The 144,179-nt window shown below is 45.0% G+C and overlaps 2 protein-coding genes across 3 annotated transcripts; both read right to left on the bottom strand.

The window, feature by feature from the left end:
* Positions 1 to 16,781: 16,781 nt before the first annotated feature.
* CUL5 (cullin 5) lies at positions 16,782 to 91,578 on the bottom strand. 2 transcript variants are annotated; one of them, XM_040340585.1, is made up of 20 exons: positions 91,475 to 91,578; positions 72,701 to 72,810; positions 69,676 to 69,775; positions 63,553 to 63,729; positions 52,691 to 52,832; positions 49,864 to 50,009; positions 49,701 to 49,781; positions 47,483 to 47,576; positions 43,722 to 43,852; positions 41,707 to 41,814; positions 39,452 to 39,516; positions 37,721 to 37,759; positions 34,217 to 34,349; positions 33,069 to 33,200; positions 31,592 to 31,715; positions 27,264 to 27,439; positions 23,081 to 23,242; positions 20,971 to 21,089; positions 20,120 to 20,243; positions 16,782 to 17,565 (listed from the first exon to the last, which is right to left on the bottom strand). In XM_040340585.1, the coding sequence occupies exons 1-20, from the start codon at positions 91,496 to 91,498 to the stop codon at positions 17,371 to 17,373; spliced, it is 2,382 nt and encodes a 793-aa protein (XP_040196519.1). In that variant the 5' UTR covers positions 91,499 to 91,578; the 3' UTR covers positions 16,782 to 17,370. The 2 variants fall into 2 exon arrangements, with proteins under 2 accessions (XP_040196519.1, XP_040196520.1); XM_040340586.1 differs by lacking the exon at positions 37,721 to 37,759.
* A 15,410-nt stretch (positions 91,579 to 106,988) lies between these two features.
* LOC120929269 (THAP domain-containing protein 2-like) lies at positions 106,989 to 115,749 on the bottom strand. Its single transcript, XM_040340587.1, has 2 exons — positions 115,538 to 115,749; positions 106,989 to 107,885 (listed from the first exon to the last, which is right to left on the bottom strand). The coding sequence occupies exon 2, from the start codon at positions 107,882 to 107,884 to the stop codon at positions 107,108 to 107,110; it is 777 nt and encodes a 258-aa protein (XP_040196521.1). The 5' UTR covers position 107,885; positions 115,538 to 115,749; the 3' UTR covers positions 106,989 to 107,107.
* Positions 115,750 to 144,179: the final 28,430 nt, after the last annotated feature.

Consider the following 144,179-nt stretch of genomic DNA (forward strand, 5'->3'; position numbering starts at 1 on the left):
CGAAAAAGCGCTCGGAGGTAGGCAAGGAGGGTCCTTGCACAGGGCGAGGTCCCTAGCCCTTCCCAGACCGTGGGAACAGCATGTGCTTACCACCCGTGGCATCCTCAATGATGCCATTCAGGGAAGTCTCAAAAGGACCGTTCACCCTTAACGGCCATCACCAAGGCCACCTTAGAGGACTAGTCCGCAGACCAGCTCTTCAGCCACACAAGGCGGCGCAGAACCACTGCATAGACATAAGCCCCGGATCGTATCCATGGCCGCCTCGCAGAGAAAATTCTAACCCTGAACCAATTGTTCAGCCAGGTCCCTAGAGGATTCGGAAGCCCCTTCTTCCAGCTCCTGCAGCAGGAGCTTTGCCCTTTTAGTCGGGGCCTGACTAGGGCCCCGGCCAGAGCCGGCCTCACCGCCGAACCCACCACCGTGAATAGGGAGCGGGCCACGGCCTCCACTCTCCTATCAGCGGGATCCTGAAATGCAGGAGCCCCTTCCACAGGCAACGTGGTGGCCCTGCGCAGTCTGGACACAGGGGGGTCCACTGGCAGAGGAGAGCCCTACTTTTTTTTTTTTTTAAAGCCCCCCTCAAGGGGGTAACGAGTTGCAAAGTTTTTTGACAAACTTTATGCGGTGCATCCCATTCCTTGTATAACATATTGACCAAATAAGGAACACAAGGAAACACTTCAGCGGTGCGTAGTAGTCTGCTGGTACTGACACAGAGGTGTCTCCGCCACATCCTCAATTTTTAGAGTCTCCGGCACCGCAGAAACAAGAGCTCCAACAAATTCTTGCCAGCAACTGACTGCAGCAGAGTCATCCTCACTATCCATAAGGGTTAAACCCGCAGCCTCTGACATAACAGAACCAGAAAAAAACAGCGATTCTGTGTCAGAGACATCCCCAGAAGCAGGCTCAAGGAGGGGGCGCTTTTTACCCCCCATCCGGGCACTAGCTGCTTCAAACCTGGCAAGAAACCCAGGACAAAAAAAAAAACCCCACTGGTCACCTCCTTGCTGCTATTGCAGAGCATGGGGGCCCCTGGTATTCACCACCCCACCCAGCTGCAGAGAGAGCTGAAAAACCTGAGGCGTGCTCTGATGTGCTGGCTGTGATGTGTCTGTCACCTCAAGGAAGATTCACAGCGTTTCACAGCACTAAAACTGTTACAGCACTAAAACTGGTACAAGATACCAGAGGCTGTGCTGTGTCTTTCACCTCATGGAAGAATCACAGCGTTACCAAGGAGATTTCCAAGATGGCCGCCGTCTGAGGTAAAATTCACCTCATAGAACACAGCAGCACCCCCCAGAGTAACAACACAGTCACCCAACAACACACGGGTACCGGTGGTAATAAAGAAAACCCAGGAGGCCCCCCTTCACAGCCACTACCCAGTCAGGGGAAGGAGGGAGAGGAAGGGGAGAGAGGAAAGCAGGGCGGACCCTCAGTCGACCTCCCCAGGGAAACATTCCAGCCAGACCACTTACCTGAGTAAGGGGCCACTACTTACCCGTCCTGCGACTACCCGGCTGGAGGTATCCCAGACAGAACCAACGTCCGTAAACGGCATGGCTGTCGGCCAGACACACTGTGACAAAGCCATAGAGACCGGTCATATGTGTGCCCTAGAACCGAAATTCCCTGGCCGCCCCTGGAGCAACGGGGTCTGTCGTGGACGTCCCAAAGCTGAGCTAAGGGCCGGCACACGCTCGATGGCTGAACATGGGGGGACTACAAGAGTCAAGACGCAGCCTGTCACCCTGTCGGCTGTTGATAGAAGAATCACAGGATTCAAAAATGCAGGAACAAAATAATAAAAGCGAGAAAAATCGCAATAAAAAAACTCCAGAGTACAGGACTCCAGAAGCACCTGACTCCTCACCTGTCGTTAGGCAGAAAAAGACTGAGGCTCCTAGAGCAGGGTGTGGGTTATGCCTGGGGGAGCCACGCCCCCTGGGAGGAGCGGCACGAAGGAAAGGTTTTAACACTTTAAGTGCTGTTAAATTCTGCCTAAACTCTCCTGGTAGGAAGAAGCATAACCCTAATGTCAATGAAGGCTGTGTCCGTCTATGAACGGAAGAGAAATTAAGTGATTTTATTTAATATGTCTCCGTTCTGTTGCTGTTATAGCCCACTATTGTAGGATACTGAAGATTCTTTCTCTAGTGAATACCTAAATTCCTCCATGCTACAGTAATTTCAGGGATGTGGCACCCCTAGAAAACAAAAGCTGTCTGGCTGACACAATTAGGATAAAAACAAGACTTGATAGAACCCATCAAGGAGTATTTGGGGTATTTATAAAATACTGAACGTCTTTTAAAATGACTTTATTGGGGGCGTGTCCTGGCTATGGAGGAGTGAGGACGCGTGTGTCTGCCGCTCCGATCCACCGCCGCACCTAACCTGAGCTACAAGGGAGGATTGCCTGCCGTCTATCCCCTGACATGTCGCAGAAGAACCGGGCACCCCCGCAGACCCCTCGGGGAGGCGGCTCGAGACAGGGACAGCTCGATTCCTTCCTCGTGGAGCCGACCAGGGGCGGCCGCGAGGCACTCAAGATGGCGCCGACCGGGAGATCGCAGAGCGCTGCCCCAGCCTCGCAGGCCCCGACGACCCGATCCCAGCTGCAACCGGGCTCCCCCGGACCTACTCCGTCGCTGGTGAGTGACACGATGGCCCCGATCTCCCCGCATTCGCCCTCCTCTCTCCTGGGCCTCTCTGATGAGCCTGACCCCCTGGAAGACGCAGACATCAGGCGCCATATTTGGGCCCTCCCCACCAAAGCGGACCTAGAGCGCTTCGCAGACCGGGTCGAGAAGGCCCTGAAAGAAGATGTGGCCCAATTAAAGGCGGACACTACCCATCTGGGCAATAGGGTAGAAGTCCTGGAGCAGAAGCTGGAAGACGTGCTCCCGGTCATATCGCAACTACAGGAGAAATGTTCGGCTCAGAGCCATCAAATTGAGGCCTTGTTGTGTCATTTAGATGACATGGAGAACCGCAGCCGAAGGGCGAATATCAGGATAAGGGGCCTCCCTGAAGCGACCGGAGCAAGGGATATAACCCCTACATTAGAAGACATATTTAAGGACATTTTAGGCCTGCCTGCAACGGCTGTGGTGGAAATTGACCGTGCACATAGAGCACTTAAACCACCGTCGCAAGACGTGAATAACCCGCGTGATATCATCTGCAAACTCCACAAATACACACTTAAGGACCGCATAATGCAGAAGATGAGAGGTAAAACCCACTACGATTTTGATGGTGCCCGTCTAACTTTTTACCAGGACATCTCAAGGCGCACCCTTATGCAGAGAAGGCTGCTGCGACCCCTTTTGGCGGCCTTACAAGATGCAGGCCTGACATACCGCTGGGGTTTCCCCTTCTATCTTCAAGCTACCAAAGACGGCAGAACTGTGACTCTCCGCACGAAAGATGATTTGCCACACTTCCTTTCATCTCTTGATCTGGACCCGGTGGACTTCCCGGACTGGCGGACGTCGTCGGAAGTCCCTAACCTCACCCTCCCGCCTTCGGGCCCCTGGCAGACGGCTAAACGCAGGAACCGCAGACGGAGACGGAGTCAACGCCTTTCCGAGTCCTCACAAGGGCCTGCTCCAGTTGGAGAATGATCCTCCTTTACTTCATCTCCGGCCGGAGATGCTTGATGACTCCTATACCGATGTGCCCACTCCTGACTGTTTGGGCTCCCTGATGCCTATACCCCTTGAGACTGCCACCTTGAACACTTAGCTCCCTTTCCTCCCATACATGCCGCTCCACGCCTGGTGCGGTGGTCGGTGGCGGATGCCCCCTCCTCTCCCTCCTGTTGTGTTAGCCACGTTCCCCCAGTAGGCTACCCTTTTTTATTTTTTGGGTACTGATCCCCTTTGGGATCTTGGACTAGGGTCCGGGCCCTCCCTCCTTTAAGGATTGGGGTCCCGGACAGGGTCCATAGTAAATTGGCTAGACCGTCTGGTCTCGGCCTTTCCCCCCCTCTCACCTAATTTTTATTTTTTCCTACATTTTTTTTTTTTACTGTTTTTTTTTGCCGTGTTTACAATGCATTTCCTGATTATTGATGCATGTTATTTTGTCTCCACTCCTCCCACTCTTTCATCTGTCCCTTCCTCCCTTTTCCCTCTCTCCCCCCCTTGCCCTTCTCCTACTCCTCTCTTTCCTAGGTGCGTCTTGCTGCTCCGCCTTCCACACCGTGCGCCCCGTATCTGTCAGCGAATCCATCCTCTCCGTACACACCTATGGCCACCCTACAGGTAAGCTCTTACAATGTTAGAGGCTTATGCTCCCCCCACAAGCGCAGCAAGCTCTGGTGGGAGTTGAAGAGGCTCAAAACGCAGGTGGTCTTCCTGCAGGAGACCCACTTCACGCCTCAGTCGCTACCCAGGCTCCCTAAACACCTCTTTAGCCAGTGGTTTATTAGTACATCCCCTACCCCTAAATCCAGGGGTACTGCAATAGCTATACACAGGTCATGCCCCTTTCAACCCACTGACACCCGAATAGACCCCCTGGGCCGCTACGTATTTCTGAAGGGCTCCCTAGCAGGACACACCTACACGTTCGCATCTATCTATGCCCCCAATGTTAATCAGCTGGGGTTCCTTGACACTATGTTGGAACGTCTAGGCGAGTTTAGAGAGGGCTCCCTGATCCTGGGGGGGGACTTCAATGTCAGCCCTGACCCCTTACTTGACACTTCTCATGCTAGACCCACACACTCCTACGCGTTCCTTAAGCACTTCCGTAAGTCCCTCCAATCCCTCCTTCTGACGGATAGCTGGCGAACATTACACCCTTCTGACCGCGACTTTAGCTACTATTCTAAGGTACATGATGTCTACACCCGCATTGACCACCTGTATGTGGACCGGAACTCCCTGGAGCTTCTGAGATCTGCCTCCATAGGACAGATTACCATTTCGGACCATGCGCCGGTGTCGGCGGTCTTTGCCTTACCCTCTGGCTCACGTCGATCCTGGACATGGCGACTGAATGACAACCTATTAGACGACGCGGGGGTGGTGGGAGAAATCGCAGACACTCTGTCCCACTATTTTACCGAGAATTCCACGGCTGACGTGAGTGAGGGCACGTTGTGGGAGGCCCATAAGGCCGTGATCAGGGGGGCATTGATTTCTCAAGGCTCCCGTCTGAAACGAGAACGCATGGCGGACTTTCACAGGGTGTACACCGCCCTCCAGAAAGCTGAACTCGACCATAAAACAACGGGCGGCCCAGAGGCACTGCGTACCCTGACGGAACTGCGGGAGTTGTTCCTGCGGCTTCTGGACAGGCAGACACACAAACGTTTCCGCCACATGTCCCATAGATTCTACGAACACGGAAACAAATGCGGTCGCATGCTAGCACGGGCGCTCCGGACACGAACGGCGCAGATGCATGTTCACAAATTAAATCCCCCCTCAGGGACAACGACGGTGCTGTCCTCTAAAATCGCAGCGGGATTCCGGGAGTACTACGCCGCTTTGTATGATTTAAACCCTGATCTCTCCTCCCCAGCACGGGCCGCGAAATGTCAGGCGATTCGTGACTACCTGGCCTCGTCGGCATTCCCCTCGCTCACGGACGAACAGTCCTCAGCTTTGGAACAACCTATCACCCTGACAGAACTCAGATCGACGATTGGGTCTCTACCCGCTGGGAAGAGCCCGGGCCCTGACGGGTTCACCAAGGCATATTTTGTGACCTTTCTCACCCACTTGGAAAACCCACTACTACGCTATTTTAATTCTATAGCGGGGGGTACGGCAATCCCGTCGGAAGCTTTACTTGCCCACATTACCGTGATCCCAAAAGAGGGTAAGGATCCCGCCGCCCCACAGAGTTACCGCCCTATCTCGCTCCTTAACTTAGATGTGAAGATCCTAGCGAAAATTTTGGCTAATAGGCTCAAACATCTGTTGCCAGGACTTGTGCACCTTGATCAGACAGGCTTCATCCCAGGCAGGGAGGAGCGGGACAACTCTATACGGGCGGTCCAGCTCATTCACTGGGCCCGCTCTTGTGCAGACCCCCAGCCCTACCTCATCCTTTCCACTGATGCCGAAAAGGCATTTGACCGGGTGGACTGGTCGTACCTGCATGAGGTACTTAAACACTTGGGCTTGGGCCCCCGTATGTTGGCGTCCATCCTGGCTCTGTACTCTGATCCATGTGCACAGGTGAAGGTGAATGGTACCCTCTCCGCTCGCTTTCCCATCAGGAACGGCACGAGGCAGGGGTGTCCACTTTCGCCCCTCCTCTTTGCTCTAGTACTGGAGCCCCTACTCCGTACAGTTCGGGCTAATGGTGATATCAGGGGCTTGCAGGTTGGGAATGCGGAACATAAACTCTCAGCTTACGCTGACGATGTTCTTTTCCATCTCGCGAACCCACTGCTCTCACTGCCGGTCCTGTTGAAGGAACTTACCCACTTTGGCACCCTATCCAATTTCAAAATAAATTTTGACAAGTCGGAGATCCTCCCCATTAACCTGACCCCAGATTTAACAAACAGACTAAAAGCTGCCTTTCCCTTCTCGTGGGCCAACACCTCCTTACGCTACCTAGGAGTACGACTCACGGATAGGTATGAAGCCTTGTACAAGACAAACTTCCCCCCTTTGTTAGCTGCGATTAAAGATGATCTCACTAAATGGACTCGCACTGCCTTCACCTGGTTTGGCCGGGTGAACGTGGTGAAGATGAATATTCTACCACGTATCCTTTTCTATTTCCAAATGCTCCCGATTAGATTGCCTAGACTGTTCTTTGATCGCCTTTCTAGCATGCTGACTGAATTTATCTGGAGCACGCGTAAGCCCCGAATAGCTCTCAAGACGTTAAAGCGCTCTAAGACAGAGGGTGGGCTGGGACTTCCTGACGTTAGACGATACTATAGGGCAGTCGCTCTCCAAAGGATACTGAACTGGCGTTTCCACTCTCAATCGAAGCTCTGGGTATCTCTAGAGAAATGCCTTGCGGGGCGGAACCTATCGTACGCACCGTGGTTACAGCGGGAACACAGAGGCCTATCAGAGACAACCTCCCCATTGACGACCCATGTGCTTACGCTCTGGGATAGATTAAACGCTTCGCTTAAATTGTCTCCCCCTGTGTCGCCGCTGGCCCCACTGGGTGGCTTCCTTTGGTTCCCTCCGGGGGAACAAATGGCCTTTTTTGGGCCATGGGTGGAGGACGGAAACGCCAGCTGCGGGAACCTCATGAAGGATGGTAAGCTCCTAGATTACGAGACCCTTCCGACGGGAAGACAGGGGCCGCGGATGAACTTCTGGCGGTACAGGCAGCTACACCACTTCTTTGAAAAACAGGGTCACAGGATAAGAGATCCCTCTTCTGTCACCCCGTTTGAGGATCTGTTCATTGCTGATGAACCTACCCCACACCTGGTGTCTGAACTCTACCGTTTGCTGGGATCTGCTGCCCCTTTGCCCGTGCCCGCCTACATACGGAAATGGGAGAGAGATTTGGATCAGGTCCTTACGGACGCACAACTGACCCATCTATATCGCCTCACTCATTCTTCCTCTGTGGACTCTAAAACACAAGAGACAAATTTTAAATTATTGTCTCGCTGGTACCGTGTACCGGCGGACTTAGCGTGTATTTACCCAACTGAGTCCGGGCTGTGTTGGCGTGGGTGCGGGCACAGGGGCACACTCATCCACATATGGTGGAACTGCCCTCTGATTGAGCCCTTCTGGGCGGACGTTAGAGACCAGATACTGACGATCACCGGGGTTGACATACCCTTCTCTCCGGTGCACTTCCTTCTCCATGTCCCAACAATCCCTCTTAGTCAATATAAGAAAAGTGTAATTCCACACTTACTCAATGCGGCCAGGAGGTTGCTTCCGGTGTATTGGAAGCAGACTAGAGTACCTGGTCGCGAGGATTGGATACGGGCGGTAAGTGACATCGGAGAGGCTGAGAGATGGGTGGCGACCTGTCGCGACCGACAGGACCGACATATGACCGTGTGGGCACCGTGGACAGACTATGTCTCGGACCCTGTTTTTGTCCCCTCTAGCCTAGACGTGGCTTTGCTGGAACTGGCGGAGCCCTCCCTTAAGACTCGCAGGCTGCAAGTTCTCGCTGGAGAGCAACTGGACCCACCAGCACTTGGTTAAGGAGATGGCCGCCCGGCACTGGTGTTGGTAGTTGGAGTGGAGCGCGCGGTGTGGAGGCGGACAGGTTTTGTTCTTACTGATAAGGTACGCACTCTTCCTTTCTCTACTCCCCCCCCCTCTTTTTCTTTTCTTTTTGTCTTTTCCCCCCCTCTCCCTCTTTCCCCCCCTCTTTTCCTCCCTATATGTCTTACCTGTACTCCTTCTCCTTCCCAGACCCTTACCTCCCCCCCACCCTCTCCCCTCCCAGAAGCCCGATCCCCCCCCCTTCTTTGTTGATGCAGTTTGTGACCAGTGATGGAATGTTATTCTTTGAGAATGTCGAATGTGGTGATGGGCTAGTTCGAGCTAATTGCTAGACCTTGGTGTGCCCCATAGCCCGCCTGGGGGCCCCTGCCGACTCCTGGCCCTGACCTGGAGCTCACTCGGGGGTGGTGGGTGGTTAGTTGAAGGTCTCAGTACCCCCCCCCCTCCGCCCCGGACGTGGGCTTCTGGTTCGGTTTTGAGCCCTACGGCTCGCCTGGGTTGGCGGGGCTCTCGCGCGGACCTCCCTCCTGGTTCATACCCGGGCTTGGGGGGTCTGACGGAGAGTTCTGTCCCTCCCCCCCCGAGATATCACACCTTAGATGCTCGTTCCCACAACATCTTTGATGGAGCCCTATGTGGCCCCCATGCTGTGGGGGGAGGTCGGGCCGGCCGCGGACGACCGTGGGGTGTTGGCTGCTGATTCGGCCCCCCCCACGACTGAGTTTGAGTTTGACACAGGTGGCCCATACCCGCTCACACAATGTGCACTGTCTGATACTTTGTTCCAATGTTTGGTGGCCCTGCGTGGTCAGATCTTTATGTAATAACAACCTGTTGGGCGTATCTGACATCTGGCTTATACGCTCTCCCCCCTCCCCCCCTTTTTGTTTCTGTTTTCCCTTTAAATTTTTCAATAAATACTGATTATACAAAATGACTTTATTATTGACTATTCCATCAGCCAAACAAGTGTTTGAACTAAAAGTATTTTCTGCCGAAGGACCCTTTCTATGCTTCTTTCTGGATAGATGCTGCAGTTTTTCATGCATGCTTCCGTTGTCCATGTCCCCAGGTTTTACCCGCATGTCCCCTATTCAGAGCCTCAGAAAGGATTTTTGTTGTCTGTTATGGGGTAAAGAAAGGCTTTCAAAGGCTACTGCACCTTGAATGGTAAAAACCTTGCACAAAGCTTAGAAGATTTAAAGCGGTTGTAAACCCTGCTTACATGTAGGTAAAATGAGCATCTCCTAATAGTGCACTGTTTAGGAGATATTCACCCTGCATGCAGCCGCTGACATCAACCGCGCATGTGCTCTGAAGGTACAGCATACTGTATCGGAGCTTCAGAGCTTCTTGCCGGAACCGAGGGCTCCCACGCGCATGCGCAGGAGTGATGTCATCATGGCTCTAGCCACTCACATCGCCGAAGCCTGCAAACCTGGCAGAAAGGCTGAACATGTCATCCCTCTCAGCAGGAAGCAAACGGTGATGTAAGGGCTTCGTTCTAAGGAAATTTATTTTTAAATAAATCTTTTTTTTCCCTCAGTGGTTTACAACCACTTTCCGCCCAGCCTATAGCAAAATTATGGTCGGGGAGTGGTTGTTATCCTGACTGGGTGTCATATGAAGTCCAGCAGGATAACTGCCGGCACACTCCCATCGGTGGTGCAGTGCATCAGTTTGACACACCGCTACACCGATGACGGAGGCTCTTTACCATGTGATCAGCCATGTCCAATCATGTGATCAGCCATGTCCACAGTGTAAACAGGAAGAGCCGTGTATCGGCTTTTCCTCATTCGCGTCTGCCAGACGCGAGTAGAGGAGAGACGATCGATGATCGGCGGCTCTCCTGACAGGGGGGTCTGCACAGATTGTTTATCAGCCCCCCCCGGTGGATGCCCACACTGGACCACCAGGGTTGCCGCCAGGACCACCAGGAATAACAGCCACACATGAATGAGCAGGTATGCCCCCCCATGGCCACCAGGGATGCCAAACAGTGCCCACACATGGTGCCAGTCAGTGCCCACTCTGAATGCCTGCTAGATGTCTCCCTGTCAGTGATGCCCATCAGTGCCCATCCGTGCCACCCATAAGTAATCAGGAGTGCAGCCTATCAGAGCTGTATACCAGTGCTACCTATCAGTGCCACCTCATTGGTGTCCATCAATGCAGCCTCAGTAGTGCCCATCGGTGAAGGAGAAAATGTACTTATTTACAACATTTTATAACAGAAACAAAGAAAAATGATTTGTTGCGCAAAAACTAAAAACCCCAGCAGTGATCAAATACCACAAAAAGAAAGCTCTATTTGTGGGAACAAAATGATAAAAAAATTGTTTGGGTACAGCGTAGCATGACTGCGCAATTGTCATTCAAAGGGGGTGTAAGTGCCTGGTATTGAAGTATAACGAAAGGCAAACTTTTTTTTTTTCAAAATGCACACGTTTTCTGAGGTTTGATTAGTTACTGATAAAATGCAAGCCTAGATCAGTGGTTCTGAACCACGAACCTTACGTTAACCAAGTGAACTGCACAGCTAGATAGGGCCTATGCCTAGGTATGAGAAAACTAGATAGGGAGGCAGTTTACCGTATATACTCGAGTATAAGCCAACCCGAATATAAGCCGAGGCACCTAATTTTACCATAAAAAACTGGGAAAACTTAATGACTCGAATATAAGCCTAGGGTGTCCGTCTACATGCCTCACTGTGTCCATGACTAGACTGACGTTTAACATGGGAGTCTATGGAAGGGGTGCCTGGATTTGAAAAGTCAATGCTCCCCAGCCGTAGGTCCCTCAGACAACAAACTTTGCACACTTGTAGAGGAGAAAGGGGGCTACATGTGTGCCAAGTTCTGGGTCCAGGAGACCTACGCCCGGATGGTACCGGGTCCCCAAAGTCAAGAGAGAAATTACAGTTTAACATGGGAGTCTATGGAAGGGGTGCCCGGCTTTGAAAAAAAAAAAAAAAAATCGGTGCTCCCTGGCCATAGGTCCCCTGGACAACAAACTTGAGGAAGAGTGGGGCCCAGAGGACCTACGGCCGGCTGGTACCGGGTCCCCAAAGTCCAGGAGATCAGGCACAAATAGGTGACTCAAGTATAAGCCAAGGGGGGCATTTTCAGCACAACTTTTTTTTATTATCTAAAGCCAGCATTTTTTTTTTTTTTTTTTTGAGCAGTAAAAAGTTAGAACCTATGTAAGGTTTTTATTGTGTTTTGTGTTTCCATGGTGACCACTGATACTGGGGCAGCAATGGAAAATCAAAAAATTTTGGAGTTGTCATCAAACCAGGAATAGAGGGGAAATCTTTCAAATGGGACACTTGTTTAGATGACAACTGTCTAAGAGAAGATTTTCTTCACTTTGGAGAGCTTTTCTTTTTTTTTCATTGCTTGTTCCATCTTTAAAACAGGTCATAGGAAATCTCCCCAATGGGACATGGCACACTATTCCAGTCCTCCATATTACATGTATACATGTGTGTATACTCCCATTAATCAAATTCACACAAAGCATATTCTTTGTCATTTAATTATAGCCTCAGTATGAGAAAAGAGGCCCGAAGGCCTCAGCAGGTAAAATGAACACGGAGAGCTTCTGAAAATGATGTTTAAAACGATATAAAAATATCAGGTGCACGTTGTTCATTTATTACATTTAGATATACATTCTAAAGATGACTGTGTTGCCCTTGTGGAACTACGATTATGTACAAACACACACGTATATACACACACATACATATGTACAATATATACAGGCACATGCATATATATACACACATATGTGTGAGTATATGTAAGATTAATACACAAAAAATATATCCAGATACATAACCATGTATCTAGATATATGTATATATACAAAAGCAGAAATATACAATATAGTCTCCTCGTGATGGCAGTTTTTGCTGTCTTTGAACATAAGAAAGTGAGAACAACCCATAAAGAGGGTATAACTCGATCCAAGTATGAATATATTCATGGTTACTCCAGTTTTACACATTTTCCTGCAGTTGATTTCCTTTACAGTCTTTCATACCCCCCTGAGAAGTAACAGGATGTGGCTCTTGACTGGCCCGACTTTAACGAGTTGTTAAATTGTAGAAATCCTCTCTAAAAAAAAATATTACCCAACTGTCAAATTTCTGTACCCATCAATGTCACTGTCCAACATCATCCCTTGGCAGGACACTCTAGAAAAAAAAACTTGTAGAAATCCAGATTATAATTCTGGATTAACTAAACTGCAGGCAAATACCAATCCAGTTATGATTTATTAAAAAAAAAAAGAAAATCAATGCATTTTTTAATACCGCTCAAACGTCAATGAACCTTATCTAGAAAAAGTGTCAGAACAGCATTGTTCCCAGCACTGCAGTTGTCGTTTTAGCGCATGGTTGAAAATGGCAACTGGGATTGAATTGGCTGCTATGGAGAAAATTACAGATCTTGTGCAGTCACTGTTTTTTTTTTAGCATAATCCAGGGGTTAAAAAAAAAATAGTTTGCTTTGTTAAATGAACACACTATTCTGATGTAGCCATAGCGGTTGAGAAAAATTTCACGCAAATAAATACCAAATAGATGTTAAAGCTGACCCCCCAAGCAGGCAGAAAGTTATACATTTATATATACATTGAAATAGATCCAGACAGCCTTGTATTTGACCTACGCTGAAGTGTCATCACACCCTCAATACAATCCCCCTCAATTCCCCAGCCTTCTGGCTACACAGAGTGAGCAGCACACTGAAGAGGTCATCACTCTGCGCCGGATTGGCTCCTTTTGCTACCTCTCCCAATAGAAATACTGCTGTACACAGGATGCTAATATCAGGACAAATTCAGGTAGTTACATTTAAAAATACTGCACATTTAAAGGTTTGTTAATGAACATGTGATTACATTCATTGTGTCTCTCAATATCTGCCTGGCGTACCCGTTTAATGAAGAGATGTTCCAGATTATTGAGAAGCACTCCATTCATTCACCTTTCCTGTTTGACCAGAAGCCTGAACTGAAAGAAATATTTAGGCTGCAATTGCTGAAATCGAATGTTAGTTGTCCGGATGTCTTTGGGTTTTAATCTTTCTGAGCCTTATGTTGCATGGAGACGTTATAAGTTACCTGATCCTAAAAAAAGGGTCAATTCACTAAAGCATAATGGATGCTGCTATATTTTACCTATTGCTTTGCTATCACAATTTAGGGCTAAGTGCCAGTCTCTTTAAACCTCAGCGATTAATTGTCCTGTTGGAGCTGCTGTAATAATACCTAAAAATCATTAATTGTGTAATCTCAGAAAACATCAAAGACTTTACAAGGGGTTAGGACTGCAGAGCAACGAGTGCTGGGAAGGCCAGAATAAGAGGGCCGGGAATGGGTTTAAAAGAGGCTGTGGTTGTTATTTTTTTAAATCACAAACATGTCTATACTTACCTGCTCTGTGCAATAGAATTGCACAGAGCTGCCAAGATCCTCCTTTTCTTGGGTTTCTTGCCAGCACACCTGGCTCCTTCTCCCTTACTGGCGCCTCTAATAGAAACCAATTTCCATGGGGGCAAACGTGCGGGCTCGCTCCCAAGCCCCGCTGCTGCATCCATTGACAAAGACAGGACTCAGCCCTGTTCCCTGATCACTGGATTTGATTGACAAGAGTGAGAGCCAATGGCTCCCGCTGCTATCGATCTGCCCCGAGAGGAGGGACAAAGTAAGAAGAAACTCTCATGCACAGCGTTGGATCGTGATGGGGTTCAAGTATAATGTCCCTTTTCAAACATGCAGGCCGTTTGTGCATTTTTCTGTTTTTCATCCATCTGTTGATGGATGAAAAACAGACATCAATGCATCTCTATGGAAAAACAGATGTAAATAGATTCTCATCCATTTACATTAACATCTGGTTTTTGGAACGGATCAAAGCCCTGTTTTTCTACCGTTAAGAAAATGGATTGGATGAAAAAGGGATGCAATTGGGTGAAAAGGGGATGTAAACAGACAAACGGTCAGTTTTTTCATGAAATAATGGCTCTGGGACTCAAGTGGTCATGGACTCTAGCTGGTGGATGTAAAAAACAAATGATTTTTTTTTATTGGAAAAAAGCATGAAAGGGGCCAGGTCTGTGACATAGAAGTTTTTATTTTTTACCTTAGGCCCCTGACCCCGATCTGTCTGTTTTTCAGGCGGACCCGATCGGACCACCAGATGTCTGCAGACATGTGTCTGCTGTCACCCAATCCCGACTCGGCCCACTAAAAACAGACATATGGGAATACGTTCGCCATCTGTTAAACGGATCGGATGGAAACAGACATGCAGTCCCTTTCCATCTCACCGCCTCATAGAGAACAGTGGGCTGTGTCCGTGTCTGCTCAACATAGTGGAGTGGAGTGGACACAGACCTGTCATCGCCTGCATAGCGGGAATCAGTGGAGGGGTCCCCTGCTGAGCAGGTGGATCCACTTGGACAGATTCTGCCCCATGTGAAAAATGGCTTAATGCATAGAATGCATTAAAGAGGTTGTACCCCCCCCCCCCCAAAGAAAAACTGTAAGACTGTTCCTTCAGAGTACATGTGCCAGTGACGTAATCTGCGGGGTATACAGTAAATATCTAGAAAAAGGGTGATAGGTTTAGGAGATATTTATAGTACCTACAGGTGAGTCTTATTATAGGCTTACCTATAGGTACAAACAAACCAGCAGAGTTTACTCCCTCTTTAAGGTTAAAAAACCTTGAGGCTTTAAAGTTTTTTTTTTACACCACAAGCACATCCTGGTCATAAATGTGATGTTTTGTAAATTGCCTATTGAGGACTGCAGAAAAAAGTAATGCTAGGTGGAAAAAAAAAAACAATACAGATTCATGAGAAAAAGCTTTTCATGGCTAAATAACTACTTTGGGAAAGTCCACACCTTTATGTATGAGTAATGAATTTTCTAAAGAGAAAAATCACCATAACACTATGCAGTTACTAGATCTCATACAGCTTAGTGAACTGAACCAATTAGGTGCCACTGTGCAGGTCTCAACCTTTTATACATTAAACCTGTCTTCCTAAACATATATATATATATATATATATATATATATATATATATATATATATATATTCTCAGTGCACTCAATACATCTTTTTTTCATATTTTGAGATGAAAAGACGATTCTAAATTTAAAGCCTGAAAAACCTCTGGCTGCTGACTAACAATAGTCAGTCAGTGACAGAGGACTGCTTAATAATCATAACTTTTTTTCAGACAAAAATGACTAGCATGGCATGTTATGTTAAGCAGCACACCAGGTTCCTTCCAATACAGACCTAATAGTGGACCTATCCTTAAACTGTCAACCCTCTGCCATACAGCAAATATATTCATTTCTGGCTCATTTATTAATATTGTTAACAGTATCCATTTAGTTCTGTTAAGCTTCTATGGGATCTTCAGGTTTCCAAAATGCCAGAGAATGTTGACAAATTTTCTTTTTGCCATAGGGGAAGTGTAGGGATAATGTAATGTTGCATTTATGTTACCATTCAACAGTTTACTATTCATACCTACAGCTCCATATGAAACAATTGAGCATTTCCAGTAGGGCACAATGGATACTTCCAAAAGCCCATAAGAACTTGAAACAAATTAAGTAATGGATACTATTTACAAAATGTATTATTTCACTGTCTTACAGAATCAAATTCATCATAAAGCCCAGGTTCACACTGGGTACGATTTGGTACGATTTGAGATGCGATTTCACATGTTAAATCGCATCTCAAATTGTCGGCAATGGCACCGTCCTAATCGGTGCTACGCCGCTGCAACGATTTCAAAAAGTATTTCCTGTACTACTTTTTGCGATTTCAGGCCGCGATTTACATTGAACCCTGCACAGATGTCTTTTAATTTGCGGCAAAATCGCATCCGCGAAATCGCGGTAAAATCGTGATTTTTACCGCGATTTTGAATTCGCAGCAGTGTGAACCTAGCCAAAAGTGATGTTACACTTTAAACTTCTATGAAATAGCAGAGGGGATAAAATACTTACCTTATTATCCATGTGATCTCTGCACAGCAGCAAGATCAGAATTCAGATTAGCAGATCTTCCCTTTCAGCAGAGATCACACCAATTGCCTAGGCATTCCAGAGAAGGTTTCTTTAGGCCCCTTTCACACTTGTGCGACTTCAAAGTTGCATGATTTTAACACAATTCGCGGAATTGGCATCAAAATCGGACCAAAGTAGTGCAGGGACTACTTTGAAGTCAGAACAACTTGAAGTCATACTAATATGAATGGTTGTCATTGGAAATTATGGGGAACGACTTGTCTTGCTACTTTGCCGTCCCAAATCGTGGGACAAGTTGTACAAGTGTGAAAGGGGCCTTAGCCAAACAATATATTTTGTGCCTCCTGCAACTGTGTGTGTATATATATATATATCTATATAACCAGAGGATATAGGGTTTAATGACAGGTCCACTTTCTAAGCAGTTGGTGTTACATGTTCCACAATATTATACTGTATGCCTACCAAGCTTTCTTACATTGATCACACATTTAAAAGCAATATATCAAAAGCATTGTTTATGGGTCAACATGTCCACAAATTAATACAAACCTCTTCAAATTATGATATGCATAAAAGATTCACAAAAGTTGTGCAGGAAGGGACGATAGCATATGTTAAATTAATGCAATACTTAAATGTGAAAGTGCGATTTCTGTGGTAGTATTTTCTTTTTGTAGTTTGATTTTCTTTTTTTTTTTTCCACTTAAAGTCGAACAGTAACAGCGATTCATCAGTGCATGAAACTGTGACAATCCCCTCCCCTGGGGCAAAAGTAGTTACTTTACCAAAAAAAGAAAAAAAAAATCTGGGATTCTCTGGTTTGGACAATTCTACTTTACAAGCTCACAAGTTCTTCCAAAACGATTTCCATTAAAACAGCATGCTGGTAAAAGCAAAGTGAACGAGATGCTGTCATGCTGGCAGAATGACATTGGCAACAGATTTCTGTCCTTTCATAGGAGAAGGCAGGCGACTGTAATATTTATGCAGTAAAACAAGTCTGGAGTGAGTTCGCTTTTACGCATAAATATTCTCGGTGACCTGTTCGGAGCGCTCGTCTTATCCGTACCGGTCAGGCAGGTCTCTAGATTATGCCATGTAGATGAAAGTGTTGATATCGGACTCATCTCTTCGGATGTACTTGTGTTCTATGAGCCATTCAATTTGTTCTTTGATCATTTTTTTCTGTGGCAAGAACATGTTTTTCAAAATTTCTACTAGTTCAGTCTGGAGCTGAGCATTTGTAATTTTCTTTCTCATCTTCATAATTTGAATAATGGCCTCCTGAAAAATCAATCAGAGGTTTCTACATAAGGAGAAGCTGATAACAGAGAACAGTGAATGCAGTTTTAGACAGTTTCCCTCATTTAAACATGAACTCCAAACAAACAGCTCAATGCACAGATCAAATACATATAAGGGAGCTGTTTTACCTGCCAAAGGATTGCATTTTGCCCATCCAGTCCTGAGATTTTTACAGCTTGCTACATTGATGGTTGTTTGCCGCCCCCCCCCTCCCCCAAAAAAAACACCAGTCGCCACTGGGTTATAGCAGGCTACCTTCAGGTGATTCAGTTAGCTGAAGGTAGCTGTAACGGACCTATGCATGCTGCCGGGACATCGATAATCTTCATGCAGGGAGGACTACAAGGAACTGCATGGCTTGTCACAATTGGATGTACCACATTGTATTCTGAGCTCAAAGGGTTAATTGGACAAGGGTTTCTTTCACTGATGAATGCTAATGTACCCTTTGCATAGCTAATGAACTCTCTTTTGTGTAGGTAACAGCCCCCTGTGAGGTGTATGCTGATGGGGATTATGTGTGAGTGATAATTGTTTTAAAGGTTAATTGAATTCTATTGTCTGATCAAGCTAAGTTTAGGAGCCAAAACGGCTAGCGACTGATTGGCTCAAGGGAATGTCATTATTTCATAGTATGTGTATTGAAGCCCCCCCTGGGTGGGGGGGGGGGGGGAGTGTCATTTGTTTCTGTACAGTTTGTAACCAGATTTAAGGAGGAAAAATGTGGCATTAAAAGTCAGTCCTGCTTGACTCTGCAAACGTAGCCCGTCTCGTTTCTTGAAAGGGCGTTCGATGGGATATACCGGCGGTACCTGCATATCGCAGCTTGCCAGGGAAAAGGACGTCTCCAACGGCTGAGACCCTCTCCCTAGCTGGGTAGCCGTTACATGGGTAGCCGTTACAGTAGCCATGGTCTATGACAATGGCCTACTGGATTGATTTTCCAGGAGGCCATTATTCATAGACCATGGCTACCTTCAGCTAACTGAATCACCTGAAGGTAGCCTGCTATAACCCAGTGGCGGCTGGTGTTTTTTTTTTTGGGAGGGGGGGGGGATGGGCGACAAACAACCATCACCACCCCTCCACCGGGTCGCCATCTGCCGGTCTGGCACTAACCCCATCTAGGTGGCAGGTAGCGGGCATCAGCTTGTGTATCCTTTCCTCCATCATGGCGGCCGTACGTCTCCGCCCAGGCGTCCGATAGGCTTGCCTGTCCTTTCAGCTAATTGGGTGACAGGTCTCAAGACCCGCTTCCTGATTGGCCGTGAGGAGGATTGGTGTTACAATAGTGAATGTTCATTCGCTATCGTAACACACCTGGATGGGCTCAGTTCGCATTCTCTGCGCCCCAAGCCCACGCTAATTTGAAGCCTATTAGAGCCTCTGGCTCGAATCACATGCTTTAAAAAAAACACCCACCCCATATTGGAATCAATGAATCCACGTCCTGACAGGGCCCGGACGCATGGATAGGGGGGGCGGCGCGTGTGCCCTTAAAGGGGTTGTAAAGGTAATTTTTTTTCCCTAAATAGCTTCCTTTACCTTATTTTGCTTTTAAATGTCCTTATTTCTTCTGAGAAATCCTCACTTCCTGTTCTTCTGTCTGTAACTACACACAGTAATGAGACACTTTCTCCCTGGTGTGGAGAAAGCCTCTTGAGGGGGAAGGGGGCGAGCAGGAGTGTCAGGACGCCCACTAACACACAGCTCCTTTCTCTATCTGCCCTTGCCTGCTCGCCCCCTCCCCCCTCAAGAGGCTTTCTCCACACCAGGGAGAAAGTGTCGCATTACTGTGTGGAGTTACAGACAGAAGAACAGGAAGTGAGGATTTCTCAGAAGAAATAAGGACATTTAAAAGCAAAATCGAAAGATGAGGTAAGTGAAGGAGGACTGCACTAAGGTAAAGGAAGCTATTTAGGGGAAAAAAATTACCTTTACAACCCCTTTAATAGAGGGGCTGCCACCGATATAACTCATGGTATATGACTACAGTCCTGTATGATTAAGATATGTTAATCAATGCTTTGAATTAAGTGCTATAAAAGATTATGAAGTGCTGTGGTTAAATGAGTTAATCTTTGGGCATAATGTAACATACAAAACTGATCATCTACAACAATACATCATTTAGACCCCTTTCACACTGAAGCGTTTTTACAGCGTTTAAAATAGCGCTAGTAAAACGCTCATAAAACACTCTCCATACATCTCAATGGACCCTTTCACTCTGAGTCCTGCAAGCAGCATCTTTGGAGCAGCTTTTGGGCGTTGAAAAAAACGCTCCAAAAACGCCCCTTTCCATTGAAATGAATTAAAAGCGCTGTAAAAACGCCTTACCCTTTCAGACTGAGGCACTGCAAAAACGCCCTAAAATGTTAGGGTCTTAGCAGTGCTTTACCAGCACATTGGTATTGCAGATGAGGCTTTGCTCAAATAGCGCTCAAATAACATTCGAAAAACGCTCGAATAGCGCTCGAAAAATGCCCCAGTGTGAAAGGGGCCTAAAAGCAGACAATGTCCTGGTACGCACCTGAGTCCTCAGTATTCGGAGTTGTACAATGCCTTCATTTTCTTCTTCCCTCATTCTCTCGGTTGTGAGTTGCAAGCGTCCAATTAAATTGATCTTTCCTCTTTTCTGAACTTTTGCATTTTTTCTTAAGGGAAGAAAGTGGAAACAATATTTGCACACGTTAGGAAGCTTGTAAAATAAAATCTCCACCCCTGGTTTCTACAGTATGATTTCTTTGTTTTATCAATTTAAAGGGAAACTGCCATGTGAATAAATATCTTTGTGAGAAGCCTTACATAAGAGATGCCATTCTACAACTGCTGGGCTGCATGCTAACATCAATGTCTTAGAACTAGCGTGACTTCATTACTCTTCCTCACATGTCACAGCACTTTGTGATTGGTCCATCACTATCAGGAGTAGAGGGAAAAATCCCCCAATGGGGACACTAGTACAGGTGACATTCGTCATAGGTAGCATCTCCCCACTGGGAAGATGTTAATTTACTTTTGTGTTGTATTCCCCTTGACAGGACGTGAGGAGAAATCTTCCCTGTGGCACAAAGTGGTCAGCATTAAAAACCTGAAACTGGTCATCACGGTTGCCATGTATGTGTGGTCCATGTGGACCGGCTTGCTGTTATAAATAATAAAAAAAAACTGAAATCTAACCCCTTCTCACAATATCAAACATTAGAAAATGTTTCTGGACTGGAGTTACACTTTAATCTCATTGTTTTGAGCCTGTTTTTGGAAATATATTCTTGTCACTTTTTATGGGGTACATCTGTGCAGATTTCCTTCATTGTGTGCCAGCACTCTTGTGTTATATACAAACCAATCAACACAAGCCAAATGTTTTATCACACTTACATCAAGCTGAACTCCTGGTTAACTGAAAACAAGGTGCCCTCTGTGAAATCTTTAGGAGAATTTACTTGTGGTTCATATGACAGAACTTGCCTCTTCAGTTTTGGGAACGCTACAAGAGACTAAATCAAGTAAAATAAATTAACATACACTCAATGAATGTTAACATATAACACAAACTGCCCATCCAGCATTGCAATAAACCAAAGCATAAAAGAATGTGCTTCACTGGTTCCTAGACAATCTGCTCATCTTTGCAGGCTCCGTGTATACCCAAAGTCAAATATAACTAGCATAAGAGATAAAGCAGATAAGAGCCCGCTACATGCAGATAAAACTCTTTTAATAATAAAATGTGAATAAATGCACTTACAAAGTAGCGACTTGATCATACCAAAGCTCAACTCCCAGATGTCAGTGTCTAAAGGACACTAAACAAAACTGCGGGTGAAAAATGTGTCTTGCATCGCAGCAACTATACATACTATACCAGACCCTATGATTAAGTGGCGTGACTAGCCACGTAACGCGTGAGGAAAGCTGTGAGCCGTCGGTGACGTCATCTCTGCTCTCGGCCGGGAGCAGAGAGGTTCATTACATCGGATATTGCAATTTGAAATGTGAGTGTTTTATTGCCTTTATTAAAAGTACTATTTTGCGATTTTACACATTGTGAGCGTTATTCCTCCTTACATGCACTTTGTGGGAGCCATTGATTCAATGAAAGAGGGATTGGAATTGTGATCATACGCTGCTGCTGTGTTTTGGAAGTGAAAGTGATCTGCAGACATATTGGGGAAGTGAAGCTGCGGCCAGTGGGAATTCATAAGGCTTAATTTAAGCCTCCTAGAGGTGAGAGGCTGGTACTACTGGTCACCTGGAGTGGAGCATGTTTTTTTGGATTTTTCTTTGAGCACTGCACTTTAAGATTTATCCTGTGGACATCAAACCACCCTCGGGCTGCATTTTGGATTGTTATTTTGCACATTAATTATTCACAATTGCATGAAGACTTTTTTCACTATATTTATTCTCAATGAGTTTGGACTTCATTTTTATTGATATATATTGGATGAAATTACCCTTTTGCACTTTATTAGCACCTATTTTTGCACTTATTAGTTGCACAGTATATATAATGTTATATTTGATGTCATCACTGTTATATTCATTGACTATTTATTTATATATATCTATTTATATAATATCAGTAAGCACATTGCACTTTATTGCTAGTCATATTTTTATGTATATATAATTTTTATTATTGGTAAGCGCCCCGACACCCCCCATTCCTCATATACATACAGAAACATTTTTCACCCCCAGTTTTGCTCAGTGTTCTTTAGAGTTTCCTCCATCATCGCACCATATCTCTCCTTTTTGCCAGCTTCTATGATGTGATAGTTTTATATCTGTACTATTATCAGACATTTAATGAGAGTTGATCTCCATGGTGATGACGGGTGAGTTTAGGTGTATTAGGATCCCATTTCAAGCCCGCCAGAAAACTGTCACTGTACTGGGCTAATCATAAGCGGCCAAGGCATTCCCCTGTCCAGCAGCTGCCCATATACACACCCATTTTTGTGGCTGCCGAACATTGAATGCTCTGGCCGTTTATGTTTGACCCAGTATAGGTAATCGTTTCCTGGTGGGATTGGATACATTTTTTTTTTTTAATGCAATCTTTATTTAAAATTTTCAAGCATTACATGAAGTAAAGTAGTAAACAATTAATCAGCATCCATAAGAAAAGATCTCATCTGTTCTGTACAAATGAAAACATCAATAGTACAAGAGCAGCAAAGATTCCCATGCCACCGACTCTCGGCTAAAGAGAGCAGACCCTGCAGACGCTGTCAGAAGTGCACCTGTGAAGCACACAACCGAGGGTAAGAAAATGGAGGAAAAAATAAGTTTGAAATCAGGATTGCTGAGTGATCGGACTAGGATTTGAAGACACCTGAACTCATCCCCACTAGTAGTATGGATTGATCAAGTTGCTTTACCTTTCATTGATTAAAGGGAGTTTTACCTGCATTAACTGATAACACTCTATTTGGCTTTATCTCATACATAAATCTCAAACATACAAAACATTTACACATACCCAAAGAGTCCTCCTTAGCTCTGCATCTGGTAATTCCGTTGCTAATTTAAGATTTTCAAAACTAATCTTCTCTTTAGGCCTCTGGTTCCAAGCAAACAAAACTGCCAGCTGAAATGTTGTCACCTCAAGGTCATACTGTCCAACTTCATTCTTAAAGGTTATCTATAAAGAGAAACAATAGCAGTTATAAGGATAAAGGGAGCCAATCATTTACGAAATACAGGAGCTGCTTTGATTGACTGCCAATTCCCAGACTTCACTGGCCATGTACTTGTCTTTAAAAGATCAGCAATGGCAGCTTACATATTTCCCATTATAAAAAATATATACTGGAATGTGGACAAAACACAAAACAAACATACATATACAGTGTCAACCCTATCTGAAGTAATTATTCTGGAAAAATGGAAACATGATACAACTGGGACCACTAGAATAGAACTGAATGTGTACAGTATGTCCCCTGAATGTCTGAGGACAGGTTCCTTTAAACAGCAGAGTTCTAGAAACAATATATACTTTTTTTCCAGTACATTTACCTGTAGATACATCTATGTTTAACCACTTAAAGCGGATGTCCGCTGAAGAAAAAAAATATTAAAAGCCAGCAGCTACAAATACTGCAGCTGCTGATTTTTAATATTAGGACACTTACCTGTCCTGGAGTCCAGCGCCGTCCGCAGCAGAGGACAAGCGATCGCTCATCAATCTGCTGCCCCCCCGCCATCCTCGGTGAGGGAACCAGGAAGTGAAGCACTCTGGCTTCACTGCCCGGAACCTACGGCGCATGTGTAATGGGGGGGGGGGGGGGGGTTGACGTCATGCCCGCAGTCTGCCCGAGACTGTGTGGCCGGAAGTGGGTGAAAATACCTGACTTTAGACAGGTATCTGCACCCCCCTCCCCCTGAAAGGTGTCAAATGTGCCACCTGAGCGGGGGGGGGGGTTCCCATCAGTGGGAGTTCCACTTTAGGGTGGAGCTCCGCTTTAAGGACCGCTCACTGTATATATACGTCAATTTTTGTTAAAGATGGATATCTCGGTAACGGCAGCAGCTGCTCAGGGGAAGAAGTCATGTGATGTGACGAATACGTGTCGGGAATAGAAGTTACAGAGCCGACACAGACCGACGGCGATGAGACGAGCTCACCGCTCGTAGGTGTTTTGCTACCCTAATAAATTTCATAAGATACTGCACCATGGGCCTTCCTCTCTTTTCTTCCATCTTGTACCCCCTGAGCACTGGCTGATACTACGGACAGGAGGTGGAAGATACAGAGAAGGTGGAAGTGAGAGTTGTTTTGTCTGTCAGTGATCCTCCAGCATACCAGTTCCGGATACGAACGCGGTGTTCGTGGAGACAGGTCCACTATCCACAGCCTCAATGTGAGTGTGTGTATATGTGATATATCATTTCCAAGGTTTCCCACAGGATTATGCTATTATCCATTTATTTTTGCTTCCATGTTTGTATGAATATTTGATGAGGAGCCCCTTTCATCTCAACCTCAATCCGTGTGACTGCACCCCTAGGGAGACATTGTTTGGTACTTTGAGCCATCCGTGCTATGGCTCTGAGATGAGCATCTAGTACCACAAGAGGTGTGCGCACCGAAGTCTGCCTACTTTCACACTGGACTGTCTTCTGGGATGTCACTATTTTAAATAGACTTTTCTCACATATTTTTGTTATACATTGTTTCTGTACACAGTTATTTTAGTTTGTGTAAGCTACTGTTTGGTTCACATCAGTGCACCTTTACTACTGTGTTTCTGGTTTATCCAGCCTGGTACATTCGTGTCACTTTATGTTCACATTATATGTTGTTTATTTACCTCTCTTTCCCTGTAATAGTCACCTAGTATTTATTTATTTATGTATTTCACTTTAGGGTTACCTACCTGTTAGGTATTGAGATCCCCCTTCTATTATTAGTTCACAGCGCTTCACCATCACTTTCCATATTTTGGGTATCATTTTACTCAGCGTAACATTATCTTTCACAATATATAAAAAAATTGGGCAAACTTTACGGTTGTCTTATTTTTTAATACAAAAAAGTGATTTTTTTCCCCAAAAAAAGTGTGCTTGTAAGACCGTTGTGCAAATACGGTGTGACAAAAAGTATTGCAATGACCGCCATTTTATTCCCTAGGGTGTTAGAAAAAAAATATATATAATGTTTGGGGGTTTTAAGTAATTTTCTAGCAAAAAAAAACGTTTTAATCTTGTTAACGCCAAATCTGAAAAACAGGCTTGGTCCTTAAAGCGGGAGTTCACCCGAAAAAAATTTTTTTAACAGTAGATTGGGCCTAATTACGGGAAGCAGAATCAAGTGTTTTGATTAAAATCAATGCAGTACTTACCTTTTTTGAGATAGGTGTTCTCCCGCCGCTTCCGGGTATGGTCTTCGGGACTGGACGTTCCTATTTGATTGACAGCCTTCCGACGGTCGCATACAGCGCGTCACGAGTTGCCAAATGTCGGTGCGGCGCTATACGGCGCCTGCGCACCGACGTTCGGCTACTTTCGGAAACTGGTGACGCGCTGTATGCGACGGTCGGAATGTTGTCAATCAAATAAGAACGCCCAGTCTCGCAACCCATACCCGGAAGCGGCGGGAGAACATCCATCTCAAAAAAGGTAAGTACAGCATTGATTTTAATCAAAACACCCGATTCTGCTTCCCGTAATTGGGCCCAATCCACTGTTAAAAATTGATTTTTTGGGTGAACCTCCACTTTAAGTGGTTAAAGAGGAAGTAAACCCCAAAAATGTTATAAAAATAAAATAAAAAACCCTGCAAAACAAAGGCATAATGAGCCATAGTAGCTCATTATGTATTACTTCCCTCAGATCGAAGCCCCCGCAGCGGTAGGTTTAGGAGATATTCAGGGTAGCTACAGTTACAGCCTTAATATAGGCTTACCTCTAGCATAAAGTCAGTTGTAAGGGTTACAACCACGTTAACTGTTTTTTTATACGACTTATAGGGGATCCTGTAAGCCATGTCATATGTATGTGAAACATTTTCAGGTATTTATTACCTCCTTAGATATCCCATTACTACACCCAACAATGTCTTCATCAACTGTTCTCTCTAGAAGGAGGCGGCTATCTTTATTTAGGCATTACCACAGGTCAGCATCTATATCATTGACTAAGATGTTGGCTCAGAGATGACACAATCATCATAACTGGGGAATTTCACGCCTGTGTTCACAGACACAGATTAGCCCACTTGCTGCAGCCTGTCGCTTTGTGACTTGCTAAGAGATTACAATGTTGCAGTGTGATCACCTGGGGAGAAAAGACTGAGGAAATGCTTCCTCCAGTCTGCTGCAGACTGATGACAGGTACATTACTTACCTGAAGCACAGGGCATGTTTTGTAATACTAAAAGGTGGAAATGAACAAAAAGGAATTAGGATGGGTTCACACTTACGCAAATTAGATGCGGGTCTCCCTGCATCCAATTTGCATGACAGGAGAGTGTGACCGGCTCTCAATGGAGCCGGTTTACATAGCTCCGGGTGGCCGTGTTCCGCATTTAAAAAAGGGTCCTGTGCGTCTTTGGTTCTGATACAGGTGCAAATTCAGGCAACAATTGGGTTGATTCGCACCTGAATCGGTGAACAGGGACACACTGGACCCCATGTTGTGAACTGTGGCCGCAGCATATGTGAACCTGGCCCGGCAGAGTGGGAAGGAGGAGGGGGGCTGAACTTCCCAATCCCTCTTGGAAGTGGGATTGGGTACCTGTCAAAAACAGGTACCCCCCAAAGGTGCCCCCAATGCGGCAGCGGAGCAGGGAGGGAGCAAACAAGGGGAACTTCTTCATTTGGTGGAGCCCCACTTTAATGAACTACCACAGTGCTCAACAGTTGCAGCTGTCGGACCTTGTAGTTTTCCCATTCACAGAACATTGTTGTTAGATGATGCGGCTAGATGGGCAGAGCCCCGCATGGCCACTTTTTTTGCATACTGTGATAGTTAGCGGGAGGAGACAAGATCTCCTGCTAGCTGTCGGTACAGGGGAGCGGGGGCCTGTGCACCTATAACATTTTACACCTGAATAACGGTCTTTATCATGAAATGTATATTGTCTCTGTGTAGAATACTTTAAACACAGCTACAAGTACTTGCAGACTCTGTCGAGCCAGTCCTAAGAAAATACTACTCACAATGCCATTAGACATTAAATGATGCCAGTGCAGTTTTCTTCCACTGTGATTCTTCTTGTAGAACTCTTCCACTTCAGGGATGAGGTCTTCCAGTTCAGTGGGGAGAGAAACAAAGACCTTTTCAGAGCTTCTTGACCATGCACCCGCATTTAAAATCTTAATGTTCACAGAATCAGCTGCCATAAGAAAACATAACAAAACAGGATTAGACCATAGAAACAAAAAAATAAAAATAAACTATGAAAAAAATCCCTCCTTCCATCAAATCATAATTGAAATACAGGATCTACCTATTCATTGTACAAGTTCATTCTCATCCTTGCTCCTCTACATGGTAAGACAGTGACTTTGAACAAGCAACACAGGTTAGGAGTTCTGTCCTGCCCATAATGGAAGCTCCAATATTTCTATCCTGACAGAATCTCAGCCTCAGCAATGTTATATATGGCAGCTTGTGGAAGCGCTGGTTTCACTAACGTCCTTTGTTCAAGGATAGGGTTTCCTGCGTTTAAAAAGCATGTCAGACACAGGTCAGCAGCTTCCTATTGACTCCGCTGGAGAAGTGTAGATGACAGTGCAGAGGCTGCGTTTGACCTGCTTTATGTTTCTTTGGATGCAGCAGGTAAAGCAATGTCAAATGCAGCCCTGTGATTTGCATTCAAATACACAGATCCGAGTAGTGCTGTGTTTAAGCAGAAAAGGCTGCGTTTGACATGAACGCCCGTTTACACAAACCCTTATAGTGACACTCAGATGGGTTGTGACCTCACACTATCCCCACTAAGAAAAACTGCACAACAGAACTAGCACCTTTATGGGAGCGGTTGCATTCTTTGCAGTTTCAGGTTAATAAATGGAAGCTCCTGAAAGGGCCTAGATCTTTCTACGAATTCTCGTATGCTGGCCAGAGTCATCCAGGGTCCACAGCAGAAAACCTCAATTCCTCACATAACATACTCATCTGCTGTTAAAGAGGTTGTAAAGGTACAATTTTTTTTTTCCTAAATAGCTTCCTTTACCTTAGTGCAGTCCTCCTTCACTTACCTCATCCTTCCATTTTGCTTCTAAATGTCCTTATTTCTTCTGAGAAATCCTCACTTCCTGTTCTTCTGTCTGTAACTCTACACAGTAATGCAAGACTTTCTCCCTGGTGTGGAGTGTCGTGCTCGCCCCCTCCCTTGGACTACAGGAGAGTCAGGACACCCACTAACACGTAGCTCCTTTGTCTGCAACGTAGAGAGCATCCTGACTCTCATGTAGTCCAAGGGAGGGGGCGAGCACGACACTCCACACCAGGGAGAAAGCCTTGCATTACTGTGTGGAGTTACAGACAGAAGAACAGGAAGTGAGGATTTCACAGAAGAAATAAGGACATTTAAAAGCAAAATCGAAAGATGAGGTAAGTGAAGGAGGACTGCACTAAGGTAAAGGAAGCTATTTAGGAAAAAAAAGTTGTACCTTTACAACCCCTTTAAACTCAATACATCACAACAGATAAACAAAATAATTGTGTTCCGCTATCAAAAAAGTGCCAATACATTAATACTACGACCCATAAGCATAAAGATATTGTCTAAAAATCTTCATGTAAAAAGTAATTTATCAAAAAGTGTCCAAAGATTGATCACTGTGCTGATTTATCTACTGTACTTGCCTGATTTGATCTGCCTTGTGTGAGTAGTATTCTTTTTTTTATTAAACTGTTAAAGGTTTTATACTACTTCGCTATGAGTTCCTAAAAAACGACGTTGCCTACACACCATCGTTTTTTCAAAATGCTCTAGCAAAGCGCGGTTACGTGCAGCACTCTTTTCCATTGAAGCTAGCTTCATAACTTGCTTCTGAGCATGCGTGGGTTTAAAAACGTTGTTTTAAACGTCGTTTTGCCGACACACTATCATTTTAATTGACACAAAAAACGACGTTTTGAAAAACGACACAAAAAATTCAAGCATGTTCGAATTTTTTTTTGTCGTTTTTCAGAAGACATAAAACAACGTTTTCCCCACACACGGTCATTTTAAATGACGTTTTTAAAAATTACGTTTTTTTAAGAGTTCTGAAGTATGCCATCCATCCATCTCAGCAGGGATCTCTCCTAAAAAGTGCAGCCAGGCCTCCATATCTGAAGTTTTACCTGTAAGCAGTTTGAGAGTTGGGTGTGCACCTCGGTGTGGAGAGGAATATGGTTACATAAGATGGGCGATATACACATTTACTTCAAGAATTTTCTTGCACTGTTCACTTTTTATTTGGACTGATTTTGCACCGTGCACTTTATTGAATTATCATCTTTGGACACTTTTTTGATGAATTGATTTTCACATGATGATTTTTATGCAATATTCCTAAGCTTATGGGTTGTAGTATTAATGTATTAGCATTTTGTTTGATAGTGCAGCACAATCATTTTATTTACTGTTTTTATTTGTATGTGGGAATTTAGTGGGTGCTGCTGTCACAAGCTTGGTCAATTGGTTTCATATGATTGCCCGTTTTTTGACACTAAGCGCAAGCAATACTTATTTTCTTATTTTTGTTATACACATCACAAAAGATGGCACAAGAATTTCAGTCCTAGTATCATAAACTTTTCAACCTATCGGAGCAAACCCTGGCATCAATAACTTATGAGCGGCCTTTTATTGACATATTTCTTGCAGCTGACCTCTGGAATTGGAGAGAACCTAGAGGCTAGGATCTCTGCGGACGAATTACATCTGGCTATTGATTAATGCCAATTTGGGTAAAGCCACGGGGGCCAAATAGCCACTCAGTACCATACTATAAAGCGTTTAAAGATCTTACCACGCCCTTTCTTCAGGCTTTCAATCCACTTAATAATGACATGAAATCCCCTTTCAAGCGCCCATCACTGTGTTTTCCAAGGATGGCAAAGATTTGACTTTGTGTGGCAGTTACAGACCGATTTGCTTTGCTCAGTGCGGACCTTTAAATTCTTCTCCAATATTCTCACCAAGAGGCTTCTTCCTCATCTTTTCCATACTGACCAAGTAGATCTTATCCCTCAATGCGAGGCATGAGATAATACTACTAGTGATTCATCTTATTCACCTGGCCAGATCGAGGTCTTCCTTATTGATGCTTCTCTCCACAGATGCTGAGAAAGCATTATGCCATGCTGACTGGCAATTCCCAAGGTCTATGCTCTCCTATATAGGTCTGGGTACCCACATGCTAGCCTGGATCTCTGCCCACTATTCCATGATTATGACTAAGGCCTTATAGGCTGAAACGCGTCAACCTTTCCTATATGCATTTGTCTACCATTGCTTGTCAATAAATACATCAATTGTTTAAGAGCAACGACCGGAGTGCGGATAATTTTTTCCTCGCTATTCCACACCACGGGCAGCAGTTCGGATTAATAAAACACGGTCTGACTTTTTTGGCCTGTCTAAGAGAGGGCCCACTATCCTTCTTAATTTTCATCCTGACTTTAGAGCCTTTGTTATGCGCCATCAGAATAAATAGGAATATTACTGGCCTTATTAGTAAATCTGGTCATCAAAGTCACCTCCCCAAACTATCTTTGGCTAGCTAAAATTAATATTAGGAATATGGAAAGCCTTTACAGAGAAACAAAGTGTAGTAATACCTGCCACCCCTTGGATGGCTTTTACGTGCTCTTCTGCATACCTGGAGCTGATACATCCTACTGACGTAGAGGTGACTTAAACTACCTGGATATTAGACCCTCGCTTGTCCTTCAGGATTGGACTGGGAAGTGTTTCTATGAGCCCATGGCAAAGTGAGCGATATCGACTTATAATAGCCTGCGTTCTCTAGTTCCTGGGGCCCCCTTTCAAGCCCCTTTCTCTCTTTCCATCCCCCAGTATTTATTTCTTGTCCCTCTATCTCTTTCTTTCTTATTCTAGTTCTATCCTAAACCTGAAATAAATATGGAAAGTAGCATCATACGAACACTGGTAACCTATGGGTGCAGGAGTTCGCTCTCTTTCTTGAGAGACATTTCCCCTACAATCTACATGTTTATTATAAGTTCTTCCTGCTACTGGTTGCTGTAGTATGTATTACTGTTACGTATACTACTTGGATAGAGCTCTCAGCTGCGCCTTAGATACTCTGCTCTATGATCAGGATTGTATGCCTTTGTCTTTCACTAAATAAAGAATGAAAAAAATAAAATAAAACAGGACTGCCATGGTTTTAAAAGGACGCTCCTAAGATACTTTTCCATAATTGGGAAAATGCAGTATAGCCCTGAGGCTCCCATAGTCCCCTATTTTTACACTACAAACACAGAACTAAAAGATTGCTATTCTTTTAATTATTTTATGTCATACCTGGAAGTGCTAATTTATTATTTTTATGCATTTCTTTGAAAGCTTGATTTAAATCTTCAGATACTTTAATGTCTTGGAACATCCGAGCCAGTTTATTTACATAGTCAGCAGGCATTCCGACTTCCTTTAAAATACAAAAAAAAAAAAAGTTGCATCAAAATGGTTCCATAAACCCTAATTAAGCATACAGTGGGGTTAACAGCTCTTTTCTATCAAGCAAATGCAAACAATTGGGGATATTATTAACAAAAAAGTTGACATTATTTATGAAACAAGTATTAATTTTCAGCAGCCAGGAAACACAAGCTTGCACTGCAGAAACAGAAAAGTCACATAAAATATAAAAAGGTTGAGCGCTGATATTTCCATTTTTGATGTGCTGGCTATATAGGGGCATATCATAGGGGAAGGGCTGTATCGAGACATTATGCTCCCGTTAGCACACATAAAAGAAGACATCTTTTATATCACATGTCTGTATCACAAGGTAGCAAGTTGTAATATTTATATTTAAGGACTACTTTTAATCTGTGCAGATTACCAAACAAGAGAAAGGTTTTACGTTTGCTTATATCTCATTAATTTCCACAGCCCCTGCCACTCTTTCCTACAGTCCTTTTACTAAATTTACGAACACATATCCAGAAGTGGTCAGAGAAGGGAAATAATATAAGATAGTTATATCACAATGGGGGTTATTTACGAAAGGCAAATCCACTTTGTACTACAAGTGCACTTGGAAGTGCAGTCGCTGTAGATCTGAGGGGAAGCTCTGAAATAAGGGGAAGCTCTGCTGATTTTATCATCCAATCATATGCAAGCTAAAATGTTGGTTTTTATTTTCCTTGCATGTCTCCCTTAGATCTACAGCGACTGCACTTCCAAGTGCACTTGTAGTGCAAAGTGAATTTGCCTTTCGTAAATAACCCCCAATGTGTAAAAGCCGAGGCTTGCAGTGGCCTACAAAGTACCATTATGGTGAATACTGCCCTGATTATCAGGTGCTTTTAGACCTACCTATCACTGAAATTAATGTAACAAACTCTCCCTGCCCTTCTACATGATGCAATGGAGGGATTATTCTCTCTGGTAAAGTATACAGAAAGCATACACTGTCTTCAAGTATTAAACATAATTAAGGTAGTGAAAGTGAAAAAAAAAAAAAAAGAGAGAGAGAGAGACACAGCAAGAAAATTAAACCTACAAAGTTAACAATTTTTACACACCTTTTAGATGGCAACTCAGGCTAAATGGTTAAATACAAAACTGAATGACATACAATATGGACTTGCATATGGCTGGTTTACAAACAAACCTGTCAAAAGTAAACTTTCACTGTGCAATATAAAAAAAGGTTTTCACAACACTGGATAAACTTACTGGCATGTTGATGGTTATTCATAAATATCTAACAGAACTTCTATAAAAACTACGACTATACAAGATAGAAACAATGTATTAAGGAGATTTTTTTTACCCTGAGCCATTCCACCATGTTTTCTTCAATTTCACTGTCTGCAGAGATGTCCAGAATCAGACGTCTGGTGAGGTGAGCTTTGTGATATCTCATGAACACGTCTTTATTCTGAACATATTTGAGCACCAGCAGCTGTGAACAACAGAAACGAATGAATTACATGACAAGAAGCCGACCTCATTTAAAAAAAAGCTGGATGATCCAATTTCTTTAAGTTGATTGTCAATCACGTTTTATTAAACACTGCTTCCAAAAGGAGGAACAATAACTGAGGACTGATTAAAAGGTGTAACAATAAAAGAAAGCAACAAACAAAAAGCTAAACAAAAAGAGCTTTTTGAAAGGGTATAAGCATCAACTGCCTAAGCTGGCCAAACACTAGAAGATTTTAGCACAAATGTTTATACAAACATTAGTGTGGTTTTCTGATTGTTCGTGAGATCAAATCACAGTTCTATTTCTACCACAGTGACAAGAAAATTAGAAGGAGCAGGATGGAAAAAGTTTCTTGAAGAAACACATTTCTAACAATGTATGTTTTTGGTCTCCCTGGGGTTTCATAGTGTGTTTGAGTTTGTTGTGAGGACACACGATAGTAAGGTTTTTTTTGAGAGCCAGGACAGATTTGTATAACCTGCAAGCTCTGTTAAAAGTGGTTGTAAAGGCACACGTTTTTTTTTTTTTTACCTTCATGCATATGCAAAAACCTTCTGTGTGCAGCAGCCCCCCTAAAACTTACCCGGGCCCCCTCTCGATCCAGCGATGTCCTTGAGAGCTTTGCCTCTCTGGGGACTTGCACTCCTGATGGGCCATTGGCTCCCGCTGCTGCCAATCACAGTCAGTGAGCCAATCAGGAGACAGAGGAGGCAGGGCGAACCGAGAATCCAAGTGTGAATGGACACACAGAGCAGCGGCTCGGGTGCCCCCATAGCACGTTGCTTGCTGTGGGGGCACCCGATAGGAGGGAGGAGCCAGGAGTGCCGGTGTGGGACCTGAGAATAGGAGGATCTGTGCTGCTCTGTGCAAAAGAGGAGGTAAGTATAACATGTTTATTATTTTAATGAAAAAATAAATAAAGCTTTACAATCACTTTTACTATGGAAGTTGTCAAAATGTTATTATATTAGTGCATAAAAATAAACACATACCACTTCCTTCAGCTTTGCTTCAATTTCTTCGGAAGTAAGCTTTTTACTGAGAGGTGTTTTTCTTAACAACATATCACAGTAATTAGCAAGTAACTCCGGGCACTTTGACTCAGGCTGTGTTTTTAATCCCACCCTAAAACAATAAATGTTCATAAAAATCAGTATCGTTCTAACTTGTAACTTACCTAAACATCACTTTAGCATGACAATGCAAATAGAGTCTGCACTATGATATCAATGTTACGTGTTTGGTGGAAAATTTGTTTGAATAATCTCCCCCGGCTTTTTATATTTTCTGGGATTCTACATCTATATAGTATGGTATTTATGTCTGTGAATCAATTATCATGATGTAAAACAAAGCATGTAGTTAAAGCTATATTCTAACCAGATTATAAAAATCACACTTGGGTGCTCTCCTTCTCATATAGTAAGGGCCCATTTACACCACTATGTTGCACTGTTGTGCAAATCATTTTAAAATGTCACCCTAACACACTGCGGGCAGTACACGGTAATGCACTATTACATCAAATGCGCTTTGCATAAAAAATGCAGCAAGTATGATTGTTGATCTATTGTGGTGTGTTCATTTAAATGGGTTTTCCTAATGCAATGTGCATTCATTGCACCCCATCAGTCACCCTGGCCTGACTGGACCCTAATGCTCCTTCAATCCTTGGGGGTAGAAAAGAGAGTCCTCAACATCCTCATGAGATCATTTTACGCATGACCAGAGCAACAACTTTGTGGGTCTGCTCATGAATACTGGAACCATGACATATTCCTAGACTAGACAAGCATTAGGTCCTTACTGTACAAGAAATGAGCACTTCAATTTTTATAAATTTTTTAGTTCAGCTTTTGAGCCAGGTCACACCATAGAAATGCAGGGCCAGATTCACAAAAGGGATACGACAGCGTATCTCCTGATACGCCGTCGTATCTCCTGATACGCCGTCGTATCCCTGTTTCTATCTATGCGACTGATTCATAGACTCAGTTACGCATAGATATCCCTAAGATCCGACAGGTGTAATAGTTTTACACTGTCGGATCTTAGGATGCAGTACTGCGGCCGCCGCTGGGGGTTGTTTGCGTCATAAACCAGCGTCGGGTATGCAAATTAGCAGTTACGGCGATCCACGAAACGTTTTCCCGTCGTTACGTCGCCGCAAGTGTTAGTTTTCCGTCGCAAAGATAGGGCACCTTTTACAAAGTGTAAACTTACTACACCATGTAAAAGTATACCCGTCTTTCCCGCGTCGCTTTTGAATTTAAAAAAAAAAAAAAAAAATCCCGGCGCAAGTCTTTTTTTCACGTCGCGATTCACAAAACGTCGGCGCGTCGTAATTTCGCGCAAAGCACGTCGGGAAATTTGCGTCGGGAGCATGCGCAGTACGTCCGGCGCGGGAGCACGCCTAATTTAAATGGTACCCGCCCCATTTGAATTGGCCCGCCTTGCGCCGGACGGATTTAGGATACACCGCCGCAAATTTCCAGGTAGGTGCTTTGTGGATCGGGCACTTAGACAGAAAATTTGCGGCGGTGTAACCTAAATCGGTTACGTTACGCTGCGCCCGGGCTATGTGAATCTGGCCCACAGTTCCTAATTATTTTCTGCATGTGCGTTTTGGTACATTATTTTTCCCCTCTTTTATTCTCCACCTTAAATATAGACATGTGTGTTTTTGACACATTTTACCACGTTCCAGTACAGTTCAGTGCAGAAAAAATGCAACACCCTCTACTCACTGGAACTGACTGCACTGGTGTGAGCTATGCCATTGAAAACCATATAACCTACTATCCAAAAAAAAAAAAAAACACACTGGACTGCACTTGGTGTGAACTGGCCCTAAAAGTAACTCAACCATCTTTGCTTATTGACCCTTACAAGGAATTTTTTCTTAACCACTTCTATACCGGGCCAATTCTGGCATTCCATTCCCACATGTAAAAATCATTATTTTTTTGCTAGAAAATGACTCAGCACCCCAAAACATTTCATATATATATTTAATATATTTTAGCAGAGACCCCAGGGAATAAAATGAAGGCTGTTGCATTTTCTTATGTCACACAATTTTTTTAAATGTATTTTTTTTATAGAGGAGGTTTAGTGCTAGAATTATTGCTCTCACTCTAATGTTCAAGGTGCTACCTCACGTGTGTTTTTTATTGTTTATTTTATTATTTCTACACTTTCCTTAAAAAATCGTTTTTTCTTTCCCTTTTATTCCTATTACAAAGAATGTAAACATCCCTTGTAATAGGAATATGGCATGACAGGTTATGGAGAGATCTGTGGTATAAACTATAAGCAGTGTGAATTTTGGCAGCAAATTTTGATTTAGTTTAAGTCTTAGGACTAAAATGGCATTTTAGTTTTCTGCAAGTGTTTTAGTTTTAGTCGTATTTTAATAGGACATTTTAGTTGACTAAATTGTACTGGAGATTTAGTAGACTAAAATGTCCTACATTTTAGTTGATTAAAATAATTTTAGTGAACTAAAACCTAATGGGTTTAGTTACATTGTAATGCACTATTTAAGCATTTCTCTACAATTTCTAAACTCCTTATATACTCCTGGAGTGAAAAAAAGGTTTAAATGTGACACAGATTTAGCCGTTCTACAAGGTCTTTAAACACTTGCCGCCCACCCACCGTCAAATGACGGCTGGGCTGTGCGGCTCTCGTTCTGGGTAAACGTCATATGATGGCCGCCCAGAACGCCCTGATTACAATTATGTGCCACCAGTGCCAGCAATCGGTACCAACCAGTGTCCACAATTGGCAGCAATCAGTGGCCATTAGTGATGCCAGTCAGTGTTGGCTATCACTGCTGCCGACCAATGCCACCCATCAATGCCAATCATTGACACCTATTGCAGCCCATCAGTGCCCATATTCATGCCTCCTCGTCAGTGCCACCCAATCAGTGCCCATATGTGCCGCCTCATTAGTGCCGATAAGTGCCACCTCGCCCTGTATTGAGGTGGTTAAGGTAAACCAAGTTTCAGTCCCATCCCATCATCTGTAAAAGCAATCAAGCGGCTAAACAGCCGATATGATCACTTTTACTTTGCAGGGAATTGCGGCTGAAAAAAAGGATATTTGAATGATGCCTGCAGCTGCAGGCATTTCAGATATCTCCACTCAAAGTCCAGGATGTTATACGTCGGCCTAGGGGCGGGAAGTGGTTATGGTCAGGTAAAATCAGAAATATTGCAAATTATTATTTTGTGACCAGCAAGTGGAGCTTTAGGTACGTTTCACATAGTTATCCTTATTTACCCCATTGATAAAAAAAAGAATGTTACACACAACATATTACAGTGACTCATCCTCCATCAGAGGGCTCATTCTGAGGTTTAAGCGACAGCCATTCTATGCCTGAAAGGAGACAAATGCCTGTAATATCATTTTAGCTGACTTATGGTGCTCAGGAAATCCTCTGTCATGTATGAAATGTTAAAACGTAAATTTTATATATACAGTACCGTGCAAATACTTTAGACGCTTGCTGTAAAGTGAGGATGCTTTAAAAAAAAAAAAAAAGGGGGAAAAAAAAAAAGAATAAAATGAATAATTTTTATTACTTAAAATCTAGGTGCATAAATTGAAAAAGAAAAAATCAAGATAATTGTAAACATATCCACCCTTTAAAACAGCCTCAATTCTTCCAGGTACACTTACACACAGCATTTTTTAGGAATTCGACAGGTAAAGTGTTAAAAAACAAAACAAATGCTAATTTAAAAGCGGAGGTCTGCCCACCGCTGCAAAAATTATAAGCCAGCAGTTACAAATACTGCAGGTGCTGACTTTTAATAATAGGACACTTACCTGTCCTGGAGTCCAGCGATGTTGGCACTGCAGCTTACATCAGATGTCGGATGCTGCCGCCGCCATGGCCTGTAAGGGAACCCGGCAGTGTAGCCTTACAGCTTCATGCAGGGAATCCTACTGCACATGCGCAAAGGTCCGCTCTTTTCTCCTACTGGCCTGGCGACAGAGGGAGCCGTGACGTCAATATCCACGGCTTTGGCTCCCGCAAGTGGGAATAAGATACCTGTCAAAGATATCCTGTCCCCCCTCCCCCCAAAAGGTGCCAATTGTGGCACCGGAGGGGAATGGGGGGGGGGGGGGGGGAACAAATGAGCAGAAGTTCCACTTTTGGGTGGAACTTCACTTTAAAGTGGATGTAAACCCACTCTCATCCTTTCTAAACTACTGCCATAGTGCTGATCTATAAGGATATAGATGTCTCCTGCATGTATCCTTACCTGTCAAACGTCTCCCCTCTGTCTGCTATAAGAACTGAAAAACTGCAGATTCTGTGGGTGGGTCTGTTGTCTGAGCTCGGTGGGTGGAGTCGTGATGTCAGTAGACTCCCCGCCCACCTCTACACTCCCCTTGTCAACTTGCATTTTGTTCTATGTATTCCTTACACTGAATTCTGCTATGATCACCAACATCGAGTCAAAATCCAGAAAAGTAACCACATGACTTCAGAAAAGGCGTGGGGGTGGGAATTAAAAAAGAATGCCCGTCTCCAGGCTAGTGCATGAGATATGTAAATAACCTGTCACTCACAGCAAGAGGGCGGAACGGATTAAGGTTTTTCTCTGTAAGTCCATTTTATTTCACTGAACAATAAAAGAGGATTGCTCTGAGCTGGATTAACTCTTTGTGGCAAGATGATAGGAAATATTTTACTCTACGTTGTGACAGCAAAAAAAAAAAATCGGGTTTACATCCACTTTAAGCTATATCAGTTGCTTCTGTCTTTTCATGTACTACCAGAAAGACTCAATGTTGAGATCCGATCTCTATGTCTGAGGCTGCTGCAGAAAGAAATTGGGACTGTTTAGACACCTCCCTAGTATTGCATGGTGGATTTGATTATTATTATTTTTTTTTCTATTTAAGTACTTTGTAGGTTGTTATATAAATTGATATATAAAAAGTACTCATTGTCTTATTTGTAAAAGCATCCTTACTTTACAGCTATTACTATACTATTTAACAGCTATAAGACAGCAGTTTAAAAACGAATGAACCTAAAAAATACATACAAAACACAAACAATAAAAAAAAATACAAAATTAAATACAACAGACTGAAATTACAGATTTATCTAAAGATTAAAGGAAAGGGTAGAGAAGGCCAACTATAAGCAAGAGAGAGCAGTACGCCTCCCCATCAACAATAAGAAAAAAGTTCTTTACCCTTTTTGCTTTAGTGGTAGTTCCAGTTTAAATATTGTTGCATCATTCACCACAGCCTTGTATGCCTAGAAGATAATAACAAAACACAATATAAATGTTTTTTTCTTTTCTAAAGGATACAAAAATCACAAATATAAAGATACAAGTTCAAAAATCACTTGGAAAAATGTTGTACATAACCAATGCAGCCTAAATATGTGGAAATATCCTTCACTAAAAGGTAATTAAGCTCATCTCTGTCATTCCCAAGATCAAATGTTGTTCTACACTGGTCTGGTTACTACGTGGCTGTCACAGCATGCTTTGTGAAATAAAAAAAGAAATCAAGAAATATTAAGTTTCTTTTTAAGCATTGTGTAGCTGTCTTAAAGTGTTACTAAACCCGCAACAGTAAAATCAGTATGTATATGCAGTAAAGCATGCTGGTTATAGTCACTGTGGAACCTAAGGGGTTAATCCTCCGCATTGTGTAAAAAGGCTGTTTGATCCTGTCTTCTCTGATCCTCTCCTACTTCCACTGTCCCCTGATAATTTCCCGATAACACAGAGTCTATGGAGTCAGGCTGAACATGTTAAGTTTGGTGTGTATTGCCAGAGGTTTTTTTTTCTCTTGGGAGGGTGCATGTGATCAGCACAGGGCCAACCAGCACTGTCAAGACAGAGGGTCAGGGGTTCTGCATCCTCATAGGATGGTCAGAAAGCTCCTCCTACAAGCTTTAACCAGTGCTTGGCTGGACACTGATAGACATCACAAGACTGCTCTAACTGCTGATGAGAAAAGATATTTAGCACTTTATATTTACTAAAATAATTGCATTTCTATGTTCTGTGTACTGGGTTTAGTAACACTTTAAGGCCATCTCACAGGGTGATTATAAACTTTGTGTTCAGGCCAAAGTTTTAGTTATGTGAGTATACTTAAAGCAGCCTTGTCATCGAGTCAAAATGGTTTAATGTAAAGTAGTGATGTGGAAATAAGAAGACAAAACCACTGAGCAGTGTAGGGGACTCGGAAAATCAATACTCTCTGAAGGGTTGTGTCATACAAGGCACCTACCTGCCTGATCGGTCACTCTTAAAAGTGAAAGATCACACAGTGCTGTGTATGTGTACAGGCAGCAACAGACAGACACATAGAGCAACAGCGCTGATTCACTGTTATGAATGGTCAGCACGGCTTATTCTTTCATAATAGTTAACGATCACTCCAGTGCTGTGCGATCCATCAGCCAGGGCTGTGCATGTATAAGAGCAGCCCTTGCTAGAGAGAGAGGGCAGGGACGCTGTGCTGGCCGTACCTTCCCACAATGAAATGCCTATAATTTAGGTTTCAAATGGGGGTAGAGCTACAGCCAGCATTAAAAGGTGTGTTTAGGGGACAAATGGGCCACCGATCAGAAGTGCTCAAGTTAAAATAAATAAATACAATTTTTGAACTTTCATGTGAGTTCTTCCTAAGGGGAAACCTTTCCAGAAAGGGATATGCAAGCTTCCATTGTTGGCCTTCTGAAGCACTGATCTAAACAAATCATGCAACCAGAGAGGTCAGAACCACTGATTAACATTATGTTCTAGGTAAGTAACGAAAAGGGTTTCAACAATCAGCCCGAGAGTAAATCAATTGACATTTTTAGAAGGTGGTCAGCAAGGGTAGCTTAACATTTCTATCAGCCTTCCAAAAATGCAATAGCACTTTGATAGCCTGCAGAATCAACTACACAACTAAATGAATGACAATGTACAGCCATGTTTTCTACTTAAAAGAGGAGCTCCAGTCTGTAATTTTTTTTTTAAGTAAGCAGCTATAAATAGTGTAGCTGCTGACTTTTAATATAAAAGGACACTCGCCTGTCCATGGATCCCACGATGTCGGCACCACAAGCCGATTCATCAATCGGCTTCAGATGCAGGCATTGTAAGTAAGGGTTTCCTATTGCGTAAGACATGCTGCACTTTCTGAATGTCCCTGCTGTCTTCTGGGACCTGTGTGTGTACCAGAAGGCAGTAGGGTGGGGATCGCCGACCTTACTCAGAAGCGGGAGCGTTACCTTGTCAAAGCCAAGTACCCACTCCCCCCAAAAAGTGCCAAACGTGGCGGTGGAGGGTGCGAACAAGTGGAGCTTCCCCTTTTGGGTGAAGCACAGCTTTAACGTAAGCTTTTTTTTCTACTTTTTGGAGTAATTTAACAATACCCTCTACAAATACATGGAGAAGAATAGATAAATGAGGTATAGCAGACTAAAATTTATGCCTACCTTGTCTCGAGCAGTAAGAAACCTTGGATCATCTTGAAAGGCTTCTTTTACTAGTTTGCTAAATCTATTAAACAATGTCAGTAATTGCTCTACATACTTCTCAGAATCCTAGCCAAAAAAAAAAGAAAAGCAGCGTTAGTCTTTATTCAGGTTATATAGCTCTATCTAACTTACAGTTTCAGAAAAATCACCAGTATATACAGAATGAGAAAAGGATGTAGCGAGATCTGCTTATTAATGATAACTAAAAGAGCACTTATTTTTCAAAGAAAACATTTTAACCGAAGCTGACATACATTTGTTCCCCAATGCTTAACCACTTCCATACAGGGCACTTACGCACCTTCCTGCCCAAGCCAATTTTCAGCTTTCAGCACTGTCGCACTTTGAATGACAATTGCGCGGCCGTGCTACACTGTACCCAAACAAAATTGACGTCCTTTTTTCCCCACAAATAGAGCTTTCTTTTGGTGGTATTTGATCACCTCTGCATTTTTTTTTTTTTTGCGCAACAACTAAAAAAAGACTGAAAATTTGGAAAAAAAATAAAGTTTTTATTTTTTTCTGTTCATTTTTTTGTAAATAAGTACGTTTTATTCTTCAATTATGGGCACTGATATGGCGGCACTGATGGGCACCGATGAGGTGGCACTGATGGGCGCCGATAAGGTAGCACCGATGAGGTGGCACTGATAGGCGGCGCTGGTATGCGGCACTGATGGGCGCTGGTATGCGGCACTGATGGGCACTCATGGGCGGCACTGAAGGGCACTCATGGGCGGCACTGAAGGGCACTCATGGGCGGCACATATGGGTGGCACTGATGGGTACTTATGGGTGGCACTGATGGGTACTTATGGGTGGCACTGATGGGCACTGTGGGGTGGCACTGATGGACACTGAGGGGTGGCACTCCATGTTGCCAATCAGTGCCCATTTGTGGGCACTGATTGGCATCTTTTCTTTCTGTTTTTTATTTTATTTATATTTTTTACAATTTTTTATTTTTTTTTGCCCTTTTTTTTTTTATTCTCTGGCGATTCGAGGGGGCGATCCGAGGGGGGGCTGCGCTCATAAACAATCAGCGCGAACCCCCCCTGTCAGGAGAGCCGCCGATCAGCTCTCCTCTACTCGCGTCTGTCAGACGCGAGTGAGGAAGAGCCATCAACGGCTCTTCCTGTTTACATCGTGATCAGCCGTCATTCGACACGGCTGATCACGTGGTAAAGTGTCTCTGTGAGAGACACTTTACCTAGATCGGTGTTGCGGGGTGTCAGACTGACACCCCGCAACAACGATCGCCGCGATGTGCGCCCCCGGGGGCGCGCAGCGGCTCAATATCCTGAGGACGTCATACGACGTCCAGTCAGGATCAGACAACCACTTTGCCGCCGTCAATCTGTCATTGGCGGGCGGCAAGTGGTTAACGATGGAGACATGGTGATGAGCATCCATATGAAAAATTAATCAGTAAAACTTTGTATTAGAGTTTGAAGAAGCAACTAAATCCCTGAATGCAATACAAATTAGACATGTTTCTTATTTTGTTCTTACCAACAATTATCTTTTTAAAATACGATAATATGATATTACTCTCATCTCTCAAATTACAGTACATGACTGCTTGTATAGCAAGATAGTAAATAAAAAGTATGAATTCATCTCCCAGAGTACACTCTTGTAAATTAGGTAACGGCGCAATACTTAAGCTGGCCATAGATTAAAAAATATGAACCCCCACAAAAATAAAAAATAAAGATTCCCGCATTCAAGGTCGATATAGAAATCCTCCCTGTTGTGCTAGTGTATTCTGACAGCAGGGACGCTCTAAAAATACACAGCTCGTGATCACACTGACACGTGATCACACTGATACAATGAACAAAAACAGTCAAAACAAGAAATAGCCAAATTTTGGTTCATGTACTGTATGGCTAGATTTATTCACACAACTCTATACAATTCAGACATGACTGGATTACATGGAACATATGATATAGGAACAGAATACTTACAGTAGTAATGGTTTCTGCAGCTGCCACCATGTCTGCTAATCCAGCACTCACAATGTGCTCCTCGAGGTCCTTTAACATTGGCTCAATTCCACTCGGAACTTTATCCATGAGAGAAAACATTAAGTGCAACTCTATAGAGAGACCAGAGAAGAGCTTTAGCCCAGATGGGATCATCCTTCCAAACACACACAAACCAATATAAAAATGTGTCCGATACAAAACAAAAACTCACAAGTGTAGATATAAACCAGGAAAAAAGAGTCCATCAGTAAAAATTGGAGTCAATGTATCAGTTATGTTGCCCAAGACCTGAATATCACAGATTTTGGCAACAAATTCACTTACCTGTGTATTTGTTTTGTGAAATGAAATCCTCAGATTTTCAGACATTTACAGTGAAGGGAAAAAGTATTTGACCCCCTGCTGATTTTTTACGTTTGCTCACTGACAAAGAAATGATCAGTCTATAATTTTAATGGTAGGTTTATTTTAACAGTAAGGGACAGAACAACAAACAAATCAAGAAAAACTAATAGTATTTTGAGGTAAGTATTTGACCCCTTTGCCAAACATGACTTGGTGGCAGAACCCTTGGCAATCACAGAGGTCAGACGTTTCTTGTAGTTGGCCACCAGGTTTGCACACAACTCAGGAGGGATTTTGTCCCACTCCTCTTTGCAGAACCTCTCCAAGTCATTAAGGTTTTGAGGCCGACCTTTGGTAACGTGAACCTTCAGCTGAGATAAGTTGACAACCTGACTAAAAAAATATTTTGAGGAAATAAACGAATAAAACCGCCACTGGAAAACTAAGTAGCCATGGACAGCTATCAAATGTGACCAGTCTTACAAAAACTAAATCCATAAACCTGTTTAATATTGATAATATGAATATTTAGCTGTATTTCATATTTGAGTTTCTATGTTGTTTGCATCCAATCTGGCAGAAATCAACTACAAGTAATAGGCATTTTTTAATAGATAAGTTGTTATGAAAACAAAATCATCAGTGCTGGTGGAAAATCTCACTGAACTGGACCAAACTGATATTTTCTTTGTTGTGTTAAAAATGTTTTCAAAGAAAATACTATTTTTAGAGCCCATTCACACTGGGGCAACTTGGGATCAGACTTGAAGTCGCCCCAAGTCGCGCTGTTGAGAAAAGCAATTGAAGTGAATGGAGCCGTCTTAATGTACACTACTGCAGTCGCTCCGACTTCAGAAAAGGTTCCTGTACTACTTCAATCCGACTTCTAGGCGACTTGTACCCATTGATTTCAATGGAAGTCGCCTCAGAAGTCGGATCACTGTCTTAACAGAAGCAACTTTACAGGAAGATAACATACATTTCTCAAACAAACCCCCCCCCCTCCCCCCCCAGAGCTGATTCTTGTTTGATTGGCCTCTGGAAAGGCTCCTGTCCTGGAAGCAACTTGAAGTTGCCTTGTAAGTTGCCCTAATGTCACGCTGTGATTCATACTCAAGTCGTGTCCAAGTTGCCTCCCAAAGTCACGCTGGAAGTCGTGTTGCCCCTGTGCGACTGGAGTCTAAGCCATTAAATCTAAAATGTAACATTTATTGTTACCTGTATGGCTTGTATATAAGAAATGCATTATTTTGTTCAAAATGCTCTGCTACTGCCATTTCTGCATTCTCAAACACCATTACTGTCCACATATGGCGCTATATATTTTGATGAATACCGTGAACAGAGCACACAAGATGGTTGGATGGGTGGTCGGTGGGCATTAGGAGACAGTGATGCATTTCGTGAAGTCAAGGACTTGCCAGGACATCCTGGCATGCAGCGTCCCCCTACTGTTGGAAACTTGCACATCTTGGGCTGTTCAGTATCCAATCATGTATGGAAAGGGTTTGTAAGGATGGTAGCACAGATTACCCAAGTAAGCCTGTTAACTTATATCCAGTATTACTGACACTGTGGGCTGTGGCAGTTTACAATCAAGGCTGAGATATATTCATCAAAGTCTGTACACAGAAATCGCACCAAAAAAGCTAAATGTGCTTATGTTTAAAACACAGCACACTGCAACTAACACTACTAAGTTGCCATGTGTTGTGGTGCACTGCAACGTATGTGCATTGGAGTGGCATTATCGATGAATCCTGTGGGGGGACATGTTTAATGTTGTTTGTCAGTAGCTGATGGCAACTCCTTGTTAGTGAGAAGGGTCTAGGGCAGCCTTTTTCAACCGGGGTGCCTTGGCAAAAAAACTAGAAATTGCCCAAAAACTGTATAGAAGCCAGCAGGTGGAGCCTGCCTATTAGTTACACAAAGCCACAGGTTTTAGTTATGCATCTTTACAGCCTTTCAGCTGCCAGTGTCCTAACAACCAATGATGTCATCGGTTAAAGCGGAGGTTCCGACAATTTTTTTTTTTTTTAAAAGCCAGCAGCTACAAATACTGCAGCTGCTGACTTTTAAAAAATGGAAACTTACCTGTCCAGCGCGCCGGCTATGTCATCAGCCGAGGACGAGCAATGGCTCGTCCCTCGGCTGCACCTGCCACCATCCTCGGTTAGGTAATCAGGAAGTGAAGCGTTGTGGCATCACTGCCCGGTTCCCTACTGTGCGAATGGCGTGCAGTCACTGGTCCCCGCTCTCTCCTGGGAACAGTGTGTTTCCCAGAAGACAGAGGGGCTATGGGTAGAGGCGTGGCTGCCGCAGTACTGTATTCCCGGAAGTGGGTGCAAATACCAGTACTGTACTGTATTCCCGGAGGGGGGTGCAGGTATCTGCACCCCCCTCCCCCCTGAAAGGTGGCAAATGTGAAACCGGGGGGGGGGGGGGGGCTGGGGTTCCAAAAAGCGGAAGCTACATTTTTGGGTGGAGCTCCACTTTAAGAAGGATGTTGGGCACCTTCCCTTCTCTTTCAGCACCAGGGTCACCTTAGCCGAGTGAGGGAGAAACTGAGGGAGAAGAGAAACATTGGAATACTAATCAGTACTAATCCTTGTACAAAGGTCTATTTGCTTTAGAAGAATAAATCACTGCTAATGTAGAATGTCCTACGCATGTGGATGTTGCTACATTATGCAAAACTATTTGTTTTGTTTTTAATGAATGAGGTGCTTCGAGACTGAGTGGAATTTTAATGGGTGCCTTGACTAAAAGGAGGTTGAGAAACACTGCTCTAAGGAACACTTCTATGACACAAGTTCATGGTTGCTGAAGAACAGAATGAAATGCCATGGTTATAAGGCTTACTGAGTCAGCCAGCTGTAAGCAGTTTTCTTCTGACATTAGCCTTACGTCCTTGTCTGGTACTGTACGATTACGATGCATTTAAAATTTCGCTTCATTTACCTGGATATAAAAGCCCAAGTACAATTTTTGAGGAAAAATTAGAAGCTGAATTAGGTTTTAAATGTGGTCTGTGTACTTCACATGCTGTCCTGACACCCTTTTACCTGGTAACCTGCCCCCTGTTGGTGGCTTATAATCTTTGCTCTTTTGCAGCTACACTGGCCAAAGAATCTTTAGCATCTGCACACAATACCTGTTTCCACCCTCTAGCTGCAACACCACTTACTTTGTCTTGAACACTGTACTGATGTAGCAGCAAGCAGGTGGAATCACAGAGTACAGAAGAGAGCAAAGGATGATCAGAGACATGGAAGGGGGAACGGTATTAGTCAACTTTTGTTTTTAGAGGCAGAGTAGCATTTTGTGGGAAAGTCAAGTTAAAAGGTGCACTTATTCTTTACATTAAGAATACAAGTTTACTGGTCAATACTTACTTTCTGTCTCATTGCGTTTGATCATTCCTTGGCACTCAGCTAAAATGGTTTCTTTGAAAGATGTCACCAGAGCATTAACGCAGCACTCCATGAGCTGTAATTTGGAGCATATGAATTAAAATAAGTATTTATAAAAGTACTTTATAAAAGTCTGTGTGAACAGGAGCACTTAAAACACTTCTAAAGCCTATTTTATACATTTTTTTGTTAGTTGTGGATATTGTAGTGGGAGGTTAGAACCCCTGTCAGGTTTATATTTCTGAAAACAAAGAAGAGAAATGGGCAGCTTGCAAAATGAAAACATACAATACTCAAAGAGACCAACAAAAAAAAATATTGCAGCGCCTCCAAATAAAGAATATTACCAGCTTAAAGCATGTGCTATAAAACACAGAATTCATGATGTGCAAAAAGCATTTGCTATATTTAAAATTGATAAAAAATAAAAATCGGTGTAAAAAAAGTCCAATATAAAAAAGTCCAAAATATGTGATGAATATCACCGCACAGAAACGGTCTTCCAAAAGCTAATGGAAATCCTCTCCACCATGCATTAGCAACAGAGTTAAAATGCACTCACCAACATTAAAGCTGCCAGAGGAAAGCTGCCACATACGTGTTTGAGTCAACAGGATCCCTCACACGTGATCAACCAGCTCCATTCTCACAATGGGGACACCCGCAGTACCGCTTCTTATCAAGAGAGTGCAGCCAGTTTCAGTGGCAGTGAGATGTCAGAGTGTAGCTCCTGCCCCAAAATGTTTCATGCAAATGCAAGTCTTTAGGGGACGCTAGTTGGGGCAGGAGCTACATGCTGACGTCTTGCTGTCACTTCCATGCTTGGAACTGGCAGCTCCCTTTTGGTGAGAAGTGGCCTGTGGGGTGTCCCCACTGTGAGAATGGAGCCGGTTGACCACATGTGAAGGATCCTGCTGACACAAACGCATATGTTGCTGCGTTCCTCTGGCAACTTTAATGTTGGTGAGTGCATGTTAGCTCTGTTCATACTTTAGACCCCTTTCACACTGGTGCCGCCCATAGTGTCAGCAGTAAAATAGTGGTAAAACACCGCTATTTTACTGTCGGATTTGCGGCGCATTTTGGCCGCTAGCTGGGTGCTTTTAACCCCCGCTAGCGGCCAAGAAATCGTTAATACCGCCCGTAATGCGCCGCTACAGCAGAACGGCAGTGGGCAGGAGCGCATTAGCAGTGGTGAGTTCACCGCTGCTAATGCGCTCCAAAGAAGCTGCTGGCAGGACTTTTTCTGATGCCCTGCCAGCGCACCGCTCCAGTGTGAAAGCCCTCGGGCTTTTACACTGGTGTGTGAGAAGCAGCTGTTTAAGGGCAAATTGCAGGCACTATTTTTAGCGTTATAGCGCCTGCAAAACGCCCTCAGTGTGAAATGGGTCTTACAGTGACCAGATTATTAGAGAAGTATAAGGGTTGTCATTGCTGATACCCTTCTAAAAATGATTGTAGTCTGGCTGTGTCCAGCATGAAGTCACAGACCAGGAAAATACATGCTGTAAATGAGTGTGAAGCATATGCTTCAGTGTAATTCTCCCTGCTTGTTTTAGTTATATTGTGTGTGTTAGAGGTAAAAAGGGTTCATGTGTTACAGGCTGATTGATATGTTAATGACCCTTCCTCAGCCAGCTCCCTATTTCAAAGAGTTAATTGACTCTCTTGTGTGTATTGTTCTAAATGTTTATTGATAAAGGAATGTGTCTGATCAGGTTAAACATAGCGGAGCCGAACCGGCTAGATACTGATTAGTTCAAAGAGATATCCTTATTTCAAAGGATCTGTATTGAAGACCCCCCACTGTGTGAGGGGGGGTGGAGATTGTCATTGAAACAGTTGTAACCACATATAAGCTCTGTGTTATACCATTAAAAGTCTGTCTTGTTCCAGCAGTAAGCTTGTCTCATGTGTGGCTTTTTGGGCGATCCCAGGAATATTCCTCCTCGTGGAATATTGGGGTGATTTTCATTATGGGAAGAAGGGAACGTTGACGGGGATATCATTGTAATACCGTCACAATGAGTATAAAAAAATTGTTAGAATTCCTCCTATCTTTATACTTGTAACAGGTCAATGGCTCAATGCAATGAAGTCCATTCAACAACGAAGGAAAGGTCACAATGAAGCTTGTGAGATTCTCTCATGACAGGTGTCATGCATTTACAAATACTAGAAATTCTTCCAGCACACTCACCGCTTGCACAGAGTTACATTCTTGCCTTGTCTCCAAGTATCGTTGGGCTCTCTTCTCTTCTTCTTTTAGTTTAGCATCTGCCTGTTCAGAGTGAAATAGCCGTTATAAAGAGATTCTCTTCTGGAGGACACACAGATGTCACACATTTCCAATATCATCTTACGTATTTCATGTAATTCTGTACACCGTTTTGTTGGAGGTAAGAAGGGGCCTGGGTTCGGTAAAACCTCTCTGTAGAATCTAAATAGGCTTTTTCAAAATTGTCCCGATAGATCTGCAGTTTGTATTCTGGATTTGAACAAAGATTAACTGAAAACCAAAACACAAGACGAAACCTTTTCAAATCAGGAAATCAGAAAACACTTCTACATAAGTAAATATGCTTTGCCTCCCAGTGCTGCCATGATCATGCATCAGACACGAGACTGAATGAGAACTTTGGCCAACCAATAATGATTACTGCCAGCATTGGGGATTTGCTCAGCTGAAAGTTGTTTATATACAGTATGCATATATATCTCAAGTTGTATATGCCCTGATGTGTGGTGTGATTCTCTCATTTTTTATTTTACATTGCATTCAGTGTTAAGGGTCCCTGTTCGCTGGGGAAGCCATCTTCGCTGGGAGGAGACAGTGATTATTGCTAGCAGCTATAACAGCAGCTTGCAATAATCTCATGTAAAATCTGGCAGGCTGGATGTACCCAAGTTGATTGATCAATCAACTTGGGTACATTCAGCCTGCCCATACATGGTTCGAATCTCGGGTGGTTCCTGCTGAACCGTCTATGGCCAGCTTTGCTGAACAAAGCGGTTCCTTGCTCCTCTGCAGTCAGCACCGAGATCCTGCTGTGTTGGCAACCCAGGGCAGTTTTGATTTTACTATCCCCAGTCATGTGACAGTGCTTGGTCCTACTGATTGTCTGCTAGGCCCAGACACTAATAGGTAGATTCACAAAGAGTTAGGCCGGCTTTCAGTAGATAAGCCGACCTAACTCAGAATCTACGCCAACTTATGCTTAAGTGTATTCTCAAACAGAGATACGCTTAAACATATATAAGATAGGACGGCTTGCGCCGTCCTATCTTAGGTTGCAATACTGAGGCTGGCCGCTAGGTGGCGCTTCCATTGCGGTCGGCGTATAATATGTAAATTAGTAGATACGCCGATTCACGAACGTACGCCCGGCCGCCGCAGTACATTTACGCAGTTTCCGTAAGACAATATCAGGCCTAAAGTTATTCCATCTTGTAGATGGAATAGTAATGTTAATGTTAAAGTATGGCCGCCGTTCCCGATTCGAAATTCGAAATGTTTACGTCGTTTGCGTAAGTCGTCCGTGAATAGGGATTTACGTTGTTTACGTCCACGTCAAAATCAATAGGCCCGTGCGGCGGACATAGCCGCAATGCATACTGGGAAATGTAGGCGCATGCGCAGTAAAAAAAAAACGTCAAAAACGTCAGGTCAAGCCCCATTAACATAAAACACGCCCCCTTAGACACATTTGAATTAGGCGCCGCTACGCCGCCGTAACTTAGCAGGCAAGTACTTTGAGAATCAAGTACTTGCCTTGCTAACTTACGGCGGCGTAGCCTAAACAGGCTAAGCTATGCCACCGCAAAGTTAAGCACATCTCTCTGAATCTACCTATAAGACCCTATTCACACCTGAACGTTTTGTAGCTTGAAGCCACAAAATGCTGGAGGGAAAAAAATCTATTATTCTCTATGGAGATGGTTCACATCTCCACTCCAAAACGCCTGAAGCCAGAAGCTCCAAAACGCCTAAAGCTCAAACAAGTTCTGGGACTTTTTTGTTAGGCAGATTTGGGCGTTTTTCTGCTTTTTACATTGGTGAACTTTTGACCTGTAACATTGTGGCAAAATCGCTGTAAAATTGCACGACTTTTTGCCTGAAAACGCTATGCTCAGGTGTGAATGGGGCCTAATAAACGGTAGCAGCTTACATGCTCCTTCATAGTTGGAAGTTCCTGGTAGTATCACTGGCTACAGAGGAGCAAAGAGCTGCAAGGAAGTGCAGGGGATGCAAGCATACCACCAGAGTAAGAGAATGTCTTATAGACCCTGTCATTTTGCCTTACTTGGGAAAGATTTACAGTGTCTTTTTAGGAATCTCAACACCTATTAGAGCCATATTAAAACAGCCTTGCTAGGACTGTAAAGAACAGTAACAGTTTTCCTAAAGAAAACGCTGATTCAGGCTACCTTTCATGTAGGTTACCCACCTCAAGGCCTAAACACCTGGTCATGTGATCTAACTAAAGGGGGTATGAGCTGACTGATCTTCCCCCTTCAGCACTGGTTATATGATGAAGATTCCAGGTATTAAAGACACATAGCAACAAAAGGAGCATGATCTCAAGGAAAGGTAATGCTGGGTAAACATAGAAAGCTTTTTTTCATTCAACCCAGCGGGCTGAACTGCAAAAAATGTACAGATCGCCGCACTAACACATGCAATGTTAGTACAGCGATCTCCCTGCTGAGCTATTGTGTTCTGACAGGGGGATTGCCCACCCATTCGGCTGCGGGTGCTGATCGGATGCTTGTTTTCCAGCATATTCGTTCCAAAAAAGCCGGTCGCGAGAACGGCTTCTGTTGAACAGGGAGCTGTACACATGGGCAGAAAGTCAAATCGACAACTGCCGAACTGACCGTTTTCGGGCCTATGTGTACCTAGCTTAGGTGTTATAGCCTTTCTTATTTTTATTTATCAACCCCAACAAAAATGTTAACAATCCTTTAACTTATCATTTGAGTTTAGTTCCCCTTTATGATGAATATACTGCTGTTATCTTACTAGTGTATAAGACACAACAATAGACAATTATATTTTTGTAGACACTGTTTTTTGGGGAGAGGGAGTAAGTGATTACCCCCCCAAAAACAAAGAAAAATAAATCTGTCTCACCCACATAAGGTTCATATACTGTAAAAAAGATTGCCAGCACATTTTGTAACACATACCATAGGATTCTCTAACACCAATAACTAGTTGGGAATCAAATGCTTCCCCTAACCGTTCCGCGTGAACCAATTTCATTGCACTATCCTGAAGACGATTCTTTATATTAGAAAATATAGATTCATTCCACGTATCCAGCATCAGCTGCAAGACAAGAAATAAAACCAAGTGAAAAAGGAAACAAGTATATCTTCTTGCACAAGAAACATTGTTTCAACCTGAATTTGGAGGTCCCTTTCACAAAAGTGGTCCAATCAGGTCCACCCGTCTGTTCTTCAGGTGGACCTGAGCGGACCCTCCATTTTCCTCTATGGGCAGTCAGATGGAAACAGACTTGTGTCCAGAAAGCAATATGTCTTTTCTTAAAGCGGTATTAAACCCAATATCAAAAATTTTACATATTGCAGCTTACCAATCATTGGATGTGGTGGCTGCATTCGTTTTCTATTGTCCGTTATTTACCCTGGTGATCCAGCCAGTAACACTTCTTGTCTTAGGGTGTCTGCATTCTGAATGAAGTAGTAAGTCAGACATCAATGGACAGCAGCATTGTTACTCTGGGGAGAGGGTAGTGTTAAAGTGGTTGTAAACCCACTCTGACATGTTTCACCTACAGGTAAGCCTAGATAAAGGCTTACCTGTAGGTGTTTGCAATATCTCCTAAACCTACACGGTTTAGGAGATATTTACCACAAAGAATGCACCGTTGTGTACGGAACATGGGCGCCATAGACAACGGCGCAGGCACACTGATAATGCCGGTTTTATCAATGGATAATGCCGGCTTTGACGGCTCCCACACGCATAGTGATGTCATCGCCGCTCTGGCCAATCAGAGCGCCAGAGCGGCGATACCCGGAAGTAACCTTCCGGAAAGATGTCTGCAACCGGAGGGGGAGACAAGGACGGCTTCGATCTAAGGTAAGTAATGCATAATGAGCTAGTATGCTAGTCATACTAGCTCATAATGGCTTTGTCTTGCAGGGTTTTTTTTTGTTTTTGTTTTTTAAATCTATTTTTGGGTTTACAACCGCTTTAAGCTGGCCATACATGGATCAAAATTCAGCTGGTTTACTAGAAGTCAGTCTACCGATCGACTTCTTTTCAACCACCATAGCTCAGCTATGAGGAAAGATTAGAGGAACTGAATTTATTCACTCTTGAGAAGAGGAGAATAAGGGGGGATATGATCAACATGTACAAATATATAAGGGGTCCGTATAGTGAACTTGGTGTTGAGTTAGTTATTCACTTTACGGTCAACACTGAGGACAAGGGGGCACTCTTTACGTCTAGAGGAAAAGAGATTTCACCTCCAAATACGGAAAGGTTTTTTCACAGTAAGAGCTGTGAAAATGTGGAACAGACTCCCTCCAGAGGTGGTTCTGGCCAGCTCAGTAGATTGCTTTAAGAAAGGCCTGGATACTTTCCTAAATGTACAGAATACAACTGAGTACTAAGATTTGTAGGTAAAGTTGATCCAGGGTAAATCCGATTGCCTCTCGGGGGATCAGGAAGGAATTTTTTCCCCTGCTGTAGCAAATTGGATCATGCTCTGCTGGGGGTTTTTGCCTTCCTCTGGATCAACTGTGAGTATGGAGTTGGGTGTATAGGATTTTACTGTGTTTTTTATTTTGTTTTTTTATTTTTTGTGGTTGAACTGGATGGACTTGTGTCTTTTTTCAACCTGACTAACTATGTAACCATGGCGGTATTTTTACACTCGATCAGCACAATAGGCAATAGACTGCAGCACTGATTTCCCCACTCTCAAAATTCAGAGAAACAGCAGGGAGGATTTCTGCATCCACATTGAGTGTGTGAAGGGGGGGGGGGGGTGGGGGGTGGTGAGCGGCGCGGTTGAGCGGTGCCGTGTCTATGGACACACAAAGCAGGGCTTGCGAGTGCGCCCACATGTGTGACCCTATAGTACACAGCTTGCACACACAGAAGAGGAAGAGTCTAGAGCATCAGCAGGGGATCCCAGAAGAGAAGGTTCAGGGCCAATGCCACTGCTGCACAGAACAGGTACGTCTACCATGGTTATTATTATTTTAGGGAAAAAAGTATGCCTTTACAACCGCTTTAACTTTCCAACAAAATGCCACAAAACAGGGCCTTCGGACTAACACCAGTATCTACATTCATGTGAAATTTTAGGCTGCTGCTCTTGGGAACCTTGGAAGATTGGAGGAGGAGACACCACAATGTTATTACAAACAGGGGTCTGATGTAAAATGATAGTCTGACCATAAGTGGATATCATGCTCACTACAAACAAGCTTTAGGGCAGTCTTCAGTATTGCTTTACACTAGGACTAGGAGAAATAAAGACATCAGGTTGTCGTTCACATCGATACATATTTAACTTGCTGAAACTATGGATCTCGGCAGCACAGATATAAAGCAAAGATAGCAAAATGTCTCACTGATCATGATTCTCATTTGGACATCTACCTGTTGTGACGCTATGCGAGGTGCGATACATGATCATAGGTACATTTCACCTCGCATACGTTCTATCATGAGAGACTGAACCGGAATCCATTCCGGGTTTTACAGCCTCTGGGCCTGGCTAGGGTTCCGGTCCGGATGTTTGGGTCCACTGGAGTCCACAATCAGCTGGACTTTAAATGTCCAGGAAGAGAGCACAACAGGGCTCTGGCTTGAAACTCAGGAAGGGACCTGAGTGAGGGGAGCGCTGAGTGCTGGACTGAAAAGGTTTGCTTTACTGCATGTTTTGTGGGTGTCAGGGACTAGCCCCACACTGTATAGAGAGGAGATCCTGTTTGTTTAGTTTAGCGCCGGACGGCAAGGATTTAATTTACTGTTTTGTTTATTTTAATCTGCAAACCGTTTATAAATAAAATCTGGCATCCGCCAGACTTAAAAGAAAGTGCCTGCTTACAGACTGTGATTTCAGAAAAGGTGATCCCCACGAGCTAATCCCTCACACGTGGTGGATTCAGCGGGCACTTTTCTGAAAATGGAAGAAATGTTAAAGGCCCTGCTACAGGCCAATGCAGCCCAGCGGGAAACCAACCGCCAAGTCGCAGAGGCCGCTGCAGCACAACGAGAGGCCGCTGCAGCACAACAGGCTGCCCAGCAGGAGATAAACCGCCAAGTCGCAGAGGCCGCTGCAGCACAACACCGCCAAGTCGCAGAGGCCGTTGCAGCACAACACCGCCAAGTCGCAGAGGCCGTTGCAGCACAACACGCTGCCCAGCAGGAGATGAACCGACAGTTCACCGAAGCTCTGGTGGAACTGAAAAAGGGGTCCGCACCTCCGGTGTTAGCGGAATCAAAGATTGTACGTGCTTCCTACCACCTGCAAAAGATGACACCGGCGGATGATGTTGAGGCGTACATGGCGACTTTCGAGAGAGTCGCTGACCGCGAAGGATGGCCAAAAGAGCAGTGGGCGGGACTATTGGCCCCATTCCTAACAGGAGAACCCCAAAAGGCCTATTTTGACCTAGAACCAGATAAGGCCCAGGACTATGAGACTCTAAAGACAGAAATACTCGCACGCTTGGGTGTCACCATGGCAGTTCGGGCCCAGCGCGTGCATCAGTGGTCCTATTCCAGCAACAAGCCACCCCGGTCACAAATGTTTGACCTGGTCCACCTCACCAGGAAGTGGTTGCAGCCAGAGACTCTGACCAGCCCTCAGATTGTGGAGCGTGTGGTAATGGACCGGTACCTGCGTGCGCTCCCTGCTACCCTGAGAAAGTGGGTCGGACAGGGGGACCCCAACACTGCAGCCCAAATGGTGGACCTAGTGGAGAGGTACAGTGCTACTGAGGACTTGATAAACCCACCTACGCCCCACTTCGGTGTGTCTCGGGGTGCAAGATCTCCCAACGGTTCGGGTAAGACTGTTCCGGGGTTCAAGAGTTTGGGGAGAGTGGATAAGACTGTTGTTACAGCAGATGAGACTGTAGGTCCTAGACCTAGAGACTGGCCAAAGAAGCCAGGAAGGTTTTTGGGACCGTTAAAAGGACTGGGGGTAGGGCAAATACGGTGTTTTCGTTGCCATGCATTAGGCCATATTGCTGCAGATTGCCCTCTAAATGATGAACCTATGCAATGTGATTATGTTGATAGGGTAAGACGCATTTCTCTGTTTGCACAGGTCGCATGTGTTGCGACAAGTCAGAGTCGCCTTGAAAAACAAATGTGCGTTATTTCAATAGATGGCAAGCCTCTTACAGCCCTGCTAGACTCTGGTAGTGTGGTGACCTTAGTCAGGAGTGCGTGTGTAGACCCCGCAAAACTACACCCCAGTTGTATTGGGGTAATATGCATCCATGGGGACACTCGGGACTACCAGACAGCGGTGGTTGAGGTTGATACCCCCTGGGGCTGTGTAACACATTCAGTGGGGGTGGTACCTTCACTGCTCCATGAAGCCTTAGTGGGGAGAGACTTTCCTCATTTTTGGAAGTTATGGGAGAGTGAAGGGAGGCCAGTAGATAGCGTTACCCCTACTGGGGAAACTCGAGAACTCTCACCAGACCCGTTTTGCCAAAGGGAAGGGCATGCTGTTGGTGGGATCGAGGAAGCCGGAGATCCTCTTCCTTTCCCTGCCATGGCTGGGGAACCGGAGGACTTAGAAGCTAGCACCCAGCTTGAGGGTAATGAACAGGAAACCTTGCCTGACCCTGACATGGAGAGTAGCCAAAATGTGGTACCCGACTTGGAGGTCAGGAGGGAGGATTTCTGTACCGAGCAGCTGCGAGAGCCCACCCTCATAAATGCCAGGGAAAATGTTAAGGTGTTGGATGGGGAACCGGTGGATCCTAATTGGGTGGTGTCCTTTCCCTACATGGCAATTAAAAACAATTTGTTATATTAATTCAGAAACACCTCCCAGACCTGATACACCCAGACCAAGTGGGCTTTGTGCCGACCAGAGAGGCCAGAGATAACACGACCAAAGTCTTAAACTTACTGCACGCCACCAACACCACGAAAACGCCTGCAGTTTTCGTAGGGACAGACGCCGAGAAGGCGTTTGACCGAGTGAACTGGCGATTTATGTTCGCGACTCTCAGGCATATAGGACTGGGACGGCAAATGATGAGCTGGATAACAGCGGCGTACACGGACCCGTCGGCCAGAGTGAGGGCGAATGGTGTGACGTCGGACCCTTTCCCGATCTCAAACGGAACCAGGCAGGGATGCCCGCTCTCGCCCTTGCCTTGACGCTTGAGCCGTTTTTGAGACGGATCAGATTGAACCCAGACATTACGGGGATAGCCATAGGGGGCCGCCAACATAAAGTATCGGCCTATGCGGACGATATGATGTTCACCCTGACAAACCCAGCGACTTCACTACCGGCCCTCATGAGAGAATTCGACACGTACGGCGAGATATCACACCTGAAAATAAACATGTCCAAGTCCGAAGCGATGGGAGTGAGGATCCCCCGGACACGACTGCAGAACCTTAAACAAAATTTCCATTTAAAATGGACGGATACGGCCCTGACATATCTCGGGACCCGTATTCCACCGAAAGTTTCGGATATATTTAAACTCAACTTCCCCCCGTTGCTTCAAACGGTTCAGAAGCAGCTAGATCAGTGGTCTGCGGGACTGCACTCGTGGTTCGGGAGATGCAGTATTCTCAAAATGACAGTGCTACCGAAATTCACATACCTACTACAGGCGCTCCCCATACGCATACCGGCGGCTTACTTTGAGAAAGTCCAATCGATGTTCGGGACATTTATGTGGGCGGGCAAACATCCTAGGCTCAGCAGATCGATACTCTACCTACCCAAAAATAACGGTGGCCTCGCGGCGCCTAGCGTGCGGATGTACTACTACGCGGCGCAGCTGAACCGACTAGTGGACTGGTGCCGACACACACAGACCAAGCTGTGGCCACATTTGGAACAGGCGCAGTGTGGCGTACTGTTAAGGTCAGCCCCTTGGTGCCAAACTATAAAATCAAGAGACGTAGACAACCACCCGTTGATTAGCAACACCGTTACGGTCTGTGCGAGACTATTTACGCGGTATCACCTAGCATCGGCTACCTCGCCCCTACGCCCGATCTTGGGTAACCCATCTTTCACGCCGGGCCTTACAGATGGCAAATTTCGCGCTCTCCGAGACTCGGGTCTTTACCAGGCCTCACACTTTAGCGACGCTGGCCGATGGAGAACGACGGCAGAACTCATGGATCCGTCGGGCCCTTACCGGCTGGATTTTCTGAGAGCGGGACAGCTGAGCCATTTTCTGCGCACGCTGGCCCCGCCCCATGGGCCTGGACGCACCCTTACGGCCTTGGAGGAGGTGTGCGGTGAATCGGAACCGCTCCCACATGCCCTGTCACTAATGCACGAAATTTTGATCACACCGCCGGCAGAACACCGGATTCCGAGCCTAGGTAAATGGGAGAGGGATCTAGACTGCCAATTTACGCCCACTCAGGTCAGTCACATACTTAGATTTACACACAAATCATCGATCTGTGCAAAGATACAGGAAACAAATTTTAAGATACTGACGAGATGGTACCGAACACCGGACCTGCTACATAGACTGTTCCCATCATTACCAGACCTCTGCTGGAGATGTCAGACAGGTGAGGGCACAATGCTCCATGTCTTCTGGTCTTGTCCACGACTGCAGACGTACTGGGGGGAAATTCGGCGGATAACGCAAATGTTTTCGGACCGTACAGTCCCAATTGACCCAGCATACTTTCTCCTCCACGTAAACGAAACTCCAACGCGAATATACAAGAAATCAGTTGTCAGGCACCTCCTAGACGCGGCAAAAGCATGTATACCGCTATGCTGGCGGTCTCCAAACCCACCGACAGTGGCCATGTGGCTGCGGAAAGTGGACGACATTAATACAATGGAGGATCTGACACTGACGAAACAAGACAGGACCGAACGATACACCCAGACGTGGAGGCTGTGGAACGCTTTTAGATACTCGGAGGAAGGACAAGCCCTTAGAGTGGAGTCTGAGCTAGTGACGGAAAGTGAACGCTGCTCACTTGACCGGGAGACTAACGGACAGGCGGAACTCCTGGATGGGACCACTGAGACCCGGTGATCCCCGGAACGGGTGAACTCCGTACTCGCGACTCTCCCCTCCCCCCTTTTTTTTTTTTTTTTTTTACCCCCCTACCCCCCCCACCCCACCCTTATCCTACTTCTCCTCTATCCCACTACCCCCCTCCCACACAACCACTCTTAATTCCTCTTTAGTCGCCAATATGGCGACACTTACTCTCTATTTAACGCTCCTTTCTCTACTGACTAACGCTTAGAAAACGGAAAAAGGGGGAACTGAGCCCACTGTTCCTTACATACGGTCGACTCCTTACCTGACTTGACCCCTTGAAAGAGGGCGAGTGAGGCACATACTCCAGAGGCCGCAGGGATGATACGGGGGTTTGGAATCTATACGGCGTGGCCTACATCTCTTTTGATACCAGATAATGCCCCCGATATACCGTCCTCCTATGTACGTATATATGTAACCCTCGTCCTTTATATTGAAGATGCAATTACTGTAATGTATGTGTTGTGGTTCATGTGGACCAGTTTCCTGCTAAGTATAAATAAAAAATTTAAAAAAAAAAAAAAACAATTTGTTATATCGAGTGATAAAACATGGAGAGGAAGAGGTAGAACAGCTACTGGTTCCCAAACCCTTTCGCAGGGTGGTGCTAGACCTGGCCCATGGTCATGTTATGGGGGGACATCTCGGGGTCGAAAAAACCAGGGAGAGAATCACCCAAAGATTCTTCTGGCCCGGTTTGCATGCAGAGGTCAAGGAGTACTGCGAATCGTGCCCCGAGTGCCAAATGTCAGCACCATCGCCCCATTTTCGCAGCCCCCTTGTTCCTCTACCAATAATTGAGGTCCCCTTTGAAAGGATTGGCATGGACCTGGTGGGGCCGGTCGTGAAATCTGCCCGGGGTCACCAGCATATTCTGGTGATCCTGGACTATGCGACTCGCTATCCTGAGGCCATACCCTTGCGTAACACCTCCGCCAAGGTTATTGCCAAGGAATTAGTCCAGGTGTTTAGTCGAGTGGGGATCCCAAAAGAGATCTTGACCGATCAAGGCACCCCTTTTATGTCAAGGTTTACCAAGGAATTGTGTAGATTGTACAAAATCTCCCATCTCCGTACTTCTGTCTACCACCCCCAGACAGATGGTCTGGTCGAAAGGTTTAATAAAACATTGAAGAGTATGTTGAAAAAGGTGGTCGACAAGGATGGGAGAGACTGGGATTTTTTGCTACCATATCTCATGTTTGCCATACGAGAGGTTCCACAGGCCTCCACAGGCTATTCCCCCTTTGAGCTTTTGTATGGTAGGCATCCCAGGGGCCTGCTAGATATTGCTAAAGAAACGTGGGAAGGAGAGGTCAGCCCATATAGGAGCATCATAGAGCATGTCTCCTTGATGCAGGACCGAATCGCAACCATTCTGCCCCTAGTACGGGAACATATGGAGCGAGCCCAGGAGGCCCAAAGGAGGGTCTATAACCGGGGTGCCAAGGTCCGTACTTTCAACCCGGGGGACAGAGTGTTGGTACTGCTTCCCACGGTAGAAAGTACGTTTTTAGCCAAGTGGCAGGGTCCCTTTGAGGTTGTCCAAAGGGTGGGGGAGGTAAACTACAAAGTCTACCAACCAGGGAAAAGGAAACCACACCAAATTTACCATGTAAATCTCTTAAAGCCCTGGAAGGACCGAGAGACTTTACTGGCCACGTCCCCGCCTCCAACAGACCGGATACCCGTGATACCTGACGTTCCCATCACAGATTCTCTGTCCGTAGCACAGCAAAGTGACGTTAGGGCATTCGTGCAGAAAAATAGAGACTTTTTCTCCCCCTTACCCGGACTGACCAACACGATCCAACATGACATAGTGACGGAACCAGGGGTTCGGGTAAATGTAAAACCATATAGAATTCCAGAGGCCCGGCGAGAGGCAGTTGCGGAAGAAATAAAAAATATGTTAGAGTTGGATGTGATCGAGGAGTCTCACAGTGAGTGGTCAAGTCCCATAGTGCTGGTCCCAAAACCTGATGGCAGTATTAAGTTTTCTAAAATCATTACAAAACCTAACAGTGTGTCCAAATTTGACGCCTACCCGATGCCCCGGGTCGACGAACTTGTGGACAGGTTGGGACAGGCTCGCTACATAACGACCCTAGACCTAACGAAAGGTTATTGGCAGATACCGCTTACTGAATCGGCCAAGGAGAAGACTGCCTTTTCCACTCCTGAGGGCTCGTTTCAGTATAAGCGGATGCCGTTTGGTCTGCACGGAGTCCCTGCATCATTCCAGCGAATGATGGACAAAATTTTGAGACCACATCGCTCGTATGCAGCGGCGTACTTGGACGATGTGGTCATCCACAGCCCAGATTGGGAATCGCACCTGCTCCGTGTACAAGCGGTCGTAGATTCCCTTAGGGAAGCACGTCTCACGGCCAATCCAAAGAAATGTGCCATAGGCCTGGAGGAGGCCAAATACCTTGGGTACGTTATTGGCCGGGGGATGGTCAAGCCGCAGACCAATAAGATTGAGGCAATTCAAAAATGGCCCCAACCAGTCAATAAAAAACAAGTGAGGGCCTTCCTGGGCATTACGGGGTATTACAGGCGTTTCATACCCAATTTTGCCACCATTGCCGCCCCCTTGACCGATCTAACGAAGGGTAAGGGGTCGGTCATGGTCAAATGGAACCCCGAAGCCGAGGGGGCATTTCAGAAGTTAAAACAGGCTCTTTGTATGGTACCCGTACTAGTAACCCCGGATTTTAGCCAGGAGTTTGTTATACAGACGGACGCCTCTGAGGTGGGACTAGGGGCCGTACTGTCACAGATCAGGGATGGTGAGGAGCACCCAGTGGTATACCTGAGCAGGAAGCTGAACAAGCACGAGAAAAATTATGCCATCGTAGAAAAGGAGTGTCTCGCCATTAAGTGGGCCTTAGACTCCCTGAGGTATTACCTACTGGGGAGGTCATTTAAGCTGGTCACAGACCATGCTCCCCTGAAGTGGATGTGTGATAACAGGGAGAAAAATGCTCGTGTGACAAGGTGGTTCCTGGCTCTACAGCCTTTTAAATTTACGGTGGAGCACAGGCCAGGGAAGCTCCAAAATAATGCAGATGCCCTCTCCCGTGTGCACTGTATGGTTGGGTCAAGTGCTCAGCCGCAGGGGCTTGAGCAGAGGGGAAGGATATGTGACGCTATGCGAGGTGCGATACATGATCATAGGTACATTTCACCTCGCATACGTTCTATCATGAGAGACTGAACCGGAATCCATTCCGGGTTTTACAGCCTCTGGGCCTGGCTAGGGTTCCGGTCCGGATGTTTGGGTCCACTGGAGTCCACAATCAGCTGGACTTTAAATGTTCAGGAAGAGTGCACAACAGGGCTCTGGCTTGAAACTCAGGAAGGGACCTGAGTGAGGGGAGCGCTGAGTGCTGGACTGAAAAGGTTTGCTTTACTGCATGTTTTGTGGGTGTCAGGGACTAGCCCCACACTGTATAGAGAGGAGATCCTGTTTGCTTAGTTTAGCGCCGGACGGCAAGGATTTAATTTACTGTTTTGTTTATTTTAATCTGCAAACCGTTTATAAATAAAATCTGGCATCCGCCAGACTTAAAAGAAAGTGCCTGCTTACAGACTGTGATTTCAGAAAAGGTGATCCCCACGAGCTAATCCCTCACACTGTCTATCATCAACATTTGAATGGAAGCCTCCATTTAAACATTGGCAAACTGATTCATGAAAAGAATGCTCTGATGCACATACAATGACAAAAAAATAGCTCAATGTTTCCACTGATCAAGGCTTACCTTTCTAACAATACTGTCTTCCACATTTGATTTCTTGTTACTTCCTTGTTTTCCCATTAATGTGATTTCTAACTGACAGAAGGGTTTGGGTAAGATGTCGCACTGTGTAAAGAACTTGCGCCATTCTACAATATACGCCTTCAGTAAAGCAGTGTCATCCTGATGACTGAGTACTCTCTAAAAAAGAAAAGAAAAGAAAAAAGATGAATATTCATCCAAACACTTAAGGGAAGTATTAAACCAGTGTCATTAGCCAGTGAGTTCTTTACATATTCCTATGCAGAATCCACTAGGGATATTCTGATGCAGCATTTTGTGCTTTGTTCCCTTTACTAGCATCTTTATAGGAATAAATGGTTAAATTGGTAACAAGCTGTAGTCACTGTTTGGCAGAGAATGTTCCACTTGGCTTCTTCAATCTTCCAAATGAAGTCTGTCAAGCCAGGTGGTGCCGAAAGGGCCACCCACGTCTCGAATTTTGCCCAGTTCATTAGAAATCATTTGAAATTCAAGGCATGTATAGCTACTATTACTCTACCCAAAAGAGATGACACTATCACCATAGTTTTCAATCATAGTGCTTACGTGGGTTTGTTATTGACCATTGTGCATTGAGTGAGACACAAACAGCTATTAACCACTTAAGCCCCGGACCATTTTGTTGCTAAATGCCCAGACCAGGTTTTGCGATTCGGCACTGCGTCGATTTAACAGACAATTGCGCGGTCGTGCGACGTGGCTCCCAAACAAAATTGGCGTCCTTTTTTCCCCACAAATAGAGCTTTTTTTTGTGGTATTTGATCAACTCTGCGGTTTTTATTTTTTGCGCTATAAACAAAAATAGAGCGACAATTTTGAAAAAAATTCAATATTTTTAACTTTTTGCTATAATAAATATCCCCCAAAAACATATATAAAAAAAAATTGTTTTCCTCAGTTTAGGCCGATACGTATTCTACTACCTATTTTTGGTAAAAAAAAAAATCGCAATAAGTGTTTATCGATTGGTTTGCGCCAAATTTATAGCATTTACAAAATAGGGGATAGTTTTTTTTTTTTTTTTACTACTATTGGCGGCGATTTTTTATGTGACTGCGACATTATGGCGGACACTTCGGACAATTTTGACACATTTTTGGGACCATTGTCATTTTCACAGCAAAAAATGCATTTAAATTGCATTGTTTATTGTGAAAATGACAGTTGCAGTTTGGGAGTTAACCACAGGGGGCGCTGTAGGAGTTAGGGTTCACCTAGTGTGTGTTTACAACTGTAGGGGGGTGTGGCTGTAGGACTGACGTCATCGATCGAATCTCCCTATAAAAGGGATGACACGATCGATGCAGCCGCCACAGTGAAGCACGGGGAAGCCGTGTTTACATACGGCTCTCCCCGTTCTTCAGCTGCTGAAATGACCGTTTACAGGGTAAGGAGACATAATAGTTAACTGATTCCTTTTAAAAACAATTAAAAATTGACAAAAATCAATCATATAATGTACCTTTAGTTTTTTAGTTTCGTTTTTGCATGTTATCCTGCCTCTGTGCTAGACAGACCAATAGAGCAGTGATGGTTTGGAAAATAAAACTAGAATCTCCCAGTACTGTGGTCATCAGGAAGTGTCCAGAACAGAGAAGAATTACAGCAACATCAGAGCAAAAACAAACAATGAGGACATGAAACCAGGACTGCAGTAAGGTAAAGGAAGCTATTTAGCTAAAAGTTTCCATTAGTAACCCTTTAAGTCAGAAATCAAAATATTAAAACAGTCATTGCTGGCTTGTTCCTAAAATAAGGGATCCAAAGTTTTAGTCCTGACCCTCACTAACCTAGAGAGCCACTGACATTGAACAAGCATGCAGAACTTCAGACATCACTGGCTGCATGTTTTTTTCCTGTCAGTGACTGGGTAGTGAAGCTGGGAACAAAGACTTTTTACTTTTAAAGTCAGCACTGGCAGCTTCCATATTTCTATCCACGCAGGTTTATTATATTATCTGAGAAGCAAGCAATATATAGCAGCATTCCTAATAGCTCCTTGCATATCGGGGAAATAGTCCTGGATTCTGTGCAGTCTAACTTCCATTGTCAAAGCTTTTTCTTATGGCACCTTCATTCCGTGGCCATTGGCCAGCTACTGATGATGTACTGTAAACTTCTGCAAAACAGCATTACATTATGGTGACATCCAGCTTTATACTCTGCCTCTTACTGATCCTAAGAGTGGTCCCAAAGTATGCCCTTCCCTGTGCTTAGGTCACAGGCAGTGTACACAAAGTCAGGAGTAAGGGAAATATGTTTTTGGACAGAGGAACTTCAAAATGCTAGAAATATTTTTTTAGTTCAACTTTAATTTAAAGGACAAGTAGAGCCAAAGCTCACTTGAATGTACTTTTCCTGTGGATCTTAAGAGTGCAGTTTGTTCTGCACTCCTGTGACCCGTTCCTGTGATGCCAAAGAGCATCCGTTCAGGTCTGCCTAAAAAACTGACAGGCGAACCTCAACGGTCTGCCCGTGTCCGTGTACAGGCTGCATTCTGCTCAGCAGGGATCGCTCCGTTGAGCCCCACTAAGCAGGCAGATGACAGGTCTGTCTCTGCACACTTTGCAGGGACCGACCTGTCAGACCGCCGCTCTCCTCTATGGCGGATTGGATGAAGACTGACCGTAGAGTCCGTTTTCATCCGATCCGCCAGACGGATGGAAAATAGGTAGGGATGCACCGAAATGGAAATTTCAGAACCGAAACGAAACCGAAATAAATAAAAAATTCAGTCCGAAACCGAAACCGAAAATGAATTTTCTTTGTTTTCCCCCTATTTCAATTTTTTGGTGGCAATCGATGTGGCAATAATAATTGATGGTTACAGTGGCTGCGTTTGATGGGCACAGTGGCGACGTGTGTTGGCAGTGGCATAGTGGCTGCGTGTGATGGCACAGTGGCTGCGTTTGATGGCACAGTGGCTGCGTTTGATGGGCACAGTGGTGACGTGTGTTGGCAGTGGCATAGTGGCTGCATGTGATGGCACAGTGGCTGCGTTTGATGGGCACAGTGGTGACGTGTGTTGGCAGTGGCATAGTGGCTGCGTGTGATGGCACAGTGGCTGCGTTTGATGGGCACAGTGGTGACGTGTGATGGCACAGTGGTGACGTGTGATGGCACAGTGAGGCTGCAATTAATGTTTTTTTTGGTAGTCAGATAAGGCAAGCATGGCTCAATAACACACAAACGTTAAACGTTTGTATGTTATTGAGCCATGCTTGCCTTATCTGACTACCAAAAAAAATATCAATTGCAGCCTCACTGTGTTACTGTGAAAAAAATGGCACCTCAGTTCCTCAGTTAGTTAACGGTTAAAGGTTTTGTGCTGCTTACTTTTAGTACACTGCTAGGTTCCTCCTAGGCATGCAGTGTGATTACAGGCTCACAGGCTCCGACACAGCTCCCTGCGCGCTCTGAGTCCTCCCTCGCCTCCGGCCGTGACGTCACGCGGCTCACGCTGCTGGACTATACCAAGAGAGTCCAAAGAGTAGGGGGGAGTCCAAAAATCAGGAAATAGGAGCTAGGAAGACTCCGGTGGAGCGCGATCGGCAGTCGGCACACAATTTGTACAGTGCCACTGCCGCTGCTCGCGCTATGTACAGGTCTGGCGGCCAGAGTGTGTGTCTGGCGGTCTGCGTGTACATAAGAACCCCCCCTCTTGTAAACGAAATGGTACAACCCAAAACTTTATTATCGGCAATTTTTACTGTGTTTCGGCAGGGACCCAAAAATGCTATTTTCGGCCGATATGTATCGGCCGCCTATAATCGGTGCATCCCTAAAAATAGGGTTTCCACCCATCATATTTTGGCGGATCGGAGCGGGTCGGATGTCAGCGGACATGTCACCGCTGACATCCGTCACTCCATAGAGGAGCACGGAGCGCCCGTTCAGGTCCGCCTAAAAAACTGATAGGCAGACCTGAACGGTCTGCACGTGTGAAAGGGGCCTTAGAGTGAGCTTCAGAGCAGGGGTAGCAGAGCAGAAAGGTGGTGACTGACAGTCACCAGCTCTCTACTCATGGAGCTCTGAGATCCAAGCGATCAGCAGTCTTAGCTCGCTCGGTTCTTTGAGCCAGGCCAATGCTGCATCCACATAGGTAAGTATGATTCTTGGAAAAAAAAAATCCAAAACTTCTCTTTTCAAGTAACAAGTGCTGATAACCTTTGGTGCCTGTAGATACCTGGGTTTGCCAGACATGACTGTATTCCCATTTTGATCCTAGACTGTAGTCATTCTCTCAATATTTACATTTTTTAAAATTTAGCACAAACCCCTCATGGAACAGAGCCCCACTCCTTGTAATTTAACAGTCAAATTCCAGATACTCAGAGGGTGGCCCAGGCTCTGACACTTTACAGCTAAAGAATGGGCTACAGACTAACTGCTAACTTGTACAGAAAAGAGTGTCTATGTACAGCCTGGGTCTAGGATTGTACTTGAAGAATTGCAATGCACCAACACATGCCTGCAGAACTTTTTTACTGAATGCCGGTCTTGGTTCAAGAGGACCTCCACTCCACAGTGTTGGATGAAAGTATCCTGACCAAACCAAAAAGTTACTCTATAGATTTGCGCCACTGAAACTCCTGCCTTTCTGGCCCATGATGCAAAGATCTTGTAGGATGTGTCTCTAAAGAAGGAGGTACCTGTAATCCTCTCTCTTTAAAAACAAAATATTTTGTTTGTTTATCCACCTGGAAACTGTGACCTTGGAGCAGTCCTTTCCTGGACCACCACCTGGACCGCTGACCCAAACAATGCTGTAGGGAGGGAATTCTCACTGTTCTGCTTGTGTTTCTTGTGGAGGGAAGAACCAATCGTCTCTCATATTGCTGTCCAGGAGAGCAGGAGGGAAAAGCGCAAACTCATCCCTTCCCTGACTTGCCGGGCTGCATGCTCAGATAAGGGTCTGTATGGATTTTGGGAGGGGACCCAACGCTGTTTTTTTTTCCTTCAAAATATTTCATTACAGGCATGTTTTATTTACATTCAGCTGTCAGCGGGGAACCTGCGATATTTACCAGCACATTTTTCATGTTGCGATAAATACTGCATAATCAATTTTTTTATGCAAATGAGTCATGTGACCAGGTTATCGCATGCAGAAAATGTTAGTGAATTGACCCCTATTGATCCTGTTTTACCATTGCCATTGAAAGTGAAGGAAAAATCGCAAATTTCACATTGTTCCCAGAACAGTAATAGAGGGGAAATCTTTCAATGGAGACACCAATTGTAGTGACCTTGGGAGCCCCTAGGTATTCCTTTAATTTGCAGGGATTTCCTCTCACTTCCTGTTTGGCTATGGGACTGGATGTGAAGGTAAATCTCTGCAATGGAACACAGATGGCAAAAACAAACCTGACACGAGTTATAACCCTCCCTTACCTCTTTACAAAATAAAAATAAAAGTGTTGTCTATAGTTCTATAGTTCTACGTTAAAGTGGATGTAAACCTGATTCATGAAACTTGACCTGGGCACATATATCTGTAGTTTACACTTATCTCTCTCCAAAGCCCTAAGTCCTGTGTCTTTATGCTGCTCTGTTCTGTTATCAGCATAACTTCTGACAAGTTCTCTGAGATGGGAGATAAAAGCAGCTGGAAATTCTTGTCAGGGTGGGTGCTATAAAAAGATTAGCAGAGAACTAGTCTATTCAGCTCTGCACATTCCTTTCTTCCTCTGCCTATGTGGAGTGGGGGTGTGTGCCTTTCCTCCAATCAGCTGTCAGACAGTGTATGCCAAGACTCCACACCCACTGGTGAAAGAGAAAGGAAAAAAAAAATCAAACAGGATGTTCACTTTCTAAACAGTATATAAAGCTGAAGACAGCAGATATACAAATAAAATAGGGAGATTTGTTTCATCTCGGTGTATCATCTGAGGCTGTACACTTCACTGGGTATAGGAAAGGGTTCACATCCACTTTAAGCGCAAGGGAATAATGGCAGACACTCAACTATATTTACATTTGTTATATGACATTTGTGCAAATGTCTCCCAGAGAAATTGAGATACACCCACTGAACAGCACAATAAAGTATTAGGCCAAGAACAGAAAAAAAACACTACTCACTGCTTGAGCTTGCTTTATAAACTCTAGAATGTCCTCTTTTAAAGCCTGGTGGATTTTTGCTGGGCCTTTGTCATCCCATAGGCAAACTGCATGCACATCCCTAAAATAAAAATAAATTAAATATTATCACCTTTTCTCCCCACAAAGTAAGGGGAGAAATATGTTAAAAGAATCCCCCACAAGAAATATACATTTCAATGTAATGCATGACAACAAAATCATAATGTCACAACCATAGTTGTTACTTATGTAATGATGGAGGGTTTAAAAGTGTATATAAACCTTGACTGAATAACATTTTACTAATGCTCATTGTTCTATAAACAATTGCTTTTTTGAAATTACATTACTTTTTTTCCTATCCTGCATCTTCTTTGCAGCCATTGTGATAAATGTAGACCATGACTGCATAAAGAGCATTGAAACAGCTACTTGTAGTTTGCAGTGGAAGCCTGTGTGACAGGGTGACAGCTCAGGAGCACTGCTGGAAGTTAGAGGACACTTTAAAGGGGTTGTAAAATCTCATGGTTTTTCATCATAATGCATTCTATGGATAGATTGATGGCTTACGCTGGATGTAGCAGCGGGACTCGGGAGCATGCTCACATGGATGCCCCCATGGAAAGCAGCTCTCCGTGGGGGCACCCGATGAAGAGGAGCGGCCAGGCATGGCAGTGGGGGACCTCAGAAGAGGGGTGCAAAACCCTTGCACAGAGCAGGCAGTATGACATGTTTGTTATTTTTATTTAAAAAAATGCAAACCTTTACAACCCCTCTAAAAGGACAAGTATAGCCAAAGCTTGTTTGGTTGTACTTCTATGGATCACAGGAGTGCAATTTGTTTTACACTCCTGTGACCTGTTTTCAGCAGAGAGCAGTCTGAAGTTCACTTTCTGCTGACGTCACAAAAGTCAGTCCAGGCACCGTGTCATTGCGACAATATAGTTGGGATCCACCAGGTGCCTGGACTGACACCCGGCTCAACCTCTCAGCGAGCCGTCGAGACTGAGTCGGCCAATCTGCCCACTCCACAGCCCAGCACTCCAGTGAGCAGAGCAGAGAGTTGTGACTGACAGTCAGCAGTTCTCTGCTTGAAGCCCTGTCAGAACCGAGTGATCGGCAGTATTAGATCGTTCGGTTCTCAGTGTAGAGGTGGCGGGGGACAGATGCAGCATCTGACCCATGCTGCATCCACCAGGTAAGTATTAATCTAAAAAAAAAGTCCAAACCCATACTTCTCTTTTAAAGACACTGTTTAGTCCTTTCAATGTTTTGCTGGATATACATTAAAGGTCAACTCCAGGCAAATGGCTAAATACACACATGAAATAGCATGCAATAATAATTTTTTGGGAGTACAGTAAAGGATCCCGGCTCATTTACAGAAAGAGTAAACTCCCTTTGTTGTTTTGTACCTACAGGTAAGCCTACACTAAGGTTTACCTGTAGTTACAATAAATATCTCCTTGATGTTCACAGTTTAGGAGATACTTACATGTGCAGCAGCCAGTGACGTCATTGGTGCATGCGCACTGCTCTCTCAATGGACGGCATGCCATCCATTGAGAGAGCTGTGTCACGGCTATGACTCCTGCGAGCAAGCCTCAAAATGACATCATCGAGGCTTGGCCATTCAAACGGGCAAAGCCCACGAACCTGGAAGAAAGACCAGGTGAAGATGGAGAAGTCTGTCATAATGTGTTGGTCTGCGATGCAGTTTTTTTTCTTTAAATGCTTAATACACTTTAAATCTTGACCATGGGTTATATGCTTTACCCCTTCAGATGAGGACACTAGCAAACAACCCATCCAAATCCTGGTATCTTCAGTTTTTAGAAAGCAGTAAGAGGAAAACACAAGGGGGGGTGTTGTCCTTTTTCCTGTACTGTGCTCCATAAAAAGGAGGAAACTAACTTGCCTGTAAATTTCACATTTTGGAGTAAAGTAGGGGACACAGACTGATAATTTATAGCCCCTGGGTTATATACTTGTACCTTCAGGTGACTAGACACTGGCAAAGCTTTTGGAGGACACTTTCTGAATGCCTCCCCTATACCCGTATCCCACTCTCAGTCCTCAGTTTTGTAACAAAAAACGCAGACTACCCAAGGAACAGAAAGGAGGATGGCCTGGGATGTCCCCCAGAAATTATTGAGAAGTGTGGACAACAACTAGGCAAACAGAAATAATAAAGGGCTTGAAACAAAACACGTCACTTCCGCCATCCTTTGGAACGCGATTGACTTTCCCGCTTGTTTTATGAGCTTTCTGATCAGCAACATTGTAAGTGTTACTCTTTAGTCGCTATGCAAATAAATATACAAACTACACTTTGGAGAAGCTTCTTTTCTTCTTCCTGATATATATGATTTACCATACACTTGCCTGGTGGGTGTGCACCTTTTAGGGTGTTTTCACACTGCTCCACTGAAAAAATGCATTAAAAACACATATGCATTTTTTAGTACGTTTTCTGGGTGCCTATTACCCAGCACGCACCTGTGAAGCTTGGACGTGTAACAAAAACAAAAAAAAAATGATGCAAGGTGTGTTTGGCAGGCATCACTGATGGGCAATGATTGCCATCCCTGGTGGGCTCTATTTGGGCTTACCTGGTGTTCATGGGTGGGCATTCTCAGGGGGGCTGCACTAATAATGAATCAGTGCAGACCCCCCCAGTCAGAAGAGCAGCCGATCGGCTCTCCTCTACTTGTGTCTGTCAGCCCGAGTAGAGGTAAAAACGATACATGGCTTTTCCCATTTATTGGACACTGATGATCACGTGGTAAAGAGCCTCTGTCAGAGGCTCTTTACCTAGATCGGAGATGCGGTGTGTCAGACTGACACACCACCGATCGTTACGCTGCACGCCCCTGCGGGCGTGCAATTTATCCTGCTGGACGTTACATGATGCCCAGACAAAATAACGAAACCACTTCCCGGGCGTCATTCTACTATAGGCGGGCGGGAAGTGGTTAATGATAAAGCTTTATATCATTTCGCTGAAAAATTATCGAAGACTTACGAGAAGAGGTCGAACCACTGTTGTTTTGTGACGGACTCCTGTCGTAGGAGTTTCAGGACTATAGGTCTCATGAAATCCCATTTGTCCTCAAATTGAAGGGAACCTTTATTCTGTTTCAAAAGAAAAACAAAATTAGTACCAATGTAAAATACCAAATTTTACAGAGAAAATATATAAATAAATACACACACAAGCTTTAGAGAAAAATGTTTGGGGAAACCTGACCATGACATATAAGCTTGTAGGACATTCCAAAACCCCACCCCACCCCCGCAACCTCCATTCCTCTGGGAAGGCTTTCCACAAGATAGCTGTCTCCTGGGAGTACTATAAAGCTGTCAGATGTAAATAATAGAGATAAGCCCAGGGAGGTGTCATGCACCTTGCTGGACTTCAAGTGTATCTTCATTTTTTTTTTTTTTTTTACAAAAGGAGCTGAATTCAAGTGGTTGTAAAGGCAGAAGTTTTTTTTTATCTTAATGCATTATAATAAACCTTCTGTGTGTAGCAGCCCCTCTCAGCTGCCCTACATACCTGAACCCATCTAGATCCAGCAATGTTTCACAAGAGACTCTCCCTCCTCATTGGCTGAGACAGCAGTGTGGCGCCATTGCTGTCAAAGTCACTGAGCCATTGAGGAGAAAGAGGGGGCAGGGCCAGGCCGTAGCTCCGTGTCTGAATGGACACAGGGAGCTGTGGCTTGGCTTGGGTACCCCAATCGCAAGCTGCACTCAACAGGAGGGAGGGGTCTGGAGCGCTAGCGAGGGACATGAGAAGAAGAGGATCTGGGCTGCTTTGTGCAAAACCACTGCAAAGAGCAGGTAAGTAGAACGATTGTTAGTTTTATTTTTTAAATGAGACTTTGATATCACTTTGAGCTTTAATGTATAAGATTAACGAGCAAGAAGGACCCTTGGAAATCTACATTAGAATACACTTCTAACAGGCATTGAAACCCAGGTGCCACAAAGTATGTGAATAAAAAACATGTACATATACATACGGACACTGACAAACTCAATTCTGAATTGTCTGCTTAAAAATAAACCTCAAATGCCCCACTAGCCAAACCCAATATGGAAAGACTGGAATTTTACTTATAACCATTAGTGTGCATTGCACAAAAAAAACATCTTTATTATAGATCTAATCCTTGCATGAAAAGAAGACACCAGAATAGAAATCCGACAAGTTCCTAGATGGTCCTGCAGCACAGCTATGTGCCTTTCTATAAATAAACAGGACCAGGCCACATGCTAGGGGGGGGGGGGGTATTATTTCACATGTGCAGCACAGTCCGTCTTCTATTCACCATTCATTTACCCACACAGTGGCTTTATTTCATTTTACATGCACTAGTGTGTTATGTGTTACATTAAGGTTTTACCACATACCTATTTCAACATGAAGCACAAAAGATATTTTGCTTTCCTTTTATAGGTTTATATATTTTATTTTTTTCTAAAAAATAAGTTTATTGTGACACAGTAGCTGTGAATAATACAGTCACTGGCTTTGGACCCAACAGAAGACGGAATCATTTCACTGGGTTTAACCTAAACTTAGGTCCCCAAACTACAGCAAAATGGGAAAAGGTAGCACTAAAATAAAAATAAAATAAATACACCAGTTAGGGCTGAAACTACTAAGCGACATAATCGATAATTAAAATTGTTATCGATTAGTTGTTTGGTCAATTAGATGGCCTGCACACAGAATGCATTATTTGTTTACTTATCAGTATACACAGTGCAGCATGCATACAGCTCAGTACACCATCCATACAGTAAGGCTGGGTTCACACTAGTGCTATGTTAGGCATTGCATGTGATTCCCACCGCACTACTGTGCAGATCACATGCGATGTGAATTCAGCCACGCAGAATGTATGGCTGAATTCACATCGCATTTGCACCAACATGGTGCAGGACTCTTTATTGGTCCGCACTGTAATCGGATCGCATGGATGTTCTCACCCGTGTGATCTGATTTCTGCACCATTTAGCAGCTTGCACTGCGATCCAATCTGGGGTTTTTAACTTTCAAACATCGACATCTACAGCGGTTCGCAAATGTCTGAACCAACGGCAGGAGACATGCGATGCTGGAACCCAAGATGCAGGAATTGGGGTTAATCTGAAGTGCAAAGGAATTTGGGAGAACTGAGTGTTGATGGAGCAGGAATTGGGTCTAATCTGGGGTGTGAAGGTGCAGGAATTGGGGATGATCTGGGGTGTGAAGGTGCAGGAATTTGGGAGATCTGAGGGTCAATGGAGCAAAAATTGGACCTAATCTGAGGTGTAAAGGTGCAGGAATTGGGGTGATCTGAGGTGTGAAGGTGCAGGAATTGGGGATGATCTGAGGTGTGAAGGTGCAGGAATTGGGGATGATCTGAGGTGTGAAGGTGCAGGAATTGGGGATGATCTGAGGGTCAATGGAGCAAAAATTGGACCTGATCTGGGGTGTAAAGGTGCAGGAATTGGGACTGATCTGGGTATTGAAGACGCAGGAATTGGGGTTGATCTGAAATCTGATGGTGCAGGAATAGGGACTGATCTGAGGTGCGAAGGTGTAGAAATTGGGGCTGATCTGGGGTGTGAAGGTGTAGGAATTGGGGTTAATCTGAAGTTTGAAGGTGCAGGTATTTGGGAGATCTGAGATCTGATGGTGCAGGATATGATCTGAGGTGTGAAGGTGCGGGAATTAGTGGTGATCCAAGATGCAGAAGGTTTAATAATTAGAGTAAACTGGGGTGCGAAGGTACAGGAACTGTAGTGATGTGAGGTGTGAAGGTGCAGGAACTGTAGTGATGCGAGGTGTGAAGGTGCAGGAACTGTAGTGATGCGAGGTGCGAAGGTGCAGGAACTGTAGTGATGCGAGGTATGAAGGTGCAGGAACTGTAGTGATGCGAGGTGCGAAGGTGCAGAAACTGTAGTGATGCAAGGTGTGAAGGTGCAGGAACTGTAGTGATGCGAGGTGTGAAGGTGCAGGAACTGTAGTGATGCGAGGTGCGAAGGTGCAGGAACTGTAGTGATGCGAGGTATGAAGGTGCAGGAACTGTAGTGATGCGAGGTATGAAGGTGCAGGAACTGTAGTGATGCGAGGTATGAAGGTGCAGGAACTGTAGTGATGCGAGGTGCGAAGGTGCAGAAACTGTAGTGATGCAAGGTGTGAAGGTGCAGGAACTGTAGTGATGCGAGGTGTGAAGGTGCAGGAACTGTAGTGATGCAAGGTGTGAAGGTGCAGGAACTGTAGTGATGCAAGGTGTGAAGGTGCAGGAACTGTAGTGATGCGAGGTGTGAAGGTGCAGGAACTGTAGTGATGCGAGGTGTGAAGGTGCAGGAACCAGGGCTGTGGAGTCGGTAGATAAATGTTCCAACTCCGACTCCTCAGTTTTATGTACTTCCGACTCCCCGACTCCGACTCCTCTGTATTAATATGCGAATGTATTTTATACATTCCTTGAGGGAAAGAAACGCAACCTACCACAGGACTACTGGCTGGGAAGCCAACAGTCTACTGTATTGCACAGTTTAAGCAAAAGACAAACACAATGAAAACAATCAAGTGGCTGGATAGTAGCAGCAGGCATAAACATCAGGAACAGGATTTTTACCAGTTCAAAAATACAAACCACATTATTTGGTTGTTTTAGAACAAAAACAAAGCTAAATGAACCAAAAACAAAATCTGTAAAACCTAGAAATGGTTTATATTAATCTTGAAATGTAGTTCTAGGCTTAGCAAATGCAAATCAATTCAATGTAGAGTTCTAAGGAAGAGAATTGCCTCTGCCAGATCCTCTTTCATAGAGGCTCTTAAGTCAGACTTTATTATTTTTAGGGCTGAAAATAATCTTTCGACACCGACTTGGGTGGGTGGCATTGCAGTAACTATTCTGGCCACATCACTAACAATCTCTGGATAAACAAGGATGGCTTCTTCAACAGTAAGTTTTGATGAGCGATCATACTTTTCAACTTCTTTTAGTGCTTTATAAAACTCCTGTTGGAATTTTTTTATTTGGACACTTACTGGTTCTCTAACATGCGTTCCCTGTAAAAGCAGAACACAACACTATGGAAAGTAGAAGTATTGCAGCTCCTAATTGTGCGTTGCGTGCCATATAGTGAAGCACATGAAAAGCATGCTTCTTCACGGTCACTTAACGTGTTCGTTTTGCGGTTACGTGAGGCACTGCATGCATTGGTCTTTATTCTTACAGTAGAGAAGTCATTAATTATAACTTTTTGTGAATTGGGACATTTAAACTTGCTTTTTTTTTTTTTTAATTCCAATCTAAATTTAGTAGGAGTCGGAGTCGGTGCATTGTTTTCCGACTCCGACTCCAGGTACCCAAAATTTCCCCCGACTCCGACTCCTCGACTCCGACTCCACAGCCCTGGCAGGAACTGTAGTGATGCGAGGTATGAAGGTGCAGGAACTGTAGTGATGCGAGGTATGAAGGTGCAGGAACTGTAGTGATGCGAGGTATGAAGGTGCAGAAACTGTAGTGATGCGAGGTATGAAGGTGCAGGAACTGTAGTGATGCGAGGTGTGAATGTGCAGGAACTGTAGTGATGCGAGGTGTGAAGGTGCAGGAACTGTAGTGATGCGAGGTGTGAAGGTGCAGGAACTGTAGTGATGTGAGGTGTGAAGGTGCAGGAACTGTAGTGATGTGAGGTGTGAAGGTGCAGGAACTGTAGTGATGTGAGGTGTAAAGGTGCAGGAACTGTAGTGATGCGAGGTGTGAAGGTGCAGGAACTGTAGTGATGCGAGGTGTGAAGGTGCAGGAACTGTAGTGATGTGAGGTGTGAAGGTGCAGGAACTGTAGTGATGTGAGGTGTGAAGGTGCAGGAACTGTAGTGATGCGAGGTATGAAGGTGCAGAAACTGTAGTGATGCGAGGTATGAAGGTGCAGGAACTGTAGTGATGCGAGGTGTGAATGTGCAGGAACTGTAGTGATGTGAGGTGTGAAGGTGCAGGAACTGTAGTGATGCGAGGTATGAAGGTGCAGAAACTGTAGTGATGTGAGGTGTGAAGGTGCAGGAACTGTAGTGATGCGAGGTGTGAAGGTGCAGGAACTGTAGTAATGCGAGGTGTGAAGGTGCAGGAACTGTAGTGATGTGAGGTATGAAGGTGCAGGAACTGTAGTGATGCAGGTGTGAAGGTGCAGGAACTGTAGTGATGCGAGGTGTGAAGGTGCAGGAACTGTAGTAATGCGAGGTGTGAAGGTGCAGGAACTGTAGTGATGTGAGGTATGAAGGTGCATGATTTGTGGTCCTCTGAGATGCGAAGGTGCAAGAATTTGGGTGAACTGAGGTGTGAACGTGCAGGGATTGGGGCTAATCTGAGTTGTGAAGGTGCAGGATTTGGGGTGACCCGACTTGTGAAGGTGCAGAAATTGGAGTGATCTGCGATGTGAAGGTGCAAAGCTCAATATTTATTTCTTACTATTATTCAAGTCATTTACATAATTCACTATTTAAAGATACCATTTCATGAACTAAAGTTGACATTTTTTTATGTAGCTGGCACTCGCGATTTCTTTGAAAACATTTTTGGTCACTTTGGGCTCAAAAGGTTGCCTACCCCTGCTCTATGGTATTCAGATAATGTTTGGGAGGAATAAACCTTGATCAGGAGATGCCAAGACTCATGATGTGTTATTAGGTCCACTGAAGCCAACAGTGAGTGCCACCATGTTATTGTGTAGCTGGAATAACAGAGGTACTTTGGAATGGCATTATATAAGCAAAATAGTTGTAATGTAGAGCCATGGCTTCTGTATTAGATTGTGTGGCTTGTCTATGAAAAAAGTTTTTTTTCTAAAACCAGATGCATCAGACGCAATGCCAGCTTCTGAGTGCGTTAATTGAAGAGCTCCTGTGTAAGGTCCAATGCCAGACCTAGAACTTCTGCAGTATTAATACATTACCTAGTGCTGGTGAAAATAAAAATCCAATCACCAGTTTTATGGCTGAAGTCAATGTTAGTACAGTTTAGTTGGGAACACTATGTCTAGCAACTAGATTTACTAAGGCTAGGTTCATGTGGGTACGCATGTAAATTGCATTAATTCCCGCACCAAAACGTGCTGTTTTTCTTAGCAGACATGCAGGGGTGCCATTTATTCTTAATGGCACCCGCAGGAATCTGAAAATTAGTGGTGCACCAAAATGAAAATTCCAGTGCCAAAATCGAAAATTCAGGATGAATTTGACTGAAAACGGACAGTTTTTTCATTTTTGTTTAATTATTTAATTTATTGTGGCTGCCGTTTTTACAGTGAAGTCAATGGGAAGCAATTTTGCATTGCAGTCAACAGGGGACATTTTTGCATTGCAGTCAATAGGGGACATTTCTGCATTGCAGTCAATAGGGGACATTTCTGCATTGCAGTCAATAGGGGACATTTCTGCATTGCAGTCAATAGGGTAGGGCTTGACAAATTTGCTTAGAATCTAGGAGCCAGCTAAAAAAGTTAGGAGCCAGTTTTTAAATCAGCTGTCCAGTGCCCAGAACTGCTTTTCCGGAGCGTCGGGCAATAAGAATTTCTCTGGCCTGGTGCCAAGCGAAAAAGTACAAAAAGTAAATAAATAAATAAATAAGGTGGCACTGATGAGGCTGCTCGGATGGGCGCTGATAGGCTGCACTGATTAGATAGCACCGATAGGTACTGATAGGCGGGACAGCCTCATCAGTGTCACCTGTCAGTGCCCATTAGTGCTGCCTGTCAGTTCCACCTCAGTGCCCATATCAGTGCCCATCAGCGCAGCCTGATTAGTGCCGCCTGTCAGTGCCCATAAGTGCCACCTGTCAGTGCCTATAAGTGCCACCTGTCAGTGCCCATCAGCACGGCCTGATCAGTGCAGCCTATCAGTGCCATCTGTCAGTGCTTATCAGCATCGCCTATCGGTGCCCATCAGTGCAGCCGCATCAGTATCGCCTGTCAGTGCCATCTATCAGTACCTATCGGTGGCATCTAATCAGTGCAGCCTATCAGTACTTATCAGCGCAGCCTCATTAGCGCCACCTATCAGTGCCCATCAGAGCAGCCTGACAGGTGGCACTCACTGATGGACACTGTTAGGAGACATTGATGAGGCTGCGCTAATAAGCACTGTCACAGTCCTCAGTGGGACACAAGTGTGGCGATGACACTCCCTCCAGTTCAGGAACCAATAGACTGTCTCAGACACAGAGCCTGTGCACTGCATCCCAAGCCAATCACAGCAATACAAAATCATACATATACATTTTTACGTAAATATAGGCACAGATATGTTTTGCAAAAGCTAAATTATACTTCTAATGTTTACTTAGTGATTGTAGGGAGACCTTCCATCAAGATCCAGGCTAGGAAGAGGACATCCCTCTGCTGGCATGTTGTATAGAGATCAATGTTGATACCTTCAGTTATAAGATCTAGACTAGCAGTTGCTTTTAAACTGTAAGCAGTTAGGCCCCTTTCACACTGAGGAGTTTTCCAGGCGGTAAAGCGATAAAAATAGCGCCTAAATACCACCTGAAAAACTCCTGCCCAGCCTTCTCCCGAGGGCTTTCACACTGAGGCGATGCGCTGGCATTAGAGGAAAAAATCTCCTGCAAGCAGCATCTTTGGAGCGGTGAGAGTAGAGGAGCTCCTTCACCGCTCCTTCCCATTTAAAACAATGGGAAACCGCAGAAATTAACCCTTTTTCGGACGCTAGCGGGGGTTAATACCGCACTGCTAGCGGCTGAATCCTGCGGCAATTCCGACGGTATAGCGTCGCCGCACCTCCACTGCCCAGTGTGAAAGGGGCCTTAGTCACACTAGTGTCAGTATCGCCAGAGCCAGTGAAGTCAGCCACAGTGTTCTTATCGCTAAACACACAAGCGCCAGTGTCACCAGAGCCACTGAAGACAGCATCCTGATTGATGCCACACCGGCACAGTGCCATCATTGCCAATGTAAACCTGTACTAGTGCAATGATTGCTAGGCACACAAGTACAGTGTCATTTTGTACCATTGTCAGCCAGAAGCACGTCCTGATTGCCAACCTGCACCACTCCGATCAGGAACCAGAATAGCTACTGCAAAAAAAAACGTACGCAAGTGAGGAGGCAGTATAACTGATGACAGTACTGGGGAGTATACCTTACAACCAGATACAAAGTTGAAGTATGAGGGAAACTTAAAGAGGAACTTCACTCTAATTTTAAATTAAAAGTCAGCAGCTACAAATACTGTATGACTTTTTAACCACTTGCCTACTGGGCACTTTTACCCCCTTCCTGCCTAGGCCGATTTTCAGATTTCAGCGCAGTCACACTGTGAATGGCAATTGCACGGTCATGCAACACTGTACCCACTGATGGGCACTGTTGGGGCTGCATTGATAATCAGGACAGTTATAATCAGTGTAGATGACCCTTTCACAGAAGCCGGCTCTCCTCTCCCCACGGTGTCAGCCTGAGGAAAGGAATGCCAATAACCAGCTTGTGTTTACATTGTGACCAGCTGATCACGTGGTAAATGGCCGCTGTGATTGGCCCTTTACCCCGATCTGCTGTCCTAAGAAAACAGCGATCACAGAGCGTGCCGCAGCGGGTGCACATCATAAGGCACCCTCCCAGAACTGGCCGACCTCACTGAGCCAACATTCGGCTATAGCGCAGTCGGGAAGTGGTTAAAAATCAGGCATTTACCGATACCAGGGATTTAGTCTTCCTGCAGCTGGTTCTCCTTACCGCTGTGTGCGAGATTGCCGAATGTCGCTGGAACTGGTTCTGCAGCCTCCTGGGACTTGTGACGTGTTCAAAGAATACTGCGGGCGGGGGTTAAAGTGGTTCTAAAGGCTCAAAGTTTACCTTCATGCATCTTCCGTGTCCCCCCCCACCTCCTGCTTCTGTTAATCACAGACAGTTAATCAATGAGAAGAGAGAGGGGGTAGGGCTGATCCGCGGCTCTGTGTGTGATTGAACATGCAGAGCAGTGGCTCGGGAGCGAGCTTGCTTGGGTGCCCCCACAGCAAGCTGCTTGCTCTGGGGGTACTGGGCCTGGAGTGGTGGCAGGTTACTCAGGGCTGCTCTGTGCAAAACCACTACACAGAGCAGATAAGTATAACATGTTTGTTTTAAAAAACATGCCTTAAATACAGGGGTCTTAAACTGTCGGCCCTCTAGCTGTTGCGAAACTACAAGTCCCACCATGCCTCTGCCTGTGGGAGTCATGCTTGTAACGGTCGGCCTTGCAATGCCTCATGGGACTTGTAGTTTCGCAACAGCTGGAGGGCCGCCAGTTTGAGAACCCTGCTTTAATATCGTGTTAAGCCTAAGTGCATGTCAGTCTCGTCCAGAATTGAGGAAGTGGGAGCGGGTACCAGTAAAAAAAATGGTGGCGCTTTCACTTTTGTAAAGATCTACTTTAACTTCCAAGTCTGATTCAGAGAATGAAAGGGTCAGGTGACCCAGGGAAAAAAGCGCTATAGATTCACTCCCTTTATTGATCCTGGTAATCACTGTCTCTGAAACAGAAAGTGATGGGAAATCCAACATTTTAGAGTTGTCAAATGTAGTAGGGGAAACATTCCATAGTGGAAATCTATTCCAGTGACAACTGTAAAAAAAGAGAATTGTACCTTGCTTGGAAGAGATTTCCTCTTACTTCCTGCTGTGACAAGAATCAAGGGAAATCTCCCTGGCAGGACACAGAACAAGGGGGATACCTTCTATACAGGGAAACTGTAGCATGCATTAGAAGTGAACCAAATAAACAGCCAATTCATATTAAGCACACAAATCCTGTATTTTCATACCAGTGACTTGTCCTAACAGAGAAGGATTTAGACAAGCAACACTGAATCTATGTGTAGAACACAGGTCAATGAGGCTTATGCAAAGAGACTGGCAAAATGCCACACATACCTCAGAAAAATCCTCTTGGGTTTTCCTTCTTTTGCTGGATGGATTTTCAAAAGTACAGTAAAACCTTGGTTTGAGAGTAACTTGGTTTGAGAGCGTTTTGCAAGACAAGCAAAAATATTTAAATAAAATTTACCTTGATATACAAGTGAGGTCTTGATATAAGAGTAGCGTCATGTCACAACTGAGTATAAATGAGAAGAGAGGAGCCTCTAAGTGTAGCAATATGGTTACATTTAATGAAGGTGCAACATTTAGCAACTTATTGCTACACTTAGAGGTGCCTCTCTTCTGTTTTATACCCTGTAAAAAAAATGCTTTGATATACAAGTGCTTTGGATTACAAGCATGTTTCTGGAACAAATTATGCTCACAATCCAAGGTTTTACTGTAATGCTAACAACAGTATAAAAAATAGAAAGCAGCCCATGAGATAGATACATACACACGCGAGTCTCATTGTCCATCGATAACACAATAACATACATATATATATATATATATATATATACACACACACACATTTTTATATATATGCACACAGACATTTTTATATAAAATGGCATATCCTCCAGGATTCTCCAACATCTTCTGTTCCTTCAGTCACTGAACAGAAGTAGTGTATATGCGTTCACCCCACAGTGTTGCCAACCGTCAGTATTTTTACTGGCAGCCAGTAAAAAATGGGCAGTTTTCTCCTGCCAGTAAGAGGAAAAGGTTGCTAGTAAAAAATATGGCTGTGACGCTCAGCTCTGAACTGTGCACGTGCAGCTCGGGCCCGGAGCCAGCTGAGACCATCCAAGTGCCTGCTACAGTGTGTTTGGGCAGAGCCATCTGGGGGCGGGTCTGGTGGAGACGGTGTCTGAGCATGTCGTGTGATGTCATGGTACAAGGGAGTGGCCGGATGCCTCATGTGCAGGTCTGCATGATGGGATTAAGGCAAGCCGGGAGCAGGACCGACAGTGCTGTTTGGACTGGAGGGGACTGAAGGGACCACCTGACATGGAGAATGTCACTGTGACTCAGGAGAGGACGTGTCATGTCGGTGATCTGTGCTGCTGCACACTTCTGTCGGTATCACTCAATTGTTATGTGTGCATCACCCATTCTAATGTATTGCCCTCCAGTTCTGTCCCTGAGCTACTACTTACTTCAGGGTTTGACAAATTTGCTTGGAATCTAGGAGCCAGCTAAAAAAGTTAGGAGCCAGAAAACGCACCCCGTCCCGACGAGCTTGCGTGCAGAAGCGAACACATACGTGAGGTATCGCCACGATCGTTAGAGCGAGAGCAATGATTCTAGCCCTAGACCTCTGTAACTCAAAACATGCAACCTGTAGATTTTTTTTAAACGTCGCCTATGAAGATTTTTAAAGGGTAAAAGTTTGTCGGCATTCCACGAGTGGACGCAATTTTGAAGCGTGACATGTTGGGTATGAATTTACTCGGCGTAACATTATTTTTCATAATATTAAAAAAAAATGGGGATAACTTTACTGTTGTCTTATTTTTTAATAAAAAAAAGTGTAATTTTTTCCCAAAAAAGTGCGCTTGTAAGACCGCTGCGCAAATACGGCGTGACAGAATGTATTGCAACGATCGCCATTTTATTCTCTAGGGTGTTAGGAATATATATATAAATATATATAATGTTTGGGGGTTCTAATTAGAGGGAAGAAGATGGCAGTGAAAATAGTGAAAAATGACATTAGAATTGATGTTTAACTTGTAATGCTTAACTTGTAATACCAACGGCCACCACCAGATGGCGCCAGCTTACACATCTGGTGGTAATAACTTGTAATACCAACGGCTCACCACCAGATGGCGCCAGCCCCCCCTTCCAAGCCAAGTCGCCAGAACCCTATTTCTAGTCGCCATGGCGACCGGGATTTTTCTAGTCGCCATGGCGACCGGGATTTGTCGAGCCCTGACTTACTTACTATAATCGAAAATAAAATAGGAAATCTGCTTTTTGCCTTAATATCTACCTTAAATCACATCGCTAATTGCATAGTATACTTATTTATAGACTAAATACTGGAATTTACACTTAAAATTGTAAGTTTATAACTTTTGAAACTGCCAGTAAAACTTGGCTGTGCCAGTAAATTTTGGGTGTTGTGTCAGTAAATTTCAATCTGGTAGGTTGGCAACACTGTCACCCCAGGTACATTGGGCTGCATTGGTCACCCTTGCCCAAAACATGGACAAGGCAAAATATCCCAATTGTTCAGTTCACAACCCTACATAAGTGTAATATGTAGTGTAGTGTAGTACACTAGTACTGTTTTTCACCACAAAATGTCTACATCGCATTGCAACACACTGCAGTAAATAAACATGAATGAAATGTCGCTTTGTGGCATTCCAGTAAAGTCGGAAAAAAAAAAGGAAGAAAAAGTAAACAGTGTGATGTAATGAGAAGATCGGCATTTTTGTATAGCTCAGCTTACACCAGCAACTGCATTACAAATGCCTTGTCCTCCATAGAAGAGGGAATGTGATACCCCTTGGTGTGTAATTGCCATTCTGTATATACACTCAACAGCTGTATGATGAAGCAGCCAAGGGGATAAACAGAACTGGTTAGAATTGTAATTAGTATGGTCTTCCACTCACTTATTCTCTCCTTCCAGTCTCCAATATCATGTTATGCTCTTAGATTCTGCCATTACACTGCAACACCCAAAGAGCTCAGCAACTTTGGGAAGAGAGAAGAAAGTAGAAACAGCGTTTCTCAGCTTGAAATTCTGGAGTTCTGGAGGCCAGAAGAGACCCGAATGTAAAGGATACCAGGAATCCTCTAACCTGCAGAACATGGCAACCTGTTACAATAGAAGGTCAGGACACTGGGCAGGCGGGGAGAAGCTTGTTGTGAACCTAGTTAATAATTTAGTACCTGAGCTATGAGGGTAGCATTGCATCAAACTACAAGCTCAAGGAGTACTAAACAGACCAATTACAACAAAGCTGCCATCAGACTGCTCCGGACTAGAAAATACATGTGTAACCTAACTTGCTTACAGATCTGCAACTCTGCTCAGCTAGTGTTGCAATCCAGACACACTTACCAGACAGGCTCCAGATTTTACTTTTCTCCGGAGTACTTGCACTCACCCATTTAGTGCAAAGCCAGTCTCTTACAAAGTCTATCCTCTATCTAATGTTCACCTCGCTCTGGCCCTCCCTTGGATAACGGGTTTCCTGCATGTCTCCCTGTACTAGGAAGCATGGGCTATTTTACAAAGAGCAGTACAATAATGGTGAGTATAAAGGGTTGGGGGTGAGCCAGGCTAGCAAGACAGACCATCACTGGCAAGTGACATGAATAAACAGCACAACAATGACATGGGGTGACTTTGATAGCTCCTCCTGTCAGCAAGCTCCCAGTGTTATACCAACAGCACTGTGCAATGCTATAGTGTCTGATTGGTTTAAAGTGTTAAATGACCTTGATGCTCAGCGTACCCAGTGCATGACTTTAATCATGTTTTTCAATAAATTGTTACTTCTTTTGGGACTTATATGCGTATACTCGGCGGGAAGGAGTTAAGGCACTCAAAACGTATAAGTGGCCTCGGCTTTAGGGTTATACCGGGATGATGCCCGCAGCTGCAGGCATCATCCCGGTATAGTTTTTTTAGAGCGGGTGATTGGCTTTCCAGGGATAACAACCGATGCGGCTAAAAGCTTTAAATTAAAGCGTCGCCTATGGAGATTTCGAGGTACCGTAGCTTGTTGCCATTCCACGTGCAATAATAAAGCGCAACATGTTTGGTATCTACTTACTCGGCGTAACATTATCTTTCACATTATATACAAAAACAAATTGGGCTAACTTTACTGTTTCGTTTTTTTAAATTCATGAAAGTGTCCTTTTTCCCAAAAAATTGTGTTTAACCACTTCAGGACCTGCGCACGCAGATATACGTCCTCTATTTGAAGAGGGATATCTGCTGCCACAACCAAGATATCCATCTCTTCAGGCGCCGGTCCTGTAAACGATAATGGTGGTCTCCATGGCGGATTCGCCGCAAGATCACCGTTATCGGCAGTGGGAGAGGGGCCCTCCGCCGCTTACCGGAGCCGTCGGCAGTGGAGGAGGCGATCGGGTCCTTCTCCCTCTGTGGCATGGATAGAGTGAGGGCAAGATGACCCTCACCTGTCTCCATACCATAGCAGGGCGGAAGCGGCGTCAAAACGTCACTTCCGCCCATACGTCTTAAAGGGCCAATTTATTTTTGTCCTATTTTTATTGCATTTTAGCCTAAATATGAGATCTGAGGTCTTTTTCACCCCAGATCTCATATTTAAGAGGACCTGTCATGCTTTTTCTATTACAAGGGATGTTTACATTCCTTGTAATAGGAATAAAAGTGACACAATTTTTTATTTATTTTTTAAAACAGTGTAAAAATAAATAAAATCAAGTAAAATAAATGAGATTTTTTTTTTTTATAATTTTAAAGCGCCCCCGTCCCGCCGAGCTCGCACGCAGAAGCGAATGCATACGTGAGTAGCGCCCGCATATGAAAACGGTGTTCAAACTGCACAAGTGAGGTATCGCCGCAATCGATAGAGCGAGAGCAATAATTCTAGCCCTAGACCTCCTCTGTAACTCAAAACATGCAACCTGTAGAATTTTTTAAACGTCGCCTATGGAGATTTTTAATGGTAAAAGTTTGACGCCATTCCACGAGCGGGCGCAATTTTGAAGCGTGACATGTTGGGTATCAATTTACTCGGCGTAACATTATCTTTCACAATATACAAAAAAAAATTGGGCTAACTTTACTGTTGTCTTATTTTTTTTTTTTATTAAAAAAAGTGGATTCTTTCCAAAAACGTGCGCTTGTTAGACGGCTGCGCAAATACGGTGTGATAAAAAGTATTGCAATGACCGCCATTTTATTCTCTAGGGTGTTAGAAAAATAAATGCATAATGTTTGGGGGTAACAAGTAATTTTCTAGCAAAAAGAAAAACTGCTTTAAACTTGTAAACACTGAGTCTTAAAGTGGAGGTTCACCCTAAAAACAAGTATATTCCATTCAATCCAGCATACTGCCGACATGTACAGTATGCTGTTTTTTTTGCGGTTTACATACCGTAGTATAGGTATTTTCCCCCCGGCTTCCGGGTAGTGAATCCCGCGGGAGTGGGCGTTCCTATTCAGAGACTAAGTGATTGACGTGATGACAAAAGCTTAACCCCACGGCGCATAATGCGAGTCACCAGTTTCCGAAAGAAGCCGAACTACGAATCGGCTCTATACGGCACCTGCGCACCGACGTTCGGCTTTTTTTGGAAACTGGTGACGCGCCTTTTGCGCCGGGGGGAAGCTTTTGTCATACGTCAATCACTTAGTCTCTGCCCACTCCCAAAAAAAACCCAAAAAAAAACAGCATACTGTACATGTCGGCAGTATGCTGGATTGAATGGTATATACTTGTTTTTAGGGTGAACCTCCGCTTTAAGCCCCATACACACTATCAGTTTTCCTCTTCGGGTTTACCAAAACCATATAATATGAGGTCAAACCTTAAGAGTTTCAATTCGTATGCAATCAGGCAGGCCCTTGTACTACATGGTTTTGGTAAACCTGAAGAGAAAAACCTGCAGGAAAACGGATAGTGTGTATGGGGCTTTAAAAACAGGCAAGGTCCTTAAGTGGTTAAAACACCGCTGCACAAATACCGTGTGACATAAAATATTGCAACAATCACCATTTTATTCTCTAGATTCTCTGCTAAAAAATAGTAATTTTCTAGTAAAAAATATGGATTTTAACTTGTAAACACCAAGGGCCAGATCCACGTAGGGAGGCATATTTTTAGGCAGGCGTATCGTAGTTACGCTACGCCACCGCTACTTTAGAGAGGCAAGTGCTGTATTCACAAAGCATTTGCCTCTAAAGTTACAGGGGGCGTAGCGTAAATCTCCCGGCGTAAGGGCGCGGAATTCAAATGATGAACAGGGGGGTGTGTTTTATGTAAAACAAGCTTGACCCTACGTAAATGACTCTTGCGCATGCTCAGTATCACGTCGGATTTTCAAATTAAATTACGCCCGCTCAATGCCTAGACGACGTGAACATAATTTACGCAAATCCCTATTCGCAAACGTTTTACCCAAACGACGTACACGACAGAAAATTCTACGCTGGCCCGACATCCATACTTAACATTGCGTACACCTCATAGAGCAGGGGTAACGTTACGCCGAAAAAAGACTTACGTAAAAAAAAAGCGCCGGGCGGACTACGTTTGTGGATTGGCATATCTAGCTAATTTGCATACTCGACGCGGAAATCGACGGAAGCGCCACCTAGCGGCCAGCGAAAATATGCACCTAAGATCTGACGGCCTACTAAGACGCACGCCAGTCGGATCTAGCCCACATTCAGTCGTATCTTGTTTTGTGGATACAAAACAAAGATACGACGGGGCATCTTAGAAATTACGCGGCGTATCAATAGATACGCCGGTGTAATTTATTTGTGGATCTGGGTCCAAATGTCAGAAATAAGCTTAGGCATGAAAGACATTTTTGTTGGGTAGATTGGAATCGGCTGCCGAATGTTATGTACACACCATCAGAAAATCATACGATCGTTTCTGGGAGGAAAAGATTCGCCCAATTTTCTTATAGTGTGTACGCGTTAGACCACAGGAAGCAGCTTATAGAAATGCAACACCCCCCTCGCTTTCCACCATCACCTTGAGCTGGACTAAGCAAAGTGCCAAAGAGATGTACATGAATCCATCCATGCAGAAAAGTCACAAAAATCTCCGCTATCACCCCGCAATCAAACCTCCAATCACATCATTTCCCACTAGAAAGCTTTCTCCTCTGATGTCACCTTTCAGAGGGGGGGGGGGGGGGCAGATAACTGTCTAATCCAGGTTAGGTGCTCCCACTTCCGGCCATAGATCGCCACAGTATCCATGGCGATCCAAGCCATGTTCCGGCCCCTTCTCTGTCCCCCCTGATGTCTATCTGCAGCCATCTCTTCTCCACAGCCAATGAAAATGCAGAATTTATAAAGCTTGTCTGAGATGTCAGAAAGAAGAGTTGAAGTTTCACTCTGCAGAGCTCAGTGAGGAGAACTAGTAGCTGATTGGCGGGAAGGGGCACTCCCGTCCCATTCCCACAGGAACAGAGCCGAGTCAGTCAATCACAGGCTGCGTGGTTGAGCTCCAGCCAGTCACCCTTTTTTTTTGTGTCAGAAAAACTTGTCAGAAGTGATTCATAATGATAAGAAACAAAAATGACACTTAGTGCTCTGGACTGAGGCAAGTACACACTATAGAGGGATACGCGTTTTTCATATTTATTGGCTGAGGTTTACAAGCACCTAAAGTACATTATTTTTCTGAGAGCAGCACCACAAAGCGAGAGCACATGGCTTGTCTAGCTTAGTACGTCTTCATGGACCTTGCTTGTGCGCTGGTGTGCAGTCATATTGGGACAGGAAGGGGTCATCCCCAAACTCTTCCCACAAAGTTGGGAGCATGACATTGTCTTGGTATTAAGAGTTCCCCTCACTGGAAATAAGAGGCCAAGCACAATCCATGAAAAACAACCCCACACCATAACCCCCCCCCCCCCCCACCAAATGATTGGGACCAGTGCACAAAGAAAGGTCCACAAAGACATGGAGTTTGGGGTGAAGGAACTTGACTGGCCTGCACAGAGTCCTGACCTCAACCCAACAGAACACCTTTGGGATGAATTAGAGCAGAGACTGCAAGTCAGGCCTTCTAGTCCTCATCAGTGCCTGGCCTCACAAATGCGCTTCTGGAAGAATGGTAAAACATTCCCATAGACACACTCCTAAACCTTGTGGACAGCCTTCCCAGAGGAGTGGAAGCTGTTATAGCTGCAAAGGGTGGGCAACTCAATATTGAACCCTACGGACGTAGACTGGGATGCCATTAATGTTCATGTGCGTGTAAAGGCAAGTGTCTCAATACTTATGGTAATATAGTGTATGTATGTGGTGTCAGTGTTATAGATCCATGTATCAGTGTGTGATGTCAGTGTTATAGATCCATGTATGTGTGTGATATCAGTGCTATAGATCCACGTATCAGTGTGTGATGTCAGTGTTATAGATGGATATATCAGTGTGTGATGTCAGTGTTATAGATGGATATATCAGTGTGTGATGTCAGTGCTATATATCCATGTATCAGTGTGTGATATCAGTGTTATGGATCCATATATCAGTGTGTGATGTCAGTGTTATAGATCCATATATCAGTGTGTGATGTCAGTGTTATGGATGTATTAGTGTGTGATGTCAGTGTTATGGATGTATTAGTGTCAGATATCAGTGTGTGATGTCAGTGTTATAGATGGATATATCAGTGTGTGATGTCAGTGTTATAGATGGATATATCAGTGTGTGATGTCAGTGTTATAGATGGATATATCAGTGTGTGATGTCAGTGTTATAGATCCATATATCAGTGTGCAATATCAGTGTTATAGATCCATGTATCAGTGTGTGATGTCAGTGTTATAGATCCACATATCAGTGTGTGATATCAGTGTTATGGATGTATTAGTGTCAGATATCAGTGACAGGGTTCTGTAGGTCAGTGATGGAGTCCGGTTAGATCTCGGTGTTGCCGATATGAGTGGCAGAAGCCGGTGACACAGACTGACAGCTCCAGTGGGGGGCCGGGGATCCAGCCATGGACTCTCCCGTTACTGGTGCCGGTGACGGACAGCGGAGGCCGCCATAAAGCAGCGTTGTGTGTTCCGGGACAGAGGCCGGGCCTCGCTGTGTAGCGGAGGAAGATATTCGCCCCCCGCCCGCAGGACACGGTCACTGGCCATGGAGGAGGAGTGCTCCCTACCTTTAAAAGATGAGACGTCGCCATATTCCCTCAACTTGTCCTCCCGCCGGATCCCGCGAGATTTCCTACTCACGGCTACTGCAGGACTCCGCGAGATCTCCGAGCCGGCCAGGGCCGATCATGTGACCGCAGGCCAGGGCTGGGGATGTCTGTCCGGTCCTCTGGCGTGCTATAGGGCGAGGAGAGCGCGGGAAATGAGGAGGAGAGGAGAGGACGGGATGGGATGGATGAAGGAGGATAGAACACACATAGTGTGTGGAGGAACTTTATACATACTTCAGGCTTTACCCCTACACAAATGTGCAAAGTTAGGGCTATGGAGGGGGTTGCCTATAACACTCTCTCAGGGCCACTGTTTCAAATCATGGGTCCCCTCACCACTTACCTGACAGGTTTGCCACCTGTCCGGGATTCACACGGACAATTCAGGTTTTTCATCATGTGTCCAGATTTCAGTCCACCTGAAACCCGGACACAATATTCAGGAATGTACCTCATACCAGTGCCTGACAAGAGGGTGAGGGGGCACTATGCACACCACATTACTATTCTCTTGGGAGTGCCCAAAGGTGTCTCGGGTCTTTTAGAATCCTAAAGAGTATGCTAAAAAACAACAACTTTGCTGTGCGCCACCAAAGTGTTCAGGTTTGGCTTGAAGAAAAAGTGGCAACCATATACAGAGCACAGGGGTGAAAAGTATGTAACATGCAGAGTGCTGGTGTATGTAATGTACACAATTCACTCTCCACAGGGGTCAGGAGTGAGTAACATACCTATTGCCAGGGTCAGGAGTGGGTAACATACAGAGTGTAGGGGTCAGGGGTGGGTAACATAGAGTGTAGGGGTCAGGAGTGGGTAACATACCTATTGCCAGGGTCATGAGTGGGTAACATACAGAGTGTAGGGGTCAGGAGTGGGTAACATACAGAGTGTAGGGGTCAGGAGTGGGTAACATACAGAGTGTAGGGGTCAGGAGTGGGTAACATACAGAGTGTAGGGGTCAGGAGTGGGTAACATACAGATTTCCAGGGTCAGAAGTGGGTAACATACAGAGTGTAGGGGTCAGGAGTGAATAACATACAGATTGCCGGGGTCAGGAGTGGGTAACATACAGAGTGTGGAAGTCAGGAGTGGGTAACATACAGAGTGTAGGGGTCAGGAGTGGGTAACATACAGAGTGTGGAAGTCAGGAGTGGGTATCATACAGAGTGTAGGGGTCAGGAGTGGGTAACATACAGAGTGTAGGGGTCAGGAGTGGGTATCATACAGAGTGTAGAGGTCAGGAGTGGGCAACATACAGATTGCCGGGGTCAGGAGTGGGTAACATACTCCTGCCCCCGGCAAGTCTCAGTGTCACCAGAACAAGGTAAGTCAACAACAGTGTTCCTGATCACTGTCAGACTAGTTCCTGATCACTGCAACACCTCTGCCAGTGACCTAGACTACTTCAAGCAGCAACAGTGGGACTGGTCATCGCTTTCTCACCAGGGGTCAGGAGTGGGTAACATACAGATTTCCGGTGTCAGGAGTGGGTAACATACAGATTGCCGGGGTCAGGAGTGGGTAACATACAGAATGTGGAAGTCAGGAGTGGGTAACATACAGAGTGTAGGGGTCAGGAGTGGGTAACATACAGAGTGTAGGGGTCAGGAGTGGGTAACATACAGAGTGTAGGGGTCAGAAGTGGGTAACATACAGAGTGTGGAAGTCAGGAGTGGGTAACATACAGAGTGTAGGGGTCAGGAGTGGGTAACATACAGAGTGTAGGGGACAGGAGTGGGTAACATACAGAGTATAGGGGTCAGGAGTGGGTAACATACAGGGTGTGGAAGTCAGGAGTGGGTAACATACAGAGTGTAGGGGTCAGGAGTGGGTAACATACAGAGTGTAGGGGTCAGGAGTGGATAACATACAGATTGCCGGGGTCAGGAGTGGGTAACATACAGAGTGTGGAAGTCAGGAGTGGGTAACATACAGAGTGTGGAAGTCAGGAGTGGGTAACATACAGAGTGTGGAAGTCAGGAGTGGGTAACATACAGAGTGTGGAAGTCAGGAGTGGGTAACATACAGAGTGTGGAAGTCAGGAGTGGGTAACATACAGAGTGTAGGGGTCAGGAGTGGGTAACATACAGAGTGTAGGGGTCAGGAGTGGATAACATACAGATTCCGGGGGTCAGGAGTGGGTAACATACAGAGTGTAGGGGTCAGGAGTGGGTAACATACAGAGTGTGGAAGTCAGGAGTGGGTAAAATACAGAGTGTGGAAGTCAGGAGTGGGTAACATACAGAGTGTGGAAGTCAGGAGTGGGTAACATACAGAGTGTAGGGGTCAGGAGTGGGTAACATACAGAGTGTAGGGGTCAGGAGTGGGTAACATACATAGTGTGGAAGTCGAGTGGGTAACATACAGAGTGTAGGGGTCAGGAGTGGGTAACATACAGAGTGTAGGGGTCAGGAGTGGGTAACATACAGATTGCCGGAGTCAGGAGTGGGTAACATACAGAGTGTAGGGGTCAGGAGTGGGTAACATACAGATTGCCGGGGTCAGGAGTGGGTAACATACAGAGTGTAGGGGTCAGGAGTGGGTAACATACAGAGTGTGGAAGTCAGGAGTGGGTAACATACAGAGTGTAGGGGTCAGGAGTGGGTAACATACAGAGTGTGGAAGTCAGGAGTGGGTATCATACAGAGTGTAGGGGTCAGGAGTGGGTAACATACAGAGTGTAGGGGTCAGGAGTGGGTAACATACAGAGTGTAAGGGTCAGAAGTGGGTAACATACAGAGTGTGGAAGTCAGGAGTGGGTAACATACAGAGTGTAGGGGTCAGGAGTGGGTAACATACAGAGTGTGGAAGTCAGGAGTGGGTATCATACAGAGTGTAGGGGTCAGGAGTGGGTAACATACAGAGTGTAGGGGTCAGGAGTGGGTAACATACAGAGTGTAAGGGTCAGAAGTGGGTAACATACAGAGTGTGGAAGTCAGGAGTGGGTAACATATAGAGTGTAGGGGTCAGGAGTGGTGAATGAGGTTTATCATTTAACCTTTTCATTTCCAGAGCTGTTTAACCACTTCAGCCCCAGAAGATTTTACCCCCTTCCTGACCAGAGCACTTTTTACAATTTGGCACTGCATTGCTTTAACTGAAATATGCGAGGTCATGCAATGCTTTACCCAAACAAAATTGAACATCCTTTTTTCCCCACAAATAGAGCTTTATTTTGGTGGTATTTGATCACCTCTGCGGTTTTTATTTTTTGCGATATAAACAAAAAAAGAGCATCAATTTTGAAAAAAAAAACTATATTTTTTACTTTTTGCTAAAATAAATATCCCCAAAATAAAAAAAATAAAAAAATTTCTTCATCAGTTTAGGCCAATATATATTCTTCTACATATTTTTTGTTTAAAAAAAATAAGCGTATATTGATTGGTTTGCGCAAAAGTTATAGCGTCTACAAACTATGGGAAAGATTTATAGTATTTTTATTATTAACTTTTTTTACTAGTAATGGCGGTGATCTGTGATTTTTAGCGGTATTGCGACTGACAGATCGGAATTTTTTTACATATTTTTGGGACCATTGACATTTAAACAGCGATCAGTGCTATAAATATGCACTGATTACTGTGTAAATGTCACTGGTAGGGAAGGGGTCAACTCTAGGGGGTGATGAAGGGGTTAAATGTGTGTTCCCTAGATGTGTTCTAACTTTGAGGGGATAGTACTGACTGGGAGAGGAGACATATCGTTGTTCCTACTTATTAAGAACAAACAATGGGCCAGATCCACAAAAGAATTACGCCTGCGTATCTATTGATACGCCGCGTAATTTTAAAGTTCCCGCGTCGTATCTTTGTTTTGTGTCCACAAACCAAGATATGACGGCATCTGGGATCGATCCGACAGGCATACGTCTTAGTACGCCGTCGAATCTTAGGTGCATTTTTTCCGCCGGCCGCTAGGTGGCGTTTCCGTTGAATTCCCCGTCGAGTATGCAAATTAGCTAGTTACGGCGATCCACATCCGGCCGGCGCATTTTTTTACGTTGTTTGCGTTCGGCTTTTTCCGGCGTATAGTTACCCCTGCTATTATGAGGCGTACTCAATGTTAAGTATGGCCGTCGTTCCCGCGGCTAATTTTGAATTTTTTACGTTGTTTGCGTAAGTCGTTCGCGAATAGGGATTTGCGTAGAATGACGTCACCGTCGGAAGCATTGGCTTGTTCCGGTTTCGAGCATGCGCAATGGGATACCCCCACGGACGGCGCATGCGCCGTTCAAAAAAAACGTTGTTTACGTCGGGTCACGACATATTTACATAAAACACGCCCCCATCACAGCCATTTGAATTCCACGCCCCTACGCCGCCAAAGATACACTACGCTGCCGTAACTTACGGTGCAAATTCTTTGAGGATTCTAAAATAAAAAATAAGTTACGGCGGCGCAGTGTATCTCAGATACGCTACGCCCGGCGATCTACGTGGATCTGCCCCAATATGTCTCCTCTCCCCTGACAGAACAGGGATTTGTGTGTTTACTTTATAAATTATTTTAGGCCTGAAGATTACATAAAACCTGAAAAATATATTTTCTGAAAGCAGACACCTTAGAGAATAAAATGGTGGTAGTTTTTTTTTTTCTGTCACTTGATATTACTGCAGGTAGGGTCTAGGAAACGTAGAATTTCAGTAAAAGACACACTAAGGTGAATTTTAGGGCAAACAAGCGCAATAAACTACACAAACTTTTGGTAAAATATTAAATACAAGGTCGCGCTGAGTAAATAGATACCCAACATGTCTGTGACGGTATCGGTATGATATCCCCGTCAACGTTCCCTTCTTCCCATAACGAAAATCACCCCAATATTCCACGAGGAGGGATATCCCTGGAATCGCCCAGAAAGCCACACATGAGACAAGCTTACTGCTTGAACAACACAGACTTTAATGGTTTTTCTTCTCAGCTTTTTATACCGTCCAAGACATTGAAGCAACAATGAAATCTCCACCCCCCCCCCCCCAATCACACACTAAGGCTAATTACTAAAACATTCTAGACAGGTCGGCACCGACCGACAATTATCATGTCTAAACACTGCACATTCCTTACACAACAAACCACCTTCACACACTTGAGTTTCCTAAGCAGACGTTTCGTCTGCTTCTAGTTTGACACCTATTAACACCTCTGAGAATCACTAGGTTGTAGACAGCGTTGTCACACAATTAAAGGCCTTTCAAAAGCTAGCCTTATTTAACATATGAACAGTCTTTACAGAGAGAGATGAATCACACATGAAACACCTGTTACCTGTAACCCACAGCATTAAGTTAGCAGGGAGAGCATTAGACTGAAGCATATAGGCAATTGCATCACAATGGCCCCCCCTTTTCTCCCTGCTCCGGCAAACCCGGTTGGACCTTCCCTGGTCCAGTAGGGTTGACGGGTTCAGAGCTTTTAGTCCGAGGTTAACTCCGTTTGGCGTGACTGACCTCCCTTGGCAACTGCTTCAGACTCAGGTATGCCACCGGGTCTTCAGATCACACGCCGGTCAGTCTTTGTGCGATCTGCAAAGTCACCAGAAGTCAGTGTGAAGACGGCGAATGGGTCTGTGCGCCGCCATCTAGGTGTCCCGCTATGGGAGGGGCAGGTTATGGCTCTGAAGTGACAGTCACAGGAGATTCATAAAAAGAAAAAGTTATATTTGTTGAAATGCTGTAGCACCGGTGCTCAGAGTTCGGGGGGGGGGGGGAATCAGGGCCCCATAGGGTCAGCCACCCTCTGCTCCCTCCGCAGCCGCCAGTTCTCCTCTTTGAGCTTCTCCAGCTCCCTCTCCAGTTCATGGAGCCTGGGGGGGTCAGCCTGCTGTGACCTCAGGTGGTTGTTCTCCTCCTCCATGCGGCTTATGCACTCCTCCAGCTCTATGTACTCACGGATCAGATCCTGCTTGCTCATGTCCTGCAGGCTCTCCACGTGGTCCTTCATCATCAGGAACTGGGTGGTGGTGTAAGGGGCCACCGGTGGGCCCTTGGCGAACATCTCGGCCCGCATCTGGGGCGCCCGCTGCGATTCCATCTCCTCCAGTCGCTTCTTCTCCTCCCAGGTCCGCTGGTTATATGACTTCCAGGACCTCTTCTTCTTGGAGGGTAGCTGGCGGTGCCTCTTTCTGCCCAGCTCCCTCCAAGGCCCCTCCGGCTCATGGCTGTCGCCCATGACCAGCTGACAATGGTGTTCCCTGTTGTCCGTAATAACAGATTGTACCATGAGGGCTTCGTAAGGGGTGCCCAATGGTTCTTCCTGACCCAGCTCCTGGGGATCCCAAGCCGAGTCTACACAATGGGCTGCTGCTGGTGGGCGGTACCCAGGTTGAGACCAATTTGATCTGGTGTTGTCATTCAGGGGGCAATTCTGCTTGAAGTGACCCAACTGTTTGCACCGGAAGCAGCGTTGTTCGTTGTCCTCCTGGCGTGGATAGCGAGGGCTCGATGTCATCGGTCTGTTAGGCGGTTGGTATCTAGCGGCTGGTGGGTGTGAGGGCGCCGTTGGTCGTGGAGGTTGTACCCGTGGTGTGACCTGGTTTGTCTTGCGAGTATCCGCATATTCATCCGCCAACTTCGCGGCCTCTGGTAGAGTCATGGGCCTGCGATCTCTCACCCAATCTTTGACATCCGTCTGGATGTGATTGTAAAATTGCTCCAGGAGCATTAGTTGCAAAATGTCCTCTGCGGTGGTGGCCTGGCTGCTGTTAACCCAGTTAGAGGCCGACAGGGATAACTGGCATGCCCATTCCGCGTAAGAGTCTTCCGTGGTTTTGCGTGAGTCCCTGAACTTCTGTCGGTGGGACTCTGGGGTTACTGCATAACGAGCCAGGAGCACTTCTTTAACCCTGGCGTAGCTATGGATATCCTGATCTGGCACGGTCCGGAAAGCATCAGAAGCTTTGCCTGACAGTTTGCCTGACAATATTGCAACCCACTCTCCTCTAGCTATTCGGTGCAGGTTACATTGTCGCTCAAAATCTGCCAGGTAGTCATCAATCTCACAGTCCTTTTCATCAAAAGCTTTAAAAGCGCTAAACGGAATCTTCCTTGCGTCTGCTGTGCTGTACTCACTGTTTGGAGAATGTGCGGCTGCTTGTTGGACTGTTGCCAGTTTTAACTGTAGCTCTGCGTCTCTTATTTGTTTATCCTTCTGTAGCTCTGCGTTTACTAACAGGTCCATCACTTTCAGCACCACATCCGGCGTTGGGTTCGGGCCGAACCACGCTAGCTTCTCTCTCATTAGCTTGTTGGCTGGTGATTCCTCTTTCTGAATCCCTGGTGTCTCCATCTCTTGTACTGCTGGCATTGCTGCAATCACGTTCTCCTGGTCTAGCTCCATTACTTCTGCTATGATGACCCGCTTGGTTTTGTTGCTAGCAATCCTTCCACGAACTTCCAGTAGTTCTTCCAGTGTCTGCTTGGAATCCGGGTGTGAAGGGGAATAGAAGGGAAAATCCCACTGCTACCAACCAATTGTGACGGTATCGGTATGATATCCCCGTCAACGTTCCCTTCTTCCCATAACGAAAATCACCCCAATATTCCACGAGGAGGGATATCCCTGGAATCGCCCAGAAAGCCACACATGAGACAAGCTTACTGCTTGAACAACACAGACTTTAATGGTTTTTCTTCTCAGCTTTTTATACAGTCCAAGACATTGAAGCAACAATGAAATCTTCACCCCCCCCCCCCCAATCACACACTAAGGCTAATTACTAAAACATTCTAGACAGGTCGGCACCGACCGACAATTATCATGTCTAAACACTGCACATTCCTTACACAACAAACCACCTTCACACACTTGAGTTTCCTAAGCAGACGTTTCGTCTGCTTCCAGTTTGACACCTATTAACACCTCTGAGAATCACTAGGTTGTAGACAGCGTTGTCACACAATTAAAGGCCTTTCAAAAGCTAGCCTTATTTAACATATGAACAGTCTTTACAGAGAGAGATGAATCACACATGAAACACCTGTTACCTGTAACCCACAGCATTAAGTTAGCAGGGAGAGCATTAGACTGAAGCATATAGGCAATTGCATCACAATGTCAAACCTTAGATTTCTGTGCACAAGTGAAAAGGGAAGAAACGTCAGTACCCTATATTTTCCATAGGCGACGCTTCAAAAGCCCCCTATAGGTTATCAGTTTAGTGTTAGGGAGAGGGTCTGGTGTTAGAATTATTGCTCTCAATACGGTGTGCGTGGCGTTATGTAACGTGTTTTGCAATTGACGTTTTTAATGTGTAGGCACCCCAGATGCACACGTTTACGTTTCTACGTGCGTATTATTATTATTATACAGGATTTATATAGCGCCAACAGTTTACACAGCGCTTTAGCGTATATGATATTGGGGGGGGGGGGTTTAAAAAAAATTGGAGGGGGGATTTTACGTGCTTGGGTGTAACATTTTTTTTTACAAAAGATTAAAAAACTTTATTTTATCACATAGGGGACAAAAAGTCTGCAGGAAACCATGGTGGTGTCAGCCTTGGTCTGGACAGACAAGTGTGGACATCTTCTCACACCAGTTCCCCAAGTCCTCATCTGTGATGGCTATAATGACACTGATGAGAGGTGTAAATGTCTCCCTATCCTCAGGGCAAGCTGGCTGCAGGGTGGAGTAGCAACGGTAACCAACAGTCAATGACTAGATAGCAGTGAATGTTCGAGGTGTATCCTAGTCCCCACAGCGTCCCCGCTGGGGAAGAGTGGCACCGGGGGAATGAATGCTGGGTCCCAGTGGGGGATGTAAGTGTACCATGCTTACTCACAGTTCCTCGTCTAAGGGAGGTGGAGGAAGGGAAAAGGCAATTTCTCCTTAATTCCTCTGTGGTTAGGAGCCAGTCCCAATGGCCAGATGATGTCTGGGTAGGGGAATCGCGAGACTGGAGGAGCCTCGTTTGCTGGTGTAGGAGCCTCGACACCAATGGCCGCTGATCAAGGGGATGTCTTCAGCGAAGCTGTGCAGTTCACCTTGGATTCAAAACGGTAGAGGTGTCCGCGGATATCCGTGGACCAATGAGGGGAAAGGGAGGCTTGGCAACGTAGCTCCCCACAGTATTGCTGAAAGTGTCAATCACAGGAGGATCAGTGGAGACGACAAGTGTCCCAGTGAGCTGGGGCTGTTTGCGGCTGGATGCACACGTTTCGTCCACTAGGTGGCGTAAACTTCTTCAGAGCGGTGTGCCCACGTGAATCCATTCCTTTTAAACATTTCACATGTTTTCCTAATTGGGAATCAGCAGGGGGGCACGTATCTTCCTAGTGTTTAAGTAGTTAACCCCCAAAGGGGTTCCAAGTCAGTGCCATTTGGGTGGGGGCCATATACCGCCATCTTGTGGGCGGTTAGTGAAATGTAATTCAGACAAATTAAATACAAAACATTGGCAGTACTATATCTATTATTTTGCTTACTCTTAACCCATTTTTTTCTATATATTCAGCCACATGTCATATAGGACAAGAGAAAACAGGAAAGGACAGCAGAGGCGAGAGTGAGAGTATGGCTTGTTTAGGTATATATTAAGGCGTTAAGAACACCTGGAGGTTCATTTCATTGTTCAGCTCTTTGGGAGCCATCGTTCCCCAATGATATATCCATTATTTTTCTTTTTATCAATTGAACCTCCACCATATTTCATGGTAGGTACTGTGTTCTTTTCTTTGTAGGCCTCATTCCGTTTTCGGTAAACAGTAGAATGATGTGCTTTACCACAAGACGTTGGTCTCATCTGTCCACAAGACGTTTTTCCAGAAGGATTTTTGCTTACTCAAGTACATTTTGGCAAACTGTAGTCTTGCGTTTTTATGTCTCTGTGTCAGCAGTGGGGTCCTCCTGGGTCTCCTGCCATAGCGTTTAATTTCATTTAAATGTCGACGGATAGTTCGCGCTGACACGGATGCTCCCTGAGCCTGCAGGACAGCTTGAATTTCTTTGGAACTTGTTTGGAAAATTAAAAAGGTACCACTTTAATTTAAAGGTACCACATCCCAAAAATATTAACTACAAAAATAAGAGGATTTTAATAGTATTTTCCCAGTACCGTCTCATAACATTATAACATCATTTTTTTAAAAGTTTATTTACATAACATCAACATACATATTAAAAATGAATATTGAAGGACATTTCCACTCTAAGTGGGAGTACCTCCCTCTACTAGGTTACCACTGAGACCGGAGATGTCCCCAATTTACATAACATGTATACAATCAACTTTCCATAAACCATATATGGTCATGCTCCCAACAGGTTTTGCGGATTGCCCGCTTCTTCAGGAGCACGTAAATGTAATCTAGTAGTTTTAGTTTTTGTATTTTTTCCCTCCTCAATGATAAATTTCATTACCGCTAGACCATGATTAATGCACGTTTTTTTCATTTTAGTGAAGAATTGTTCATTTTGTAGGTGCTCCACCGGGGTTACCTGTTCTTGCAATCCTCGAGGAGTAATTTTTTTGTCTATATATTAGGGATGTCCCGATACCGATACTGGTATCGGTATCGGTGCCGATACTAAGCATTTGCAAGAGTATCTGTACTCGTGCAAATGCCCCGATACCAAAAACCGATACCTTCGGGCTCTGTACTTTCAGCTGTCAGCAGGAATTCCCTGCCAACAGCTGAAAAATAAAGAAAAAATGCTGGCAATTATTGGTTGTTAAGGAACGGAGCCGCCGCTTCCTTAACAACAAATCACGTGTCCTTCCCTCCCCACCTCCTCCTCCCCTCTCACCAGCTATCACCAGGCTGCCTGTGGAAACTTCCTGCATTAGAGGTGAGCAAGCCCAGCTCCCCTCATTCCACTGTCTTCTCCCTTCTGCCGGGTGCAGCTCTCACATTTAGCTCTGCTCATAGCGGCTCTGCTATGTCTGTCACAGTCCAGTGAGCAGGAGTGAGTCCTGTGTGACCTCCGCACTGATCTGACTTTTTTCTGGCAGCTGCATGCTCTGCACACAGTGAGGCTTCTCCCCATGCCCTGTGTGTCCGTACTTAGCCTGGTGGAGACCCCCCCCCCTGTCCCCCCTCTCCAGCCTCTCCAGCAAGCAGAGGCACAGACACATGGCCAGCACCACTGCAGCAGGTCAGTGTGTGATTAGATTAGATTCTCTTTTCTTTGCCAGTCATTTTTGTTTTGTTATTTAAAATTATATAATTAGAATTTGACACAGCAGCGCAGCACATATATTGTATACTTATTTTTAGTGGGAAACATACACTGGGTGTTTGCACCAGCTGAATGTGTTCAATCATGTTTTTTTAAGTAGCAGCCATACATTTTGTTTTGTTTGAATAGAGAGCAGTAGCCAGGATTGTGACTCCCCTCCCCACTTTATCAGCCCTCCCTTTATTTATTTTTTTCTCAGTTACCAGTCTGCCCATCTACACTCTCCCAGTCTGCCCATCTACACTCTCCCAGTCTGCCCTGCCACACTCTCCCAGTCTGCCCTGCCACACTCTCCCAGTCTGCCCATCTACACTCTCCCAGTCTGCCCATCTACACTCTCCCAGTCGGCCCATCTACACTCTCCCAGTCGGCCCATCTACACTCTCCCAGTCGGCCCATCTACACTCTCCCAGCCTGCCCATCTACACTCTCCCAGTCTGCCCATCTACACTCTCCCAGTCTGCCCATCTACACTCTCCCAGTCAGCCCTGCCACACTCTCCCAGTCTGCCCTGCCACACTCTCCCAGTCTGCCCTGCCACACTCTCCCAGTCTGCCCATCTACACTCTCCCAGTCTGCCCATCTACACTCTCCCAGTCTGCCCTGCCACACTCTCCCAGTCTGCCCAGCCACACTCTCCCAGTCTGCCCATCTACACTCTCCCAGTCTGCCCATCTACACTCTCCCAGTCTGCCCAGCCACACTCTCCCAGTCTGCCCATCTACACTCTCCCAGTCTGCCCATCTACACTCTCCCAGTCGGCCCATCTACACTCTCCCAGTCGGCCCATCTACACTCTCCCAGTCTGCCCATCTACACTCTCCCAGTCTGCCCATCTACACTCTCCCAGTCGGCCCATCTACACTCTCCCAGTCGGCCCATCTACACTCTCCCAGTCGGCCCATCTACACTCTCCCAGTCGGCCCATCTACACTCTCCCAGTCTGCCCATCTACACTCTCCCAGTCTGCCCATCTACACTCTCCCAGTCTGCCCATCTACACTCTCCCAGTCTGCCCATCTACACTCTCCCAGTCAGCCCTGCTACAGTCGACCAGTCATTCAGTCTACCAGTCAGCACATCTTCACCCCAGCCTCATCCAACTCCCCCAAACCACCCCTTTACCTCCTCTTCCCAGGTGATAGGTATCGGTAAGTACTTAAAAAAAAGTATCGGTACTCGTACTCTGTGTCAAAAAAGTGGTATCGGGACAACCCTACTATATATAATTTAGGAGATTGAGAGAGAATATCCCATTTATGATTTAATTGTTTGATGGTTAATTTTTTGTGGGTTTTTAAATAAGGTTTCAATAGTATTTCCATCAGATGATGGCTGCTCACGTGGATTGCCTGAGAAGGTAAGTCTAATCTCTTCTTCAATATCATCATCCTCAACAATTTTCCTGGCAGTTGTGGCTGAAATTTTAGTTGGTCTACCTGACCGTGGTTTGGTTTCAACAGAATCCTAATTTTCCACTTCTTGAATAGAGTTTAAACACTGCTGTTTAAACAATTGGCATTGTTAATTCCTTGGATATCTTTGTATATCCCTTTCCTGTTTTATCCAGTTCAACTACCTTTTACAGCAGATCCTTTGATAATTATTTTACTTTCCCCATGAATCCAGAAACGTCAGAGCAGCGCTGGATGCAAGATACGTCTGCCAGGAGTCCAGAAACTCACTGACCTTTTATACACACACACCAAGACCCCTTTCACACTGGGGCGGTGGGGGCATCGGCGGGAAAGCAACGCTATTTTTAGCAGTGCTTTACCGTCATTTTTGCGGCGCTCTTCGGCCGCTAGCAAAAAAGGGTTAAAACCGCCTGCAAAGCGCCGCTTTGCCAGTGGTTAGGCAGCGCTGCCCATAGATTTCAATGGGCAGGGGCGCTTTAGGAGCGATGTATTCACCACTCCTACAGCGCCTCAAAGATGCGGCTAGCTGGGCTTTCACACTGGAGTGAAAGGAGCGGCTCTTTCAGGGCACTTTTCAGGTGCTATTTTTAGCACTATAGCGCCTGCAAAGCGCCTCAGTGTGAAAGGGTTCTAATTACAAGCGAACAGATCACAGGTGAGGATGGTTACCTTTGTGTCAACTCGTGTGCATGTTATCAGGCCAAAATCACCAGGGTATGTAAACTTTTGATCAGGGTCATTTGTATAGTTTCTGTTGTCATTATAATTTAAAAAGAGTAAAGACAGTTTATTGATAATGGCTTCAGCCAAACACTAACCATGACTGAAAGAAAAGTTTTTGAGTTGTCATTCATATTCTCTGAAAAAAGGCCAAGAAATCATCAATTCTGCCAGGGTATGTAAACTTATGGGCACAATTGTATATATATGCTATATCAGTTTTTTAATGGAAGGAACATGTTAATGGCTGTTAAAGATGAAAAAAAAAAAAAAAACAACAACTTTTATTTCATTTTTTTTTTTTAAAGATGTTTTATTTTTTGAAACAGTTAAGATATTTTTTAATGCAAAGCAGCAAGGAGAAAAGGGACACCCTTGTTACTGCAGACCTTAAAGTTCTCGCCCTCGAAGTGCCTGATAGGAATCACTTTAAACTCCCCAGCCTTCGCTAAAAACTAAAACATCAGGTTTTGTGGACTGACCTTGGGCTCCATTCACATTTGGCGTTTTGGGATCGCAAACAGAATTGATGCAATTCTGCCTGCAATCTCAAAAAACATGTTTAGGTGCAGTTAATTTTTTAACGGCACATAAAACGCAGTGCTTTATATTGCTGCGATTATTGCGTATGAATTCCGCGGCAAACCGCAAAACATGTCACCTAAAAGAAGCGCCTGCTCCTTTTTGGACGACAAGCTTCGCGCTTTGCCATGCGATAATCAGGGCAATACCACACCACATTTTAGGTGCCATTGAAATTGAATTTGCACCCGAACCTGCGTTTTGTGATTGCAGTTTGATTTGCGTTCCCAAAACATGCCACTACATTCATCCCGGGTCAAAGAGTAATTTTTAGCTCTAAAAAAAATAAATAAAACATTGGGCTTTCTTCTGTTAGCTTTTTTTTTTTTATGTGTGTGTCCCTACTAGTAAGGTCTTCCCTTATTTGATGCAAAACTGCATTCTAGCATGCATAGCTCTTTGGGTCCCTGATAGGTAAATTCTCCTTACTTCCTGTGTGATAACTGGGTGGGAAATTCTCACTAATAGAACAAAATGCATTTTCTATCTAGGAATGCGTCCAAATACCTCCTAGCCACAATGTTGATTTGGTCCACACCTACAGAAGTCATTTAATGTTTTTGCCAAAAGACGATGCCACACAATTGTCTTGTCTGAAAACTATTTGTTCAATAATGTTGTGTAAAATGTGTTAGTTGCTACCAACTAATGTTTTTGTTTTTTTTCTAATCTTTTTTGCTAAACTAATTTCCTGGCAATCATATTATACAGAACAGGCTAATCAGAAAAAATGTCTGACACATGGTTCAAACTGCATTTTTAACCACTTGCTAATCAGCTGTTGTACTTTTATGGCAGCAGGTTGGCTCTCCTGTGCGAACCGACGTACCTGTATGTTGGGCCGTAAAGGTGAAATTGCGGGCATCCGTGCCCGCTGTGAGCCGCGGGTCTGGAGGACTCGATGTCTGCCAGCCTCCTGCGATCATTGTGCACAGAGGCAGAACGGAGATCTGCCTTTGTAAACAAGGCGTATCCCCGTTCTGACAGGGGACATGTCAGAGATCTTCTGTTCCCAGTGATCGGGAACAGCGATTTCTGCCATGTCCCTGGAAGCCCATTCCCCCTACAGTTAGACCACATCCAGGGAACACAGTTAACCCTTGATCGCCCCCTAGTGTTAATCTCTTCCCTGCTAGTATCATTTATACATTGATCAGTACATTTTTATAGCACTGATCAATGCAATAATGTCACTGGTCCCCAAAAAGTGTAATTTTGGGTCAGATTTGTCCGCTGCAATGTCACAGTCCCGCAGATCGCCGCCATTACTAGTAAAATAAAAGTCCATAAATCTATCCCATAGTCTGTAGATGCGATAAATTTTGCCAAAAATATGTTGAAGAATATATATCGGCCTAAATTTATGAAGACATTTTATCAAAACTAAGTACCTGCTGCCCCCCCCAAGAAAATGCCAAATGTGGCAGTGGATGGGGTGGGTGCAAACAAGTGGAGCTTCCCCTTTTGGGTGGAGCACCGCTTTCAAGTGTTTTTTATTCTTGTGTTGTGTGGGGGGCACAATACCTCCTCCTGGCTCTACTAATCAGTCAATAAGCCAATCAGACACATGCTACTAGAACCTAAATGTTTCATTATACCTGCACTGGAAAAGTGATGAAATAAGGGGAAAAAAGTATCATTGTCAGTCGTCATGAAAATAAGCAGAGGATTGGGAATGTAGTAGCTTTGTTCAGTTTCCAGAAGGAAAGGGTCTACTTGCACCACTGCTGGTAACCAAAGACCTTGATGGAAGGCTTGGTAAGCCATGAAGACTGCACTGAATGCCAACAGATCTGTACAGGGGTTCTAGATCTGTTTGCAAGTTCTTATCTTTCGTTCCCATTGGTTTATTTAGCTGTGTAGACTGATGTACTTGTCCTGGGAAATAGTCTATTGAGGTACCAATTGTTCGTGTAGATCGTGGCCTATAATGTATATGGTTGTTTAGAACAGCCTCCTCATGTTGCCCTGGATTTTTATGTGAATAGGCAGAAGTTGCTGCACACTGATTTGTCCATAGACCCAAACCATGACTTTCTTCAGGATTCAATGTCATATTTAGTTCAGCAGGCATGGAGAAAGCAGTTGAAGTGAATGACATATTGGCTGAGGTAGAAGTATCAGCTTCAGACTGTGAAGTGGGAATATCCTTTTTTCTCCTTTTTCGAGTTGGGAATTCTAATTTTATCTGAGGGAATAGAGTAGGAACAGCATCCCTTTTTAAAAAAGTTACCATACCTCGAACCTCATATGCATCTATGGCAAAGTGTTGTGAACAAATGCGATAAGTACCCTTTGAACTATTAAAAATTTTATGGCAAAACTCTTCCAGGTCAGCAAAGTCCGGATTAATGTGCAGGAGCCATGTTCTTATGATTTCCATGTCCTTAGGAAATACGTGAAGAGCAACATCTGGATTCTTCTTTCTCCATCGAAAAGAACATCCTTCAACAATGCAGTTCGGCATTCTGACGGGGGAAAAAAAAAACATATACAGTTTAATAAAAGTGTGAAATAATAAAATGATAAGCCCACTAGTGCGACTTCGGATGCAACTTAAATTTCAAAGAATCGCACATACCCAGCACAGTGTGATTTTGGAAGGGGTTCCTGCACTACTTTTGTGCGATTTCAGCCCTATAGACTTCTGTGTTAAGTTGCATTAGATAACAAGGGATTCCGATGAGACTTTGATGCGATAAGCAGTTTTTTTTTACCCTCACCTCTCCTCCCAGGTCATCCTTGCTGCTTAAAAACTCACCTCTCAAGCCCATTTAATTTACACCTGAATGTAGCAGAAACATGCGTTCTTACCCACCTTTTTTTCACACGTGAACACATAGGGCAGCCCTTCACTTGGCTCGGTTCTCTACGCGTTTCGAACACCCCAATGTAGTTCAAGAACCTTTTCGTCGTGGAGCGTTACACTTTTTTTAGTGTGCATTTTGGCGCTTTTGTAGTACGTTTTGTCATGTGGCAAAACATACACCACACTAACCATGATTGGGATGTCATTAATATACAGGCTTCATTCAGATCTGTGCTTTTCTGAATGTGCAGCAATCTGCTCAGAGTACACGTGCTTTGCCATGCATTTTGGAAATGCACTGCAAACACACATTGCGTTTGCATCGCCATAATGGCATGCTATAAAATGTGAAAAGCCTAAACCTTTGAGAAAGTCCATTGGGCACTACAATTAAATTGGGCAGAGACGTAATCATACTGGGACTAGGTGGAGCTGTGTATGCAGAGGACTGTATTGTGAAATGCCCGTTTACTTCTGAAATGCGAGTGGATTTTTATATGGAAATAAATTCTTTTTATTAGCCATTTGCACTATGGTTCTTTCCTCTTGCCTCCTATACGATTGACACTACGCTAAGAGCTATGGATTTGGAGTGTACAGCCAGTGGGAGCAGTGCCACCTATAACACTGCAAAGTGCATATAGACCTCCTTTAACCACTTAGCGCAAATCGCCGTCATTGTACGTTGGTACTTTGACACTAAATACTGTTGACCGCGCCTGCGGACCCGATCGCCACTGGTGTCCCGCGATCGGGTCACAGGAGCTGAAGAACGGGGAGAGGCGAGTGTAAACAAACCTTTCCCGTTCTTCTCTGTGGCTTGTCACTGATCGTCTGTTCCCTGTCATAGGGAACGACGATCAGTGACGTCACACATCCAGCCACGCCCCCCTACAGTAAGAAACACACATTAGAACACACTTAACCCCTTTAGCGTCCCTTACAGGTTAACCCCTTCACTGCCAGTGTAATTTTCACAGTAACCAGTGCATTTTTTATAGCACTTTTCGCTGTGAAAACGACGATGGTCCCAAAAATGTGTCAAAAGTGTCCGATGTTTCCGTCATAATGTCGCAGTTATGAAAAAAAAAAAATCACTGATCGCCGCCATTACTAGTAAAAAAAAAATATTAATAAAAATGCCATAAAACGATCCCCTATTTTGTAAACGCTATAACTTTTGCGCAAACCAATTAAACGCTTATTGCGTTTTTTTTTACCAAAAATATGTAGAAGAATACATATCGGCCTAAACTGAGGAAAAAAATGTTTTTTTTATATATTTTATGGGGATATTTATTATAGCAAAAAGTATTGTTGCTCTATTTTTGTTTATAGCACAAATAATAAAAACCGCAGAGGCGATCAAATACCACCAAAAGAAAGCTCTATTTGTGGAAAAAAAAAGGATGCCAATTTTGTTTGGGAGTCACGTTGCATGACCGCGCAATTGTCAGATAAAAGCAACGCAGTGCCGAATCGCAAAAAGGGGCCTGGTCCTTTACCTTCATAATGGTCAGGGGCTTAAGCGGTTAAAGTGAATGTAAATCCACTCTCATCCTTTGTAAACTACTGCCATAGTGGTTATCTGTAAGTATATACATGCCTCCTGCATGTATCCTTACCTGCCAAATGTCTCCCATCTGTCTGTTATAAGACCCGAAAAACTGGAGATTCTGCGAGTTGGTCTGTTGTCTGGAGCTCAGTGGGTGGACTCGTGATGTCAGTAGACTCCCTCCCCACCTCTATACTCCCCTTTGCCAGGCATCGATATTTATTACACTGAACTGCTGGTCTTGTGGATTATGCCCCATGATCACTAACATCCAGTCAAAACCCAGGAAAGTCACCAATTAAGCTGAGGTGTGGAGCAAAAAAAAGGAGGAGGGGGATCTGAAGTACACAGAATGCCTCTCTCACACTCGTGCATGACATATGTAAATCACCTGTCACTCAAAGCAAGGGGGAGAAACGGACATCTATTTCTCTGTCTGACTGTTTTCATCTCACTGAAAAAAGATAAGAGGACTGCTCAGAGCTGGATTAACTCTTCGTGGCAAGACTGGGCACAGATTACATGAAATCCTATACTGTACAATAGTGGTGCAACGGATCGTCATTGATCCGTGATCCGCACGGATTAATGACGTCGGATCGGCACACACGTGATTGCAGAGCAGTAAAACACACACTGAAATTGTCTCCGCTCTGCTCGCACACAGCCCCGCCTGCTCCTAACCATGCTGAGATGTGTTCTGTCTATCACAGCGTGGGGTTAGGAGGAGGCAGGGCTGTGTGCGAGCAGAGCGGAGACAATTTCAGCATACGGTGGCGAGTTGCTTTCCTTTCTAACAGAACATGTGTGCACTATGCAGCCATCCGTCCTCCCTCGGCTGGCTCTATCTTCGGGATTCTGTCTCCTCCCTCCCCCCCCCCCCCCCCTCGGCTGCCGAGTCTGGCTCCTGTCCCTGCCGCCAATGCACTCCTGTTTTTGGAGCTGACAGGGTCAATAAAGAGAACCTGTCACCTCCAATTGCTATCACACAGGGAATTGTTTTCTCCTGTGTGATAACAATAAATTTAAGTGTAAAAAAAATAAGAAATAATAATTAAATTAATAAAATAAGTAATTAAAAAGTAAAGAATAAGAAAAATATTAAAAATAAGAAAATTATACAAAAATAAAAAAAAAGTAAAAACGACAAGCTACAGAAAAAAAAAAAAGTGATGAAGTAACAAAAAAAAAAGAAACAAGAGGCTGCAATTGGTGGGCACAGTAAGGCGGCAATTGGGGGCACAGTAAGGCGGCAATTGTGGGCACAGTGAGGCTGCAATTGGGGGGCACAGTGAGGCTGCAATTGGGGGGCACAGTGAGGCTGCAATTTTTTTTTGCTGATCCGAAAAATGATCCGATCCGTGACTCTGATCCAAGGAACGATCCGAACCGTGAGGTTTTTTTATCCATTGCACCCCTACTGTACAAGGTGTAAGCCTTAATTTAAATATATATATATTTTTTTAAGGGTTTACATCCACTTTGAGTGGTTAATTAGTGAGGTCTATTTAAGCAGATGAGAAGACACCCATAGGTGGGGTGAAGGGCATTGTGGTGATCAGAGGCAATTACTCAAGAGTTTTTGGTGTATGGGACTGCAACCTTTTTTTCACAGACATTGAGGCTGGGTTCACACTGGTACGACGCTTCATCATTGGGAGCACATGTCGTGTATAAATCAATGGTTCCCTATGAGAGCTGTCCTAACTGGTCTGACACAAGTTGGTCCGACTTTTAAAAAGATTCCTGCACTACTTTGGTCCTACTTCAGCCCATTGAATATCACTAAAGTCAGATTATCGTCTTAACTGATCCGACTTTGGCATGAGACTTGTGCTCTGAGGATCTCGAAGGGGAGCTCCGGGCAAAAAAACAAACAAAAAAAAACAGAGTGGGGGCCCCCACAAAATCCATACCAGACCCTTATCCAAGCACGCAGCCCAAAAAAAAGAGGGAGAGGGGTAACAAGGGTGCCCCCTACCCTATGTGAATAAGTATGGGGTACATTGTACCCCTACCCATTCACGCAAATAAGTGTAAAAAAAAAGGCACCGTATTTATTGGCGTATAACAAGCACATGTGTATAACACGCACCCTAACTTTAAGAGGGACGTTTCAGGAAAAAAACTTTCCACTGCCCCCTGCGTATAACACGCAGGCACAGTTTACCCTCTATTTTCAGGGTAAAAAAGTGAGTGTTATACGCCAATAAATACAGTAATTTATTAAAGCAGCTCCAGCATCTCTTCTCCTTCTGATTTCTTCTCCCTCTGCTTATGACTTCTTCCTCCGCTGATGGTTCTCCTCTCTCCGCTGTCTTCTCCCACCGCTGTGTGACATCACAAGGGTGTGGGGCCTCCGGATGACGTGAATGGGTGGCGACGCTCCAATGCTATAGAAGTAATGGCTCACGGCGAACCTAGCATTACAGTGGGAGCGAGAGTTGGGAGAACATCGGAGGAAGAACTGGTAGAACGAGAAGGACAGCGGAGAGGGGAAAACTGGCAGTGGAAGAAGACATCAGCGAGGGAGAAAAACTGGAGGATGAAGACATCGCTGGAGGGAGAAGAAATTGGAAAATGAAAATGGAGAAAAGACGCCAGAGCTGCTTTAATAAATTACTTTGACAAAAACCTGTGTACTTTTTTTTTCACACTTTTTTTCCCCCTTTTAGGTGAATGGTTAGGTGTACAATGTACCCCATACTCACATAGGGTGGGGGACGGAACCTGGGGGCTCCCTTGTTAAAGGAGGCTTCCAGATTCTGATAAGCCCCTCGCCCGCAGACCCCCACAACCACCACCCAGGGTTGTCAGGAAAAGGCCCTTGTCCCCATCAACATGAGGATGAGGTGCTTTGGGGTGGGGGGCACCCACTCTCCCATGTTGAGGGCATGTGGTATGGTCCAGGAGGAGGGGTGCTCGCTCGTCCCCACCACACCAAGATTTATACGCCTGGTATAGTTGGCATCAAAGTTGTATCCCGTTAATGGAAGTCGGACTTCAAGTCGCAGGGCAAAGTGTGAACCAAGCCTGAATCATTAATTTATGGACTGTATATATATTTAAAATAAAAGATGGACTCACATAAATGTATTATATATAGATTTTTCAGATATTTATGTATGCACTATATTGAAGGAGAGCGCTGCACTTTTTTTTGTGTGACTATAATGGCATGCTAGCCACGATTCAAGGGTCATTAACAATTAGGCTGCATTCCCATTTGCGTGTTTCTGAATGCACAGCAACCTGCACAGAAAATGTGCACTTTACTGCTCTTGTCAGAATCGCCATGCATTCACATTGTGTATTTCTGAACACACTGCAACCTGCAAAGAAAACGAACGTCTTGCCTCACGATTTGGAAGTATATTGTGAATGAAGATTGTGCTTGTGTGGCCATAATAGCATGCTAACCGCAATTGGGGCGTCATTAACAATTAGGCTGCATTCACACATGCGTGTTTCCCACTGAAAACTTGCGTTTGCATGTGAATGCAGCCTAATTGGTAATGACACCCCAATCACGGTTAGTGGTGCGTTTTCTGTGCACATGTGAATGTAGCCTAAACGTGCACTGAAAAAAAAATGTGTGATGCTCTATGACCGGAAAGGTTCTTGACCTCCTTTGGGGTGTTTGTCGTGTGTAGGCCAGCTATTCAAGTGAATGGGCTGCCCTATGTGCAACATACGTTTACACGTGAATAATGTGCAAAAAAAAATGCTAGTGATGAAAACGCATTGCTGCTGTGCTCACATGAAAATTGAATGTGTTTGGGAGGAGATTTTTAGGCAGCAAGGATGACATTGGAGAAAGGTGAGGGTTACAAAAAACAAAACACTGATCTCATCAAAGTCTTACAGGAATCCCTTCTTATCTAATGCTGATGCAACTTCTGTGAGTAAAGTCACATTGAAGTTGTATCAAAGTCGCAAGCAAGTTATCGCATTAGTGTGAACCATGCCTAAATGTCCACTCTTGGCTGGACATATTTATTACCCTTTTTGCAGTAATGCAGCGATACAGACTTTCATGAATATATCTCAGCCTTGTTCGTAAACTGCTAAAGTCCACATTGTCAGTAATACTGGATATACAGTGCATTCAAAACGTATTCACAGCGCTCCACTTTTTCCACATTTTGTTATGTTATAGCCTTATTCCGAAATTGATTAAAGTGGAGTTCCACCCATAAATATAACATTACATCAGTAGTTTTAAAAAAATGTCATTAGTCCTTTAAGAACATTTTTTTTTTAGATGCCTTCAAAGTGTTGTTGCTAGGCAGAATAGTTAATCTTCCCTCTTCCTGCACCTAGGTGCTTAATGCTTCCAAACCTACATCACACAGACTCCTGGGAATGTAGTGGGTGTAACTTTCCAGGAGTCTGTGCACTCCCCAGTCTCAAAGAATCATGTGACTTGGACAGTACAGGTGCTGAAACCTGATCTGACACTGCTTGTGCAGCATTGAGCATGTGCGAGGTCTGCAAGGCTGAAATCCAGGAAGTCATACAGTCTGGCTTCATGATGCCCACACTTAAGATGGCCCCAGTCAATTTCTATTTTATAAAGTGTCTACATGCTGTAACAACCTAACAAAACGAACCTTAGTTTACAGACTAACTTTACTAGAATACATTAAGCTTGTGCATTACAGGGGTATTTATATTTAAAAAGTGAAATTGTGGCCGGAACTCCGCTTTAAATTCATTATTTACTTAAAAATTCTACAAACAATACCCCATAATGACAACGTGAAAGAAATTTGATTGAAATCTTTGCAAATTTAGAATATGTAATAATAAAAATGTACATAAGTATTCACATCCTTTGCTCAATACTTTGTTGAAGCACCTTTGGCACCGATTACAGCCTCAAGTCTTTTTGAGTATGATGCTACAAGCTTGGCACACCTATTTTGGCCAGTTTCTCCCATTCTTCCTTGCAGGACTTATCAAGCGTCATCAGGTTGGATGGGGAGCATTGGTGCACAGCTATTTTCAGATCTCTCCTGAGATGTTCAATCGGGTTCAAGTCTGGGCTCTGGTTGGGCCACTCGTGGACATTCACAGAGTTGTCCCATAGCCACTTCTTTGTTATCTTAGCTGTGTGTTTAGGGTCATTGCCCTATTGGGCGGTCATGTTCGGAGGCGGGACTTCCAGCCCCACATGACCCCCATATGCCCAATCACAGAGCGCTGGACATTAAACATGGTGGCCGCCTGGCCGGTCCGGACATCCGTGTCGGTGAGACGGGAAATTAAAAATAAGGAGGAGGCACGGAAAGTCGCCCCCCTAAATGTCGCGCTCGGGGCCACAGCACCCCCTGCTACGCCAGTGGGTGAAAGTGCCCAGTATTGAAGTGGTTAAACTCTAGAAGTCCTCTGATATGAGGATGTGTATGTCTGGGAGGGGAAGCCTTTTCCCTTCATTCTGGGTGATTCCCTGTGAATGTGAACCAAGGGAATCAGTATGAGAGCACATATAGATTCCCATGCATGTCCCCCCCATGTGTAATACACACACACTGTAATGATGATCTCAGTAGTCAATGTTTGTTCATGGGAAATCAGAAGACACCTGACTGTGTTTACACTGAGCAGCTTCCATCCGAAGCTTCTAACACAGATCCCCCTGGATCACATCAGACCACCTGCAGTATAGGATAATAACCTTGTATTTCCCATAAGAAGTCATATGTGGACATCGGTACCGTGTGAGATGTACCCCCAGAATCCCCCGTGCTTACCTCTCACTTCCTCCATCGGCTTCCTGCACTAGTGGGAATGACACAGAGAGACCACTCCCATCTACAGTGACTGGTACCGCCCAACCAGCATGGTCACGCCCCTACTCTAGTATTGAACTAAGGAGTCCACGCTTCCCCTTTCCGAACCTTTCCCTCTTCTCTGACCACCTCCTCCCCTTTCCGCCCTCTACTGATAGCCAATTCCTATTCTGAATCTGCCCACTAATAGTCCTCCCCCTCGCCGCGTATTTACACACATAGCCACGCCCCTCTTTGCTCTGCTTAACTAATAGTCACGCCCCATCCCGCAATTCTCTCCCCTCTGATTGTTCACTTTACTCCCACCAGCCCTTTCCATCCCGCCCCATTCTGCTGAATCGCCACGCCCTTCCTACATTTTCTCAATGACAATCCCCTTCATCCCGCCCTTCTCTTTACAGATTCCAGTAAGACCTGCCCCTCCAGGTGCCCGGTTTCCGCTGTCCAGTGACATAAGAGCAGTGCGGTCGGCGCCTCCAGCTGGAGATAGGACGTGATTCAGTGTAGTGTAATTATGTGCAGGAAGATGAGAGGTCCTGATTGTCAGGTGGTGGGCGGAGATGAGTCCACCTAGGGACAGGACAGAGCGTGTGATCACAATCAGGACAGAGCGTGTGATCACAATCGGGACAGGACAGAGCGTGTGATCACAATCAGGACAGAGCGTGTGATCACAATCGGGACAGGACAGAGCGTGTGATCACAATCAGGACAGAGCGTGTGATCACAATCAGGACAGAGCGGGTGATCACAATCAGGACAGGACAGAGCGTGTGATCACAATAAGGACAGGACAGAGCATGTGATCAGGACAGGACAGAGCGTGTGATCACAATAAGGACAGGACAGAGCGTGTGATCAGGACAGAGCGGGTGATCACAATCAGGACAGGACAGAGCGGGTGATCACAATCAGGACAGGACAGAGCGTGTGATCACAATCAGGACAGGACAGAGCGTGTGATCACAATCAGGACAGGTGCAGAGCGGGTGATCACAATCAGGACAGGACAGAGCGTGTGATCACAATCAGGACAGAGCGTGTGATCACAACCAGGACAGGACAGAGCGTGTGATCACAATCAGGACAGGACAGAGCGTGTGATCACAATCAGGACAGAGCGTGTGATCACAACCAGGACAGGACAGAGCGTGTGATCACAATCAGGACAGGACAGAGCGTGTGATCACAATAAGGACAGGACAGAGCGTGTGATCAGGACAGGACAGAGCGGGTGATCACAATCAGGACAGGACAGAGCGGGTGATCACAATCAGGACAGGACAGAGCCCGTGTGATCACAATCAGGACAGAGCAGGTGATCACAATCAGGACAGGACAGAGCAGGTGATCACAATCAGGACAGGACAGAGCGTGTGATCACAATCAGGACAGGACAGAGCGTGTGATCACAATCAGGACAGGTGCAGAGCGGGTGATCACAATCAGGACAGGACAGAGCGTGTGATCACAATCAGGACAGAGCGGATGATCACAATCGGGACAGGACAGAGCGTGTGATCACAAACAGGACAGAGCGGGTGATCACAATCAGGACAGAGCGGGTGATCACAATCAGGACAGGACAGAGCGGGTGATCACAATCAGGACAGAGCGGATGATCACAATCGGGACAGGACAGAGCGTGTGATCACAAACAGGACAGAGCGGGTGATCACAATCAGGACAGAGCGGGTGATCACAATCAGGACAGAGCGTGTGATCACAATCAGGACAGAGCGTGTGATCACAACCAGGACAGGACAGAGCGTGTGATCACAATCAGGACAGGACAGAGCGTGTGATCACAATAAGGACAGGACAGAGCGTGTGATCAGGACAGGACAGAGCGGGTGATCACAATCAGGACAGGACAGAGCGGGTGATCACAATCAGGACAGAGCCCGTGTGATCACAATCAGGACAGAGCAGGTGATCACAATCAGGACAGGACAGAGCAGGTGATCACAATCAGGACAGGACAGAGCGTGTGATCACAATCAGGACAGGACAGAGCGTGTGATCACAATCAGGACAGGTGCAGAGCGGGTGATCACAATCAGGACAGGACAGAGCGTGTGATCACAATCAGGACAGAGCGTGTGATCACAACCAGGACAGGACAGAGCGTGTGATCACAATCAGGACAGGACAGAGCGTGTGATCACAATAAGGACAGAGCGTGTGATCAGGACAGGACAGAGCGGGTGATCACAATCAGGACAGGACAGAGCGGGTGATCACAATCAGGACAGGACAGAGCCCGTGTGATCACAATCAGGACAGAGCAGGTGATCACAATCAGGACAGGACAGAGCAGGTGATCACAATCAGGACAGGACAGAGCGTGTGATCACAATCAGGACAGGACAGAGCGTGTGATCACAATCAGGACAGGTGCAGAGCGGGTGATCACAATCAGGACAGGACAGAGCGTGTGATCACAATCAGGACAGAGCGGATGATCACAATCGGGACAGGACAGAGCGTGTGATCACAAACAGGACAGAGCGGGTGATCACAATCAGGACAGAGCGGGTGATCACAATCAGGACAGAGCGGGTGATCACAATCAGGACAGGACAGAGCGGGTGATCACAATCAGGACAGAGCGGATGATCACAATCGGGACAGGACAGAGCGTGTGATCACAAACAGGACAGAGCGGGTGATCACAATCAGGACAGAGCGGGTGATCACAATCAGGACAGGACAGAGCGGGTGATCACAATCAGGACAGAGCGGGTGATGACAATCAGGACAGAGCGTGTGATCACAATCAGGACAGGACAGAGCAGGTGATCACAATCAGGACAGGACAGAGCGTGTGATCACAATCAGGACAGGTGCAGAGCGGGTGATCACAATCAGGACAGGACAGAGCGTGTGATCACAATCAGGACAGGGCGTGTGATCACAATCAGGACAGGACAGAGCGGGTGATCACAATCAGGACAGAGCGTGTGATCACAATCAGGACAGGACAGAGCGGGTGATCAGGACAGAGCGGGTGATCACAATCAGGACAGGACAGAGCGTGTGATCACAATCAGGACAGAGCGGGTGATCACAATCAGGACAGAGCGGGTGATCACAATCAGGACAGGACAGAGCGGGTGATCACAATCAGGACAGGACAGAGCCCGTGTGATCACAATCAGGACAGGACAGAGCGTGTGATCACAATCAGGACAGGACAGAGCGTGTGATCACAAACAGGACAGAGCGGGTGATCACAATCAGGACAGAGCGGGTGATCACAATCAGGACAGGACAGAGCGGGTGATCACAATCAGGACAGAGCGGATGATCACAATCGGGACAGGACAGAGCGTGTGATCACAAACAGGACAGAGCGGGTGATCACAATCAGGACAGAGCGGGTGATCACAATCAGGACAGAGCGTGTGATCACAATCAGGACAGAGCGTGTGATCACAACCAGGACAGGACAGAGCGTGTGATCACAATCAGGACAGGACAGAGCGTGTGATCACAATAAGGACAGGACAGAGCGTGTGATCAGGACAGGACAGAGCGGGTGATCACAATCAGGACAGGACAGAGCGGGTGATCACAATCAGGACAGGACAGAGCCCGTGTGATCACAATCAGGACAGAGCAGGTGATCACAATCAGGACAGGACAGAGCAGGTGATCACAATCAGGACAGGACAGAGCGTGTGATCACAATCAGGACAGGACAGAGCGTGTGATCACAATCAGGACAGGTGCAGAGCGGGTGATCACAATCAGGACAGGACAGAGCGTGTGATCACAATCAGGACAGAGCGTGTGATCACAACCAGGACAGGACAGAGCGTGTGATCACAATCAGGACAGGACAGAGCGTGTGATCACAATAAGGACAGAGCGTGTGATCAGGACAGGACAGAGCGGGTGATCACAATCAGGACAGGACAGAGCGGGTGATCACAATCAGGACAGGACAGAGCCCGTGTGATCACAATCAGTACAGGACAGAGCAGGTGATCACAATCAGGACAGGACAGAGCGTGTGATCACAATCAGGACAGGACAGAGCGTGTGATCACAATCAGGACAGGTGCAGAGCGGGTGATCACAATCAGGACAGGACAGAGCGTGTGATCACAATCAGGACAGAGCGGATGATCACAATCGGGACAGGACAGAGCGTGTGATCACAAACAGGACAGAGCGGGTGATCACAATCAGGACAGAGCGGGTGATCACAATCAGGACAGAGCGGGTGATCACAATCAGGACAGGACAGAGCGGGTGATCACAATCAGGACAGAGCGGATGATCACAATCGGGACAGGACAGAGCGTGTGATCACAAACAGGACAGAGCGGGTGATCACAATCAGGACAGAGCGGGTGATCACAATCAGGACAGGACAGAGCGGGTGATCACAATCAGGACAGAGCGGGTGATGACAATCAGGACAGAGCGTGTGATCACAATCAGGACAGGACAGAGCAGGTGATCACAATCAGGACAGGACAGAGCGTGTGATCACAATCAGGACAGGTGCAGAGCGGGTGATCACAATCAGGACAGGACAGAGCGTGTGATCACAATCAGGACAGGGCGTGTGATCACAATCAGGACAGGACAGAGCGGGTGATCACAATCAGGACAGAGCGTGTGATCACAATCAGGACAGGACAGAGCGGGTGATCAGGACAGAGCGGGTGATCACAATCAGGACAGGACAGAGCGTGTGATCACAATCAGGACAGAGCGGGTGATCACAATCAGGACAGAGCGGGTGATCACAATCAGGACAGGACAGAGCGGGTGATCACAATCAGGACAGGACAGAGCCCGTGTGATCACAATCAGGACAGGACAGAGCGTGTGATCACAATCAGGACAGGACAGAGCGTGTGATCACAATCAGGACAGAGCGGATGATCACAATCAGGACAGGACAGAGCGTGTGATCACAATCAGGACAGAGCGGGTGATCACAATCAGGACAGAGCGGGTGATCACAATCAGGACAGAGCGGGTGATCACAATCAGGACAGAGCGGGTGATCACAATCAGGACAGAGCGGGTGATCACAATCAGGACAGGACAGAGCGGGTGATCACAAACAGGACAGAGCGGGTGATCACAATCAGGACAGAGCGGGTGATCACAATCAGGACAGGACAGAGCGGTGATCACAATCAGGACAGGACAGAGCGCGTGTGATCACAATCAGGACAGGACAGAGCGCGTGTGATCACAATCAGGACAGGACAGAGCTGGTGATCACAATCAGGACAGGACAGAGCGGGTGATCACAATCAGGACAGAGCGGGTGATCACAATCAGGACAGGACAGAGCGTGTGATCACAATAAGGACAGGACAGAGCGTGTGATCACAATCAGGACAGGACAGAACGGGTGATCACAATCAGGACAGGACAGAGCGGGTGATCACAATCAGGACAGAGCAGGTGATCACAATCAGGACAGGACAGAGCGTGTGATCACAATCAGGACAGGACAGAGCGGGTGATCACAATCAGGACAGAGCGGGTGATCACAATCAGGACAGAGCGGGTGATCACAATCAGGACAGGACAGAGCCCGTGTGATCACAATCAGGACAGAGCGTGTGATCACAATCAGGACAGGACAGAGCGTGTGATCACAATCAGGACAGGTGCAGAGCGGGTGATCACAATCAGGACAGGACAGAGCGTGTGATCACAATCAGGACAGAGCGTGTGATCACAATCAGGACAGAACAGAGCGGGTGATCACAATCAGGACAGAGCGTGTGATCACAATCAGGACAGAGCGGGTGATCACAATCAGGACAGGACAGAGCGGGTGATCACAATCAGGACAGGACAGAGCGTGTGATCACAATCAGGACAGAGCGTGTGATCACAATCAGGACAGTACAGAGCAGGTTATCACAATCAGGACAGGACAGAGCGTGTGATCACAATCAGGACAGGTGCAGAGCGGGTGATCACAATCAGGACAGGACAGAGCGTGTGATCACAATCAGGACAGAGCGTGTGATCACAATCAGGACAGAACAGAGCGGGTGATCACAATCAGGACAGAGCGTGTGATCACAATCAGGACAGAGCGGGTGATCACAATCAGGACAGGACAGAGCGGGTGATCACAATCAGGACAGGACAGAGCGTGTGATCACAATCAGGACAGGACAGAGCGGGTGATCAGGACAGGACAGAGCGGGTGATCAGGACAGGACAGAGCGGGTGATCACAATCAGGACAGGACAGAGCCCGTGTGATCACAATCAGGACAGGACAGAGCGTGTGATCACAATCAGGACAGGACAGAGCGTGTGATCACAATCAGGACAGAGCGTGTGATCACAATCAGGACAGAGCGTGTGATCACAATCAGGACAGAGCGGGTGATCACAATCGGGACAGAGCGGGTGATCACAATCAGGACAGAGCGGGTGATCACAATCAGGACAGAGCGGGTGATCACAATCAGGACAGAGCGGGTGATCACAATCAGGACAGGACAGAGCGGGTGATCACAATCAGGACAGAGCGGGTGATCACAATCAGGACAGAGCGTGTGATCACAATCAGGACAGAGCGGGTGATCACAATCAGGACAAGACAGAGCGCGTGTGATCACAATCAGGACAGGACAGAGCGAGTGATCACAATCAGGACAGGACAGAGCGGGTGTGATCACAATCAGGACAGAGCGTGTGATCACAATCAGGACAGGACAGAGCGGGTGTGATCACAATCAGGACAGGACAGAGCGTGTGATCACAATCCATTTTCACCACTTCGGATTTTTATAAAATTCTGAATCTTTGTCCTTATAATGACTTATTACCCCCAGAATATGATATATTTTCTGAAAGCAGAGACCCTGGAGAATAAAACGGTAGCAGTTGTTGGACAATATTTGCGTAACTTTAGCAAACGCATATTTTCAGGAATAAATATAATAAAATACATTTTAGTGTAAACTCACAGAATATAATATCCCATTTTTTTGGTAAACTATAAGTCAGGCTTAGTAAATAGATACAAAGCATTTCCAGTCTTATCCACTAGAGGCCCTCGCTATAGCCGAATGACAGCTACAGCGCGGACCTGAAAATCCGGGTGGACGTCAATAGACATCCTCCCCTTTGCACGTGCAACGCGCACCCCCTGCAGGGCGCGTGGCGTCACCGAGTCACTTTTTTTTTTCTCCTTCTTCCTCTCCCTCCTTTTCCTTATTATTTCCTTCCTTTCTGCCATTTACAGGTACGATACATTTGATAGCTTATGGAGCCTCACACAGTAGTGAGCCCTAAAATAATCTCAGGGATCGCTACCAGGATTTCTCTGTGGCTTTCCAACCATCACTTTCCTCCCCCCTTCCCCTTTTCCCTAAATAAGGCCCTTAATCTGACTCTCCATCGCCCACCATACGTGGTGGTATTCCTGATCATTGATGGGAAGTAACTGTTCAGTTCCATTAGTACTCAGATATATGTTATGCCTTTTGATGTGATGATAAAAGATAGATATCTATTATGGCCACACTTCTTATGTCTCTGTATTGCTATGTTGACAACCTGACAATTGACTTTGTTCCATTAATGCATCTGTTCATACCAGACTTTGTTTCTTTTCCAATAAAAATATTGAAATATAAATAATAATTTTCACAATAGGGGGAGGTGCCCTTTTTTCTGGTTGACAGGCATGTGGGCCAGGGGTCAAGTCCAGGGGAAAAAAGTGTGGGAACTCCCACCCAAGATCCACTCCCCCATCAAAAAAATAAATAAATGATATGCTCATATGCATAATTACTAAACCGCATGTTTTTTTTTTCGATCCACTGTACCTTAGTAATCCTTTGTTACTGGCTGCTTCCTGTATATGGATTAATCGGGTAGTGTACGGGTATTCCCTCACTTCCTCGATGCCGCAATGTCTCCTGGGAGCTTTTGTCATTGTTCCCAGGAGACATTGCGGAGGTCTGCCGCGAGTTATCGCGGGATTTAGAAAGAAGCAAGTTCTTTCTAAATCCCGCAATAACTCGCGGCAGACCTCCGCAATGTCTCCTGGGAACAATGACAAAAGCTCCCAGGAGACATTGCGGCATTGAGGAAGTGACGGAATACCCACACACTACCTGATGAATCCATATACAGGAAGCGACCAGTAACAAAGGATTACTAAGGTTCGCCTGCCCCTGACAGTGACTAGGGCTGGGCATCGCCGCTTAGTGAAGGATTGGCTCGGGCGGCTCGGCTGCCCTAGTCCTGCAAAGGGAACTGAGTTCCTGATGTGAAAAAAGTGCAGGAACTCCGTTCCCACGCGTTCCCGCAGGACTTGAGCCCTGATGTGGGCAGATACAGGGGGGAGGAAGCACACAAAATGCTGGAGTCACCCCATAAGCTTATGAAAAAAGTGACTTTCAAAAGAGAAACCAGACATTGAACAGGTTCTATACAGGGAACTGGTGGAGCATGTACACTGAGAGCCGGTTCACACAGGGGCGGCACGACTTCGGGGGCGACATGAAGACGACATCTAAGGCGACTTGCAAAATGACTTCTGTATAGAAGTCAATGCAGGTCGCCCCCGAAGTCGTACAAGAACCCTTTTCTAAGTCGGAGCGACTTGCGTCGCTCCTATTAGAACGGTTCTATTCACTAGAATGGGACGCGACTTGTCAGGCGGCTGCGTCGCTTGACGAGTCGCCCCAGTGTGAACCGGGTCTGAGAGTGGCAAGGCAGAAGCTAGAGGATTGGTTGCTACAGAGTTGACACTAGAACAGAGAAGTGCACTAAAAAGGCATGATCAATCAGGCAATTACCGTATATTTATGTATAAGCCGAGTTTTTCAGCAAATCTTTTTGTGCTGAAAATGCCCCCCTCGGCTTATACTCGAGTCACCTTTTTGCGCCTGATCTTCCAGATTTTGGGGACCCGGTACCGGCTGGGTCCCCAAACTTGGCACACATATAGCCCCACTGTTCCTCTACAAGTGTGCAAAGTTTGCTGTCCTATAGCCGGGGAGCACCGATTTTTCAAAGCCGGGTACCCCTTCTATATACTCCCATGTTAAACGTAAGTCTAGTCATGGACACAGTGAGGCATGGGCACAGTGAGGCATGGGCACAGTGAGGCATGGACACAGTGAGGCATGGGCACAGTGAGGCATGGACACAGTGAGGCATGGGCACAGTGGGCCAGATTCAGATAGGTGAGCGGATCTTTAGATCCGCGTAACCTATCTCATTTACGTTACGCCGTCGCAAGTTTTTGAGGAAAGTGCTTTATTCAGAAAGCACTTGCCTGTAAACTTGCGGCGGTGTATCGTAAATCCCCCGGCGGAATTCAAATTCCGCGGGTAGGGGGGCGTGTAAAATTTAAATCGGGTGCGTCCCCGCGCATGCGCCGTCCGTCAAATCTCCCAGCGTGCATTGCTCCAAATGACGTCGCAAGGACATCATTGGTTTCGTCGTGAGCGTAACTTACGTCCAGCCCTTTTCTGAATCGACTTACGCAAATGACGTAAAATTTCAAAATTCGACGTGGGAACGACGGCCATACTTAACATAGGATACACCTCACATATCATCATTATATATTGACACCCTATTGACTTATGCAGAGTGGGTACCATACTGTCCCCCTTTATCCAATTATTTGATTACTGCATTAAATTTCATTAATTTCTCTATGAGTGTCAACACATGATTGGTCTGAATACTACGTGTCCGGATCACGTTCATTGTTAAATGTTTGTCTATGTCCTGTCCACAATTTCTAGTGTTTAATTGTATATTTTTTCAAGGTAGCCACATCTATCAATTTTTTGGCCACCGCTTTATCTTTCATGTAACTTGTACCATTTAATGCCTATTTTTATACTTTTGATACAAATAAATTTACTTAAACGTATCCTTGCCTTCACAAATTGATCATTACAGTGTTGCTCATAGTAATCCCTTTAAGCCCAAGTCGGCTGACTTCCTCCCTTTTTCCCCCCATCCCCCCAACACTTTCTTCTGAATCCCTTCCACCCCCTTTTCATCCTAACTTTTTTGTTACACCTCACATAGCAGGGGTAACTTTACGATGGAAAAAGCCGAACGCAAACGACGTAAAAAAAATGCGCCGGGCGGTCTTTCGTTTCTGAATCGGCGGAAATCCTCATTTGCATATTCGTCGCATAAAAAAACCAAAACGCCGCCTAGTGGTCGGCCTGGGATTGCAGCCTAAGATCCGACGGTGTTAGTCACTTACACCTGGCGGATCTTAGGGAGATCTATGCGTAACTGATTCTCAATCAGTCGCATAGATACGACCGGCAGAACTCAGAGATACGACGGCGTATCAGGAGATACACCGTCGTATCTCTTTCTGAATCTGCCCCAGTGAGGCATGAACACAGTGAGGCATGGACACAGTGAGGCATGGGCACAGTGAGGCATGCACATGGACACAGTAAGGCAAAGTGAGGCACAGTGAGGCGAGTCAATACGTTTTCCCATTTTATTGTCGTTAAATTAGGTGCCTCGGTTTATATTCGGGTCGGCTTATACTCGAGTATACAGTGGGACAAAAAAGTATTTAGTCAGCCACCAATTGTGCAAGTTCTCCCACTTAAAAAGATGAGAGAGGCCTGTAATTGTCCTCATAGGTATACCTCAACCACAAGAGACAAAATGTGGAAACAAATCCAGACAATCACATTTTCTGATTTGGAAAGAATTTATTTGCAAATTATGGTGGAAATAAGTATTTGGTCAATATCAAAAGCTCATCTCAATACCTTGTTATATATCCTTTGCTGGCAATGATAGAGGTCAAACGTTTTCAGTAAGTCTTCACAAGGTTGTCACACACTGTTGCTGGTATGTTGGCCCATTCCTCCATGCAGATCTCCTCTAGAGCAGTGATGTTTTGGGACTGTCGCTGGGCAACACAGACATTCAAGTCTCTCCAAAGGTTTTCTAAGGGGTTAAGAGCTGGAGACTGGCTAGGCCACTCCAGGACCTTGAAATGCTTCTGTTTAAATTATTTTTATTATTTTTAACATAAAAAAAACTTTTACAGACTTTACAAAATCATTTTTAAGATTACAACCATTATAAAGTACACATAAATACATTCATAAAAACATACAGTAATACATGTATGGGTACATACTAGGGTCCATCCTCTAAAACAGTGGTTCTCAACCTGGGGGTCAAATGAGGATTTGCCAGGGGTCCCCAAAACCTGGGCTGTTCCTGAAGCCTGCGGCCGCCCACTCGGCCTCTTCACAGCCTTCCATTCACGACATAGCTGGGAGGCAGAGACTAAAGGTCAGCTTATAGCTGACTGGTGAGGAATGTGAAGTGGGAGGGGCTGGAGGAGACTCTATCTGCTGATTTCAGCATAAGTGTCACTGCTACGAGAAACCACAAAGTCGGAGACACAGTGAGTAACACTACATGTGATTAGAGTTGCATTTAAAAGTCCCCACTACAGTTCTCAGATCAGCAGATGACCTTGATCAAGAGCACCTAAGTTGGCTGATCCCAACTCCCCAGCAGCACTGCCACTGATCCCAACTCCCCACTAGCACTGCCACTGATCCCAACTCCCCACTAGCACTGCCACTGATCCCAACTCCCCGACAGCATTGCCACTGATCCCATACTCCCCACCAGGGAGTAAGAGAAGGAATAAAAATAGAGAATACATGGAAGGGAGAGAAAAAGAGGGGGAGAAACAAAGAAAAAGGGAGAGAAAGAATAGGAGAAAGAACAAGAAAGACATCTAGAGAGGGATGGGGATAACAAACAATAAATTAGGATAGAGAGAGATAAAAGTGAAAGAAAGGAGAACAAAGAGAAGGAGTGGTACATTCTAAAATGTACTATAAGGGGTTTTAATATTGTACGAGTAGAAGGGACTCAGGGAGTGCTAAATATCCATGGGTTAGGGGCGCAAATTACTTGTCTTGCCTTGGGTGCCAAAAACCCACGGTAGGAAAATAATTTTACTGTTAGGGGTCCCCACAACTTGGGAAATTTTATCAAGGGGTCACGGCACTGGACAGGTTGAGAACCACTGCTCTAAAACATGCTCCTAAGGGGCGTGGCTAGCCGTGAAGGAAGATGGCTGCTTGAAGTGAGAGCTCTGTCACACCTCAGCCCGATTTCTACTACTATATGGGTATTTTACACCGATTTTTCCTAAGTAATGGGGACTTCCTCCCGGAACAATTCGGCATCCAGATCCCGGTCCCCGAGACACACAACGACCGCGAACCGATCTATTTCTGACGTATCTGGTTCTAGGAGAAATAGCATGGTGACGGCTCCCCCACCTGAAGCCGTTTCTCCTCATGATCGTGATGGTATCACTTTATCTCCTTCAGGTCAGAACACACCGTCAAATGACTATGGTTTACCGGCGGTCCATCAATTGAGTATTCATGATCTCCAGTCGATGGCTACCGACATTAAAAACGCTCTTGCGGTTGCCATATCTGATCTAAGAATGGATCTTCAGATTATGACTGGAAGGATACAAAAGGTGGAGGAAAATGCTTTAATTCATCATAAAGCGATCGAACAGATCGATTACCGAATCAATTTTCACAATCTTCAATTCCGTGACATGCAGCGTCACGTTGAGGAAATTGACAACAGGGGACGACGCCACAACTTGAGGATCCGTGGCCTACCTGAATATGTTGACAGTGACAGTTTACCTCAGGTAGTCTCTGACGCATTTAATGACATCCTCAATAACCCTGAACGCACTGTCATCTCCATGGAACAAATACACAGAGCTCTACGCCCTAAAGGTAAAGACTCTGAGCCTCCAAGAGACGTTATTTGCTTTGTGAATGACTTTAAAATTAAAGAATCCATCCTAAAGAAAGCCAGTGATATGAATAAGTTACTATTTCAAGTTCAAATTCGATACCTAAATTACATGATCACAATTTTCCCACAGTATTCCACTCCGCTAATCCTTTGATGAAATCAAAGGGGGTCTCGATTTTGATCGCTAAGAACTGCCCCCTTCTCGTTTCTGCCTCCGTCGTTGACGAAGACGGCAGGTACTTGATACTGAAAGGCACTATTTTCAATCATACGGTTACTTTAGCAAATATCTATGCCCCTAATAGAAATCAAGTTTCTTTTTTCGGATCCATTTCCGAACGATTAGCCTCATTCAAAGAAGGTGCCCTTATTCTATTAAGGGGAATGTTCCCCTTAATCCTGTTCAGGATACCTCCACAGGCACTTCTTCAATACCATTTAAACACATAAAGAAAATTAAATCTCACCTTCAAGACCTACTACTTCATGACACTGGGCGCACTTTAAACCCTGACGGCAAAGATTACACATTTTATTCACCCCTGCACGGCAGATTTTCCAGGATAGACTATCTGTTTATCACCCAAAACGATTTACCCATGGTCCAAAATGCTTCCATTGAACCTATGTTTTTTTCTGATCACAGCCCTATTTCTTTGACTATCTCATTTCCAGATGCACATCCTAGAATGAATATTTGGAGGCTTGATCCTTCCTTGCTCGCTAACCCCTCTATAGCTCAAGAGGTGGAGTCCAAAATTATTTTGTTCTTTAATGAAAATGACCCATTAGATACTTCTCCTGTTACTAATTGGGAGGCCCACAAATGTGTGATTAGAGGTATTCTTATAGCTGCCGCAGCCAAACGTAACAAGGAAAGGAAAAAGATACTCTGATCTTGTTTCTGCTATTCAAAAATTAGAAAACACGCATAAACTTACACAGGCCGTGACGACCCTTGCTGAATTTATTCAGGCTAGATCCGATATGTTAGATTTTTTAGGTAAGCGAGTCAGATGCAAATTTGCTCTAGCAAAGAAATCATTCTATGAATTGGTAATAAAGCAGGTAAAATGCTTGCCAAGGCCTTGCAAACAAACAAAGCTAAAACAATGATCCATTCCATCTCTGATGCCAATGAAAAACAAAATACACTCGCCCTCTGCCATAGCAAAACAATTCGTTGAGTATTACTCGAAACTATATAACCTCCCTCAATCTGATCCTTCATTATCCAAAAACGACAGACGAGACTCGATTAAAAATTTCTTACAAAATTATAGCCCCAAACCCATATCTGACGAAATGAAATTGCAATTGGATACACCTTTGAATAAGATGGAGGTGAGCCTAGCACTCAAACAAATGAATACTGGTAAAAGCCCTGGCCCTGACGGACTGACAGTAGGATACTACAAAACCTACGAGGAAATCCTCACTCCATTCTTTCTATTGGCCTTCAATTCGTTTATTAACCCCATCGAACCACCACGTGACTTACTATTGGCACATGTAGTAATGATTCCGAAACCTGACAAAGATCACTCCTTAGTTGCCAATTATAGACCGATCTCATTTTTAAATGTTGATATAAAGTGGTTTGCAAAGACTCTAGCAAACAGACTTCTTCCTGTAATACCTGATTTGATAAACCTAGATCAGGTAGGTTTTGTTCCTGGCAGAGAGGCTAAAGACAACACCCTTAAGGCCATCAATATACACCATTGGCTCACTTCCTCTAAAACCCCTGGTTTCTTGCTCTCGTTGGATGCGGAGAAGGCGTTCAACAGAGTGGCGTGGGATTACATGACCGAAACATTAAGCGCCTTGGGCCTCTCATCCACCATGTTGAACTTTATTTCCACGCTTTATTCCAAACCTACTGCTAGAATACGTGTGAACGGTCACCTGTCGGACGCCTTCTCTGTATCGAATGGTACTCGCCAGGGATGCCCTCTATCCACGCTGATTTTTATACTTACGTTAGAACCACTATTGAACTTAGATCCAACCCTAACATTAAAGGCATAAATATTGAAAACCACACCTATAAATTGGCTGCCTTTGCAGATGATGTCCTTATGTTCCTCACAGATCTGCCTACCTCTATACCCAACTTACTTGACGACTTTACTAATTTTAAGATTCTATCGAACTTCCAAATCAATTTCTCAAAATCTAACGTCCTTAACGTTTCCATGTCTACAACAGTGTACAATTTATGCCAATCTAGCTTCCCATTCTCTTGGAGTACTCAAGCTATTAAATACTTAGGTATACTGCTCCCAATTTGTCTGACTGACTTGTACTCCCTAAATTATACACCCCTATTACAAAAAATTCTGATTTGTTAAAATGGTCTTCGGAAATCTTCTCGTGGTTCGGCGGGGCAGCGATCGTAAAAATGAATATTCTTCCTAGAATACTATATGTCCTACAAAAAATATATTGTAAATAAAATATACAGCCAAGGAACAAACCAAAGAGCTGGAGTATATGAGTGTGATGGCGTTTTAAGAATAGATCCACCCGATATGTTTCTCCATAACTGGCTTCAACTTCCCAGTTGAAGCCAGTTATGGAGAAACATGTCGGGTGGAGCTATTCTTAAAACGCCATCACACTCATATACTCCAGCTCTTTGGTTTGTTCCTTGGCTGTATATTTTATTTACAATATATTTTTTTTATGCTGTTTTTTTCTTTTCTACCCTGAGTTTTCTATGATGAAGTGACTTGCTGTGAGAATTTTAAAAGTGGATTAGTGCCTGCTGTGAAGTTTTTAAAGTGTTTTTTTAATAAATTCTTTGGATATACTACACTATGAGGATCTATTTTTTCTCCCTCCATTTCCACTGAGTCTACGTGTTCAGAATTTATTATCCTGCATCTTCCAAGCTGAAAACTGAAATCTGACTACCATTCTTCTTGTGTCATACGGCCTGGAAAGACAGCTGAAGCCTTTTCTCTTCCTTCTTGCAAGATAGAAGCACTCCTCCCCAAGATAGTTGATTATACACCTGGGGCCAGCAGGCTAATGCACAAGCTCATCTGACCTCCTTAAAACCGGGGTCCAACGATTGGGTAAGAGTCAGTATTTATATTTCTTCAGCTGAATATAAAGATTCAAGTTTCTTCAAGATTTTGGGTTAAAGTCTGCAGCGATTAATGAACTATTGCTTGGAACTATCTGGTGGTCAGGATTTTCTTTGATATATTTTTTTGAGGACTTTGATCACTCAATTACCCCTTCTTTTTTTATTCATTTGGGGTTTATTTATATCTTTTTTGTTCACCTGGTACAGGGTGTATCAACACATCATTTTTTTTATCACTTTATGGTTTTGATATAACATTATTTCACTCCCTTGTGATTGCACATTTAGATGTTTGGAGTTGCGCGCTTATTTCTTTTTTGTATGGATTGATTTACAGTCTGGATTTATAAACAGGTCATGAATCTAGGCTGTTTGTTCTTCATTGATTTCTCTACTGTTTATTCGAATGTATTTGATTCTCAATGATTTAACGTAACGTAACATTTGCACTTTGATGTTATCATACCTGTTTGATACTATATACTTCTACTCAGTCACACGGCTGCGTCCGTGTTTCTTTATCCTTTTCAAATGTATTGTGTATATTGTAATTGCTTGAATATTCAATAAAAACCATTACAACAAAAAAAAAACATTCTCCTAAAGTAAATCTATCTATACCATAGCACCTTTTCTTTTATCTTCCAAGACCTCTTCGGAAACATAGGAATCAGAGGAAACAGAAGAGCAAATCCCAAGCAGCCCTCCCGACCCCCCCCCAAAAAAAAAACGCAATCGTGTATTCTTACCCCCTGTTGCCATATGGTTTTTGGGAAATCTAAATTAAATAGAGATATATGTATTTATGTGGGTATATATATATATATATATATATATATGTGTGTACATAGCTATATATATATATATATATATATATATATATATATATATATAATATTGTAATTATGAATATATTTCATTTAGGGGGCTGAAGATATGTATGTATGTGTGAATATATATAGTTCATTTAGCTTGCTAATATATGTCATTTAGCACATAGCAACATCCTTTGTTCGTACTAGACAATTCGGAGTCATTGAGTTAAACCACTTTCTGTGATTGACCCCATGCTGGGATGTGCATTGAAGATAGCCCCACCCTTTTAACCCTAGAAAAATTCACTTTAATCCGCTGCCGGATATAGTCACCAGGATTTGCATGAAAGGGGGCTGACTTATGTAGTGAGGCCTCCAATCCTGATCCTAGCTAGGCCAACCAATGGGACGTCAGCATAGAGAGATATACTCCACAGCAGAGGTGAAGGCAGCTCACTTTATGGAAGCATGGCCCTGAAGGATGGGTCTTAAAGGGGAACTATGGTATATGTATTTTATACTTACATATAGCAACTGCACACGCTTGTACTCTAATGTTTTAGAGGAATATGCTCTATATTCCTCCATGTAAATGTTTGTATTTTAACCTACGGTTTCCTGCTTGTTTGGGACTGTAGATAGGTTCTGTGTGTTAGATTAGACTTTGTATAAGCTCCAATAAAAGGTTTATTATATTGAAGCTTTCACTTCTGGTCAAAAGAACTCTTATTTAACTCTTATCATATCTTTATGATATTAAATCTTAAAATATAGATTTAATTGTCAACACCCCTTACCCACATATATTTACCCCTCTTTAGGTGTATCCCCCTTATATATCTGTGCATATAAATATATCTTTACTTTCGGAGAGGGGAAAGGAGAAATATCCTCATCCCCCCCTTATATCCCTTCAAATTATGTGAAAATGAAAAAGAGACAAAAAACAAAAACAAAAAACAAAAAAGCAGTCCCCGACCTTTTTGGAGATCATGGGGAGTGGGGAGAGTACATAGAGGCTGGTACCTATGTGGTGGCCCCCCTACCCCCTCTGGTCCCCCTTTTTTTTCCCCTCTCTTGGCTTGAAGGCAAGAGATATATAAACACATATGTATGGAAATAGGATGTATGGGGCGGGTGACCGCGTGTGGATATGCGTAAAAGTGCGCTTCCAGACATGTTTTCCCCTCTCTTTATCCCACGGATCTTCAAACTACGGCCCTCCAGCTGTTGCTGAACTACACATCCCATGAGGCATTGCAAGACTCTGACATTCATTGACATGACTAGGCATGATGGGAATTGTAGTTTCTGGAGGGCCATAGTTTGAGGACCCCTGCTTTATCCCCTTCTCTCACTGTTTGGGGGGTTTCTCCCCCCCCCTTTTTTTAAAATGCTTGTTACGAAGCCACACCTTCGTTGCCAGGGCGGCGTGTTTGGGATCATTGTCATGCTGAAAGACCCAGCCACGTTTCATCTTCAATGCCCTTGCTGATGGGAGGAGACTTGCACTCAAAATCTCACAATACATGGCCCCATTCATTATTTCATGTACACGGATCAGTAGTCCTGTTCCCTTTGCAGAGAAAGAGCCCCAAAGCATGATGTTGCCACACCCATGCTTCACAGTAGTTATGGTGTTCTTTGGTTGTAACTCAGCATTCTCTCTCCTCCAAACACGACAAGTTGTGTTTCTACCAAACAGTTCTACTTTGGTTTCATCTGACCATATGACATTCTCCCAATTCTCTTCTGGATCATCCAAATGCTCTCTAGCAAACCTCAGACAGGCCCGGACATGTACTGGCTTAACCCCCCTGACGGTAAACCCGAGCGTGACTCGGGGTTGGTTTTCAATGCTAAGATCGGTATCCCCGAGTCACGCTCGGGGTGGACGTGCAGCGGCGCGGCTTACCTTTCGCTGGATCCACAGGCAAGTTACTCACCTTGTCCCTGGATCCAGCGATGCCACCCCGCTGTGTGAGCGAGCGGGTCCTCCTCGCTCGATTCACAGTGTCCTCCTGTGCCGCCGATCTCCGTTCCCTGCGACGTTATGACGCACGGGGGCGGAGAACGGCGCCAAATTCAAAAAAGTAAACAAACACTTTACATACAGTATACTGTAATCTTATAGATTACAGTACTGTATGTAAAAAATACACACCCCCCTTGTCCCTAGTGGTCTGCCCAGTGCCCTGCATGTACTTTTATATAATAAAAAATGTTCTTTCTGCCTAAAAACTGTAGATTGTCCAAAAGTGTCCCTTTATGTCAAAAATGGTTTTAGATCAGCTAGAAAACAGCGATAATAAATTATAATCACTTGCAGAAATGTGCGATAGCGATTTGCGGGGAAATTCGTCATAAAAAAAATAAAATAATGACAGCGACAATTCTGCAACTGCAAATTTCAGTGATTTTGAGTTGATTACATTATTGAATAATTTTTATTATAATTATATTATTATTTGTTATAATTATTTATAATTATTTATTATATTATAATTTATAATTTTGTTTTAAAAAAAAAATCATACCCGGGATGCCTACAAGACTCTTGCTTGGTCAGATTTAAGTGAGTTATTCCTAAAAATTACAGGCCTACAGTATAAAACGCCAAATTTCCTTGCAAAATAATTGTACCGCTTTTGGTACGTAATTCCAGACAGAATCATACCGCCAGGGAGGTTAAGCAAGGGGACACATCTGGCACTGCAGGATCGGAGTCCCTGGCAGCGTAGTGTGTTACTGACAGGGCTGAATTTACCATTGGGCTTGACTGGCCCATGAGCCCCGGCCAATAGGGGGCCCTGGGAGGAGGAAGCAGGAAGAGCCATACAGCATGGGAGGAGGAAGAAGCAGGAAGAGCCATGCAGTTGTGGATGAAGAGTTAAGAAGTCCGACCAGCGGTAGCAACCCCCTGCTCAACAACCAAGATCGGCACCCCCTTCCCCCGCTTAGCTACTCTGATCGGGCCGCGCCCCCCACTTAACAACTCTGATCGAAACCCCCCCTACCGCTCAACAACTATGATCGGTTGTCGGTCAGCGCCCCCCCCTTAACAACTTTGATCGCGGTCGATCCCCCCCCGCTCAACAACTTTGATCCCCCCACTTTTCAGCTCCAGGGGGCCCCTTCAATCAACATTCAAGCCCAGGGGCCCCCACCACCCTAAGTCCTGCCCTGAGTACAGTCACATAGGGCACACTACACTCACACAGTGTACACTACACACACAAGCATCACCCTCTCCCCCACTTATCCCCAATGTCCCTCCTGTCCTCCCACTTATCCCAAATGTCCCTCCTGTCCTCCCAATTCCCCCCCCCCCCTGTCCTCACACTTATCCTCAATGTCCCCCCTGTCCTCCCACTTATCCTCAATGTCCCCCCTGTCCTCCGACTTATCCTCAATGTCCCTCCTGTCCTCCCACTTATCCTCAATGTCCCCCCTGTCCTCCCACTTATCCCCAATGTCCCTCCTTTCCTCGCACTTATCACCAATGTCCCTCCTGTCCTTCCACTCATCCCCAATGTCCCTCCTGTCCTCCCACTTAACCCCAATGTCCCTCCCTTTCCTCTCACTTATCCCAAATGTCCCCCTCTCCTCCCACTTATCCCCAATGCCCCTCCTCTTCCCCCACTTATCCCCAATTTTCCTCCTATCGCGCTACTTATCCCAAATGTCCCTCCCTCTCCTCCCACTTATCCCAAATGTTTCTTCTCTCCCCCTACTTGTCCCCAACGTCCCTCCTGTTCTCCCAATGTTCCACCTGTCCCTTCAATGTCCCTACTGTCCTACCACTTATCCTCAATATCCCTCCTGTACTCCCAATGTCCCTCCTGTCTTCCCACTTATCCTCAAGTCTGTCCTCCCCCCCAATGTTCCTCCTGTCCCCCCCACTTATCCCTATTATCCCACTTATCCTAAATGTCCCCCCTCTCCTCCCACTAATCCAAATTGTCCCCCCTCTCCTCCCACTTATGCCAAATGCTAATCCTCTCCTCTCACTTATGCCCAATGCCCCTCTTCTCCCCCCACTTATCCCCACTGTCCCTCTTGTCTCGCCCCTTATCCAATATGTCCCTCCCTCTCCTCCCACTTATCCCAAATGTTTCTCCTCTCCTCCGATGTATCCCCAATATCCCCCACTTATCACCAATGCCCCCTCCCCCCACTTAGCAACAATGTTCCAACTCTCCCCAAGTTAGAAATGAGCACATTGCCACTCCCCATTTATCACCAATGCCCCTACAACTGTTGTTAAAACGAACAGATGCTGAATCGCACAGTTGCTAAAACCCACAGTTACTAAAACCCACAGATGCTGATATGCACAGTTGCTAAAACGCACAGTTAATAAAACATGCAGATGCTGAAACGCACAGTTGCTGGAGCACATGGTTGCTGAAAACACGGTTGCTGTTTTTACCAGTTTTTAACAGTTAACATGTTTGCATAAAAATACATGATCATGGGTGTACAAAATGCATGTTTGGACATGTTTGTGTAAAAACAAAAAACAAAACTCATGATCACATAAGGTGACAGGATCACTTAAGGATACATGGTCACATAAACATGCAGGTTTATGTTGGTATAGATATACATGGTTTTTACATAGCCGCATAAAAATGCTTGATCACATAACAATGCTTGGTCGCATAAAGATTCTTGATTGCATCAGGATGCTTAATCACACAAGGATGCTTAATCACACAAGGATGCTTGATTGCATAAGATGCTTGATCGCACAAGGGTGCTTGATTGCAAAGAGAGGCTTGATCGCACTAGGGCACTTGATCGCACAAGGATGCTTGATCACACAAGGATGCTTGATCGCACAAGGGCGCATGGTCGCTCAGAGAGGATGGATTGCATAAAGATGCTTGATCGCATAAAGGTGCTTCATCACATAAAGATGCTGGATCGCATAAGGATGCATGATCGCTTAAAGTTGCATGATCGCCTAAAGATGCATGGTTGCATAATGAGGCATGTTAATACATATTTACTTAAATATACATGATTGCTCATGATCGCACAGGAATACATGTCTGCATAGATACGGATTGCGTAATGTAACACGTTTCATAAACGTATGTTTGCTTTGCAAAGTTCCATGGCACACTTGCTACATGTATGCGTGTGTACAGCGCACACTTTTCATATTTTGCTTAAAAGCATATTTGTATGGAATCATGCTTCCATGAACGCACGCTTCCATATATTGCTTTAACACATGCTGCATACATTAAAGCTATATACGTATGTACTTGTTTTTTCTGGAACTATTTACTTATATGTTTATTTGCATAGGACTACAGTAGTGCCTTAGGGCAGAAGCCTACAACACAAATGTCCTAAGGCCTCCTTTTGAGGTCGAGGTGGGGGGAAGACTTCTGTGGTTTTCACAGTCTTGGCAAGAAGTGATCCTTGACGCATGGGTCATCTCTGTGGTAGCCCTAGGCTACTCCCCAAAGACCCAATGAAAAGAAGGTCTTTATTTCAGGTGCTAGACCGATTGATGTCTTAGGGTGTAATCATAGAGACCCCCTCAGAAGAGCAGGGTATGTGGTTTTATTCAAATCTCTTCACGGTACCGAAACCGATGTCAGACCCATTTAGATCTCAAAGATCTGAATCGGTTCCTAAATATCCGCTCTTTTCGCATGGAGTCAATCCGGTCAGTAGTTTCCTCCCTGCAGGCTGGAAAATTTGTAGCGTCAATAGACATCAAAGATGCATATCTGCATGTGCCAATTGTTTCCCGCTCACCAGAAGTTTCTGTGTCTTGTGGTAAGGCCCCGCCAGTTTTAGTTCATTGCCTTACCCTTCGGGTTGGCCACCGCTCCCCGAGTGTTTAGAAAGGTTCTGGCCCCGCTGTTGATGAAACTAAGGGCTCAGGGTATAGCAGTAATGACATACCTGGATGACCTGTTGCTGATAGATCTGTCAGTGGCTTGGTTAAACCAGGGTGTGTCCAGCATGGTCAAGTATCTAGAACACCTGGGTTGGAGTCTCAACCTAAAAAAAAAAAAAAAAAGTTTAGGTCTGGTTATAGACAGCCCAAAGAAGGGTGTTTTTGCCACAAATAAAAGTTAACACTATAAGAAAGCTGGTCCAGGTGGTCAGGGCAAGGAGTCCGAGAAGACCCTGCCCATCAACATCCTAGAAATTCGGCAATACGTCTGGCTCTAATGGCCTGGACGTTCAGGTTGCGGAATTGTCCCGTCAGGATACAGTCTGACAATGCCACAGCAGTGACCTATATCAATCACCAAGGGGGCACCTGAAGTCACACAGCCCAGAGGGAGTTGAACCATATTCTGGGCAGAGGAACATGTTCCTTGTCTATCTGCAGTCTTCATCCCAGGAGTGGAGAATCGGCAGGCGGATTTCTTGAGCCGCCAACAGTTGTTCCCAGAGAATGGTCCCTATATCTGATGTTTTTCTGGCCATATGCCAGAGATGGGGTACCCCGGACACAGATCTGTTGGCATCCAGGTTCAACAAGACGTTGGACAGCTTTGTGTCAAGAACAAGGGATCCACTCGCGCCCGGGACAGATGCGTTAGTGACCCCATGGGATCAGTTTTCACTAATTTATGCATTTCCCCCAGTTCAGCTGCTATCGCGGCTTCTACACAGGATCAAGGAGAAATGGAAGCCAGTAATTCCATTTGCCCAAGCATGGCCCAGGACGCCTTGGTATGCATAGATCATGAGGATGGCAGTAGGGGATTCATGGACTCTTCCATCTCATCCAGACCTGCTGTCGAAGGGCCAGTGTTCCATCCTGCCTTACAGTCGCTAAATTCAACGGTTTGGCTGTTGAAGCCCACATCCTAAAGAGTTGAGGGCTTTCAGGTTCAGTGATTACCACCCTGATTAATGCTATAAATCAGGCCTCTAGGACCGCTTCGAGTCTGCTCTCACCCAGGGACTAGACAGGCAGACAGTCAGACAGCTAGGCAGGCAGGCTCCCTGCTCCTGCAAACTCCTGCAAACCCCTTGCTGCATGAGACAACTGCAGCTCCTAAGACTAGCTCCTTCCTCCCCTTGTGCCCCCTCTTCTCTGCAGGTAAGACCCTGTTTCTCAGGGCTATCCACCTCCCCTGGAACCGTTGACGGCCGTCCTTTTCAGGACAGCCGTTACATCGGCCTAACACTGCGTTTCTCCCCCTCTCCTTTACCCCGCATCGTCCCCTACACTGCCACCCACAACTGAGGCAATCCTCTTCCATTCATGGAAACCCTTACTCTTCAACTGCAAACAAACCCCCAGGAGACTGTCCACATTCTTCTCTGCTATAGGCCACCCGGGCCAAAATCACAGCATCTACCATCATTGACGGAGTTTATCTCCACTTATACCCTTAACAGCAAACACCTTTTGCTGCTCAGGGACTTCAATCTCTGGGCCAACTCCTCACAGGATCCCGTTGCCGACACCTGTATTGATCACCTGGAAGGATTAGGGCTACAGCAACTAGTATGTGAGCCCACACATGCTTCAGATCACACGCTCGACCTAATTTTCAGACAAAATCTGAAAATAAGCATTTTGGAAAATGAACCATTGCCATGGACAGATCACCATGCAATTAAGTTCATAATTTCCAAAATTCCCCTATTGATAAAAACACCCAAGCCGGTGACAATACACTGGACTAGATCTCAGAAGAAGCTCCATTCGGAACTCTTCAAATCTACCTTGGGAATTAAAATAAAAACAATCCATCCACATCAAACAGCCTCAGATACACTGGATGCCATAAATGCTGCCCTATTACAGTCAGCCGACTTAGTAGCACCGAAACGCAAAGCCTGCATCCAGAAAAACAAGTCCGGCTGGTTCAACAACCAGCTGTCGCTACTGAAGCAAGAGCGCAGAAGGGCGGAAGCCGCCTGGAAAGGAAGCGCTTCAGAGGAAAACCTCATCATCTACAAGGCAATAACAAGAAAATACCATAAAGAAATCTTCAAAGCCAAGAAACATAATTTTTCTATGGCTATCAACAGCGCCTTAAACCGCCCCAGCGAACTCTTTAAGATGGTCACCCAGACCATGAATCCAGGATGTCTTGAAGCCCCCAATTCAGATACCCAAGAATTTTGCAATGAATTATCGGATTTCTTCATCAACAAAATGGAGAGAATCCAGGAAAGCATTCGGCAAAACAATACCCCCCTCAACCCCCCCCCCCCTCAATCAACCACATAACACCCACAGGAATTTTCTACAATCAACAAAGTTCACTCTGGAACCCACCTCCATCGATGCCACAAAAAATATCATCAGTACTTTGCGAAACAGCACAGCACCTAATGATATTATCCCCACTAAACTGCTGAAGGAATGTGCCGACATCCTGGCACCACCTATCATGCAGCTTATAAACCAGTCATTTAAGGAAGGCATAGTGCCCTCCCTGCTGAAAGAGGGCACAATCCAGCCCATCTTGAAAAAACCTACCCTGGACCCCAAGGACCCAACTCACGCCGTCCCATAACAGGCTTAAACGTTTTCTCCAAGGTAATGGAGAAAGTAGTGGTACAACAGCTGCAACAGCATCTAGATACCCATAATGTACTTGATCCATTGCAATTAGGTTTCTGTCCCGGACACGGGACGGAAACAGCATTACTCAAAATATGGGATGACGCTCTTGAGGCCGCAGACGAAGGAGAATCTTGTCTCCTGGTTCTGCTGGACCTAAGCGCAGCCTTTGACACGGTAGACCACAAACTGTTACTGTCGCGGCTGGCTGAGGTAGCCAGAGTCGCAGAAGGTGATTTACCATGGTTTTCCTCCTTTTTGGAAAACCGATCACAAACAGTGAAACTGGGACCTTTCACATCTGAAAAGCGCACGGTATCATGTGGAGTCCCTCAAGGATCCCCCCTGTCACCGGTGCTTTTCAACATCTATCTTCGCCCTCTCTTTGAAATCATCAGTAGCCAAGAACTACTCTATCACTCATATGCAGACGACACGCAACTGTATTTTCGCATCTGCAACAAAAAAGGTTAATCATCTCAGTTTAGAGAAATGTCTCTCTTTGATAGAAAACTAGATGACTAAGAGTTATCCTAAACTCAACAGTTCCAAAACAGAACTTCTCCTGTTTCACGCCAGTCGTAAGAGTCAACTGGCAACAACCTGGACACCTCCGCCCATTCTGGGCCAAATCATCACCCCTAGCTCCAAAGTCAAAAGTCTCTGGGTCATCTTCGACACCTACATGACAATGGATGCACAAATAGGGTCAGTAGTCAGCGGATCCCACCATCTGTTGCGCCTACTACGCAGACTTATTCCATTTATCCCCAAAGAAGATGTAGCAGTCGTGGTGGGAACAATTGTGAACTCCAGACTGGACTATGCAAATGCCCTTTACCTCGGACTCCCAAAGTACCAAATCTCTCGTCTGCAAGTCGTTCAGAATACGGCCGCCAGACTCGTGACTGGGAAAAAAAACATGGGAATCAATCTCACCTTCGTTGAGAACCCTTTCCTGGTTGCCAGTAAAGGACAGAATTGCTTTTAAAGCACTCTGTCTGACATCCATGGGAAGGCTCCGCAATATCTCTGCGACAAGATAGAAGCCCACAATTCCAATCGCGTTCTGCGATCCACCGACCAAAATCTGGTCAAGGTACCCATAGCCAGATACAAGTCCAAAGGAGAAAGAAGGTTTGCTTTCCAAGGTCCCAGACTATGGAACGCTTTACCAACCAGCATTCGGTTGGAGGAAAACCACCTGACCTTCAGAAGACAGATTAAAACTCTGCTCTTTTGATGTCAAGAGAGACAGGAACAACGAGCACGCCCAGAGGCGATTTAGTTCGCATGTGCCGCGCTATATAAGTTTTTCATTCATTCATTCATTTATTAGAGGGTCTGGAGGGCCTATGTCTCCTGGTGTGAAGACAAGGGTTGGCACCCTCGAAAATATGTCATAGGTAGAATTCTTGCCTTTCTATATTTGGGGGTAGAAATGAAGCCTTGAGTACAATCAAGGGTCAGATCTTGGCCTTGGCAGTATTTTTCCAAAGGCCGATTGCTTCGCATTCTCTGGCCCGGGCCTTTATACAAGGGGTAACTCAGATAACTCAGTCAGGTCAACCTTGTGCCCATGGGATTTGAATCTAGTTTTGTCAGTGTTGCAAAGACAACCCTTTGAGATGATACGCAATATTCCTAGGCGTGCGCAGCCTATTGCATTAGGGTGTGCACCTCAAACCAAAGGTCAAACACACGTGCGTCTGTGTGTGTATATATACGTTAAGAATTTCAATTGATCAGGATGCTGGTATGGGTTATGGTGATGATTAGGGCGCTAATATGTGGTATGGCAGTGATCAGGATGATGATATGGCATTGATCATGGCACTGGTGTGGAGTATAGATATGGGGTATGGTGGTGATCAGGATGTTGGTATGGGGCATAAAGGTGATCAGGATGTTGGTACAGTGTATAGCGGTGATCAAGATGCTGGTATGACAGTGATCAGGGTGCTGGTGTGGTGATTATGAAATATTATGAAATATGAAACTGCTGCCCTGCTCAGTGCTGTGTGTCTCTCTCTCTCTCTCTCTCTCTCATGACTCATCTCTCTCACCTTGATCTAGTTAGCAAGCTGCCCTGCTCACTCAGTGCTGTCTCTCCCTCTCTCTCTCTCACCTCGATCTAGCAGGCTGCCCTGAAGCCACTTGCCTGCCGCTATTCAAGCTGTCTAGGCAGTGGCGTCTCCAGCTTTCATATTTAGGGGGGCACATGGGGGGACAGGGAGAAAAGTAGGGTGGCCAATTATAAAACGCAATATATATATATATATATATATATATATATATATATATATATATATATATACATTTATTTCAAGAATAGAATGCACTCCAGCGGTCTTGTTAGAAGCAGAGATGTTAGCTGAAGATGGCAGCTGCAGGCGGCCACTTAGATTTAGAGTGTAATTGTTATTTCAATGTTGGGCTACCATACATGCTCATTAATTCAGCCTATCAGTGCCCATTAGTGCTTTTTTTTTTAAACCATGCAAAATAAAGGAATAATGTGTTACTTTGCAGCACAAACTACCACATTAAAGCGGGGGTTCACCCTTAGAGGGCACTTTTTCCCGTTAGCTTCATGCTCGTTTTCTCTAGGGGAATCGGCTATTTGTTTTAAAATATGTGCAGTACTTACCCGTTTACGAGATGCATCCTCTCCGTCGCTTCCGGGTATGGGCTGCGGGAATGGGCGTTCCTTCTTGATTGACAGTCTTCCGAGAGGCTTCCGATGGTCGCATCCATCGCGTCACGATTTTCCGAAAGAAGCCGAACGTCGGTGCGCAGGCGCAGTATAGAGCCGCACCGACGTTCGGCTTCTTTCGGCTACGAGTGACGCGATGGATGCGACCGTCGGAAGCCTCTCGGAAGACTGTCAATCAAGAAGGAACGCCCGCTCCCGAAGACCCATACCCGGAAGCGACGGAAGAAGATGCATCTCGAAAACGGGTAAGTACTGCTCATATTTTAATACAAATAGCCGATTCCCCTAGACCGAACGAGCAGGAATCTAAGGGGAGAAAAAAAAAAATTTAATAAATGGGTGAACTCCCGCTTTAAGAAATACTTACCTTAGAACAAAGCCCTGCAGTGCTGTGATGTCACCACTGACAGTCTCCTCCATCTTCACCCGGTCTTCTCTCCGGGTTCATGTACTCCAGCTGTCTGATTGGCCGTGCTGGGTTGATGTCACTCCACCGCGCACAAAGCTGTGAAGCGATGGCACGGATATACCGTTCCTTCAGAGTGCATGTGCCGGTGACGTCACCGCCTGCATGCAGCGTGAATATCT

This window comes from Rana temporaria, chromosome 2 (genome assembly GCF_905171775.1).
Source record: "Rana temporaria chromosome 2, aRanTem1.1, whole genome shotgun sequence".
Lineage (NCBI taxonomy): Eukaryota > Metazoa > Chordata > Amphibia > Anura > Ranidae > Rana > Rana temporaria.

Coding starts and splice junctions, on each gene's coding strand:
- CUL5 (XM_040340585.1), bottom strand. CDS start 91,498: ATGGCGACGTCTCATCTTTTAAAG. Junction 52,833..63,552: donor AAGACAGTATTGTTAGAAAG/GTAAGCCTTGAT, acceptor CTTGTCTTGCAG/CTGATGCTGGATACGTGGAA. Junction 21,090..23,080: donor AGCTAAGGAGGACTCTTTGG/GTATGTGTAAAT, acceptor TACTTGATTTAG/TCTCTTGTAGCGTTCCCAAA.
- LOC120929269 (XM_040340587.1), bottom strand. CDS start 107,884: ATGCCGAACTGCATTGTTGAAGGATGTTCTTTTCGATGGAGAAAGAAG.